Here is a 115,400-nt window from a genome sequence, read left to right on the forward strand (position 1 = left end):
CAGGGGCGTAGGAGGATTGACAGGTCCTGCAGAGCCCTGTGGGATGCAGCGAGGACTTTGGCTTTTGCTCTAAGAGAAATGGGAGGTGTGCAGGGTTCTGAGCAGAGGAGGGACATGACCCGACTCCTGTTTATAGGTTCCCTCTGTGAGAGAAAAAAGATGGTGGGGAGTGCGAATGGAAAGAAAGAGAACTCTGATCCTCTGCACAGCTCAGTAGTGGAGGGCTTGTGTGTGTCACACTCACTAATTAGGAGACCAAACTCCAGGAGAACTAACTACTTGCCCAGGAACACACAGCCAATTAGCAGTAGTCCCTGGATTTGAACCTGTGTCTATGTGACTCCAGTGCCATTGGGTAAATAATCATTTATTGGGTTTATTATGTGTCTGTGATTTCAGAGAGATAGAGACCTTAAGACCCAGGAGGCAAAGGGAGAGCTTGGTTCGATTCCCAGTCAGGGCACATGCCTGGGTTACAGGCCAGGTCCCCAATGGGGGTGTGTGAGAGGCAACCACACATTGATGTTTCTCTCTCTCTCCTTCCCTTTTCCTCTCTCTAAACAAATAAATAAATAAAATCATTTTAAAATGTCTAAAAAACCCTCCTGCAACAGAGCAATGAAAGAAGGAATTCACTTAAGAAACATGTTTTGAGCCCCTAGTGTGCTACAGGCACAAGGCTGGTGCTGGGCTATGTCAGGGAACAAGCAGGGGCAAAATTTCTGCCCTGGGGAAGTTTATACTCTAATGAGGGAGACAGACAAAAGGCATTTTTAAAAATGGGATTTTTAGTGTCGTAGGTTTGATTCCCAGTCAGGGTACATGCCTGGGTTGCAGGCCATGACCCCCAGCAACCGCACATTGATGTTTCTTTCTCTCTCTCTTTCTCCCTCCCTTCCCTCTCTAAAAATAAATAAATAAAATCTTAAAAAAAAAAGAAAAGAAAAGCCCTCTCAACAACATGAAACTAAAAATATTTGGAAAAAAAATTTTTAATGGGATTTTTTTTTAAAAAGGGGGAAATTATATAGGATGTTAGCACATAAATACTAATAGGAAAAAAACAGGGTATGATAAGGGGGTCAAAAGAGCCAGTGGTGGGGACTACAATTTTAAATGGAATGGCTTCTTTGCCATCCTGAACGTACTGGAATGGAGATAGATGACCTTTGAGCAAAGAATCCAAGGAAGTGAGGAATCCAGTCATGTTGGAATTCTGGGGAAAATACATTCTAGGCAGAAGGAAGAGTGTGGAATTTTAAATACACATCCACAGTCATTCTTTAAGGGATATTCTTGCAAAGACCCTGAGGTGGGGTCAACATAAATGAGTTTGACAAACAAAACACGGCAGCCATCAGGAAGGTCCAGGAAGGTCACTCGGCCCTGCCATACTCTCCCCACTTCGGCTTTTGTAACTTGTTTCCTCAGCCTGGAACTCATTTTTTTCTCTGGACAAACTGCCAGTGGACTCTCAATCATTAATTCTCAGGTTACAGCTTCAGAGAAGCCAACTCTGAGACCTGGTGCTCACCCATTAGTTCCCTCCCTGGGTTCCCACACACCCTGGAGACTTTTTCCCTCCCCCATTGTGATCCCTCATCCTTCTTCGCTGCACTGTGTTTCATGGGTTGCTACTGGATTTACCCCAGCGATACATAGTAGGTGCCTAATTAATCATGAAGTAACTAAGTGCCATTCCATTGTTCACTACATAAAATCTAAACTCCTAGACTTATAGATCTGATAAGTCTAGATAAAGCTAGACTTAAAGATCTGATTGTAAAATCATAAACTGGTTCTGAGAGGAGAAACAACAGTTGTTTGTGGTGGTGGCTTCTGGGAAGGAAACTGAGTGGGAGAGGGGACAGAGGTTGGAGAAGACAGACTTTTCCCTCTAGTTATCCTTCCGTAGTTTTTGAAAATTTCTTTAACAGATATGTGGATTAACTATGCAAACATAAAATGAATAAATAAAATTATACAAAATAAAGGACTAAAGACCTTTTAAAATTGCAGAGTGTGGAGTTTTATTTTTTAAATATTTTATTTATTTACTTTTAGAGAATGGGGAAGGGAGGGAGAAAGAGGGAAAGAAACATCAATGTGCGTGAGACACATCCATCAGTTGCCTCTCGCACGCCCCCTACTGGGGACCTGGCCCACACCCCAGGGGTGAGCCCTGACTGGGAATCCAACCGTGAGTTTTTTGGTTCACAGGTTGGCACTGAATCCACTGCGCCACACCAGCCAGGGGAGAGTGTGGGGTTTTAAATACAATTCACAGTTATCTTTGCAGAGGTAGAGTACACAATGAAGTACATTGTAAATTTTCATTAATACTTCATATAAACATCCATGTTATATATCAGATGCAAAGCCCACATCTTTAGCATATCATTCAATTCCTTCAGGGTCTACCGCCATCCCTACCTTGGCTTTTGCCTCATTTTGATGACAAAATTCACCTTTAACAATAATAATAATGCTGTATATTAAGTTTTCACCTTGTGCCAAGCATGGCACATTTTGCTTCCATTATTTCATTGAAGTCCCACAACTGCCCCACTTTTCAGATAGGAAAACTGAAGATGGCTGTAATACCATGTTCTCAGCCACTGACCTCGGTCCAGACCACACCGGCCTGTAGGTGATAAGGCCTGACCGGGCAGGAAAGAATCTTGTGGGCTCGTGGCGCCCCTTGGAGGTCGTGTGGAGAACGTGGCAAAGAACCTAAAAACGAGTTTTTGGATTTCTGTTGAGGGGGTTGGGCAACGAGAGAGAGGCAATCCAGGATTTGTTGCTATCTTCTCGGACAGCCCTGTCAGGTCTCAAGTGGGGGAGACACAGACCTAATCTGAGGTGATTGGGGGAGACACAGCCCTGTCCTGGGGGATCTAAGCGGATAGGCACTGTCCCGCAGGCTCAGTCCTGAGGGCTTTCAGTAGGAGATACGGGCCTGAATCATTAGAACAAATCCGGGGTATAAACTAGAGAAAAACCACCTCCGAGAGTCTAGGACGCTAAGTGGGGGCAGGGCCTGGATGGCGAGACCGTATACTGGTCTCTTTGGGGGCGTGGCCCAACAGGGCAAGGTCTATGGAAGGGATGGGGCTCTTTGCTGTGGGGTCGCGTTCCCAGGGCTCGCAGAGGGACCTCTAGCCCACGATTGAACACTGGGCTCCCGGGTTTAGTCTTGGGGTGGCGATAGGGGAAGGTGGGCTGGCCCGGCGTAGCACTGTCGCTCCAGCAGGTCTGCTTTCCACGCCGAATCTGAGCGGAGTAGGCGGTGTCGCGAGCGTGACGTAATCGCTAGGCGCCATGCAAAGCCGGAGGGAGTCTTGACCTCTCAGCGTGCGGAGCTTCTCCGCAATGCTGCGGCTAGTTCGGCTCCGGGCGCGGGCCTGGTTTCCGTCCACGGGCTGCCGGGTGAGGCCAGTGACGGGGGCGGGATCGGAGGACAAAGGTCACAGGGTCCAGGAGTAGTCTCTCACTCTCGCTCACCGTTTACAGGGCCTGAACGCAGTGGCGGAAGAGGCAGCGCAGTCGCGGGAGAAGCCAGAGCCTGTGGCGAGTGCGGGTGAGGTTGACCGGGTAGCTCTAGCTGGGGTGGCTCCCGGGAGCTTTAACCCTTATTCCTGACTCTTGACTTCCCAACTGCTTCAGGTCTCCAGGTACCAGTGCTGCGCAAGTGCGAGCTCCCGATACCTGCACACCGGCGCCCGGTGCACGCCTGGATCGAGTCCCTGAGGGGCTACGAGCAGGAGCGCGTGGGTCTGGCTGAATTGCACCCTGACGTTTTCTCCACGACGCCCAGGTGAACGAGACAAGAAATGGTGAACTGAGTGACAATGGGACGATGAACGCGGGTTTAGGAATCAGGCTGATCTGGGCTTGAGCCTCATTTTCTCCCCCTGTCGAAAGGGGATGATGGTTTTCCCTGCTGCAGAATGGTGAAGTTGAAAGCTGAGAGGTAACATCCTCTAGGCGGTTTAGGACGCAGAAATCTGGAGCCTGTAGGGGTTAAGGACGCAGAGCCTCTTTCAAATCCTGCCTTTCCCCCATTGTGCTTTAGTGTCTACAATCTGTCAAACATGAAGAGGTTGCTGTGATGATAAAATGAGTTAATTCTGGCACATAATAAGTTCTATAGAAATGTTGATTATTGTTGCTGTTAATGGTTTTTGCAAGGATTTAGACAAATGTATGTCTAAATCCTACGGCACAGCCTATTTACATTTTAGTTAACTAGATCTTATAACCCTAGGAAGGGGTTCTGCTACCCTTATTTTGTAGGTAAGGAGACAGCACAGACAGGTTAAAAAATTTGTCCAAGGTCATACAGCTTGTAAGCTTCAGAACCAGGATCTCAACCTCACGCGGGCCAACTCCCAGGCATGCGTGATTGTTTGCCTAGGTGTACAATGCCTCTCCGGGTGCATGGTGTCTGGCGAGTAATAAGTGTTATTAATTTGTTACTCTTACTGTTATTTGAGTGGTTTGCCCCTGCCTGTACAGAGTTCTAATCTAGTAGAGGGTGACCAAAAAAATTTAAAAACAACATATTTATTCTGTAAATACTTATGAAGCACCTACTATGTGCCAGATTCCATTCTAGGTGCAGTGAGTGAACACTGATGTTGCTTACAGTCTAGAACAGGGGTCAGCAAATATTTTTTCTGTAAAGGGCCAGATAGTAAATATTTTAGGCTTTGCAGACTATGACATCTCCATGGCAACTACTGATATCTGCCAATGTAGTGCAAAAGCAGCCGTAGGTGATACATAAACAAATGAGCATGGCTATGTTCCAGTAAAACATATTTACAAATAGAGGCAGCAGGCCAGATGTGGCCTACCAGCCATAGTTTTACAGCCCCTGACAGACTGGTGCTCTGGCAGCCGTGTCCAGTGTAGCCACATAACATGTGATTTAAATTCTTCTGGTAGCCACAGTTTTAAAAACAATAGGAAGAAACAAGTGAGATTGATTTTGGTCATATGTTTTATTTAAACTGATATAGCTAAAATATTGCCATTTCAGCATGTGGCACTGGCCACATTTTAGGTGTTCGGTAACCACACATGTGGTCATTGTCTACCATATGAATACAAGGCTGAAGAGTCAAACTAGTTTGTAAAGAAAGTGGCATTAAGTAAGCTGTCGTGGTAGGAAAGGAGGAAGGTGCCAGGGGACCCCTTTGGGAGATAATGTTTAGGCTGAGACCTGTATGCTGACAAGGAACCAGCCAGGGGAAGAGTATTTCAGACAGAGGAAACAGCAAGTGCTGGAGGCCAGACTCTTTCACAGAATGGAATGGAGCGGGGAGTAAAAATGGTGAGACCCGGGGTCAAAAAAAAAAAAAAAAAAAGGCAAAGGTGGATTACACAGTCCTAGAGGGGGAAGGGAGGAGCCTGGGTTTTCATCTAGTAGGCAGGGGCTGTGGGAGGGTTTTAAGTGGAGGCAGACCTCTCGTGTATTCTTCCTCCACAGGCTGGATATCCTGCATCAGGTCGCCATCTGGCAGAAGAACTTCAGGAGAATTGTAAGTGTTCAGAGTGGGGTATTGTGAGTGTCCTGAGTGGGATGAGGTGGGCCAAGGAACCCTCATGTGTTTTCTTTCTCAGGCACATCTTCTCTGACCTAAGCATTCACTGGTGGGTCATTTGCTAGGCATTTTCTGAACATGTACTGTGCACTGGGCATTGTGCTAGTGGATGAGACAGGAGAGATCCCTGCCCTCATGAAGCTTACAGTCCAGTTGGAGAGGTGAACGTGAATCAAGTAGTCATTCCTGTAAATGTATAACTAGGGAAGTTGTTCCATAGAAAGGGGTATTTAACCTCAGAGGTACAGTAAGAGTAACTAGGTAAAGAGGATAGTGGGGTTAGAGTGGAGGTGGTAGGAACAGCACATACAAAGGCCCTGTGGCAGGGACTGAAAACAGCCCAGTGTGGCCTAGAGGTCAGCAGGAGCAATGGTGAGGATCTTGGATTTTATGCCAAGATCATTGAAGAAGCCATAATCAGTCAGGATCTGTCTACCTTCCATCTGCCCACCTCAGAAGCCCAGTGAGTTCTCCCCTTGCCCACACCCTCCCTGGCTCCCTAGGATTGAAGTCATCAGCCTGGCATTGAAAGTCCCTCATGATTCCCTATCCTGCACCTCTCCCTCATTCTCTCTAGCCATGACTTTCCTCAAGTTCCACCTTCCTTTCAGTTGTAGCCACATTGAAATCATTAAAAAATACTGAACAGCTACTGTGTGCCACACAGCAGAGCGCCTGTCTTCCGAGCCCGATGTTCTGGAGTGGAGGATGGAACTCCTGATTCCTTTATCCTTCCCTCCATGCTCTGTGCTTGTCCCAATGGAACCCCCATCTCTGTGCCTCCAGTCTGGCTCCCCAGTGGCAAGCCCATCCACCCAGTCACTCTTATAATCCTGGACTTGGTGCCTTTGGCTGAGATGACATCTGCCTCATAAACCTAACCCCCACAGAGCTACGCCAAGACCAAGACTAGAGCTGAGGTGCGGGGTGGTGGCCGGAAGCCCTGGCCACAGAAGGGCAGTGGGCGTGCAAGGCACGGCAGCATCCGCTCACCGATCTGGAGAGGAGGTAAGCTGGCAGGGTGGGGAGGAGGCTCCAGGATAACTTAGGGTCTGGGTGTTTCTTTACACACATCTGCATGATGTATTGTTGGTCCCATTCCCTCCTCTTCATCAGCCCACCTGGGGTGGGGCTGGAGGACTCAGATCCACACACCTCACTGCCCACGTGCAGGCAGAGATCTGAGACCATCCACTTTTCCCCATCCTCCCAATCTCCCAGACCCCCTCACCCCACCCCCTGGCCAGCACTGGCCTTAGCCTCTCTCATCAGACTGTGGCCACAACCCCTTTTAACCCCACCTCCCACGTCACCTCTCCTGGCCCACACTTCACATAGCACCCAGAGGGATCTTCCTAACCCTCCCAGCTCCTGTGGTCTTTGTATGTATATGAACTCCTTACCTTGGCATTCCAGGCACTGGTGGCTGCAGACCCCATTCTGTACAGATGGCACTGACTTAGAGTTATGTCCCATTTGCCTGGCCAACTTGCTCATCCTTTGGATATGTTTGAGCCATGCCTTCTCCAGGAAGCCCTCCCTGACTTCCTTCAGATTCCTGCCCGCCACGCCACCCCCCCCCCCACCCACACACACACACAGGTCCTGTGCTGCCATGCCCAGCCCCTATTCCCTCTGTGGTCAAGCCTCTGTATGAACATGAATGGTGCAGGGGCACGGGTCCTTTCATTTTATTCCCTGCTGCACTCCCAGGGCCACACTTAGTAGAGGGTGGATGCACAGGGAGATAGCCCTCACTCAGAGCTTGATGGATGAAGAAACAGGCCCAGGGAGGTGAAGTCACCTGTCTCAGGTGATGCCCAATCAGGCCTCACCTCTCCATTCCTACCAGAGGCCCTGCCCTCTTTGCTGGAGTTGAGCCTGGCTGCTGGCAGCCTTCTCACCCTCACCCCCATACCTCCCATTGGGATTAATAGTTGAGTACCAAGTCCAGCTGAGGCCTTCACCTGTTTACACGCCTCTGTCCCCACAGGAGGTGTTGCACACGGCCCCCGGGGCCCCACAAGCTACTACTACATGCTGCCCATGAAGGTGCGGGTGCAGGGCCTCAAGGTGGCACTGACCGTCAAGCTGGCCCAGGTATAGCCCTGATCCCATTGGGAACCACTAGGGTCCTGGGGGTGTGGGCTGAGGGCTGGGGAGCACGGAGGGCTCTGGTAGCTTGGGACACCTGTCCTTTCCTCCCACCAGGACAACCTGCACATCGTGGACTCCCTGGAACTCCCAACCGCAGACCCTCAGTACCTGAAGGAGCTGGCTTGCTACCGCCGCTGGGGGGATTCTGTGCTCCTGGTGGACCTGTGAGGATGTGGGGCAGAGTTGGGGGTGAGGGGCTGAGCTCCATCCTCTGCAGGGCTCACTTCCTGGCCTCTGTTTCAGAGCACACGAGGACATGCCTGAGAACATCGTGACAGCCGCATTGGGGCTTAAGACCTTCAACCTGGTCCCAGCTGTGGGTGAGTAAAGGGCACCGGTCCAGCCCCAGGTCGCCAGGGAGTGCACAGGTCAGTTCACATCCTGTATCTGCCTTTTAGTCATCTAGTGGCCTTCGATAGTGACCACCCTCACTGACCCTCAGCTGGCCCAAACAGCGGGTCCGGAGAATGTTGTTTTCCTTAAATGTTCTAATACCACATTTGTCCAAGCTTGGGTCACAGTGCTGGGAGTGGAGTGAACGCAAGGGCCACTGGTTGTCCCCACCTGGCTCCTCATTCAGAAAGGCAGAGAGGCAGGAGCAGGCCTGTCCTGAGCACATCACACCCATCACCGAGCTGGCTGACCCTAGAGCTCTCTCCCACTCTCTTGATCCCATGTCCTGCTGCCCCCAGGTGGCTGTGCAAGGGAGTCTCACAGGCATCTTGGCTTCTCCTTCCTTCCTGTGGCTTAGGCCCCACCCCACACTGTCACCCTCCACTCCAGTCAGTCAGCTCACCCAGTTGGCTCTGTCTTTAAACATATCCAGAGTCTGATCACCTCTTACCACCCCGGGCCAGCCCCCTGCCTGGATCAGCATAGCCTCCTCTGCCCTCATCCTGGGACAGTTGTCCCCCAGCCACCAGAGGGCGCCTCTGTGAGCTCCGGAGTCTGTGTACATCCATCTCTTGCCCACAGCCTTCCATGGTTTCCACTGCACTCAGGAAGGGCCCACGTGCTCCCCAAGACCCACCAGGTCCTGCATTGTCCCATCCTTGCCCTCCCTTCCTCCCTCTCTCCCCTCACTCACTAACTGCAGCCACACTGGGTACGCTTAGTACATTGCTTTTATTCACCTGCTCTGTCTTTGGTCTCTACCCATCCACTGGAGTGTGAGGTAGGAATCGTGGCCAAGCAGAGGGCAGAGTTGAACACGTGGGAGGCTGTCAGTTAGAAGTTGATGGGTTGAACCCTTGCTCAGAGTTTCCCAGCGGTAGGCTGCTGAGCCAGGGTTTGACCCCAGGCTGTGGGGCTCTCGACCCCATGCCAGACCATGGTGTCTCTCTAAGGGGGAATGCTCCTGGGAGGATAGATAGAGGCTCCGATGTGGGGTACAGACCCACCTTGACTGCACTCCCTGCCCCCCAGGCTTGAATGTGCACAGCATGCTGAAGCACCAAACGCTGGTCCTGACCCTGCAGACTGTCGCCTTCCTGGAAAAGAAGCTGCTCTGGCACGACTCACGCTACACGCCCCTCTACCCCTTCCGCCTGCCCTACTGTGACTTCCCCTGAGCCCCCACCCTGTGCCCGAGGGCCCATCAACTGCCTTCCTTTCTACACCACTCTCTATGCCAGACACCTGCTCTGAGCCAGGCCAAAACCCTGGCCAGTTTGGGGGCCTTGTGCCCACCATGCAAGAGCAGCAATGCCCAAACTCCCAGTAGGAAGCAGAGGCCATGAAGAGTGGCTGGGCCAGCCAGGCATCCTGACTGGGAAGAGAGCCTGATCAAGCTCCTGCCCAATTCTCTTTTTGTTTTTAAGATAAACTTTACTTTTTAATTACAGAGGAGAACAGCAGCTCATTGCCATGTTGTGAATAATTCCATCTGGCAAGTCGGGCTCTCTCCCTGGTGCTGGGCACCGCCAGCAACTCTCTCCTCAAGGGTCAACCTCAGTGCTATTTACAGAAGTGACCCAGAATCAAATTCCCTAGGGTGATTCAGCCTCCAGGAACTCACAGAGGAGCAGGAACACTGCCCTTCCCTGGGAAGCTGCTCCTGGCACCTCCCGGCTCCCAGGTACTGTAATATACTTGCTTTCCTGGCAGGGTCTGTGGGCCCATTTGTTAGGGTTCTTAAGTGCGATGTGCAGGCTTGATTCCACAATTAGATGCCATATGCAAACTGGAGCTTCTATCACAGGTTTCCCTGAGCACAGACTCAGAATCAATGTAGTCAGTAAATGAGAGAATAAACACATTTAAAAAAAAAAACATCAAGCCGGTATGCTAATTTTTTAGTCTGCTGATGGTATTTGTCTCCAATTTAATTTTTTAATAGTCATAAAACAGACTAAAATAATGTGGCCGGTTTCTTTGAAGTCGGCCAGAAAGATCATTTGCATGTGTGAGCCCATCCAGGCCAGGCAGCCACAGTGACCACCCCATCAGCTGGGCTGTCCCTCACCAAAAACATCTCTGGAATGCCTCTTGGGAGTGACTTCAGAGCTTGAAACACATTCTTTGAAAGTCCTCATTGGACATAAAATTTGACCCTTAAAGCACCAGATTTGACTAAGTTAAAAAATCACTTGGACCCAGTGGGAAGAAGGGGTGTAGAGCCTGAGCAGGACATGCTGTGTGGCCTCAAGCCAAACTTGCCTGCCCCGCCCTGCACCCCCCCACCCCCATGCTGCCGGCCGGCCCTGTGCGGCATTAGGGCCTAAAGTAAGACCCAGCTGTTAGACTAGGCTAGCACCTAGTTAGTCTACTCAACTGGAAGTCATAGGGCCCAGTTGTTGACATCACAGCCATCAGGAAACGATAAGACCGACCCCTGCCCAACAAATTTTCAAGAAATGGGCTGGAAACTTTTCCTGTACTGGAATCCCTCAGCCAGATCAGAATGGGAAAAAACATTGAAAAAAAAGATCTGACATCTAGAACACACTTTTCAATCATTGGGGGTGGGGGGGAGTGAGTGCTCAAGCTGCCATAACAGTACCACAGGTTGGGCGGGGCCAATGACAAATGTATCAGCTCATAGTTCTGGAGGCTGGAAGTCCAAGATCAACCCATATGTCGGAGAATCTGTCCCATACTGTGCCCCTAGCTTCTGGTAATTTGCTGGCAGTCTTTGACTTGTAGATGTATCACCCCAATCTCTGCCTTCTTCAAATGGCATCCCCATGTGTATGTGTCTGTGTCCAAGTTTATCCTTTTTATAAGAACACCAGTCATGTTGGTTAGGGCACCCTAATGACCTCATCTTGACTTGATCATTTTCAGAGACCTTATTTCCAAGCAAGGTCACATTTATAGGTACTGGGAGTTAAGAGTCTCTTCCTATCTCCCTCCCTCACTCCCTCCCTTCCTCCCTTCCTTCCTCCATTCCTCCCTTCCCTCTTCCCTTCCTCTTTTTCAGGGAGGAAAAACACCTGAATCCATGGCAGTATGTAAGGGGAGAGATGGAGCTGTGACAACTGTGGAAGCTGGCATGTGTGGCTTCATCATATGCCCTCTTTGCTGTTGCCTGTGGTTGAAAATCTCTATAATTTAAAAAAGCCCTTAAAAAGAGAGATGGGTGAAGACATTTTTTCAGGAGGAGCTATTGCTACCTACAAGTCCCTATCCCACCCTCTTGGGACAGAGGCTAACCCAGAGCCCAGAGAGGGAGGGGACTTCACATTTTTAGAAAAGTGTCCTTTGTTATGGCCACCAGGACTCAGGCTAGGAAAGCTGTGATCTGACTCCCAGGAAACCCAGAGGGTAAGAGGCAGGCAGTTCTGATGGCGGAGCCAGAGGGTCTGCGTATTGGTGCTCAGTCAACCTGGAGACCCCCTGGGAGGGGCAGCATCCCAGGGCCTGGAGAAGGAGCCACAACCCAGGTCAAAGATGCCTGAACCCAGCGGAGAGGAACCCAGGAAAGAGCTCCTAGTATGTGTATCCCCCAAATCCACCAGGGGGCGCCGCTTTAACACAGCTGCATCATGGGCAAACCCAGCAGCCAAGGAGGAACTGCCTTGTCCCCTCTCCCTTCCTCTCTGCATCTGGGCAGGAGGGACCCAAAGGCTGGTGAAGGGATCAAGGCAAGCAGGAAGAAGATCAATGGCAAAGGGACCAAACCCTTCTTTCCCACTGAGGTGGCCAGCCTGAAGACGCCTGACCCAAGGCTCCCATCAGACACCCAGTCAAGTTTAGAAATTGGAATGTAATGATGACCTGGGCCTGAGTTCCTGGGTAGAATTCTCAGCCAAGGTAGGGCAAGATTCCACTAGAGAACAAAGCGATGGAGGGAAAAGCAAAGTTGTTCTGGTGACACCCAAACTTCATGAATTCTTGCTTAATACTCTAGGGCCACTAGGGGAGCTGTAATACCAGTATGAACAAGATCTGTGGGAACCCAGAGGAGGAAGCATGTATTTCTGCCTCTAAGTAACGTTAAGGTGGGATTCTCAGAACTGAGTCCTAAGGAAACACAGTAAATATTACCATCTGTTCTCACTCTGCACGTGGCTATGCCAAGCACTGTACACGAATGTCTTACTGAAACCTCCCATCCTTTGAGGTATGTGTTATCCCAATTCTATGGCTGAGGCCACTAAGGCACAACCAGGGAAAGTGGCTTGCTTAAGGTTACAGCTTGTGGCAGGCGCTCTCAGCACTATGACTGACCACATCCCCTTCACACTTGCTGTCACAGGCAAACCCCAGCTTCCTATGCTGCAGGACTGTGCTGGGCTTGTCCACCAGGAACGTCAGAAGGACTGGGGAACCACAGTGAGATACCACTTCCCACCCATTAGGGTGGCAATATTAATAATAACAAAACATAAAATAAGTATTAGCAAGGGTGTGGGAAAATGGGAACCCTTGAACCATTGCCAATTGCTGGTGGGAATGTAAAATGGTACAGCCACCGTGGCAAAGAGTCCGGCAGTCCCTCAAAAAGTTAAACGTGAAATTACCATGTGACCCAAAATTTCACTTCCAGGTATATACCCAAAAGAACTGAAAACATATTCATACAAAAACTTGTACATGACTGATAAGCGCAGCATGATTCATGATACCCCAAAGGTAAAAACAACCCAAATTTCTATTGACCAGTGAATCGATGAACAAAATGTGATTATCTACATGCAATTGAATACCATTCACTATAAACAGGAATGAAGTATACCAGGAAAATTGAAAACAAGGACTCCAAAAGATACTTGTATAACAATGTTCATGGGAGCATTATTCACAGTTAGCCAACGGTGGAAAGAGCCTAAACGTCCACCTAGAGATGGATGAATATACAAATGTTATACTGAATGTATATCCTCACAATGGAATATTATTCACCCCCCCCAAAAGGAAAAGGCTGACACATGCTACGACATGGACAAATCTTTATGGTAAATATTCTAAACATTATGCTGAGTGAAAGAAGTCAGACACGAAAGGCTATATGTTGCCCTTACCAGTGTGGCTTGCGTCCTCCCACAGAGGGGAATGTCACCTATTCCTGGTCAGGGCACATGTATGGGTTGTGGGCTGGTCCCCAGTTGGGGTATGTGCGGTCAGAGCACATGTATGGGTTGTGGGCTGGTCCCCAGTTGGGGTATGTGCAAGGGGCAACTGATCAATGTTTCACATATCTATGTTTCCCTCTCTCCCTTTTCCTATCTTGAGAAATAAAATATTTTTCTATCACATCAGAATCTCTGATTTGTTAAAAAGATTTTGTTTTTATTGTTAGAGAGGGGAATGAAGGAAGAAAGGGAGGGAGAGAAAAATCGATGTGCAAGAGAAATACCAATTGATTGCCTTTCTAATGTCCCCAACTGGGGACCTGGCCTGCAACCTAGCCATGTGCCCTGACTGGGAATTGAACCAGTGACCTTTAGGTTCACAGGCCAGCACTCAATCCACTGAGCTATACCAGCCAGGACAAATGAATAAAATATTTTTTTAAAGATCACATACTATTTAACTGCATGTATATGAAATGACCAGAATATGTAAATCCACAGGGAAAGAAAGTACATTAGTGGTTGCCAGGGGCTGGGAGAGGAGGGATGGGGAGGTCCTAGGTTTCTTTTGGCGGTGATGAAAATATCCTGGATTTACATAGTGGTGACAGTTGTATAAGACAGTGAATATATGAGAAAAATGCTTAAAAGGTAAAAATGTGAATTTTATGTTATATGAATTTATCTCAGTTTCACATAAATATGAAATCAGTGCAGCCACTATGGAAAGCAGTGTGGATATTCCTTAAAAAATTAAAAACAACTACCATATGATCCAGCAATTCTACTTTTTGTCTATGTATCTGAAGGAAACAATATCACTACCTGGAGAAGATATCTGCGTTATTATAGTAGCCAAAACATGGCTGAGCATCCAGGGACGGATGGATGGATAGAAAAACATGTTCACACATACACAATGGGATGTTATTCAGCCATAAAAAAAAAAAAAAAAGAACTCGCTGTTTATGACAACATGGATGGGCCTTAAAGAAATTATGCTTAGTGAAGTAAGTTAGACAAAGGTAAATATTGTATGATCTCACTTGTATGTGGAATCTTTAAAAAAAACCAGTGCAGATTGGTGGTTGCTAGAGATGGGGTGAGGGGATGGGGAATTGGGTGAAAGAGGTCTAAAGATATAAACTTCCAGGTATAAGATAAATAAATGCTAGGGATATAATGCACAGCATGGTGACTTAAAAATTATATATATGAAGTATTGGGGAGTTGACATTTCTGGAGCAGCCTTTACCCAATGAGGCACAGGATTGGTGGAGTCTACCCATCACCTAAAGTTCCCCAGTGAGATGAATTCCAGGTGACCCCAAAGGGGAAATCTCCTGATGCTCACCTTTGCTGTCTCCCTTCCCTGGTTCCCCATGCCCCAGGTATTGACTGTTGATCACCTCCCAGACCACCTTCATGCCAACCTTATGAGTAAAATGCTCTGGGAACCTTTTGTAAAAGTGGTGGAAAGGGAATTCTAGGCTGGAGGAACAGCATAAGCAGAATGCTCAGAGATAAGAGAAGTTCATTTATTCCACAAGACAGGTTCCCTGCCTTTCTGGACTTCACAGGAATGGAGGTCACAGACGACAAACAAGTAAATCAAAGAATTTCAGCAAGTGAACGAGGTTTTAGTAATGACCATGTTAGTACAATGAACAGAAGTGAACAGGGTGTGGCCCAGGGTGTAGGGGCAGGCTATGTCGGGGATGAGAAGAGGGCATTGCAGGCTGAGGCAACAGCAAGGTGGCCATGCCAGAGCACAGAGTGAGGGGAGAGCAAGCAGGATGCCATGGAGTTAGGCATAGATACTTCTGCCCTGGGCTAATTCTTTGGTCTGCCTGAGACTGCCTGAAACCCTGGAAGAAGCCCTGCCTTTCCTGGCAACTATAGAAAAGGGCTGGGTGCCATGTGCTTCCCTTTTCCCTGGGGAAAAAAAAAAGCCCTAACTGATGTGCCTCAGTAGGTTGGGCATCACCCTGCAAATTGAAGGGTCACCTGTTTGATTCCTAGTCAGGGCACATGCCTGGGTTGTGGGTCAGTCCCCTGTTGGGGTGCATATGAGAGGCAACCAATTGATGTTTCTCTCTCACATCAATGTTTCTCTCCCTCTCTCCCTCCCTTCCCCTATGTCTGAGTAAAAAAAATAAAATCCTTAAAAAAATAAAATTCAAAGGAAAATATGCAAAAGGAGTGTAAGATGGGAAGGTACATTCTCCTTCTGCCAACCTGCCCCTCATTACCATCCCATCCTCACTCAGGAAGCAGCCCTCCGTCCTCCCCAAGTCTCAGAGAACGACCCCAAAAACTCATCCTTGACTCTGCTCTGCCCCGTGTCCTAGCAAGTCCAGTTGGCTCTGCCACCAAAAGAGATGCCAAACTCCACGACTTCTCCAATGCCACTGTCCCATCTGGGCACCGTCATTACTTGCCTGAACCAGAGCAGTCGCCTCCTCTCCTGTCCATCTTCCACCCTGTCCTCCCATCCCCTGACTGGAGCTCTTGTAGCCTCAGAAGGGTGCCTGTAAATACCTGAGTCAGGGCTGGCCTGTCCCTTCTCTGCTCAGTACCCCGCTGTGGTCCCCACCTCACTGACAGGAAAAGCCAAAGTGCCCCACCGCTCCCCAAGCGGACAAGCACCAGCATGCTCTGCCTAGCCCCGTCTCCTCTCCTCCAACTCCCCTCCTTTCCCCCCTACTCCGCAGCCACAGTGGCCTCCTGACTTCCTTAAGGTGGTTCCTACAGTTTTCCCAGCCTGACATACTACCTTCTTAATATTATCACTGTTCCCTCTTCACCTCCCTCTGGTTTTTGCTCACGTTACCTCAGTCTTTCCCAGAATACTCTAAAGGTGCATTAATCCTCCTATTTCCTTCCCCCTTCCCCGCTATATTTTTCCTCCTAGCACTAATAACAAGCTAACAATTCATCTTTACTTTTATCTCTTGTCTGTCGTCCCCACTAAGACCATCTCAGCACAATGGAAAAAATTTTTGTCTGTCTTGAACATGCACAGTGGTGTGAAGAGAGAACCACAGTTTTCTGGCTGCAGTGGGTACCTAGGCCACGCAGTGGAACTATTGCCGCGAGTACTGCGATTCAAGGCCAAGGGTCGCAGTGATGTGAACCATAATAAAAACCCGCCGGAAAATAACACCCCGTGTAGGATTTTTCCAGAGCCTTGGAGGGGCAGGGACATCCCCGGTTCCTACTCTGCACCTTTGCGCCATTCTGGGCAGGGTGGCGGGTGGGGATTTAGCACCCTCCACGTGCCCCCACCCCGCCCCGCCCCAGGAAGAAAGATCCCCGTGGAAATTCCTCAGGAACCATCGGGACCAGGGGAGGGGGGACATGGATGACGAGTGATTCGTAGCCCCATCCCCCCCCCCGAGGAAGGGCGGGGGCTTCCCCGGGCCCTCTCCCTTCCCCTTCTGCTTGGTGAACCTCTGGCCCCTTAGAGGTCTCCATGGCGATGCAGCGTGCTCCCCACAACAGGAAGGCTTGGGCGGCGCAACTTGGCACCCTCTGAGACGCCAGAGTCTCCAGCCTCCACGTGGTGGATGACGAGTCCTGCGGTCCGGCGCACGGGCTGTGACTTCGGGGATGCAGGACGTGGGGGCGGCCTCTAGACGGGTTGGGTAGATGGGCTGGGCGTGGGCCCTTATACGCCCCCATCACCGTAATGGAACCAGCCCGGACAAAGCTCTGCACACATTTAATTCTAGCGTCTGGGTTTCGAGTTTCGGAGTTCAAGTTTTGGCATTCGAGTTTCGAGAGCCGCGAGTGCACGCAGGCATTTGAGCGTCCTCATCTCCCCGTCCCACTTCGGAGTCTAGGAGCTGCCTCAGTTTCCCTTAGAAAGGCAAGGCCTCGAGCACCTACCCTCCCCCCTCTAGGTGCGCTGCCTCGGTTTCCCGCGGAGCCTGGGAACGGCAGCGGGGAGCTCCGCGTGCTAGCACCACGCGGCTTCCTTCCCCTTTCTGGAAGCTGCAAAGACGCCCCCGCGGCCACTACCGAAAGGGGAAGCGAGGCCTCTGGAGTTGGGGCGCTCTTCGGTGGGGGGATACGGATCTCGGGATGTGACGATGCCCGCATGTGACGCGGAGGGCGCCTGGAGGTGTCTGGGCCTGCTCCGGCTCTTCTTGGGAAATCTTGGTTCCCGCTGGGACCAAACATGCCCTTTCGGGGAGGGACACACTTGATGGAAGTTGCCCCGTGAGGATTCCCGGGCCCCCACTTCAGCGAGGGATCATCCACTTGGTTCAAGAGGCCTGCAGGCGCTGGGTAGTCAAATCCTCCCTCAGCTCAGAGCCTCAGTTTTCCCCTCTCTAGAATGGGCACAATAACAGTCCCTCGTGTTCTAGGCTAGTTGTCAGCTCAGCGTAAACGCAGAGTAAAGATTAACACGCCCCGAAAACCAGACCCCCCCGGGGCCGGGAGCAGCTTCCGAATCACTGCCACCACGGTGGCCTCGTTGCTTCAACTGGGAAATTCCGGCGCTCCAGCGGCTAGCAGCTAGCGGCTAGCTAGGGGGCAAAAACGCGCAGGGGCGAGGCGCCACCCCAATCAGGAAATGCCAGAGCCCTCGCTCCGTAGGGGGAAGGCGCGAGGTTTCCGGGAAGACAGCACCGCCCCTCAGCCCCCGATGGACCGCTCTATAAAAGGACCGGTGCGCCGTCCTGGCGCCCAGTCCGCGCCAGCAAACCGACCTCCTCATCTCTACGTTACTAGTTTCTTCCTGCCTAGGTCGCTACGGCTCCCATGGCCACCGGATCTCTGCTGCCAGTGCTCCTGGCCCTGCTAGGGGCTCTGCTCCGAGGTGAGTCGAGGATGGGGGATGTCGTCGGGCCAGTGACCTGGGCGCCGCGGGGGGCTGGGGACCAGGTCATTTGTATTTAGGTAGCTGTGTAGGGGAAGTTCAGGCTAGAGCCACGCATTGAAAGTCAACCGCCAGACCCGGGCCGGGTAACTCAGTTTGGTTCGAGCATCGTTTCAAATACCCGAAGGTTGCAGGTCCCATACCGGGTCAGGGCACACACAAGAATCTACCAATGAATGCATAAATATGTGGAACAACAAATCGATGTTTCTCTCTCAATCTCTCCCTCTCCCTCTCCTTCTCTCCCCCTCCCCTTCCCCCTCCCACTTCCTCACTCGCATCAATAAATTAAAAAAAAAAAAAAGAGCCCTGGCTGATGTGAGTAGTGGATTGAGTGCTGGCCTGTGAACCAAAGGGTCGCTGGTTTGATTCCCAGTCAGGGCACAGGGAACACGAGTGGGCTGCAGGCCAGGTCCCCAGTTGGGGATGCACGAGAGGCAGCCACACGTTGATGTTTCTCTCCCTCTCTTTCTCCTGCCCTTCCACTCTCAAAAGTAATTAATTAATTAATTAATTAATTAATTAAAAAAAAAAAGCCAGCCTGTCATGGGTTTGACTCTCAGCTGTAAAATGGAGGACATAATGTAATCATGGCCACTTTGCTTTGGTTGTGTCCTGACCCAGCACAGCACCTAGCCCCAGGAGGCAGTCAGGTGGTATGAGTGTGGTTATTCTCTGAGCAGGCTGGGGACCCCCAAACCCGAAGCACATTTTGTTTCTCCTTTACTGCTCTTGGGGAAGTCCAGACCTGCTTCTGCTCAGGGGAATTCCAGGTTTGACTTGCCCAAGGACCAGAGGCCGAGAAGTGAGATTCCCCAGCAGCCCCCCACCAACTCCAGCCAGGAGGGAGGAGAGAAGAAGGTCAGAGAGTCTCAAAGGTGGTCAGGGTTGGGGAGCACGAGAGTGGAAGATGAAGACCGTGATTACCAGCTCTGCAAAATGTTCTCATGCAGACTGCAGTCCAGATTCTACCGCTTTCTGGCTGGGTAACTTCCCCTCTTCAGGCCTCACCATTTCCCTCTGTGAAATGACAATGATCCCAGGACCACCCTCAGAGAACTGTTTTCACATGCCCCCTCCCACCCTAGATAAAGTGGGCCCAAAGCTGAGGGCAGGAATTTTTGGGGATAGGGTAGGACAGAATGGCTCAGATGGGACAGACATTTTTCAGCTTTGGAGGTGCCAAGGTCTGAGGGAGCTAACACAGTCCTTTGCCTTACCGGGGGCTTCTTGCTCCTTGCCCTGCCCTAGGGGTTACTTTCATTATCAGGGTTGGGGGAACTCTACTCACCCACCTTACAGATGTGGATATTGAGGCAAAAGAGGAGAGACCACTTGTCGAAGGGAGTGAGGAACCAGCCTGATCAGAACCCCTCTGTCCCCTGAGGACTGGTTCCCGCACCCAACCTTGTGGGAGTGAGGACACTGATGCCAATGTTCCTCCTGCTGAAATCCTCCCATGGCTCCCCATGGCCCTCAGAATGAAAAACACATCCTTGGCAAGGCTTACTGTGTATGGCCTGCGTGATCTCCCTGACCTCATTTCCCCTAGCTCTTCCCCTTGCTGACTTGGCTGCAGCTGCCCTGCCCCAGGACCTTTGCACTTGGAACTCATTCCCCTTGTCTCTGGATGGCCCCTCTTGTTATTCATATCTGCTCACACGTCACCCTGTCACCAAGTCACTGTCTATTCTACCACCCAGTTTTGTTTTTGTCAGAGTTTTGCTTAGCATCAGTTATTAATTATCTTGTTTGCTCAGGAATTTTTCTCTCTCCCACACTAACAGCAGAGTTTTGTCTTGTTCAAGGCTGTGCCCCAGCACAGGCTGAGTACCCAGGAATGTTGATGACCCCAATTCTTAATGCCTTAAGCTCCTCTCCACACTTTTGTTCCAGGGGCTGGAAGTGCCAGCACATCAGTGCGACCCCAAGAAGCCATCATACCCCGAGGAGGCTCCATGAACGTGACCTGCCTTGCTACCTGTGATCAAAATGCCACTTTGGGTCTGGAGACTCCATTGACTAAGAAGCTAGTGAACAATGGGAGCAACTGGGTGACCTATGAACTCAGTGGCATACAAGAAGACAGCACCCCAATATGCTTCTCCAACTGTGGTGACAGCCAGACCGGAGCTTCAATATCCCTTTCTGTGTACTGTAAGTGTCTGGGCCTGGGGCTGAATGGGGCATGCTGGCTGGGGGCATTGGTGCCAGGGAGGGTGTCACTGAAGGTCCATTGGGCACATCTTCAGAAAGCCTCCTTGTTGTTTAAAACCCCTCTTTGAACTTCCTTGGGTGTAGTTAAAGTAACAACAAGGATTCAGCACATTAGAGAATACTGGCTCTCTAGGCCTCTGACAAGACCCTAGATCTGACTTAAAAAAAAAAAGATGCAAATTAAAATTAGCTCTGAGGTGGCTTTTTTCACATATTGACCACAATGACAAGAGCTATGCTGACAAGACTGCAGGGCAGCAGGCCGTCCTGGGACCTTGCTGACAGTGTGAGAGCATAAAGAAGTGCGACTCCAGGCAGAGAAGGGGGCCTCAGTTCTGCAAACAACACAGGTATGTGTCCTTTGACACAGATCCTGGGAATCGGCTTACATGTCTCCCCCACAACGGAACTGAGGGTGGGATGGAATTATTCACTGCTGCATTATTTGATTCTTTTAAAGATTTTATTTATTTATTTTTAGAGAGAGGGGGAAGGGAGAAAGGGAAACAGCAAGGTGTGGTTGCCTTTCACACGCCCCCTGCTGGGGACCTGGCCTGCAACCCAGGCATGTGCCCTGACTGAGAATCGAACTGGTGACCCTTTGGCTCAAAGGCTGGCTCTCAATCCACTGAGCCACACCAACAGGCTCATTGCCGTGTTATTTGAAAGGACAAAAGTTTGCAAGCCACTCAAATGTTGGGGTCTGGCAGATAAACTGTGGTTTGACTAAACAATGGAATAGTATGCAACTGTGTACAAGAATGAGGAATCTCCTTGTGTCCCAAGAGAGAAGGTGCTCTAAAGATCTAAACAGGTCAAGTTCAAAAGAAGTAAGTTATGCCCAGAATGAGAGGCATGCCACCCGGGGTACCAGGGAGTGGCTGGAGTGGGGTGAAGGAGGCTGTGTTTACTGAAAGAAACGACCATATTAGTTGAGGGCGGGAGACTCTAGGAAAGGGCAGGAGATGCGTTTTTTCTCCTTGTGCCTTTTTTTTTTTAACCTTTGGGCATTTTGAACTATGAGAATGCGTTACTATGACAATAGGCAATAAATAAAATTCAAATAAGAACAAAACAAAAAGAAAGGAAGGAAGGAAGGCCGGACACTGGCCAAGAGGCTTTAGGACTAGATGGCCTTGGATTCCAGTCCCAATGTGATCCTTACTAATTGGGTGACTGTGGCTTCTTGATTGACTTCCACACGAGACCTCCTGGGATGGATATAATGACATAGTGAGGCATGAAGGACATTCCATCTTCATGGTGTCTGGGCAAGGAAGCCTTTGGGCAAATGTTAGTTTTGCTTCTGATTTGAGCATATTTGCTTCTGATTTGAAGCATGTTTGAAGCATGTTTCAGCTGGCCAGATGAGGGAAGTCCCCAAACATCCCGGTGGCCTCTGAAAACCCCAGGGAAACTTCCTGGAAGGCCCTTCCACGGCTCGGCCTGGCAGCTGAAAGCCCTGCATGTCAGGTGTGAGTCCTGGCTCTGCCACTTCTCTCTCTGCAGCTCTGGACACAAGCCTTTGCCTTAGCTTCCACCTCTGTGAAATGGAGCAGACAGCAGGCACACAGTGGCAGGGGCGTCATTTAGGAGACACTCTGGCTTGGTCCTGCCCTACCCTCAGCATAAAGTTGAGGGGTGTCCCTGGGTGGCTAAGCTTTCTCTAGAAAGGTTAGAGTGGTAATTCCTGCGGAAGGTGACCCCTAACTGGGCCTTGAAGAGTGCACAGGAGTCAGCAGACAGGCATTCTGGGCAGAGAGAACAGCATGGGCCAAGGTCTGGAATGAGGAAACATGCTGATCTATAGTTGAGAGGGCAGGAGGGGCTAGACACCAACAGACCTGTGAAGCTGGAGCTGAGGTTGGCAGGTCCTCAAATGCCAGGCTGAGGAGTTGGTACCTTCTCCTCAGGGTGATAGGGAGCCACACTTCAAAGGTGTGTGAGCAGGTCAGGGATCTAGATAGCAGAAGGCTGGACTTATGGGAAGCCAGGGAACAGCTGGACGAGGGCCCAGCCCAGGCCACATGTCTTGTGGGCAGTGGCTGTGTACAGGAAGGGAAGCACAAATATTTGAAGGGCAGAGTGACCAGGACTTGGCAAGGGACAGAGGTGAGGGGTCAAGGAGAGACAGGCAAGACAGACCTCTTCCTTCAGCTTCAGTCTGGCTCTCAGGGCGAAGAACTGGGCTTGGAGATGTGGGGCTGAGGTTCAAGGGGGCCTCTAGCTCTGTGGTTTGCAGCAGACGATTAAGTGTCAGAGCTGGATGTCTGAGGGTTTTCTCAGCCTTTTTTTATTTTTTTTTAAGCTTTGAAGTGTGCATGCAATTCAGTGAATTTTAGTGTTTAGAGTTGTACAACCATCACCACTATCTAATTTTGGAGCATTTTCAATACCATAAAAGGAAACCTTATGTCCATTTACATCCACTCTCTTGGCCTCTTAAATGGATTAATTCTAACCCTACCTCCAATAGCACCACTTTACAGCTCAGGAAACTGAGGCTCAGTGTCTGCTGCCCTAAGGGCTGGAAGCCCCTGACATTTTAACAGCATTGCCAAGTGACATTTTAGGGCCTCTTGAGAAGGGAATAGTGACCTAGAGCCCTCAAGACTCCCTCCTGGGGAGCCTGGGAGTGAGGGGAGGGGTGGGGCTCAGTGCTAAGTCACAACTCACCAGGCTCTACTATAAAATTCCACTGGCTCAGAATTCTCTCACCTGGTTCAGACTAGATACCCTGACCTGGGAAAACTGAGCCCACAGGCTGTGTTTTCAGGGGCTATTCAGAGTTGCATTTTGAGTGTCTGTGGGTTCTTAACATTTTTAACATTTCGGGGGATCACACAGCACAGTTGGAAACTCCTTTCTCTTAAAAGCAGACTCCTGAAAGGCCTTGAATCAGTGTGTGTGGTTTAATCTTATTCTTTCTATAAATACAGAGTACCTACTGTGTGCCAACAGCATGATGGGAACTAGGCAGACAAAGGTCCCTGACTCCTGGACTGACATTCCGCAGGGGGAAAACGAGGAGAAACAAGCTCACTGAGTAGATGACCTTGTATGTCAGAGGGCGAGGAGTGCTATAGAGAAAAATGAGGCCAAGATAGGAGAAGGGATAGCAGGAGTCTTTCTAAAACAATCTGTAGTGGACTGGGCAGCTGAAATTTACTGCATGCAATTTCACTGGACTCCTGGTAATAGGCTCTGTGTTTCTTTTCCACTTTCCACTCTTAGATGCTACAGTAAATAAAGAATTGTTCTGCCCCTTCGTAACCACTTGGGGACTTCTCACTAGTTTCCCCTGAAGTTCTTAACATTCCTATATGGCTTAGGTGGTTCGGGGTATGTTTGCAGGGGAGAGTGGAAGGCTCCCCGGCCCAGGTGTGGTGCCCCAGTGCTCCCTGCTGGCAGGTGTCTTGTCCAGCTCATAGGACACTCCTTCCTTTCCTCTCCCCCAGCATTCCCAGAATATGTGGAGCTAACACCCCTGCCCCAGTGGCAGCCTGTGGGTAAAAACTTCACCCTACACTGCAAGGTGAAGGGAGGTGCACCCCGGAGCAACCTCTCCGTGGTGCTGCTCCGAGGGAAGGAGGTGCTGGGCCGGTGGCCTGTGGAGGGGCATCCCGCTGAGGTCACCACCACAGCGCTGGCACGCAGAGAGGACCATGGCGCCAATTTCTCTTGCCGCACGGAACTGGACCTTCGTACTCAAAGCCTGGGACTGCTCCAGAACAGCTCAGCTACCAGGCAGCTCCAAACCTTTGGTGAGTCATTGGGAAGTCTGCAAGAGGACAGGTTCAGGTGGTGTTCCTGCTTGGGATGTGGGGTTCCCAGGAAGGAGGAGCTCCTGGCTCTAAGGGTACTGAGAAGGGAGTGACCTAAATTACAAATACTTCTGGGAAGACCATGTTCTTGGCCACTGGGGTGGGGTGTTGGGAATGGGGTGCCTGGACCACAGGATCTTCTGAGAAGGTTGTGACCCAGGGTCACGGGCAAGGGGTGTCACGTGTCCTGGGTCAGAGATGACCAAGGTCACAGAGTCTCCTAGGAAGAGGAGTTCCAGGTGTTGGGATGAAAATACTATAGGAAAGGGCTTCAGCCCCCCTCTGTTCACACCCATCTTCTCTGGTCAGTCCTGCCAGAGATCGGCCTACATCTTGCTACTCCCCGAATCATGGAAGTGGGCACGCAGTTGCCTGTGAACTGCACCCTGGATGGGCTGTTCCCAGCCTCAGAGGCCCAGGTCTACTTGGCACTGGAGGACCAGAGGCTGGAACCCACAGTCAAGTACAGCAATGACTCCCTCTGTGCCACCGCCTTGGTCAGGGTGAATGCAGGGGAGGAAGGCATCCAGCAGCTGAAGTGTACAGTGACACTGGGAAACCAGAATCAGAGCACTAGGGAGACTGTGACCATCTACAGTAAGTAGAGACTGGGTGGGGCTTCTGAGGGGTGGAGCCAGGACTAGGGGCAGGGCTCACTGTGTGCATGTCCTCCAGGCTTCCCAGCTCCCAACCTGACCCTGAGCGAGTCGGAGGTCCCGGAGGGGACTATGGTGACAGTGGAATGCAACGCCCATCCTGGAGCCGTGGTGATGTTGAATGGGTCCCTAGCTGGGACTCTAGGCTCAAGTGCCCGGTTCACATTGAATGCCAGTGAGGAGCACAACGGGAGTAACTTCTCATGCTCTGCTGTCCTGGAGGTGGACGGGATAAAGCTGTACAAGAACAAGACCCAGAAGCTCCTTGTCCACTGTGAGTGGGGCTGCGGGAAAGTGACCCCTAACCACCAAGGCCCAGCCCCTAAGACTTCATAATCTCCTCTGGGGCCTACCGCACTGGCACCCTGGGTTCCCTAAGTACTCCAGTCCTACATGGTGAGGGGTATTCTGGTCTCTGACCCCCTGTCCCCCATCTTGCTCCAGATGGCCCCCGACTAGACGAAAGTGATTGCCCAAGAAACTGGACTTTGCAGGAAGGCTCCCAGCAGACCCTGAAGTGCCTGGCCAGGGGGAACCCCACCCCCCAGGTGAAATGTCACCGGATAGGGGACAAGGCTTTGCTGTCCATTGGGGTCCAGAAGACTGTCAAGCGGAATATTTCGGGCACCTACAATTGTCAGGCCAGTGGCTATCATGGTGTGGTCACCTGTAAAGTGGTTGTGAACGTGAACTGTAAGTGTTCCAGTGTTCAGGGCTGGGCAGGACAGGGGCAGTGAACCTGGCTCAGTCCTCACCTCCTCCTATTGTTCTCCCTACAGACCATGACCAGAATAATAACATGGTCATCATCATTATAGTGGCAGCTGCTGTCTTCTTGGTCACTGTGAGCACAGCTGTTTACCTCTATAACCGCCAGCGGAAAATCCGGGAATACAAGCTACAGAAGGCCCAGGAAGCATGTAACATAAAGCTGAACACACCACCCTGAGCCTGTCCCTGGACAGGGCCTTCACCGGTGGCAGCTGCACTACACTGAACAGTGGTGGACATTTGACATTCAGCTGCACCCACCGTCCTGGGATGCCGGAGCACAGGACAGAGGCCTTAGCCAGAGGACAGACAGCATTGAGGGTCATGGCACCTGCACACTCAGGACTCACATTGGACTTGTAGCCACAGGACTTAGCCACGACTCCAGGGCAAGACTAGGGGCATGCCTGTCAGGGGTGTCACAGGCTGACCCAGCCTGAGAGATGTGGTGGAGACATATACCTCCAACATGGGGACACCTATCTGGAAAGCACTGAAGTTCACTCCCTGCTGCATGAACTGAGGCCCTACAGTTCTGAGAAAGAAGTGGCCCTGCCCAGGCACGGGCAACATTGAAACACAATTCTCACACTTCTGACAGAGGCCCCCGCTCTGGCAGTGCTGCCTACGGACTGGCTCCAGCTTTGGATGATATATTTATTCGTGTGTTCTTTTTCCAGATATTTATTAGTGCCTTTTATGTGGGGTGGGATGGTAAACAAGACAAACAGAAGTTCGTGCCCTTGGGAAGATTTCAGTCTAATCTCATTCAGAGTTGTCAGGTACAGCTGTATTGCCTACGCACTGCACAGGAGCGCCTTGTAAAAAGATCAGGTTGGGTGGAATCTCCTGCTCCATTGGCCAAACTGCTTTCCCTCAGAAGGGGACTGACAAGGTTTAGCTGGTGACAAGCCCAGGGACAACCCACAGGGCTCTTAATCCCCAGCACTGGTGCTAACCTCTCTACCCATATGCATCTCTGCGAGTGCTCACACTCAGTGGCATGCCTCAATATGAGAGCCCACTCCCTGACAGCTAAACCATGGGGTCCCGCCCTGGCCAGGATAGCTCTCAGTTGATTAGAGCATCATCTGGATACGCTAAAGTTGTAGGTTTGGTCCCTGGTCAGGACACATACAAAAATCAACCAGTGAATACATAAATAAATGGAATGACAAATTAATCTCTCTTTCTCTATAACCCTTCCTCTTTCTCTCTAAAATCAATAAAATAAAAAACAAAGCATAGTTTCTCATGAACATGTGCCCAACCCCTGTGCCTCCTGCTTTGTCCTTGTTTCCATCTCGATGGGACAATGCTAAGAACAAACCTCTGGCAGCTCCAAATCCCTGAGGGTCCTGCAGGCAGTGGGGAGGACGGCCTCCCATCTCGGGAAGCCTCTCCCGTGTGCCAGCCTTGTGCAAGTTGAGGGGAGGTACCACTTTCAGCTGGAGCCCTTTCTAGCTTCTGTTCCATAGCCCTGTTGTCCCACTTCCTCCCCCAAGAAAAGCCAGCTGTTCAAGACCCAACCCTGAGGCCCTGATCCAAATTTGGGCTTATTAGAACCTTTTGAGACTCCAAGAAAAATTAGACTCCTCTCTGAGAAAAAGGAGAGAACCTTTGGAATCCCATTCTTGAGTGGAAGGAGGGGTATATATGGTAGGGCTCCTGTCCCTCTAGGAGCCTCTGTCTCTCCGGGTGGGGCTGAGGAGGCGGAGTTTTGGGTTCCCTTATCTACAGAGCCAGCCTCGGCTCCCTGGTGCGGGGTCCCTCACTTCGGGCTCCTTGCCATGGGGTTTCTGCTCCCCCTCTCGTTGCTGGTTTTGCTGGCAGCAACCTACACGGAAGGTGGGAGTGCACGGAGGCACCGAGCTGCGCGGGCTCAAGGCCCCAGAGGAGGCAGCTCTCCCGCGCCCTCAGAGACCACAGCGCCATTCTGGGTGAGCATAAGCCCCAAGTTAATGACCGTGGCACCGGGGAGTTCAGTGTGGCTCAACTGTAGCAGCAACTGCCCGCTGTTGGAGAGTTCCATCCTCCATACTGGACTGAGGCCCGGCCAGACACTCAGCGGACCCAACTGGGTCTCGTTCCAGCTGCTGGAAGTAAAGACCTGGAGTTCCGACGTGCACTGCTTCATCACCTGCGCCGGAGTAACGCGAGGGGCCACGGCCAGGATCAACGCCTACAGTGAGGGATATGGGTTCATGACTTGCTGGGAACAAGGGAGGGGGACAGAGATGGGGCAGTTGACAGTCATGCTAGGGGGCGCCCGCAGACCTTTCTCAACGATCCCCTCTTGCTTTAGAAGGGCCACAGAGCGTGATCCTGGAGCCTCCGATCTTAGAGGGCCGTGAGCACACTTTGCGCTGCCACGTGACGCATGTGTTCCCCGTGGGCTTCCTGGTGGTGACTCTGCGGCGCGGCGGCCGGGTCATCTACTCTGAGAGCCTGGAGCGCTTCACAGGCCTGGATCTGGCCAACGTGACGCTGACATACGCGTTCCCAGCTAAGCCCAATGACCTCGGACAGCTCGTGACCTGCCACGCGCATCTCAATCTTGACGGCCTGGTGGTCCACAGCAGCTCAGCACCCATGGCACTGTCATTCTTTAGTGAGGCACCCTTGTAATCCTGGGGACTTGAAGAGGGGTGGGGAAGGGTTTTGACCCCAGGAGGATGCATTGACAAAGCTTGAGCTCCACGTGGGTCGTCACGCCTGTAAGTGCTCCATTCTAATAATTCTCACCTCCTACCCCCAGCTTGGAACACTACGTCCAAAGCCTTGGCTTCCACCTCCATCGCAGCCCTTATGGGGATTCTTCTCGCCGTGGGGGTGGCCTGTCTGAGAAAGTACCTACTGATGCAGTCCCGGGCTTAGAAGAGGAAGTCCGTGCGGATGAGCAGGAGAGCAAAAAGGAATCTGGAACAATTTGGAGACCTCTGCCTAGATCAATAAAGCCTTCTTCAGCCAGCCTGTCCTGCGGCCTGAAGGTCCCCCATTAGGGCACTGCCTCCTGGAAGTGGTCTTTTTAGGCCTTGTTACAATCACTTTCTCCAAGTTCCTTGTCTCCCCGAAGGTACCTGAGGTTTTCTCATGTTGGGCCACCTGGCCTCCCCAATCCCTGCGCATTTCCAGCCCATGTAGTAAACACCTCTCCTGTGAGCATTATCAGTGTGGTGCACATGGGCAAAGCCTGGGCCTGTGGGGGCCCTTGGGCTGTGGGCGGGCACCTTCACCATACGGTTTTTGCTGACTGGCTGCACTGCTACCACGCAGCAGCTCTGATTGGATGTTACGTTTCCGTCCCCTCCCCCCTTTTCACTTTTGATCCTGCACTCTCCTGGAGGACAAGGGTGGATGTAGAACTGATTCCCATAGTTCACTCGTTAGTGCTGGGGACAGGAGCTCAGAAGGGCGGGGTCACGTGGACAAACTGACAGATACGAAGAAAAGGTGCCCATGTGTTGACCGCGGTAAAGAAGCAATCAGATGGCCCACGTGGGGTGGCACTGACTCGCTTACTGACAACGTTCAGATAGTCACCAAGTCTGGTAGGCACTTGGGGGCCCGAATGCGGGGTGAAAAGTGTCACAGTTGGTCTTTTGGTCTCGTGTGGACACAGTCTGAGTCCGCACTGGATGCCTGGCAGGGCCCTCGTGGTCCAGGGCCCTGCCCACAGCGCGGAAAGAGAATTCAGGGGCGTTCTTCTGCAGCTCACGCTCGCACACGCTGAGTAGACACGTGCGGGCTGCAAGCTGGGTAAATACAGACCCCGAGCTGAGCCAACCCTAATTTAGACGCCCAAACGCTGCGCGCAAGCACAAGTGTTCCTGACTCTCTGACTTTGGTCCCCGCCCCTCTTTAGCGTGCGGGGGCGGAGCCAGAGGGGGACTAGGGGCGGTGCTGTAATCCCCAGCTTCCCCAGGTCTAAAAGGGAAGGGTCTCGGAGGGAGGCATCCCACACCTGCCCGTAGAACTGTGCCTAACCTATCCTTCTCTTCCCAGATCGCTCCAAGCCCACAAACCAATTCCAAGGGGCATTGGTGGGAAGAGCAAAATACGGGGGCGGAGCTCCGAGGCCAGCTATTTATCACAGCATCTATGCTGGGGGTAGAGTGGGAGTTTGAGAAGGACAACCCAGCAGCCACCCACCCCCCAACCTCCGCATCACGGCTGCTGAGGATGACGCGGGAGCTTGCGGCCGCCCCCAGAAGGCTCCGGGCGATGGGGCCGGCTTCCACACAGACCCCGGGGGTCGCTAGCTCCAGCTAGCACGCCTTCACCAAGGCGGGAGCCTAGCACACGCTCCCCCTCCCGCCCCTCCCTGTCGCCTCTCCTACCTCCCCCTCCTTGGAAACCAAGTTACCAACCTTAAACCAATCCCAGAGCACAATTCCGCCTCCTCCACACCCCACCCGCCCCGCCGTCCTCGAGCTCAGCTCAGCGCTCGAGCTCCCCTCTCCTCTCGCACTTTCCCGGCGGCGGCAATGCCAGGGCCCCCGCCAGGGTTGTGCTGGGCGCTACTCGTCCTCTTGGCTGCCTTGGGTCTGGGGCTCATCGACCTCTCAGGTAAGAGCCTCTCCAGGCTCCAGGTAGACAGAGCGGGGGCGGAGTTCCTGACCTCAGCCACATGCCCCTCCCTACCGCACCCTCGCCTTGCTCCCACGCTTCTGCCTCCACCTTGAGACCTGGGCTTTCTACTCTTCCTCCAACACACTGGAGACCCAGCTTCCCGACTCCTCGCTCGCTCACCCAGATCTCTACCGTGCCCCTCCGAGGTCCTGGGCTCTCTTCCGCATCCAACCTTGACCCCCGAGACCCCATGTCGCCATTGTCCCTTCCTGGGGTACCTCCTCACGCTTTGCTATGCACTGTGGTACACGGATGGGCATCTTACCCAACTGTGGTCCGCGAAGACCCGTCCTCCCTAATTGCGGTGACTCAGCGGCGCTGTTCTCTCCCCACCCGGAGCCCTGGCAACCGAGTTCTTCGATGTTCCTGCGCTACCTTCCATTAGCCTAGTCCCGCGCCCTCTTTTCGTGTTCTTCGCCTGGGTTTGGAATCCCCCTTTATCCTTGATTCCCTCTCATCTCTCCTTTGTCCTCATCTCAACCTTAGTCTCCCTTCTCCAGATGACCCAGAGAACCAGTTCGTTCCCATTCCCCCACCTGGGTTACCCTCCTGCTGGCCATTGCTTGCTGTGTGTGGAAGACCCCATCTTTCCTCTCACCATCCTTCAACCCCCCCCCCATGCTTTCCCATCACCCCATTGGCACCTTGGAGACCAAAGCTCTCCGCTGCCATGTCCCAGAGACACCCTGGAGGTTTGTACCTTGGGAGCGCACCTCCAAACCTGAGGCCTGAGCAGGACGCGGGACTCCTGAGTTCTCTCCTCACTCTGTCCTCTTCTCCTTCCCCGGGAATTTCTGACTTGGCATAGGGGCACTAAGACGCCAGGGAGATTGCTCCCCATGCTGAGCCTGCATTTCTCTGGGCAGTGGTCGCTCAGGAGCCTTTCTGGGCGGATCTGCAGCCGCGTGTGGCCCTCGTGGAGCGCGGGGGGTCGCTGTGGCTGAATTGCAGTACCAACTGCCCACGACCTGAGCGCGGCGGCCTGGAGACCTCGCTGCGCAGGAATGGAACCCAGAGGGGTTTACGCTGGCTGGCGCGGCAGCTGGTGGACATCCGAGAGCCGGAGACCCAGCCGGTCTGCTTCTTCCGCTGCGCACGGCGCACACTGCAGGCGCGTGGGCTCATTCGTACTTTTCGTGAGTTCTCAGCAGCCACGATCTGACTCCACTGCTCTGCCTTCCAGGCCCCGCCCCCTGGGTCACGAGGCCCTCCCCTTCAGGCTCCATCCTCTGGATCCCCAAGCCCTCCCCTCTTGGCCCCTGGGTACCACTACACCTACAGCTGAGACCCACGTTTCCAAGAGCCTTGGTTCCTCCCTTGCAGAGCGACCTGATCGTGTAGAGCTGGTGCCGCTGCCTGCCTGGCAGCCTGTGGGAGAGAACTTCACTCTGAGCTGTAGGGTCCCTGGCGCTGGGCCTCGTGGGAGCCTCACAATAACTCTGCTGCGGGGCACCCAGGAGCTGATCCATCGCAGCTTCTCTGCGGAGCCACCTCGAGCGCGGGGCGCGGTGCTAACGGCTACAGTACTGGCGCGGCGGGAGGACCATGGAGCCAATTTCTCGTGCCACGCGGAGCTGGACCTGCGACCCCACGGCCTGGGGCTGTTTGAAAACAGTTCGGCTCCCAGAATGCTCCGAACCTTCGGTGAGTGGGTGTGGGGAGAAGGGGATGCAGAGGGGTCGGCCCGATGCTTAAGAAGTTTGGAGGTAGAGAAATCTGAGTTCTAATCCTCACGCCAACACTCACCAGCTGAAAGCTGTTTTCCTCTCTGTCTCGAGGATAGCAGGATAAGATAGTGATTGTAAAGCACTTAGTACATACATATTGAGTGTTCAGTACTTAAGTTCAAGCTCTCTTCTCGACTCTCAGCACTGCCTCCGGAATCCCCGCGCCTCGCTGTCCCCCGGCTCTTGGAAGTGGGCTCAGAAAGACCTGTGAGCTGCGCCCTGGATGGGCTGTTTCCAGTCTCGGAGGCCCAGGTCTACCTAGCGCTGGGGGACCAGAGACTGAGTCCTGATATCACCTTGGAGGGGGACGCTCTCAGGGCCACTGCCACAGCCACAGCTAGCGCAGAGCAGGAAGGCACCAGGCAGCTGGTCTGCAACATGACCCTGGGGGGCGAGACCCGTGAGACCCGGGAGAACGTGACTGTCTACAGTAAGGGGAGTGAAGCCAGACCTCTGTGGCTTGGGGGTGGAGCCAGAGGAACGGGAAGGCGGGACAAAGAGTGGGCGGGGCCTGATAGGATCGAGGGGGCGGTGCAGATGGAGGACGAATTGTATAGCGAGGGAGGTGCACTTTCCTGAGCCGCCCTAAGGGGAATTTGGCTTGACCACCTCAAAGGGGTGGGGTGAGAAGGGGCTGAGCCTGAGCAGTTGGAGAAGCAAGGCACGGTATCCACAAAGATTTCCGGCAGGTAAGGGGTGTAGTCAATCGACTCCAGGCAAATGCTCCGCCCCCAGGCTTTTCGGCGCCTCTCCTGACCCTGAGCGAGTCCAGCGTCCCGGAGGGGAAGATGGTGACAGTAACCTGCGCAGCTGGGGCCAGAGCTTTGGTTACTCTGGACGGAGTTCCAGCTGCAGTCCCGGGACAGCCCGCCCAGCTCGAGCTGAACGCCACCGTGAACGACGACAGACGCGGCTTCTTCTGCAACGCGACCCTCGAGGTGGACGGGGAGATCCTGAGCAAGAACGAGAGCACCGAACTGCGAGTCCTATGTGAGTTGAGTTCTCTCCTTCTTCCTCAAGATCTCCAAAGATCTGACCAGTTTCTGGCCGTGTCCTTCTGGAAGTGGAACCTTCTCACGGTTCACGGGTAAACTCTCTATCCCACACCCCTGTCTGCAGACGCCCCGCGGCTGGACGATTCGGACTGTCCCAGGAGCTGGACGTGGCCAGAGGGCCCAGAGCAGGAGCTGCGTTGCGAGGCCCGCGGAAACCCAGCGCCCTCTGTGCACTGCGCTCGGCCCTCTGGCGAGGCAGTGCTGGCACTAGGCCTGCTGGGTCCTGTCACTCGCGCGCTTGCCGGCACTTATCGCTGCACCGCGACTAATGTCCAGGGCAAGGTGGTCAAGGACGTGACACTGACAGTAGAGTGTGAGTGGGGTGCACAGGGTGCATCTCTGTCAGATTCTCAGTGTCCAGAGGTGGCTAGCTTACAGGGAAGAGCAGGATCAGGATCTGAGGGATGCCTTCGGGTAGGATTTGGGGAAAGGAAATAGGTTGATGTTCCAGATTAGGGGAAGACCTTGGAGGGGAAAGGGTAGGCCTATCCATAGGGGTGTGCGAGTGTGAGGAGTCTCGGAAAGGTGTGTGCTCCAAGCCATCTAACAATGTTTTAGGCCAAACACTGGGGGAGGGTCCTGTGGGCGCTTTGCAGGAATCAGAACAAGGTGCCCCTCTTGGCTCCTGGGGACCCAAAACAGCACATGGCTTGATGGCATGAAACCCATTTGGTTCAGATTCCCTGTGCAGGGCATAGCCTGCCCAACCCTACATGACCACCTTGAAACAGAGAAGAGGGTCTAGGAACATTAGGATGATCCTCAAACCCAACAACACTCCCCTTTCCAGATGCACCAGCCCTGGACAGCGTGGGCTGCCCAGAACGTATCACATGGCTGGAAGGAACAGAGGCCTCGCTGACCTGTGTGGCACATGGGGTGCCACCACCTAACGTGAGCTGTGTGCGCTCTGGAAAGGCCGAAGTCATCGAGGGCCTTCTGCGTGTGGTCCGGGAGCACGCAGGCACCTACCGCTGTGAAGCCACCAATGCTCGAGGCTCTGCGGCCAAAAATGTGGCTATCACAGTGGAATGTGAGTGAAGGCAGCAAGGGGCAAGTTAGGGTATGTCTGGGTAACCCTGGACTGCCTTTCAGTGCCTGCGGGACCCTCTGCTCCCCAGATGGTCCCAGTTTTGAGGAGCTGAGCTGCCCCAGCAATTGGACATGGGTGGAAGGATCTGGACGGCTCTTTTCTTGTGAGGTTGCTGGGAAGCCACAGCCAAGAGTGGAGTGCATTGGCTCCAGGGGCACCAGTGAAGGGGTGCTGCTGCCTCTGGCACCCCCAGACCCTAGTGTCAGAGCCCCCAGCGTCCCTAGTGAAATTGCTGCTGGTATCTACACCTGCAACGCCACCAACCGGCACGGCTCCATGGTCAAGATGGTGGCTGTGAACGTGGAGTGTGAGCTGGGTGGCCCAGGAGGGCGGGAGTAGGGGGTGTCCCCATCTGGCTCCCACCTGACCCCCACCCCCATGGCTACTTTGCAGCACCTCCGAAAATGAATGAGTCCACCTGTCCGAGTCACCAGACGTGGCTGGAAGGGGCTGAGGCTGCTGTGCTGGCCTGTGCTGCCCTGGGTCACCCTTCCCCACAAGTAAGCTGCTCCCGGGAGGGTGCCCCCTGGCCTCAGCGGCTGCACGTGTCCCGACAGGATGCGGGCACCTACCTCTGCTTGGCCACCAACCCGCATGGCACGGAGGCTCGGACCATTACTGTGGGCGTGGAATGTGAGTGGGGGCAGCACCTGACAGAGGGACCCCCGTCCCCAGAGCAGGGACTCCCAGCAGTGGGACTGCACAGGGGAGTTCAAGGGCACCTCCCCCAGTCCCACTCTCAGGCACAAGGGATTTGGCCTAAACCCAAAGGCAGGGCGATGGAAACTCTGGGGAACAGAACCCAGCCCCCTTCGAGTCCTGGGTCAGAAGGGCACTGGGGCAGGCCCCCATCTCCTCCCATTCAGTGAGGAAGTGCAGGGGATTTTAGTACCTACTACAGCCAGATTGCAGGGGAAGGGGGCTCTGATGGGAGGCAGGATCCTCATCTGCACATCCAAGCAGGGGTGGTCTTAGATTGTGGTGAGCCTTAGGGCCACAGCTGACAATCTCCTGTCCCTGCAGACCGGCCAGTGGTGGCCGAGCTGGCTGCCTCGCCTCCAGGAGGTGTGTGGCCAGGCGGGAACTTTACCTTGACCTGCCGTGCTGAGGCCTGGCCCCCTGCCCAGATCAGCTGGCGTGCACCCCCAGGGGCGCTCAACATAGGCCTGTCAAGCAACAACAGCACGCTGAGCGTGGCAGGGGCTCTAGGCAGCCACGGAGGAGAGTACGAGTGCGCAGCCACCAACGCGCATGGTCGCCACGTGCGGCGTATCACCGTGCGTGTGGCTGGTAAGTGGCACCTGGGGTGTGGCCTGTGCCTTGGGACACCTGACCCTGCCCTTGCCCCCCTCTCAGTCCCCACAGAAGAGAACGAAGGGTGCCAGGGTAGAAGTCAGGAGCATCCTGACGGTGTGGGGCTTTGATGGCTGGCTCGGAGTGGGGGGTGGAGGGAGAGGGAGCTGAATGAACTTCAAGGGGAGGAACACTCCATGGCTGTGACTGCTGTGGGAAGTGATTTATTAACTTGCAGGGAGAGTTTCTGCCTCTTGGAGATTTGGTCCAACTATCCCTCCACTGTGTCACTGTGGAGAGGGACCAAGGGCAGAGGATGGGAGTGGGGGGCCCTTAACCAGATCCCTTCTCCCACTTCCTGTTGCTCTGAGGCTTGGTTCATTCTGAGGTAGAGGAATGACAAGATCCCCCGACACACCCTCATCGTTTGGGGGGTGAGGAGAGTTGACTCGTGGGTATCTCTGTTCAGCCAGGGGCTTACATCCCTATGTGCTGGGGTGGCGTGTAACATGGGTCATGAGTCGCATCAGCACTGGGGATGGCTGGGGCTTGGCATCTCACCAGGGTGGGGGGGACCCCAAGCTTGTCCACCCTCTTTGAGGGGTTCTACCCCGCAGGTCCGTGGCTGTGGGTCGCCGTGGGAGGTGCGGTGGGGGGCGCAGCGCTGCTGGCCGCAGGGGCCGGCCTGGCCTTCTATGTGCAGTCCACTGCCTGCAAGAAGGGCGAGTATAACGTGCAGGAAGCTGAGAGCTCCGGTGAGGCTGTCTGTCTCAATGGTGCGGGCGGTAGCACAGGCGGGGGCGCCAGTGCCCAAGGTGGAACAGAACCTGAGGGCACTGCAGAGGCGCTGGTGGGGGACGAGGTCTTTGCCATCCAGCTGACATCAGCTTGAGCCCACTCCCCTCTCCCCGCAGGCCGGGGGACACCCCCCAGACACATACGAGGGGCTTATTTTTGTTCTATTTATTCATTCCTTTACTTATGTATTCAACTCCAGGGCATCACCCCCATTTTCTACCCCCCTCAATAAAATTTTTATAAAGGACTCCAGGTCTGTGTCTGTCTCTGCAATGTTGAAGCAGCCCAGTGTTCGAATCCTAACTCCATGAGTTACTTATTAAAAAAAAACAACTTTGTTTTTGAGGGCCTACTGTGTGTGGGGAACAGTTTAAGATGTCTTTGCATGGTGTGACCTGGAGCTTCTCTCCCTACCCCATTTCTTGCACTGGCTGGACCCTTGGGCCAGGGTGGGGACCAAGTTCCTTCCTCCCTCTCCTTGCTGCTTATCTCTCAGGCCCAGCACTGCCCACTCATCTAGCTAACTCTTGGGGGTGGAAGCTAGGTGCTTCCCCATGCCTGGTTCCCGGCAAAGCTGAGGCTGCCAGGATGCATGGAGCCCCCCTCCCAGGGATCTGGGCATCCTGCCCTGAGGCCTGGACCAGATGGTAGAGGAAGGCAGTGGCTGCAGCTATGGGTGTCAGTCCCCAGGATGTCCCTGCCCCACTCTCAATGCTTCCTTTATTCAGTGCCTCAGTTTACCCCCAACCTACCTTTGGATTTGGCCCATCGTGATCCAGAGCAGACACACGGGGTATCCGCTGCAGCCCCCATGGCACACCACTACCCCGCTCACTCACCACAGCATAAGGAGAGAACAGCTGTGTTCCCCCCACCCCACCCCCTCAGTCTCCTCCTCCCTCAAAAGCAGGAACAGAGCTGCAGATGCAGGAAGCAGGGCTGGACAGCTCCAGCTCCATCAGCTGCCCTTGCAAACATTTCAAGAACCAAGGTGAGAGCAGGAAATGGAGGCACTAGAGGCCAAGCCAGTGCTGGGTGCCAAGCAGAGAAGGCAACAAGGCGCAAATGTGGTGCAGCCCCTGCTGACTGACCCCCCTCAGTCACCTCTCTCTGCTCCCACCCACCTCCTCTAGGTTCCTCGAACCCCCCAAAGTCCTGTCTGCCACAGGGACTTTGCTTTTGCCATTCTGTCTGCCTTGAGTGTCCTCACCCCAAGTAGTCCCATAGCTACTTCCTTATCCTCAGGTCTCTGTGCAAATGCCACCTCCTCAGAAAGGCCTTCCTGAGAACCATAGGGAAGGCCAGCCCCCAACAACTTATCTCCTCTTGTACTTTCTTCCCTCTGTAGCACCCCTCGCTACTTGACATTCTACTAGACATGTAATTGAATGTTTCTTTACTGCCACCCTAGAACACTGACTGCACTAGAGCAGGGATCTTTGTACTGTTCACCGTGCAGTGCCCCCCTGGGGCCTGGAACACAGTAGTTCCTCAATAAACATGGAATGAATGGCCACAAATAGCCAGGGGTTTTGCAGACACGGTCTCAGACCTTCATGTATTCAGTGTGTGCTCCTGAAGAGGTTCTCCATGCTGGACGCTGGGGAGGCCTGTCATGGTGAGGGACACAGATGTGGCGGTAACCTAGCACCTTCGTAGTCACGGTCCAGTAGAGGGGAGGAACGTGAAAGAAATGACCATGGAGAAGTAGAGATCTGAAAATTCTGGTAAGTTCTAAGCAGGAGACCAGCAAGAAGCTGTACCTGAGCCTGCCATGGGTGCAAGAGGGATGTCTGGTTTAGACTATCAGAGTCCTGGGGTGGGGGGAGGGTTCTGCACCAAGGAAGGGACCAAATGACTCGAGATGTGAGGGCTGAGGAATCCGGGCCCAGGCCTCCCGTACAGGCCCACCCAGGAGAGACAAAGGGGGACTTGCCTTTCTGGGCGTGTGGCCAGGCAAGTCTCACTCAGCCCAAGGCAGGGACCACCTCTGTGACTCACACCCCTCCCTCCCTGCCTCCCTCCTGTCCATTCCTCCCAGACGTACTGATGGTCAGTGTGCCCTGGCCATAGTGGCAAGGCTGAGTGCTGTGCACGGCCTGCCTTTCCCACACGGCCTTTGGCTTCAGGCAGGGACACCTTTTGGTTAGAAATCTTGAAAGAGGGGGAGGGGACACAGCAGGGACTGGTGCCTGTAAGAACCCAAGAAGTGACATTCTGCAGGAGGGGTGGAGCTGACAAATAAAGGGCCCACGTGTGTCTATCACTGTGTGCCAATGTGTATCATCTGTGTGTCTTGTGTGTTCACATGTGTCTGTTTTGTCTGTGTCTGTTGGCATGTGTATCTCTCACATATCCATGTATCTTTTGGTCTTGTGTGTGGTCTGTCTCTATGTGTATGTGTGTCTCATATGAGTGTTGGCACATATGTGTCTGTCCATGTGTGTCTTATGTGTGTGTTGATGCATGTCTGTCTTGTGTACATGTCTTTCTACATGTGTTGTCTGTCTGTGTGTGTGGTGGCTAATCCCCTGTCGGGGGCTGGTGCCTTTCTATGACTGTGTGTGTCCCTCAGAACCCCAATGAGAAAACGCCTGCCCCCATTCTGGGGCTGGGGGAATGGCAGGTGAGGGCACCATGAGCTGGGATCCCTGAGTCACAGCAGCCATTCTCTGAGTAGTTCTGCTCTTTATTGTTCCTGCTTTGACAAACAGCATGAGTGTCACTACTGAGAACATTTCCTGAGGGGAGCTCAGCCAACCCTGAGTGGAGCAGGGACCAAGGAGGGGGCCAGTGACCCCCCTGAGACAGGGGCTCTGGGGCCTGAGGCCTGAGTCTTCTGCCTGGTGTCCCTGAATGGGGAGAGGGCAGAGAGGAGGCAGGCTGGAGCCCGTGGGACCCAAGCTCCTTCCCCATGCCTCCTAGGAAGGCTTCTTCCCATTCTCCCCCTAGAGAAACGGAGGCAGCACAGGCTTGGCTGGGTAAGGAAGGGCTTACCCTTCCTGGGTTGGCCCTTGGTGGGGGCCCAGGGACATCCCGCATCTCCCACATAACCTCTTAGGCTGGACATTTTTCCTGGGCACCAGCCAACAGCTGGCACACCGGGTGCCGTACTTCTTGTACCTGGGGTGGGGGTATGAAATCAACATCAGGATGCACCAGGGGCACAGAAACCACTCTAGAAAACCACTTCCCCAAAGATGGGTATTTTCCCTGCCTAATACCCCATGCTAGCTACACAGGCCAATTTGGGAACCCCCACCCCAACTCCCTCCTCCGTTCTGCGGACCTGATACCACAGGCATTGCACAGGGGTGTCCCATCTTCAGCATCTCTCCAGAGTGGGGTTCTCTGGGTCCTACAGGAAGCACAGCGCCGGGGCCCTGAAGGGGTAGAGGCCAAAGGGCAGGAGTCAGAGGCTTAGAGTCCCAGCTCGGAAGGCCCATGTGGGGTGGGGAAATTTGGGAGCATCTCTGTGAAGGCCCTACCTGGCTTGGGGCCAGACCCTGGTATTGCCAGATCTAAGACGAAGGGAAAGCCAGGAAGGGAGACAGATGGCAAAGCTCTGCAGAGGAGGAAGCCGGGGGAGGGGGTGACTCAGCAGACTGAAGGGGGGCACTGAGATTCATCCAGAATGGGTCTAAATGGGGAAGCAGGGTGGGGAGAAAGGACAGGGAGGACGGAAGGTTCCCCCCACCCCTATATTTATAGTTCTCATGTCTCCAGGACTCACCCAGGGCCTCACTGCCTCCTAGGTCGGCCTCAGGGCCCCCAGTGGGGCCTGTGGAGGGCCCCTGAGAGCGGCTGCTGCAGGCCAGGCTGGGGAGTAGACAGGTATTAGTACTGGGGGGGTCTGTATCCTGTCCCATGAAGCCCCCCAAAATAAAGATCTACTATCAAGATATCAGGCACACCCTGGTCAGGTGGCTCAGTTGGGTGGAGCATTGTCTGGTACACCACAAGGTTGAGGGTTCGATCCGAGGTTGAGGCACACAGGAGAGGCAACCAAGTGATGTTTCTCTCTCACCTCAATGTTCCTCTCTCCCTTTCTCTCCGACCTCCCTCCCTTCCCCTCTTTCTAAAGTCAATAAGAAAAAAAAAAATCAATAAACATGTCCTCAGGTGAGGATTTAAAAAAATATAAGCTATCAGGCATCCCTCAGGAGTCATGTGATGCCCAGAAGACCTGGCTTTATCTCTCATTAGTAATAATAATAATAATAATAATAGTAATAATAATACTTTGAGGAGAGAGTCAGCTTGGGGTCAGCCTGACAGGTTGAAATCCCATTTCTCCCTGCCCTTGCTGTGTGACCCTGGACAAGAGATGTCTCCTCCAGTGCCTTGGTTTCCAAATCTGCAAAATGGGCTTTACAGGGCTTCAGTGAACCTATACGCATCAAATGCTGCATGTCACTGCTTACTGTTGATCCTGACAAATGATAGCTATTCTCATTATTGGGAAAAATAATGGTGGCAGCAGCAGCAGCAGCAGCAGCAGCATGCAATGTGCCTGGGCCCCACTCACAAAGGGGAGACCAGGCCCAGACTGGGATATGCGAGGCTATGGCACTACGGCCATGACTGGCACCAGTCTTGCTCAGAGACTGGGCCATTTGTCTTGCAGGGCTGGTGTAGGGGACCATGAGCCCAGGCCTTGAGGTGCCTCTCCACAGGCCTCTGCCCCTACCATTAAGTGCACAAAGGGTGCCCTTGCCGGGGCCAGTTCCTACCTGTAGCTGGGTATGATCTGTAGGCTGGCATCCGGCTTTATTTGAAACTTCAGGGTCACTCCCTCGAACCGGGGGTCCACTTTCTCAGCACCCTGGTGTGGGTTTGACTGCTTCCGGGGTCTCCTCTGGGGTGGGCCTGAAGGGGCTGAGGGAGTCCCCAGAGGCCCCAGACTGTCCCGTTGCTGGCTGATAGGGGTCAGCATGGCCCTGGTATCCCTGGCCAGAGGTGGGGGTCCCAGCACCCCCAGGGCCTTCAGCTCCCAGCAGGGCCCCAGGGCCTGGGTATCCTGGACAGGGGGCTCAGCCTGCCCCTCTGCTGTTTCTCGGAGGAAGCGCAGGGTGGTGACTGAATCCTGAGGTGCAGGCCAGAAGGATCTGGGGACAAGGGGCAGTGTGGTCACCCCTGTCCCTGGGCAGCACCTACATAGGCCTCAGAGACACGGGGCAAGGGCAATTGCATGGCCTCTGACTACATATGACCCACATACCCCTGGGGGTGAGAACCTCTTCTTTGTAAGTACCAGTAACTAACACTGCAACCCCTGAATAACCCCAGGAACCAGAGGTCATGACCCCTTGACCACTGGGTGAGACTGGGGGAAGGGGCAGCTCCTTAACGCACCTGCCACTGGGTCTGAGGCATCTTGGGGTGCTTGGCGCCTGCTGGGTGGGGGGTCCGGGCAGCGGCTCGGGGTCCAGACAGGATGGCGCCAGTAGTTCTCGCAGCATCATAGAGAGATCCGATGCTGGCTTGGCCTCCATCATGCCCCAGCCCAGCCCCCTTCCCTAATCTTGCCCCGCCCCCACGGGCCCACGGATGAGCGCCACCTGGGTGAGGCGAAACCTGGGAGGTGCAGGCGCTTCAGGCAGAGGGGGCAATGTACCCCACCTGGGTGGGGTGGGTGGATTCCGGAGGTCTGCCCCCACCCCTCAGGTCAGCCTTGGCCCTTCTTTCCCTGCCGATTCTGCTACACCCGGCCACTCCGCTCCAAAGCCTGCACAACCTGTGGTGACCAAGGGCGGCCTGGGCTCCTTCAAATCCCTCCGCGGTTGTAGGGGCGGGGCCTTGCCACGCTGAGTACGTGGGCGCTTGCGCTCAGACTCCCAGGCTGTCTTCAGGCTGGTGCCTCAGTTTCCCCGCTGGCCCTACCATTGCTGTGGGAGGGGAGAGCTGAGGGGCTAGAAGATGCAGTTGTGGAAGTGGGGGCTGCACACCCTCCCCATCAAGGACACTCAAGATGCTGGTGTTCTGTAAGATCGTTTTATTGTCACTAATTAGATTCCAACTCCATCCACACTCAGATTCTTAAGGGCTTGGAGAGCGGCCCCAGCAGGGGCCCTGTTCCCACCAGAGCCTGGACATGGGGTCTCTCTGAAACATTTGGCCTCCTGGGTGCTTCCAGCACGTCTCTCTGGCCTGTCCGTGCTCTGGGCTGGGCTGGCAACTTTGGCTTTTCCTCCAATCCTGGCCCAGGGGTCCATGGGTATCTAGGATGGTCTAGCTGCCCATGTCAGTGTGGCTTGGGGACGTGGCCGTCCACATAGAAGTTCCTGGTGATCTTGGGCAGGGTGAATTCAGCCCCTTCCAGCTCGGGTGTCAGCGTGATCTGGCAGCCCAGCCGGGAGTTCTCCTGGAGGAGGGGGGCCATGTCCAGCATGTCATCCTCCCTGGGCAAGGGAGGCAGTGGTTAGCAGCGGGCAAGCTGGTGCAGCTGGTGAGGGTCCAGGAGGGCAGAGGGCACCTCTCAGGCAAAAGAGGGGCAGGCTGACAGAGTCCAGGGAAAGTAGTTAGGGGGCAGTGCCCCTGCCAGCAGCTGGAAAGGGGAGAAAAGCTGGGGCTGCCCAGTGGACCTCTGGATATCAGGGACAAAAAGGCTCAATAGTCAATCCTGCAGCTCAGATCTGGGAGTGAGCTGCCCTGCTCACCTCTCATCAGGGGAAGGCAGAAGGTCCAGGTGGTCCTCGCTCACGTACACGTGGCAGGTAGAGCATGCCAGGGAAGCTTCACAGGCCCCTAGGGGGCAGCAAGTGAAGGGAGTATAGGTGAGTGGCATGATCAGACTGGTGCCATCCAGTGAAAGCGTGTTTCACCACATGCCCCCAATCGTTCCCTCCCTGGCCTGCATACCCCGTGTGACCTACATCCAGTCATCTGCTCAGGTGGCCGATCCTGAACTACAAATAGGTTTTGCAAAGGGATGTACAGGGTGCCCATTTCCCAAGGACTCCCCGGCAAGCTGAGGACCAGGATAGTACAAGGAACCATTAATGAGTGTGAACTTGACTTCAATGTAGCTGAGAGGAAAGGCCAGGCAGGTCCCCTGTAGCCTTTGAATTCCCTTCCTGTGACCCTGTCACTGTGCTGGGCAAATGTGTTCCTGCCTCCCTTCTGCTCCTGAAGGAGGGACTGACTCATTCAGGCCTAGTGGATTAGGGGGAGGGATCAGGAAATAAAGATGCAGAAACTGGAATTTTCTGACTGCCCCTGGACACAGTCCCAACCTTCTGATTGGTGACTGAGAACTGTGCTCAGGGATAATGGCCCTCCCAGACTAAACCCTTCCAGAGGGTTTTCACAGCCAGAATAAAACCCAAACCCCTCTACTCAGTCCTGTGTATCCTCCTACTGCCTCACTCACTCCACATCAGCCACACTGGCCCACCCCCTTGCTCAACTCCACCACCACAGGACCTTTGCACTTGCGATACCCTTGGCCTGGAATACTCTTCTTGCCACTCTTTCCATGGCCAGATCTTAAATTCAGGAACTCAACTGTCCAAGTCCCCCATCTCCTGTTTCTTACTCTCCCCCTTGTTATCTCTTATTAATTTCTGTACAGCACTTATCAGTCTAAGTTACCATGTTAATCTCTGGGTTTACCTGTCCCCTTTCCATTTGTCCTCCTCTCTCTGTACTTGACACTGAGCCTGGCATGTTGTAGATGCTCGAGACATCTGTTATAACTGAACGATGGACAGAATTCTCCTTTCTCTTCCAGACATGTCAGACAATGAGGGTAGAGATGCAAGTCAGCCTCCTGGCCCAGAAGAACCTCCCTGTCTCCTCAGGAGAAACTTGGCTCGAAACTCGAAGTAGTCTCTGGCATCCCTTTCTCAATCCTGTTTCCCACCTTGTTAGCACCCCTATCCCTTGAGATCAAGATTATCTAATATAAATGTCCCTAGTCACGTGTCAGGTACTAAGTATTACTCATGACATCTGTTTAATCTTCCATAGCTACTCTGCAAGATGGAACTAAATTATCCCATTTTATAGATGAGAAAACAGAGGCCCAGAGATGCTAAATAACTTGCTCAGGGCCATACAACTGGTAAGAGGTAAAATCTGAACACTGGCCTCTTGCCTCTAAGACTCATGTTTCCACCTGTGTCCTGAACTGCCAGCCACTGGATTCCAGAACAAAACTTGAGGTAGGCCTGCCAGGACCTGTCCCCGCCCCAGACAGCTCCCCGCTCCAATGACTAAATCAGCCCCCTATTGCATTCACCCAACAAATACCCCCGTACATTTTTCCAGGCTACCCTTCTCAGTTGCTGATGACATAATCGCATATTTACTCCCTATGAGGTTGAAATGGTGTGAAATGATAGGAGCCTTACCTATTTTGTGCATTATTGCCTGGTACACACTAATGTTCAATATTCACAGAAGAGCAGCACAGGTTTAGTGGCTAAAATTGGCTGGGTTTGAATCTAATTTTGCCACTTCACTTGGACCAGGCCTGTGTAACCTGGGGGTCAATTTCCTCACTTATAAAATGAGATAATCTCCTCTACTGCATAAAGTTGTCATGAAGAGTCAATCAGTTAATCTGTGTTAACATGTTTAAAGTAATGTCTACTATTATTATCTTTCCTTCAACAAATACTCATTTAATACCTGTTGTATCTAAATGCCATGATGGGCAAAAGACATGTGTGAACAAGGCATACAGGGTTTCTCATCTTACTCTGGGGAGAGATGACAAAGAAGGAAATGAAACGGTGAGAAGGGCTATGAGGATAATAAAACACAGTCATATGAGAGAGCCCAGGGAATGAGATTGTCACGAAGGTGAAATTTACACTCAGACTTGAAGTTTGAAAAGAAACCAGAAGATCTGGTGGAAAATCACTTCAGACCCTGGGAGGAGAAAATGCAAAAGTCGTGAGGCAGGAATGATGTGGGCAGTTAGAAGGATAGTAAGAAAGGCAATGTGGCTAGAATCCAGGAAGGAAGGAGAAAGACAATACAAGCTCCCAGAGGGTAGGAGTTTTAGGAACGCCTAATAAACATAGGCTGCAAGAATAACATTAAGAGCTGGGAGAGGGTGAGGCAGTGGTGAGGAATCTAAATTTAAGCCAGGGCTGGTGGGAAGCCATGGGAGGATTAATCAGTGGACACATCTGATTTGTGGGGTTTTTTGTTTTGTTTTGTTTTTAACGAATGGTAAGGGCCTCTGAAATTCCCTGTGCCTGGTTCCCACCTTCCAGATCCACCCCATGGCGCTGGGCCAGGTGGAGAACATTGTCCCCGACTCTGCCTCTCACAGGAATCCGTTGGCCTGACCGGTCTACGAACACCACGTTCACCCTGGGGACACACAGGGATGCAGATGCCGAAGTGCATAATGGCCCAGGGTTCAGATGGAATCTAGGGTTAGGAAGTCGGGCTTGGGCCTGACGGACAGGGAATTTGGACGGAGCAGAAGGGGACCCAAGGCTAGAGGATAAGGTAGGAACTAGGAAAACCTCGTGGGATGAGGAATGGAGGACATGCCGCCCTCCCCACCCCCCCACCCCCACTCACACATCCCCGGGCCGCTCGGGGCCGCTGGCTTCTTCCTCCCCGGCTGAAAACGAGCCTGGAAAACACAGTTGGGTGAGCCACGCACAGCGCCCTGTAGGCATTCGGCGGGTTAGTGCTGCTCTCCCCACCCGTTCAGGCGCCCCAGATACCTGTCACCCAGAATTTTCTGGCTGTCGCTGGCACCGCAGCCTCCCCGGATCCCCAAAATCCCCCGAATCGGCTCCACCAGGGACCCTTGGCCACCCGTAGCAAGAACCCGGCATTTGCGCCACCTCGGGTTACGGAGGCGGCCATGACAGGCACCACGTGACCCGAAACAAGGCATGCGCTGTAGCGCACACAAACACAAAAAGACCCGTAATCACCTCAATAGGAACGCAGAGGTCTGTGTGGGGAATGAACTATGGTTAGGAGGCCGGGGAGCGGCGGCAGTCTCCGGCGCACCAATATTTGCGGGGGCCATTCCAAAACCCCCCACCCAAGCCCATTGTCTCAAGAATCAGCCAGCTCTGCTTTCTTTAAAACCATTTACTTACAAACTTTAATTCAGCAAAGGTCTGTGTGAAAGGGTTGGGGAACTCCCTGAAGTGGATGTAGACCCCGAGTGAGAAGAGGGATGCTGGTGGCCTAGTAGGTCAGGGGCAGGGCCCAGGGTCACTTCAGGCTAATAGGTCCTGCTGGTGGGCAGGGGCAGAATTTGTCTGCATGGAGTTGTTGGATTCTGGCAATGGGCCAAGGGGAGGCCAGGTCACCTGGGGATGGAGAAGTGGAGCTCACCTTCAGCAAGTGGGGAGCTAGCAGAGGCTCAGTGAGATGCAGTGCCTGACTCCCACAGACACAGAACAGGGGATCTGGTTGCAGCTGGCAGAGAAAGCCTGTCTCTGCACCTAGGCCTGGGCAGAAGGAAGGTGGAGGTGGTGTGCCATGACCAAGGCTTTGGCCTTCTACTGTCCCCAGGGTGGGGATCCTGGGTAGAGGGATCCTCGCCAATCCCCAGGCCAGAGATGTTTGGTCCTGAGTCAAGCTTCCAGAGCTTGGCATCTGAGGCTCTGGCCAGCGGGGCCTGGGGCTCAGCTTTAAGGCATCAGAAGGCAAGGGGAGTGTGGCAAGGAGTGGAGCACCCAGAGCTGGAGCACACGCCAGACTGGGCAGGGAGGGGCAGGAGACAACCATGCCTGCAGTAGACATGCGAGGAAGAAGAAAGGACTGAGCCATTTCAAACCAGAGTGTAGAATGGAGGCCCAGAAGAATGTTGACCCTTGTAGGTTTAAGAGCTGGGGGTTATCCTGGATTGTTTAAAAAATATTAAAAATTAGAAAAGGAAACAAAAGTCAATTGTCAAAGTTAAAAAAGGGGGAGAGTCTCTGATCCTCACGGGAGGCTAGGGAAACCTCCAAGGCACTCGAAAGGCCAAGATACAGGAGTAACAAGGCAGGAGAGGACTCCCAGAGAGGCAGACGTAGGCAGACACAGGGGAGGGCCAAAAGGGGCCCTGGCCTGCTCTCTCTCTTAAGGCTGCAGGGTTTCCAGGCCAGGAGCAGGCCAAAGATGCAGAGTGGCCCCCAGGCTCTCCCACACTCCTCGGGCTCCAGCTGGTTGGTCAGCAAAGTCTTTCAGAGATTTTTCTATTACTGAGAGGAAAAAACGAAAACAAAAAACACAAAACACCAGAAAATCCAAAAGCGATTTGGTGCAGGCCCTGGAGCATCTCTGGCACTGGCCCCTTAGAAAATCCTCTTGCGCTTCAGGTATGAATCTGCGTAGTGGCCACCAAGGCCTTGGGAATGCTGTCCCACGTAGCTGCCTTCTGGGCTGGGTTCTGGTGAGGGCAACAGGTGGGCAAAGCTGCGTTTCTGGCCGCCCAGTGGTGTCTGGAGACAAAGGGGAGGGTGTGGCAAGTCAGGGGCCACCTGGGGGGAGGGTCACCATTCCCCAGCCCTGTGTCCCCAACCCCTTGCCCGTACCTTCAGTAGGTGGCTGTGGCCATTGGGCCCAGGGCTGAGGCCCAGGAGCCCTTCTCCGGAGCCCAGTGGGGAAGAACCGACAGCCTGGCAGAAATGGGAGATGGGAAGGAGAGGAAACATCCCCCAGAACAAAGGCCAGGGCTTCAGGTTCAAATCTGGTCTCTTGACCAGCCATGAGATCAAGGGCAAATTAATCCCTCTCCTTGAGCCTCAGTTTTTTTTCATCTGTCAACTAGGGCTAATACCACCCCATCCTCTGGGCTACTGGGAAAGTGAGCAGAGGCCCAAGGCTGGGCAGCACCAGGTGCTAGACACACAGGTGTGGGAAGGATGGCCTGTTTTAGTTGGGCCCTGAGCAAAGCTGACCTCTGCCGCCACCCCAGCCTTAACTTTGGCACTGAGAGGGTCACAGGGGTCCCCTGCATTGTGGCTATCCTTGAGAACCTGTGCTCAGCTGGGGGAGGCTCCTCACCTTGTTAAGGTGGCTCTGCTTGAGGCCAGCCTGCAGGCCGCTGGTGAAGTAGGAAGTGGGTGAGCCGGAATAAAAGTGAGAGAGGGATCCCTCACCGCCCCCACCACTCCGTTCGCTGAAGCCACTGGGTGGAGGGGACATCTGCAGAGAGGGGGCCAGCTCAGTAAGGCAGACTATTGCATTACCCCACCCCTTTTGTAAACCACCCCTAAATTTCTCTGAGCGTTGCCATATGACTAGCTTTGGCAAACAGACAGCACGAAGATGCAAGCAGAGGGACCTGCCCTCCCTTCTGCCTCTGAGGAACCACAGGCTGTTCTGCTGGCAGTGAGCTCCTCGTGGAACAGAAACACCATCCTAGCTAGGCCCCCAGTCAAGGCCCATTCACCATCCTACTGACCTTCAGATATGACTAAAGTCACTATGGAATGCTAAGCCCCCAGGTGACTGCAGAGAACCACCCACCCACTGCCCTCCAGAATGGTGTGAAATAATGTTTGCTATTCTAAGCCATAAAGTGGTAGGACCACCGGTTACACAGCAAGAGCTAACTGATACACCCAGGAGGTGGGATTCGCAGGGCACCTCTTACTTTGTGTCGGCTGGGTCTGTGAGGCCCGAGGGCTGGCTCCCGTGGGTGGGAGAAGAGCCGCCTAGGTCCCACATCCTGGAAGTGGGAGAAAGTGTTTTGGGTTGGGGTCTGCGCCAACATCACTCCTAGCTGAACTGCCCAGCACAGATGTCATTAGGGAAGTCTGCCCCTTCCAGTATGAGACAATTCTAGTGCATGGAGCAAACTCGGCCTGTGGCATCGGGCAACAAGACAAGATGTGCTCTGTCCCAGGGGGTGGTTCCACCTCAGACCCAGTGATGACTGCAGTGAAGTCACGTGGCCCCAATGGAGCCAGGTGTTTGGAGTTTTCAAGGCAAGCTGAGCATCAGGGTTGTGTGAACACTTGCAGTGTTTACATGTATATGTTGGTATCAGCATTTATTTCAGTTGTTATTTTTTTGTAATCTGGTGTAGGCTAAACATAACACAGGTGGCCTGCAAGTGGCCAGTCTGAAATGTCTGACCTGGAAGACACTGGAGTCACAGAAGGAACAGTTCCCCAGGGACAGAGACAGGGATCTCAGAGAGGAGGAGAGAGAAAAGGGCCAAGAAGGCTGGGCCCTGTCTCTAAGGAAAAGCAGAAGTGCAGCCTAAGGCCTCTTGGGAGAGAAAAACAGACAGGAAGCAAGGTCTGATGGGCAGAGACAGAGACATGAGACTGAAGGGCAGAGACTGTGCCTGACATGTTCCCCACTGTCTCCCCAGTGCTTGGCCTGCCACAGTCAGTCCTAGAGAAATACTGGTTTAGCGAATGCCTTGCTCTCAGGGGACAAAGGGCCACAGCAGCCGCCTTCAGGAGGGCTGGCCACAGGGCAGGCTGATACTCACCGAGGGGTAGTCAAAGCCATAGTTGTCAGGGAGCCCTGGTTCAGGGGACAGGTGGGTGCTGGTGAGGTGGCTGAGCAGGCGGGACTTGAGCTGGAAGGCTTTGCTGTTGCCACTGCCTCCGCTGCCACCTCTGGGCGCTGGAGGATTAGGCAGGGGGCCCTCAGCTGGACGGCGGCTTCTTCCAGTACCTCCCCAGCCCCGGGCCTCCTTACCCGCCAGGTTGCTGGCCGGGAGCAGGCTGTGTAGGTTCAGGTAGGGGTTCAGGGGGATACGGAAGTCCTTTGGGGGCTCCCCAAGCAGTGAAACCTATGGCAAGAGGGCTGGATTTGCAAGGGTCCCTGACAGGGGAAACACTGCAGGGCAGGGAGCTGTAACAGTGCTGGGCACAGGGCAGGACCTTACCCCGGGGGGCGTTGGCAGAGGTCCACTGTCTTTCTGGAGGCCCCTGAGGCCAGTGCCTAGGAGCCCCACAGGGGCAGGGGATGGAGTGAGCTGGGCTGCTGGGGGACCCAGGCCCATGGTTTCCCGATCACCCGAGGAAGGGCCGAGCAGTGGCGGCAGTAGGGGTGGTGGCTTCCCTCGCCGGGGTGGCAGCTCTGGGGGAAGGCTCCCTCCTACAGAGAGGAGGAAGGTATCAGTGGCCCAGACACACAGGACCTTTCCTTCCCAAGGTCCTAGCACATCTGCTTGGACAAGGGTAGACAGGTGAGGGACAACTATGTCCTGTGCACTGAGCAGAGTCCTGTGAGTGCATCAACTCCAGAATGCTCATGGAAGCCCCCAGGAGGTGGGTACCTGGCTGACAGACACTGAAACCCAAAAAGGTTAGGACACTTGTCCAAGGCCATACAGCTGGAAATAAACATACCCAATGAGTGAGGGGGAAGCAGGATGGGCCCAGAGATGATGAGGGAGCAGGGTCTGTTACCTGCAGACAGCTCCCCAAGGAGGGGGTTGGCCGACTGGGACCCAGGTTGGAGGGTGCCCAGGGGAGAGTCTCCCAGGATCCCGGGCTTCTGGGGATAGAACAGAGTCAGCTGGAGATGGGGGCAGTGTGGCCTGAGCAGCAGACAGGTGTTGCCCAGGGCCTCAGCAGTGACAACACCCAGCACACCCAGACTCCAGCCCATGCTTGGTCATGTGTCCCCCAGTGTCTGCAACTCCCTGGCTCTCACCCATCTGGCCAGCCAATGGTAGCCAAGGGCCTCCTGCATGCCAACGCCCATGGGAGACCTTGGGGAAACCAAGGGAACATGGACCACGCATTCAGCAGTCAGGTGCTATCACCCCACACTGTGAGTCCCTCTCAGACATACACAGTGACAATCCTCAGGCACCCACCACCCCACATCCAGCCCCCTTGCTGATTAGCACGGAGGCAGGCATTCTTAGCTACCCATGGACTTAGTCGGTCTCTTAGGCAGACAAAGGTCCAAGCCCACAACCTCACATTCTGTCAGTTACCATCATACTCATGTCACAGTGGACTTGGCCCCAGTGAATCAACCCAGACAGGGCAGTGTGTATACTGTTTTTTTTTTTTGTGCGTGCATGTCTCTGTGTGTATGCTTCTATGTCTGCACCGAGGGTCGTGTGGTGTCTCTGTGTGTGCGCCTCCACCGGTATAGGTTTTTGCATATGTGCATGTCTCCACGTCTCCGTGTGTGCATTGTGGTGGTATGGTGTATGTACATGTGTGTCTTTTTGTATGTCTGCATGAGGGAGTTGGGGTAAGAGGCCACTCTGTTCCCTAGTGAGGCCCGGTCTTTCTTTCCCAGACTGAGCCACTTCCTGAGTCCTGCACACCTGCAACAGGCCAGGCCCCATATTAAGCACCAGGGACAGTCAGATGGCCCACAAGCCAGAGGGCGAGCCACTGGCAGGCACAAGGAGTGTTTGAAACCGAGAGAATGTGTGTGTGAGCAGGAAGCCAGGGCCCACGGCCATGTTACCTTCTGACCCTGCGCCTGCAGGGCCAGCTGCAGCAGCGCTGTGGACAGGGCGGGTCCGTTAAGCAGTGGCATGGCCGGGGGTGCACCCAGGAGACCTGGGAGGAGACCAGGAAATGGGTGGTGGTTCCTAGATAGAAGTCCCCCTCCTCAATTAAAGACGGCCCTGGGCCTGATACCATGAGAGGGCAAGTGAACAGCCCCAAGGAAGGGCCTGGGAAGGGAGAGTTCACCCTGGGGAAGGATGGCCCCTTTTCTACCACCCTGCCTCCCTGCAGACTGCAATGCTGCCACCTATGACCCCTTGCAGGTGACCTCCATTTTCACCCCAGTTCTTGCTCATGGGGGGCTGTTGGCACTGGGAGCTCAGATGGGAACACAGTCCTGGGGAGTTGCCTGGTTCTGAGAGGCTGGGGACCCCACCCACTGCCCACCTGACCTGCCTTACCCTGCTTGCCTCCTGAGTTGCCATGAAGCAGAGGATTAAGCAGCAGCTGGAGGGAGGCAGAGGGCCCCAGGCTGTTGAGCAGCTGTAGGATGCTGGGTTCAGGCAGGAGGCCTTTGCCCCGATTGAGGGCCTGAGGAGAGAAGAGGAGGGTGGTTCACAGCCCAGCTAGGCCAGAGGTGGGACCATGTCCCTCCCTGTTGCCCCAGAACCTGGGTAATAAAGACCAGGAGCCCTGATTTCTCAAGAGAGGAGGGCCTGGCCCCCCAGCTACCCTATCCCCACTCCCTGGGCACTTACTGTGGCCTGGGCAGCGATGAGCGCAGCCAGCATGCTGCGGCCAGGAGGCCCTGGGGCGCAGAAGGAGGTACGCAGGTGGCTGCCCCCCAGTGCGAGGCCGTCTGCTTGCTGCTGTGCTTCTTCGGCCATCTCAGCTGTCTCGTACTCCAGCACGGCGAAGCCCTTCAGCTGCCCGTCCTGGCCGTATGCCAGCTGGTGGGGGTGGCAGGGAGGTGGACATGAGTGCCAGGGGTACAGTGATCACTGTGACCAGACATGGATCCCAATTATGATAGAGAACCCACCCACATCAAGAGGGTATTATTTGGGGGCCCAACACTGCCCTGAGCCGTGTTTCTGCATTTGCTCATCGATTCTTTTCAATGGCCCTGAGAAGCTGCATCCTACCCACTTCTCAGAGGGGACAACTGAGGCTCAGACGTCAGTATGCTCAAAGTCACAGAGCTGATGGGAGGGCAGAGCTGGGACCCACCTCACAGGGATCAACTCCCTTGGGCCTCATACCACTATCACTTTGGGACTTTGTGTGATTCCTGAGCACAGGACAGCACAGAGATAGGAGTGGAGAGCTGAAGGTGCACTGAGGCAGCTGGGCTAACAGGAAGAGGGACTGGCTGGGAGAGGCAGGTGGCTTAGGAGCACCAGCAAATCAGGAGCCTGAGGCCAAGGATGCTGCAGCCAGGGCTGGGAAGGCACACAGCTGGGGAACAAAGCAGGTGGCCTCTGAGCTCAGGTTGGAGACTGGTGGTGCAAGGAAACATAGCCCGTGAGACACAGGGAACAGAGGTGTGGTCATGGGCAGACCAGGGAGGCCTCTCTACTGCCCTTGACTGCAGCCATTTGATACTTCAGGCCCACAGCCCCTCCTCTAGACTCTGGGGCCAGATATGTTCCAGAACTGAAAATTTTTAAGAAATGAGAAAGAGAGAATGTCACACACACTATACATTACATATCAGTCACCCCAGTGGGGTCCAGGGAACCCTGAAAATTAAACACACAAATAGCTCTGCAGCAAGACACAAAGAGAAAGCCATGAACAGCTCCACATTGGTTCTTTGCTGCCAGACCTCCCAGTTTTCAGGGCACTGAGGGCGCTAGAATTCTGGGCGAGGCTGTCCCAGAGCAAATAGGTTCTGGGTGAGAGCACCCAGCTGGGCCCTTCACTGCACCCACATGCAGGCCCTGTCAGCATGCTGCAGATGAGGAAACGAGGCTCCGAGAGGGGCAGTCCCTTGCCCAGGCCACAGAGCTAGAGTGTGGTGCAGTTTGGGACAAGTGCAACACCCACCAGTACAGAACAGTGGACTCCATAAAATGGAATATGCAAGCTGCAGAAGGGATGAGAATGTTTTCACGTCGGAATGTGGAAAGATGGCCAGGATACAACAAGGGGAAAAGCCAAACCAACATAGGCACAGCAATAACTGGGTCAAGAAAAGAGGAATGCAGGAACTCATCGGAACTGCGCGGCGAGATCTCACTGGAAGGACAGGGCAGAGGGGTGGGAGTGGGGTCCTGCGGGGAAAAGAGCTGGGGACCTGCAGGGTACCTTTACACAGAACTCGCTCAATTTCCAAATGCGATTGGACTGCCCATTCAGAAAAACAAATGGAAAAACCTTTTTTCACAAACCTACTTTATACATATCTATAATATTCAAGTACTTTTTTTGCAACTCTATAATGAATTAAGGCATTTATGATATATAGATTGCCCTGTGAATAAATGGCAAAGTGCACTACAGTGGATGGCTATGGGGTCTCCTTGGTGGTCTCATCATGATTATGTTGAAAATAAAAACCCACACCCCCTCAGGACAGCAAACTCCCAGTGTGGCATCGGCCACCCTGGGAGGCAGGGGCACTCAGTTAAAGGCATGGGCCCTAGAGTCAGCTGTCTAACCTTGATTCTGGGCAGGGCCCTGCAAATGGCCAGCCCTGGCCTTTGGTTTCCTCATCTGGAAGATGGGCAGCAACTGTACCTACTTCAAAGGGTGGGTGTGGGGATTCAATAAGACATTCGACAAGAGCAGAGGAGGGTCACCAGGCATAGCAGTTCAGGGAGGCTGCTGGCTGAGGCCCAGCACCACTTTGAGTGCCCAGGTAGGGAAGGCGCTAGCCATCAGCCCATCTCTGGCCAGGCCCCACCTCAAGGCCCGGATGCATGTCTTCTCACCATCACAAATGAACAGAGACTCTGATGAATAAAAGGGTCAAAGGGGAACCAAGGCCATGTGGCTCTTAAGTACGGGAACTGAGGCTCAAACCTCAACCTTCCTGACCTCGAACCCAGCCTCTGTTCAATTAGAATGCCTAATGTAAGTGGAAGAATAAACAGGCAGCTGTTCACAATAGCCCAATCAAAAAGTGCTGCTAGCCCCATTTCCAGAGGGGGAAACTGAGGCTCAGAAAGAGAACCTGTAGTTGGTCATGGCCTTGCAATCCTCATGTTCTACATGAGGAGGTGGCTTCCAAGCTAACTCATCAGTGTCCTGTGCCCTGCCCAGGGCCTGACACACAGTAGGAGCAGGTGCATGAATGAATGCTGAGGGAACGAGGGGAGGAGCTCCTGCAGATGTCCAATTCCCCAGGTCCTAACATCCATCCATATGAAGGAGTGGGCCCCACCCAAAACCACAGAGCTGAGGTCTGGGTCCAGAACTATCCTGTCTGAGCCAGGTACCAGCCTCCTTCAGGATGCCCGGGGCCCCAGGGCCCTGGGGCCAGGCTGCAGCATTCCAATCTTGGCCCTACAAGGTTTCAGCTATATGACCCAGGGCAGGTCACTTGATCACTCTGTGCCTCAGGGTCCCCTCCCAAAAAGGAGGATAATATCTGCCTGTCCAGGCTGTTACAGGATAAAGGGATAGCAATAATATGTTCACAATCCAGTGGGTGCTGAAGGAACACCCATCTTGGCAATCTGTAGGCAAGACCACCTGGGGCTCTCCCAGGGCTGGGCCCGGCCTATTCCCCCCCATGGTGCCTGCCACAGGGCTGGGCACACATACAGAAGTGCCTGACAAATGTGACTTGGGTGAACCAGGGATTATTTTGTTAACCAATGTGTGATTTTTGAACCCCTTCTTAAGAATGAATCTGGTCAAGTGCACTTCCTGACCTCAGGCCTTAAACAAACTGGGATCCTCTGGAGCAGTCTCCTCCACGCTGTGCTTAGGACCCAGTAGGTATTCCAGAAACATTGAGTGCAGATGTGACAGTGAATGAGGGATGAGCAAGCCTCCTGTCCAGCTTTAACAAGGGCAGCCTCACCTGCACTTCACGGGGAGAGAAAGCCAGCGAGGTCAAACCAGTCACTAGAGGGGCGCAGGGATTTGAGCCTCAATAACCTGACTCCCATCTGAGCTGTCACCCACTGCACCATGTGGCCTAACAAGACCCCCACTGAATGTGGTGTCATCAAGACTACTAAAAAGAGACACAGGAGATTGGGAGAGGGACAGTGACTCCAAAGACCCCCCTCCCAGGTGCTCGGGACTTGGCATCCGCTCTCCAGCTCCCACTCCAGGCACAGCTCACCTGGCAGAAGGTCGGTGTGTGGACAGCTGACAGAGCCCGGCGCAGGGCCTCCACGTCACTGAAGCCAGCGGGCAGGCGGTCAACACAGAGGCAACGGGAGTGGAGCAGGGCTGGTGTCAGTTGCCCTGCATCTGTCCAGTGCACATACAGGGTGCGCGTGCCCAGGGGCTTGCCCAGAAGGTCCGACTTGGCACGGGCAGCTGAGTCCTTTTTCATGTACTCGGCGAAGCCATAGCCCTTGGAATGGCCAGTACGCTCGCTATAGACCAGGAAGCAGCGCTCCAGGCTGCCAAAGGGCCGTACCAGCTCCTCAAACTGCTGCTGTGTGAGGCTGGGGGGCAGGTTGGCCACGCAGAGCAAGGCGTCGGTGGGCTGCAGCTGCACTGATAGCTCTCGCTCCCGCAGGCAGCTCTGGTGGAAGGTTTTGATGGCGGCCTCAGCCTGCTCCCCATTCAGCAGGGTCACGAAGGCTGTAGCAGGAGGAGGAGTGGGTCAGTGGGGTCCCTGAGAGTCTGCTCTCGACCCCATGACCGCCCACCGTTACCTCTCTCTACATTACACGTAATGTCACATTATTGACCTACCAGGACACCTCATGCCCCAGCAGATTGGATAGTTGCCAGCCTTGAGAAACTCACACAAGTACCACCCACCTCCAGGAGACCTGCTCCCTGCCCTCACCCCCACTCCTGCTCTCAACCTACTCATGAGCTCACCTGCCCTCTTATCTACTTACTGTGTGCCTGGCTAAGTGATACATAGGAAATAAGTGTGTGACTTGGATGACATACAGGGTAGTGGTTAAGCATGTGGTCACTGGAGCCTGCATTTCAACTCCAGCCCAAGTGGCTGTGAGGGGCCTCAGTTTCCCCATCTGTTGAATGGACATAACACACTCCTCATAACCACCATTGTGCTAGCAGGGAAGTGGGTCTAAAGCTGTGCCCTCCTGCCCAAGGGGAGGAACCTGGACTTGAACCCAGGCAGACACCTCCACAGCCCCACTCTGCACCCACCCTTTCCTTACCACCTTTCTAGGCCACCAACACTTCTCATGTTTGAATCCCTGCTTCAGCCTCAGTCCCCCTGCCACTCCTGACTTGCTGTTTACTCAACAGCTATAGCTTTTCAAAAATGATAATCAGAACGTGCCAAGGCCTTATCCAGAGGCTTCTCACTGCAGGCCCCAAGGGAGCCTGTGTAGCCTGATCCCATGGCTTTGCTGACCTCCTTTCCCATCTCTTGCCACTACATGCTGGACCATGCCTGGCACATGCCCCCACAGGCCTTTGCACCTGCTTTTCCCTGAGCATGAAACACTGACCCCCCTCCCTTTTTTCACCTGGTTAATCCTGATATACCCTTCAGATTGACTGCACACATCACTTCCTCAAGGCCTACCCTGATTATTCCTGTTTCAGATCCCAGCTCTGGGCTCCCACAGCACCCTGCAGCTTCTGGTGCCACAACCACATCACCTTCATGCCTGCAGTTGTGTGAGTGACATCCCTCCCCTCCAAGACTAAACCATCTCCATTTGGTTCACAGCTGTGTTCTCCAGTCCCAGCACACACTGGTGCTCAATAAACATTCACTGAAAGACATTATTAACAAAAGAGTCACTTAACCTTTGGATCCTCAATGTCTGGCACATACACTTATGAGGTGCTCAATAATCCTGACTTACTGCCCCTGCCAACTAGTTTACTAAGTATCTACCAAGTGCCAGACACCCACACCCTTTTTAGGTATTTTAATGGCTTTGGCCTTGTGGCCAAACCAAGCAGGTCATACCCAATTTGCTGGTGAGAGAACTGAGGCTCAGAAAGGGTGACTCACTTGCCTATGGCCACACAGTGAGGACAGATTAGGACTCAAACCCAGGTGCTTTTACCTCCAAAGCCCATGATCTTAACCACTACCTTGGTCCACCAGGTAGGTCTCCAGGGTCATCTGTTCTCACTCACCTGCTTCTCACCCAAATTACAGATTGCACATACAATATGTAGAGGACACAGACACCCACCAAGGGTCTCCCACACAAGTTGGGGGGGGGGAGGTGCAAGCTGATAAGACCTGTGTCTGTTCTCACGGAGATGACCACTCAGTGCAGGAGGCAGGTGAGTGAGCCAGCAGTGACAGCCCAGGGCATCACTGTTACGATGGGGAAAGAGTGCTCAGGGCACTTAGAGGAGCTGCCTGCCTCCACCTGGACAGAAGAGGGAACAGCTAACAACAGTGGCAGATGGAATGCCTGGAAGCTTGAAACTAAGGAGATGGCAAGGCTGGGGCACACCCTTGCAAGACAGTGTCCAGAGGAGCCTCAAACAGGTTTTGAGGAGAGAGAATAACAATCAGGTTAGGATTAGGTTCAACGAGATTTGCAATCAGACTGATCAAATTTGATGGACCCTGGCTCCCTGGGAGGGCAAGCAGGAGTGTGAAATCATGCAGGCAGAAAGGCCAGAGGGAGGCCGCCATTTTGGCAGAGGCGGAGGGCCACCAATTGTTCTGGAGAGCTTGAAGAAGGCCAGACAGGCCTGGGTGACTGGCTGGCTGTGGGGTAGAGGGGATGGCACGGGAAGCAGGGGAGCCCAGTGCTCAGGTATCTGGCTGAGTGGCTTAGAGAAGGAACATATCAAGCCTATTCCATGATGGACATCCAGGAAAGACTGGGACAACAGTCTGTCTTGTGCTGGCCTAGGGGATGATGTTGGGCCCAAAATTCAGGAAATGAGACACTGGGCCAGAAAGCTCCTAGCTTTAGGGGCTGTCACTCCTTGTCACTAGCCCACCCCACAGCCCCACAAACCTGTCCCTTTGTATTTGTCCACAAAACAGTACTTGAGCTCATAGTCGCTGAGCAGGTCGTGCACTTCCTGCGGAGACAGAAGCCAAAGGACAGGGAGTCACCAAGGGATGAAGGAAGCAATCCAGTGCCACCTTCACATGGAACAGCTATGAAGGCAGATCAATTTTATTCCCCATTTTACAAAGGAGGAAACTGAGGCTCAGAGCGGTTACTTCCCCAAAGGCATTGAGGCCAGACCTGGCAGAGCTGTGATTCAGAGTCTAACTGCAGACCCCATGCTCCTAACCAACACGACATGCTCTTAGAGAGCCAGGTGGGTCTGAGTTCAGGTCTAAGCACTGCCGTATACACTTAGAGAAGCTGTCCAATCTGTCTGACCCTCACCTGGCAAGACTGTTTTCAACAACGTTATAAGTTAGGTAATAACAAATCCATTTTGCAAATGAGGAAACTGAGGTTCAGGGAGGTGAAGGTCATGGGGTTGGTCAAAGTGGCAACAGGAATGCCAACCAGGGGTACCTGACTGGGGACCCTGTGTACTTGAAGCCTACATTGTGTGGCTTTCCAATTCCCTCCTACTGACATAGCCTCCTTCTTTCAAACCAGCTGCGGGGGTGAGGCTCTGGAGCCTGCTTGTGCCAGATACACTGTGCACCCTGCAGGAGACACAATGTGTTCTCAACTGAGAGATGGCAGGTGTTAGGAGCAGGGCCTGCTCTGAAAACAAACCAGATCATGCTTAGTGGTGCAAGCCCCAGGTCTGTCCCCAAGTCATGCCCTCCTAACACCCTGGGGGCCCTAACAGCCATGTGGTCACCTACAGGCAGTGTGCGCCTGTGGCCAATGTGTTGGTGGGCCAGAGAGCAGAAATTCTCAGCAACAGGAAGAAAGAACCCATTCTACCATTACAGGGCAGGGCATACCAGATGCAATCTCCTTGGGTCCAAAGAGCACTGGAAAGCCCTGCACATAGGCCCCAAGAGAAGAGCACCCCTGGCCAGATCAGCCAAGGTGGGGCGTGGGGCCCCACAGAACACTGGTCCCTCCTCTTTCAGGTCTGTGGGCAGAATACCTCTTTTTCCAAATTCATCTTGGGACTTTTGGGGAAGAAAGACCCCAGGAGCTGCTACAACTTCTGATCTATCCCTAAGAGAAATTAATAAACCGTGCTAAGGATATTCTAGCCAACCCTGAAACTGGTGGCTATAGGGTCCTGCCATCCCATGGTAGAGGGGAATGAAAACAATCAGGGCTGGGAGCAGTCTAGCTGTCCATTCACAATCCCCCAATTTGGCTAAAGCTGTCCTCCCACTTCAATCATTTTGTCTCTTCCAAGCCTGTGGTCGCCTCGCCCCCACCCCGCAACGTCCTGCCTCAGTCCAAAGTTGGTTTCTCCCTCCATCACCGCCCCCCCCAACCCTCTCTTGGTCTCTTCCAACCTCTCCTGGATCTTGCGCTAAGACTCTCCCGCCAGGGCCCCCACCCCCCGGCACGCCAGCGTTGGTGTTGCCTAGTTCTCCGCCCCCCCCCGCGCGCACGCGCACGGTGGTATTTCCCGCCACGCTCTCACACTGCCCCCCCATACCTGGTTGGTCACGTCCCCCGGGAGGCCCCGGATGAGTATCTTGCGGCGGTTACGGAACTGGCGCTCAGTGTGTTCCAGGCGTTTCCTGATCTCCTCTGGATCTAGCGGTGGTAGTTCTTCTTCGGGCGCCCGGCGCCCCGCCGCATCATCAGCTTCAACCTCGGCCCCAGGCTCCGGGCTCAGTGGGGGCCGGTGAGTAACGGACACGTCGGCCGCCATCTTGGGGAACCCGGCGCCTTCTGGGACCAGCGAGCTGGGGCGGAGCGGCATAGAGCGGCAACGAGGGCGCATCTACCTATTGGCTGGAAGAATTCCCGCCTCCTTCTCGAAGACCTCAGCCCATTCGCTAAAGCCCAGCCTCCCGGAGTTCAAGCCCCCTCTCGGCGCCACAGCCTCCGCCCCTTTCCGTTGCCCAGGTGTCACTCAATGGACGCGCTGCGCAGTGAGAGAGTCCCTCAGTGCAGCTGGAATCAGGCTACAGACTCCGGATTTTGAGGGCTTTATTGTTGCGGAACCCTGGGATACAGACAAATTCCTGTCGTTGTAGACCCATTACCCGGTGGTGCGAGGCTCAGGTTGGCTGCTCTCCCAGCGCCTCGTCAGGCTGTTTAGATTTGAGTGGCAAAAAGTTGTTCCCCCGATTCACACGGTAGATGTCACTACGCCCCCTGAAGACGTATACTAAGGCTGTGGTGACAATCAGAAAGCCCAGGATCACGAACACCGCCATGATGATGGTGATGGTGAGGGGGTTCCGGTACCGAGCTGTGCAGAGAAGCGAGGAGTTAAATACACCCTGCCCAGCCTATGCTTTCCCCTCTAGACCCACAAATCCCCCTCAGCTTACCCTGAACATTTATCACCACGGTGATATTGTACGTGCCCTGTGAGTTGGCCGCCCAGCAGTAGTAGGTGCCATTATGTTTTAAGGTAATGCGGAATGGGACCCCGACGGGAACCGGAACCTTGGAGACTTTGTGCAAACACTGTAGCTGGGGAACCGGGTTGCCAGAAGCCTGGCACTGCAGGACTTGGGTCGTTCTATCTTTCCACGTCAAGTTCTGAGGACATTTGGCTGGGTCAATCTTAGGACCATCTGTAGGACCACCACATGATCAGACACACCAGAGGTACCATGGGACAAGAGAAAATCAAGAGAAAAAGTATTTCTGGGAGAGCAAGGGATTAAAGGTCAGAGTGATTACTTACACAGGACACGCAGCTGGACACTCCTGTTCCTGTGCAAGACCATCCCATCCACCTCCAGGGTGGCATTGCAAAAGATGCTGCGTTTGTCGTCCTTCTGGGTGACATTTAGCTGAAGCAGGGCGAGCTGCCCCGGGGTCACAGCTGGAGCTCCGTCCAGCATGACCTGGACTCGGGCTCCAGCAGCGCAAGTCACATTCACTGTGGTCCCCTCAAGGACCGTGGGCTCGCTCAGGTTCCTGATGGTCTCACTCAGGTTCATGATGGGCCCCCAGAAGCCTAAAGGAGTGACACTGCATGGGGGTGTGCTAAGCACTTCCTCACATTGGGCCAGCCCAGCCCTCCACCTGCATCTTTTCCCTCGGGTTATCTAGGCCTTGCCTTTTAGCTACCGTGGGCCCCCGCCCCCCAACTTGGGACACTCAGGCCAAACTCTAATGAAGGTGAAGGCTTACGCCCTGCCTGTGCTGCATCTCCTCCCACTTTGAGGGCTCAGGCCCCGCCTTTTCAGTTTGGAGTCAAGTCCCTTGTCCTTTGTGCTAATGATGCCCCAGCCCCTCTCCTTTCTAGCAGTTTTTGCCCCGCCCCCTCTTACTGTAGATGGTCAGGTTCTCCTGAGTCTCCTGGCTTTTGCCCCCCAGGGTCACATTGCAGACAATCTTCCGTGTGCCTTCCAGCTCAGTGTTTGCTGTGACTGTGGCTGTGGCCTTGAGTGTGTCACCTTGGCTTGAGACTTCGGGATTCAGCATCTGGTCCCCCAGTGCCAGTTGGACCTGGGCCTCTGAGGCCGGAAACAGCCCATCCAGGGTGCAGTCCACAAGCCAGGATGTTCCTACCTCCAAGAACCGGGGAACAATGAGACGAGGAGGCATCACAGGCAGGACTGGGGAGAAAAGTGAAAGTGAGCCGGTGGAGGTTTCATACAACCATGGACTCCCCTTTCCCTGTGACACACATACCCTCCAACCAGGGTCCTTCTTTCCCAGGACACCTTGCAACCTGGATTACCCCTTCCTTGGACACATCTATCTGCACATGCTTCACTAAAGTTCCCACAGGTGCTCACCCAATGGCCAAGGGCAGGCCTTCCTAGAAGCTCTACCCATTCTCAGGAGCCTCATGGCCATGCCATCCCTGCTTTGGCTCAGCTCATCACCCACAATCTGTGGTCCCTTTTCTTACCAAAGGTTCGGACATGGCCTGGGGCTGAGTTGTTCTGAAACAGTCCCAGCCCTTGGGGCCTCAGGTCCAGTTCTGTGCGGCAAGAGAAATTGGCACCGTGATCATTTCTGCTGACTAGCACTGTGGCTGTGACTTCTGCAGGCTCGCCAACTGCCAGCTGCCGACTCAGCACCTCTTCCCCACGGAGCAGCAACACAGAGAGGTGAGTTCTGGGTGCTCCACCTGTCACCAAGCAGCGCAAGGTGAGGTTTTTGCCCACAGGCTTCCACGGGGACATGGATGCCAGCTCCACATGCTTCGGAAACCCTGGTGGGATGGGAGGAGGGAAGGACAGAACTTATCAGTCAGCCCTGCAACCCCCTACCCCAGGGAGCAGAACTGTGAACCTGGAGCTGATAAACCTAGAGGGATTAGAAATACACCAGTGGAAGTGGCTTGTCATTAGCATCCTGATTATTATTTCCTGTTTTGTCAGAGACCTTGCCAGGCACTGAAATAAAAATCAGATTTGCTATTCCCAAGGACCTCACGGTTAAAAATTTAAAAAAGGAAGGAAGGAAGGGTGCTAATGTTTATGACCACTTATGATGTTAATGGTAATTATAAAAGTTCCTGTTTGGAGCTTTCCTTAGACTTTCCAGATGTCATCCAGGTATTCACCTTCATTCACATAGCAACTAAGTACAATTTTCTCTATCATTCCTTTTACGGACAGAGAAACCTAGGCCAGAGAGGTGATCTACCCAGAGATGCGTAGCCAGAAAGGGGCAGAACCTGGTTAGAATGTGGATTTCCCAAATTGCCTCTTTGATGTCACATCTTTGGGCTCCCTGGGCCCTCCTCCCAGCTTCTGGCCTGGACTCTGGCCTTGGCCTCTCCAATAGCTTGGTCCAGCCCTTCCCAATCAGTCCCAGGAGCTCAAGACTCACAGTCTACCTGCCTGGGGCAGTGGCTCAAGGTGCTGTGGTACGATCATGGGGGACCCAACACCTCCAGGCTGGATCCTCTCCCAGACATAGCCACACTACCTTTCTCAGGCACACATACCAAACTCTTAACCTCCTTGGGAAGCCTTTTATTCTCACCTTCCACAGGTCGAGCCTGGATCTCAAGAGAGGCCCATGGACTGTCTGCTATGAAAAATATTTAACATCCTACTATTTACAATTTTAGAACATTTAATAAGGAAACCTCCATCTTAATTAACCTTGGGCACCATTGGTCAGGGATAGTGTTATCCTGGCAAGTTCTGGTAATGCCTGGGCTCTCGGGAGTGGTGTGGGACAGCCCAGACAAGGAGCATTTGCCAATTTCTGCGGTATAAATGCACCCACTGTGCCGATGTCAAGCTGCCCAATGTGAAGCAAAGTTGGGACGAGATGAGCACAGTCAGATCTCATGAGCCAGGACCAACATGCTCCTGTACAGCACTGGGCAGAAGCACCTTCCAGACACAGATACAGACAGACAGATCCATGCAGAGGTACACGTTACACAGAAATACAGATGCACATATGTAGACACATACTGACATAGACATTCACATACACAGACACATTGACACAACATGCCTACACACAGGTAATGTAGGCATTCACACATGGAGATACAAAGACATGCAGATAGGCACACAGAGACATACATGCACATTTGCACAGAGACAGGTATGACACTGATACATGTGCTCATGGGCATGTAGGTATACAAACGTGTAGATACTAACACCCATATGAGCACACATGTGGTTACACATGCATACTATCATCCTATGCTGATCTATGAAGGCTTCACAGAATGGTAGGCACCGTCAATGGCGTTCTCTGCTGTTATCTAATGTATGAGTATGCTTTTAAATGCAGAGAAACTTTTGGAAGGATCCACAAGAAACCATTACCAGAGGAATGCACAGTCTGGAGAGGAAAATGTCACCTGTTAAGAGCAGGGACATGGGAGCCAGACTGCCAGCCTGGCCACTTTCGGGCTGTGAACCCTGGCAAGTGACTCCACCCCACTGAGCATCAATTTCCTTAGCTCGGAAATGAGGCTTAGAAGTGCATCCCCCGCCCTGCCCTGGGACTTTTGTAAGGATTGAATGAGCACTAGAGTGGGTATCTACACTTAGAACAGAGGGCTCTGGCTGGGTAGCTCAGTTGGTTAGAGTGTCGTCGCAATATGCCAAGGTTGCAGGTTTGATCCCAGGTCATGGCACATACAAGAAACAACCAATTAATTCATCACTATGTGGAACAACAAACAGATGTTTCTCTCTCAAATCGATAAAAATTTTTTAAAAATTGCTCACTACCAGCAGTCTTAGGTAGAGGTTTGACATTTGTACCTTATTATACTTTTTTATTTTGGAACCCCATTAATGTATTACCTGCTATTAAAATATAAGACATTTTTTAAAAAGTGCTGTCATTTTTAAATGCTTTCTGGGACTCAAATAAATTTATTTACATTGCTGCCCTAGCATATGGTTGAGGTGCATCTCTGTCTGTCTGTCTCACACACAAGTACACATGTTCAGGTCCAAGCTCTGACTCATAGGCCTGGTCCATTCTGCAAGCTCAGGGCCCGCTCCCCCACACCTTTGGCTATGTGCCCCCACCACTGCCAGAGGCCTATCCCACCTCCAGACGCATGCACTCACGGTACACTGTGATGTTAGAAGAGCTTGCCATCTGCGAGCCATTGCAGAAGCCTGAGCACAAGACCTTACTATCAACAGTCACATTGCTGAGCCAGAAGGCTGCCCAGCCTGGGCCATTGTCCACTGGCTTCTTGGGTAAGAATGTCTCCAGGCTGATGAGTTCAGGATTGGGGCACTTTGTACTGCAGTTTACCAAGAGGGACCCTCCAGCAGGTACAACCAGGTCTTTTGGCTCCACCTCAAGCAGGAACTTTTGCCCCTGGGCACCTGCAGGAAGAGAGGAAAGTTCTGCTGGTTGATCCAGTGCCCCCTGCCCCACCCCACACCTATTCATCTTGAGGCCCTACTATCCAACACCTCCTCAAGCCAAGATATGATGGTCTCTGCCTTCATGGTGCTGCTAGTCCAGTGGGAAAGGCAAGTGATAGATCTAGGACGGGGGAGAGATTGGAGGGAGGCTGAGGAAGAACCATACAAATCTATAGGAGTTAGTGGGTTGGGGAAGCTTCCTGGAGGAGAAAACTATAGCCACTTTTGAAGGGGAAGGAGGAGTTAGCCAAGTGAAAGGGAAGACTGGTCCTGGCAGCAGGAGGAGTATAGGCAGAGGTCTAAGGTACAGAGGAGAGAGAGAGTTGGGGGGAGGACAAATCATACCCAGGGACTGGTCCTCTGGAAGCCCTGAAGGCTGAGTTAAGGCCCCACAGTTTTCCAGGACACTGGTGAGCCCCCATCAGATCTGAGTTTAAGGAGTGTTTGCAGCGAACCACAGCTTTCTCCGTTTCTCCATCTTCTACCAGCCCCCCAACTCCAGCCCTCCCCAGGTTTACTTGCTTCACCTGGAGGCAGCAGACAGTAGACCAGAAGCAGAGAGATGAGTGGAGTCCAGCAGGCCCCAGGCAGTGGCCCCAAGGGCACCATGGTGGTCAGTCTGTGGAGGACAGTGGCCTAATGAGTGGCACTGGGCAGGGCAGCAGGGATCGGGTGTGGTCACCCAGAGGGGGGAACCACAGCCACAGTGGTTGAGATTGCAAAAATCCGGGGACTGAACCTTGCCCAGGCCTCAGGAAGAGCAGGGGGGATATCCTGCAGTGCCACAGGTCCAGAGTGGGGAGCCCAAGTGGGGCTCAGCGAGGTGGTGGGTACCGGTGAGTCTCTGACGGGCGGCAGGGGCGGGGCTGAGGGCCGATGTCGCACTCGTGGCTCCTAAATGAACTCACAGGAAATGCTAACAAAACCGTCTTCCTTTTGAAACCGGAAAAGCCAGTGTTCCTGCTGCTTGTTACCACCAGAACCAATAAGCAGACGGGGAATCTTTGAATCTTTATTGAATCTTTATGGGCACTTTATTCAGATGGCACGCTATCAGAGAAGATGGCAGGTTATGTACTCTAACAGACCGACTTACATTTCCTTTCAAGCCAGCTTTTTTATAAGGAGGAAAATGTGTAGGCAAGGGATATGGAATTCAAGGGGAAAAAATGAGTTCCCCCATCACTTTGTCCTCAGTCCTAAGACACCTGAGGAGGGGAGAGGGGGTGAGACACCTGTTTTCTGCTGAACTTAGTTGAGGGTAGAATTGCGCAGAAACTTTATTTCTTTTTTTTAATGTATTTTATTGATTATGCTATTACAGTTGTCCCATTTCCCCCCTTCTCTCCCCTCCACCCTGTACCCCCTCTCCCACCCACGTTCCCCCACTTTAGTTCATGTCCATGTGTCATACTTATGAGTTCTTTAGCTTCTACATTTCCCGTACTATTCTTGCCCTCCCCCTATCTAATTTTCAACCTACATTCTATGCTACTTATTCTCTATACCTTTTCCCCCCTCTCCTCCTCCCACCCCCCCTGCTGCTAGCCCTCCATGTGCCCTCCATTTCTGTGGTTCTGTTCCTGTTCTAGTTGTTTACTTAGTTTCTTTTGGTTTTGCTTTAGGTGTGGTTGTTAATAATTGTGAGTTTGCTGTCCTTTTATTATACATGTTTTTTCTTTATCTTCTTTTCTTAGATAAGTCCCTTTAGCATTTCATAAAATAAGGGCTTGGTGATGATGAACTCCTTTAATTTGACCTTATCTGAGAAGCACTTTATCTTCCCTTCCATTCTAAATGAGAGCTTTGCTGGATAGAGCAATCTGGGATGTAGGTCCTTGTCTTTCATGACTTGGAATATTTCTTTCCAGCCCCTTCTTGCCTGTAAGGTCTCTTTGGAGAAATCAGCTGACAGTCTGATGGGAACTCCTTTGTAGGTTACCGTCCCCTTATCTCTTGCTGCTTCTAGGATTCTCTCCTTCGTTTTTACCTTGACTAATGTAATTATGATGTGCCTTGGTGTGTTTCTTCTTGGGTCCAACTTCTTTGGGGCTCTCTGAGCTTCTTGGCTTTCTTGGAACTGTTCCCTTTGCCAGATTGGGGAAGTTCTCCTTTATTATTTGTTCAAATACGTGCTCCATCTGTTGCTTTTCTCCTTCCTGTTCTGGTACCCCTATAATTCGGATGTTGGAATGTTTAAAGGTGTCCTGGATGCTCTTAAGCTTTTCCTCAATTTTTTGAATTCTTATTTCATCATGCTTTCCTGCTTGGTTGATTCTATCTTCCTTCTTGTCCACTGTATTGTTTTGAGACTCAGATTCCTTCCTTTCTCTATTGGTTCTCCTCCGCGTATCTTCCTGCATCTCTTTTATGGTAACCTGCATCCTTTCATCTAAATTGTGCCCAAAATCAACCAATTCCATGAGCTTTCTGATCACCAGTGTTTTGAACTGTGCATCTGATAGATTGGCTATTTCTTGGTCGCTCAAAAGGATGAGTCCTGTGGGACTGATCTGTTCTGTTGGAAACATATCTTATGTCTTTCCCTGTCTCTCCTTTTTTTTTTTTTTCAGTCTGGTCGCTCTTGTTACGGTGGGGGATGGAGCCTTAGGTGTTCACTGGGGCTGGGCACCCCTGTCTCTAGATTGTGATGTTATATGTGGGGGCGGAGGCGGGAGCGGGGATGGGAGGGAACAATGGCGGTAGTTCCGTTCTCCTGGGCTCAGACCCTTCTTTGGGTTCCTGGGCTGCGAACTCTGCCCTGGTCCACAATCGCTGCCTCACTGGGTCCGCCAGCCACAGCTTGCATACTCAGGGATCACCGCTGCGTTCTTGCACCCCAGATGGCTGTCGGGCCGATTTCACGCCAAATTTTCCCCGACCTCCACGCACCACTGACCCGTGCCAGCCCCATGCCCGCCCGTCGTATCCTACCAGTCTGGATGTACGGGTCTACTTCAACTTCTTGGCTGTCCGACTTCCATTCAGATAAATCCTCTATCAGTTCTGAGTGATATTCTGTTTGTAAATTATTGTTGTTCTAATCTTGGTTGTGCGAGGAGGTACGGTGCGTCCACCTATTCCTCCATCTTGCCGGAAGTCCCCCGAAACTTTATTTCTTTGGTATGATCTTTCCTCCTTTCTGTCTTTGTGATTTAAACTGGCCTCAATAAATGAAAAAGAAAAAGCTGGTCTCATCCTACACCCTGACTCTCCCACCTCCCTCTCCACTGCAGACCCACTCCCTTAACTACTACCAGGACAATGAAGTTCAGGTCAGCATTAGATAATCTCAGGAACAAAGCCCCAGGTCTGCTGACCACAGAGGAAGATAACATGTAGGCTTCAGTTGTGCTTCAGCTCTGGATCCAGGACAGTAGAGCATCCCACTGACCAAATCCGTGCCAAACCAGACGGAATAGCACCGTGGATAACAAAAAGAGCAGATGCAATGATCGACCACCCCTTACCTTAGCGCCAATGAGTCTTTGGAAACCACAACCCTAACTCCCTCAGTCCTCTATGTCACCCATCCTCAAGAAGCCACCAGGGAGCCAGGTCTTTGAGCACAAGCTCACCTGTGACTCCAGGGGTGGCACCATTTCCCCAATTAATAAACCTTTACTTTCTTGGCTGTAAACTCCTGTTTGCTTTTGGCTGGGCTTTGATGCGCACAGGTGACCAAACCCCTTCAGGTCAGTAACAGAGGAGAAGGCATTCTGTTCCTGGAAGTAATCAGGTGGGATTTCAAGGCAACATATTGAGGGAACAATGGAGAGCTTCTAGGCAGGGCTTCAAGGGCTGAGTGAGATCGCAGCCTCCTTGGGGAACAAATAAGAGATTTGGAGGTGATAAAGAGGGATCCTCTAAGATGAGTAAAGCCATGAAAATGAACAGAGCCCACATTTATTGGGCTCTTGGGCCAGGTGCTTTATTTCTGAAGGTTGTTTTTTTTTTTTTTTGGTTGGGGGAGGTCCTTCCAGTTTTGAAGGTTTTGGGAAATCCCCGCATTCTCTATGCACAGTGTTGAGGTGGGGTGTTAAGGAGACAGCTGAATCCTGAGCCGCCATCTGTCAAGGATGCTACTTGTAACTTGCCCTTCCCCCATCCTTATTCCTCCCTTGCCTTCCCCTCCAAGCAGCTGATCTCTTCTTCCCAAGAGACAGGACTAGGAGGTCAGGTGGCCATTCCCACCTCCATCTGCTCTCTCTCTCAGGCCTCCAATCCGTCTCTTGTTCCTCTGGTCTGAGCCCCAGTGAGGGACCTTGTTGAGGGCTTTGGTGGCACCCAGCAGCCATCCAGTCTCGTCATCCCTGAGGCCATAGCCATCCCTCTCTCACATGGGGCGCTTCCCCCCTCCAATCAGGGGTCTCCTCTGCTGCCCTGCTCCCCCATCCATTTCCAACACGGTGCTGAGAACAACTAAAACTCAAAGTATTTGTAAATAATATATTTGATAAGAGATTATATCCAGATTGTAAAGAATTCTTACAACTCAACAACAACAGCAAAAACCCAGTTCAAAAATGGGCAAAGTGGTCCTGGCTGGGTAGCTCAGCTGGTCAGAACATTGTCGCAGTATACCAAGGTTGGGGGTTCGATCCCTGATCAGGGCACATACAAGAATCAACCAATGAATGCATAAGTAAGAAGAACAAATCAATCTCTCTCTCTTGCCCTCTCTTCTTCTCTCTAAAATCAATTTTATTTATTTTTAGACAGAGGGGAAGGGAGGGAGAAAGGCAGAGAAATATTAATGTTTGGTTGTCTCTCATACGCCCCATACTGGGGGACCTAGCCCACAACCCAGGCATGTGCCCTGACTGGGAATTGAACCAGCAATCCTTTGGTTCTCAGGCCAGTGCTCAATCCACTGTGCCACACCAGCCGGGGCTCTAAAATCAATTTTAAAAATGGGCAAAGGACTTGAATACATATTTCTCCAAAGAAGCTATTCAAATAAGCAATAAATACATGAAAAGATGCTCAACATCATTAGTCATTATGGAAATGCAATCAAAACCACAAAGAGATAGCACTTCACAACTATTAGGATGGCTATCATTAAAAAAACAAAACAGAAAATAGCAAGCGTTGACAGAGATGTGGAGAAACTAGAACGCTCATATTTTGCTGGTGGGAATATAAAACTTTGTTTCTCCAAGTTTTACAGAATGATCCAGAAATTCCTCTACTAAAAGAATTGAAAGCAGAGACTCAAACAGATACTTGCACACCAGTGTTCATAGCAGCATTCAGAACAATCAAGGTGAAAACAGCCCAGATTTCATCAGCAGATGCACAGATGAACTATGGTTTATATACACACAACAGAACGCCACTCAGCCTTACAAAGAAATTTTCACATGTCCCACAACATGGATGAACTTAGAAAACATGTTAAGTGAAATAAGCCAGGCACAAAAGAACAAATATTCCACTTATATGAGGTACCTAAAATAGAAAAATTCATAGAGAAAGTAGAATGGTGTTTACCCGGGGCTGGGAGAGGAGGGAAATGAGGGGTTAGTGTAGAATGGGGGCAGTTCTGTTTGGGAAGATGAAAAAAGTCTGCAAATTCATAGTAGAGTTGGTTAAATAACATTGTGAATTTATGTATGCATGTAATGCCACTGAATCACACACTTAAAAATGGTTAAAATGGGCCCTGGCTGGTGTGGTTCAGTGGATTGAGTGCTGGCCTGGGAAACAAAGGGTCACCAGTTGATCGAGGTGAGGACAGATGAATGCATCAAAACCACCCCCCGATGAGGACATCAGACTGGTGATGTCTATAGGACAAACAACCTCATTTCTTCACTATGTTGCCACAGAGGTATGGGGTGTGGGGCAGGAAGAGGAAAAGGAACCAGCCCTCAGCCATACACCATATATGAACCAACATTGTTTGGATTTTTATTTGAACAGACTAAACAAACACCAAATATTTAAGGTACAATTGGGGAAATCTGAACATTCACAGGCTACACAATGATATTGAGGAATTGTTAAACTTTTTAGGTGTGATAGTGATATAGTAGTGATTGTGGTTACATCTTCTTGAGATATACATATGCAAGTTTTTTACAGATAAAATGATATCTGGGATTTGTTTCAAAATGACCCAGTGGCAGAGGTAGGGGCAGGTATAGAGCTGAAACATGACTGGCCGTGGGTATTGGAAACTGATGGTACAGTTTATATTACATTATTCTCCCTTGTTTTGCATATGCTTCATCTGTATAATAGTTTTCATGTTTATTTTTTTATTTAAAAATTTTATTTATTTTTAGACAGAAGGGAAGGAGAAAGAGAGGGAGAGAATCATCAATGCACACCCCCTACTGAGGACCTGGCTCGTAACCCAGGCATGTGCCCTGGCTGGGAATCGAACTGGTGAACCTTTGCTTTGCAGTCCGGCACTCAATCCACTGAGCCACACCGGCCAGGGGCATACAATAGTTTTTTAAAAACCCCTGGCCGGTGTGGCTCAGTGGATTGAACACGGGCCTGTGAACTGAGAGGTCATAGGTTCAATTCCCTGTCAGGGCACATGCCTGAATTGTAGACCAGGTCCCCAGTTGGGGACGTGCGAGAGGCAACCAGCTGATGTTTCCCTTCTTCTCTTTCTCCCTCCCTTCCCCTCTCTGGAAATACATTTTAAAAAATATTAAAAAAAATAAAAAAGTGACTGCACAATGCCCTGGCTGGGTGGCTCAGCTGATAGGAGCATCCTCCCATACACCAGAAGCGTGCGGGTTCAATCCCGGTCAGGGCACATGCCTAGGTTTTGGGTTCGATCCCTTGTTGGGGTGCATATGGGAAGTAACTGATCAATGTTTCTCTCCCACACTGCTGTTTGTCTCCCTCTCTCCAAAATCAATAAATGTATCCTCAGGTAAGGATTTAAAAAAAAGTAGCTGCACAAAAATAGGCCAAGATAATTTTTTAAAAGGGAGATCTACCCTATCAAATATAAAAACATATTCTAGTGGCAATGTCTTTTCCAATTAGCAGGCTAGATCCTACCAGCAGCTGTTCCTTTGGCCATCCCCAGATACGCTTGAATGTGGGTGAAACCAGGCGCACACGTGGTTCCTCACCGCAGCACTGCCATGGACAAGCAAAGGATTGGAAATAACTATATGGACCCCAGCAGGGGCTACAACGCAACCACAAACAGAACAAGGAACTACTGCATTCCTGGATATATAGGACCATCTCGAAGACCCATTATGTAGGGAAAGAAAGAACAACTGTACAACAGACTTGAGCTGTGCAAATAGTTGCACATGCGACTATTTTTGCAAAAGACAGGAGAGAGTATGTGTACAGATTTCCTTGTATCTAGATAAAATATCTCTGGAAGCGAAAACAGAAATCAGACGTCATTAGTTTAATGACGTCTGATTGCCTCCAGGGACGACAATGGTGGCTGATGGATAGGAGAGAGACCTCAAGAAAACAAGATAATTAAAATGAATATTTAATTTTGAAAACTGTTATAAAATGCAAATGCTACTGGGATATGTGAAACTGTCTGTTCAGGACAGCTTCAGTGCATAAGGTTTGAGAAGTCCTATGGGAAAGCAAATTATTTAACTGTTTTCCACAATGTGGATGACACAGACCTGTGCCAAGTGCAGCAATCAGGCAGAAACACTTTGGCAAACACCAGGCTAACAATAGCAAATGTTTATTAGGCAATTGTTTGCATATCTCTCAGCTAAGCACTGACACACACAAACTCAAAGCCATTTAATTAGTCCTCCAAGGTAGCAACCAGGACCATCCTCAGTTCATAGTTGAGAACCGAGGCCCAGAGAGGGAAGGTCACTTGCCTGAGGTCGCACAGGGAGGAATGGGTGACACTGGTAGTCTTAGCAATGTGGTATGTGGCCCCCCAAATCCTTTGTTGGTATATGTAACAAGTAGTTATTGAGTGCCTTCTGTGTTCCTGGCACTGGTCTAACCGCTAGCTAGTGACTTAGAGGGGAGCAAAGGGTGAGTAGTTGAATCTGGCTTCTTCTGTAGTGAGTATCTTGCTGTAGCTGTCATCCTCAGAAGAGCAGATGTTTGCTGAAGAAGGACCCAAAGGCCAGAGCCTCAGCACAGGAAGTAGGAGTTTATTACTAGCTAGAGGAGACAGTGGGCTGTAAGGGCGGAGCTGGCAGAAGACATAAAGATTGGATTCAAGGGCCTGATTAGCTCCTAGGCTGTCCTGGGTCCCTCCAGAGCCTGTGTCAGGCTCATGACTGTTGACAATGCTATGGTTTGAACGTTTGCGTTCCCTCAAGATTCAAATGTTGAAATTCAAATGCCCCATGTGATGGTATTAGGAGGTGGGTCTTTGGGAGGTGCGTAGGCCCCTCATAAATGGGATTACTGCCCTTACAAAAGAGGCTCCAGAAAGATCCCTCGCCCCCTTCCACCTTGTGAGGACACAGTGAGAAGATGCAGGCTATGAAGCAAGAAGAGAGCCTTCACCCAAATGTAACCAGGCTGGCACCTTAAACTTGGACTCCCAGCTCCAGAATTGTGATGCAGTTCTGGTTGTTTCCAAGCCCCCCTAAGTGTGTGGTGTTCTGTTACAGCAGGCCGCATGGACAAAGGCAAGGAAAGTCAGTCAGGTCACAGACCTGGGGTCCTAGGCAGTAAGACACAGGGAGTAGGTGAAGCCAACTTCCTCCTAGGCCGGAAGTGGGAGGCCCTCTCTGTGGGTACTATCTGCTCCGATTCCCGGAAGCAGAGCCACCTGACAGGCTTCAGCAGACACTGAACACCGAGGGGGCCTGGCCCCGGTATTTCTCATGGGCCGTTTTCAGGATGGGTACGAGGTTCTGGAAGGTTGGGCGAAATGAGGCCTCTGCCTCCCAGCAGTTCTTCATGAGGAGATAGACCTGGGGGAGGAAAAATGGGGCTGTGGTTAGTGCTCTGTCCACAGCCCGACGGCTGGGACAGTGGAAAAGGTGGGGAGGTCTCACCTCATAGGGACATTTTTCTGGCCTTGGCAGCCTCTCCCCTCGTTCCAGCAGCTCAGTGAGCCTCAGTACTGTCATCTGCCCCTGGGTGGGGCCTATGAGCTCGATGAATTTCTGCAGAAGAAACAAGGTAAATCTTCAAAAGGCAGGGCTGCCTAGGTAGAGGTTGAGTGTGGAGTGGGACTACAGTAATTCTAGTCCTGCCTTGACCACTTCTCAGCTTTGGACTTAGCATCTTGCTCTTTAGGCTTCAGTTTTCCCATCTGTGAAATGGGGTAAAAATATCAACTACCTAGGGTGGTGACTGGAAGAGTTAGATAAACTCATATTCATGCAGTAAGTCTGAATCGGTGTTTGTTGCTGTTACCAAGCCCCCCAGCAAGCTGTTTTTGCCTGCCAGGATCTGTCTTTTTTTCCCCTCCTATAAATGTACTCTGACTTTGGAAATAAAAACCTAACATTCTCTTAGCCCCACCCCCAGACCAGGCCTGGCTAATAATTGTGGCCAATGGATACACAGTGATTGGCTTCCTAGAGGACACATGAGCCAAGTTGGGCCAATCAGATAGTCCTGAGAATTAAATTGGAAAGGACCCTTTTTCCCCCTTAGTTGGAGGGCGGGGTGGGGCAGATTGTTGCTACCACAGAAAACAGTGGAGCTGAGGGGGTGGGGTTCATGATGACGTGAGAATCTAGCTGCACCCCAACTGTTCCCTTGAATTTGCAGAGTGGAAAAAGCTGCTTCTATGTGAATGGGGTTTCTGTCACAACCAAAGCACCTGGCATTGGAGGTGGCCCATTTTATAGATTGGGACTATGAGGCTCACATGGATTAAGCACTTATTATCCTGAGGAAGTTGTGAACTGAATATGTGCCTTTCTAACTCCTCTAGTGTGGAGTGGGGGGGCTCTCACCGAGGGGGGGCTTTGGCTGGAGTCACAGTAGGTCAGCAGTTCATACAGGGTGACTCCAAAGGACCAGATATCAGATGCATAGTAGAACTTACACTCCTTCAGGCACTCGGGGGCATACCTGTGGGGAGACGGCAGTGACATTTCGGGCCAGACCAGGATGGAGTCCTTCTCTGGGGTATGGGAGCCCCTGGCCCCCATACCAGTCAGGGCCCCATCCTTAAGGGGAAGCAGTTTCACTGAGACTGGGCCCTGTCATCTGAAACCCCAGCATCCACCTCCACCCTGTCTGCCCCAGAAGACCCTGGTGCCCCCTCTGGCTGGGTCCCTCCTGGTCACCAGAACACAGGGCTGTCCCCATCCTCGCGCACGCGGTAGTACTCGTGGCCTTCAGGCACAGCCTTGGTGAGGCCAAAGTCCCCAATCTTGACCAGGCTGTCGTTGTCCAGCAGCACGTTGCGGGCAGCCAGGTCTCGGTGGACATAGTGCTGCATGTGCAGGTAGGCCATGCCCTGGGGGCGGGGTGGGGCAAGTCATGACCAGTAGGGCGAGGCAGGGCCTGAGGAGTTATGACCAGTGTGTCTGGGGGTGAGTGAGTGAGGACAGGCGTGCAGGGACCTGGAGCAAAGGCAGGCAGGATGGCAAGTGGAACCCAGCAGAAGGGAGCAGGGCCACAGTGGCAACCCTGGGCAGGGGGGCGGGCAAACTGGGAGGGCCTGGGCTTCTGGGTTCAGCCAGGTGAGCAGAGGGAGTCTCAAACGTGAAAACTAGGTGGGTTGGGAGTGTGGCCAGGTGATGGGCTGAAGAGACTGGTGTAGGGGATAGCAGGCCTGGGAGCAGGCCACCAAGCAAAGGGACAGGACACTCAGGCCAGGCCAAAGAGGAAGGGGCAGTTCTGCGAGCAGGGTTGGGCTGGCCTACCTCGCAGATTTGCTGCGCAAACAGCAGCAGCTGGGCCAGCCCTATGCTGTGCCGGGGCAGGTAGTCTCGGAGGCTGCCCAGGGGCATGTACTCCATGACAAGGTGCATCGCTTTCTCACCTAAGGGTGACAGAGGCAGAGGCTGGGGACCTCCCATCCTAAGCCCTGCAGTTCCCCCACCCCCAAGTGGGGAGGAAAGGCCAAGGCCTCCCACACTAGGCCTAGTCCTCAGGTGGAACAGATCCATCCTGAACCCCATCCCCAATCAAGTGAGGGAGCTGCCAGCAGCGCCCACCCTTCCTGGCTCCAGCAGATCTGGCAGGGAGGGGAGGTGGGAAGGAGGCAGGCCCCCTACACCTATAGACTGTCTTCCAGCCAAGGACTGAGAGGCTCTGACTGGCCAGGCCCTGACAGACCTGCCCAGCACCACCCACCTTGGTCCTCACAGCAGCCCTTGTACTTGACAATGTGCTCATGGTAGAGTGTGCGCAGGATGTCAATCTCCCGCCTCCAGCCAGTGTGGAGCTGAGGGCTGCAGCCCGCCTTGAGAGCCTTCACGGCCACCATCTCACCAGTGCCTTCGTTGGTTGGGTCATAGCAGTACAGGCTGACCTTGCCAAAGTGGCCCTGACCAAGACACAGGATGGTCAGACCCACCCCTGTCTCCTTGGGCCCTGCCTCCACACAGGTCTCTTTCTAACAGCCGACCCTCCGCTGCGGCTCCAGGCCCTCACCTCACCCAGATCCCGGATCTTTTTCAAATAGCGCTTGTGGAAAATAGTGGGGTCTGATGCTGGTGAGGTTGGGTTCACATGCAGGACTGCCGAAAGATCTGGAAGAGCCACAGTGTGTGAGGCCAGACCCTGACCCTTTACCCAGCAGGCCCACACTTGGGGCACAGAAAGCAGGTGAGTGCTTCCCCTCCGACCCAGAGATCAGAAAACTTTCTGCGACAGCCGGAAAACTCCACTTCTGGTCCAAAATGCAGAGTTGGCTCCATCAAACTGACACCTGGGATATTCTGAGACTGGGCAAGGGCACAAACTTTTTACCAAGAGAGAAAACAAAAAATAAATGAGAGTCTAATTCATCCACAGAGAGCTGTGGCTGCCTCTTAGCAAAACATTAAGAACTCGGAGCATTCTCCCAACCCCCTTAAGCAAAGGAGAATTGGCACACACCCTGAACCGCTGTACACAGACAGACCTGGGGTGCACTCTGCTGGCATCAGCAGGGTTCCTGGCCCCTCCCCCTGCCCCAAGGTCCCAACACTGGCTTGGGGCTCACTTTGGAGCTGAAGGTGAGTGAGGTCACGAAGGATGGTGCGGAAGGAAGGCCGCTGGGCTGGCTCATAGGTCAGGCACTGGCTGGTGAGTGTGGCTAGCTCCGGGCATGCGGGTTCAGGCAGTTGGTGCCGCTTCTGGTAGAAGCACTCTTTCTGTGAGGAAGGGGACCTGAAGGGTCAAGTGACTCCAGCCTCCCAAGTCTCCTTACACAAGAGGCAGAGTTAAACCCCCAAAGTGGCAGGGCTAGACCAGCCAGCTGCCTTGTTCTGTCATCCCTATTTTACTGAGGCAACTGAGGCAACTGAGCCCCTGCAAAGTGAAGCCGACTTGCTTGCCACTGCAGAACCAGGCCCTGAACCCAAGTCTAGCACTCGCACTTGGCCCTTCCTGTCCTGGCTTCCACCCACCTCTGCTCCCAGGATGCTCTGCAGATGCAGCTTCCCGAATGCACCAAAGCCTCTGGGCCTTTGCACAAGCTGCGCCTAGGCTACCCTTCCTAGCCTGGGCCACTGCCACTGCAGTATTTCTGCACTTAGATGGAAACTTCCTGGCCCTAGTCAGGTTGCTCAGTTGGTTAGAGAGTAGTCCTGATACTCCAGGGTGACAGGTTCAATCCCTGGTCAGGGCATATGCAAGAATCAACTAGTAAACGCATAAGTAAGTAGAACAGTTTGTTTTTTCTCTCTCTCCCTGCCCTTAAAAAACAACAACAAAAAAAACTTCCTCTGGGAAGTCTTGCCTGATCCCTCAGGTAAGTCAGGGCCATCCTCTGGAACCCCTTCTCCCCTACAGTCTATGCTTCCCCCATCACTGCCCCGGTCACTGTGCCTAAAACTGAAGCAGTCACTCATTTGCTGTATGCCACAATGACCTTTGAGGTCGGGACTACTGTTAACCCCAAATGACAAATAACCTGATGGAGCCCCAAAGAGATGAGGCAACACACGTAAGGCCACAGGCCAGAGGGGGGCAACCCTGAACTCTGATGTGCCCTCTATACTCCTCAGAGGTGTTGGCGCCTTTGTGGGAGGGGCCCAAGGGTTACCCCCATGTACCTCAGAGGGACTGCGGTCCTGCAGGGGGGCCTCCCCATCGAAGCAGATCTCCAGAAGAGTGGCACCAAAGCCCCACTTGTCAGCGGCGGTGCTCAGGCTGTTGGCCCCACCAGACATGCACTCGGGGGCCATCCAGGGGATCCGCTCTACCCGCTCTGGGGGCCAGGGCCAGGGGTCACCAAGGGTGAAAAGAGCGGGGTAAGCCGGTCCCCATGCCCAGCCCGGTCCCAGTCCTCACCCTCCCTGGAAAGGGCACCCAGGCCCACGCCAGGGTCGCTCAGTTTGATGAACGGGCTGGTGCCCTCCGCCAGCCCCACACGTGCCAGCAGGATGTTCCGGCCACACACGTTACTGTGAGCCAGGCTCTTGTCCTCCTGGGTGGGAAGGAGAGGGGCATAGCCAGTGGGGGCCTACAGACCCTGTTCACGCCCATCCCACAGGGACAGCCCACGTGAAAACAACAGTCACGGTCATTATTGGGATCTCAGTACACTCTCATTGTGACCGGACACCCCTAGGTGCCCAGTGAGTCCCTCCTGTTCTCCCAGAGCTGGTGGTCAAGGCTCCTGGCCTGCGACAAGAGGCCAAAGGACCCCACTGCTGTCTTCAAACCCACGCCAGACACACTCCTTCCCTGGGGCCTTTGCATTGGCTACTCCCTCTGCCTGCGGTGCAGCTGGGAACCCTTCCTCAGCCCATTTTTAAAAATTTTTGACCTCTTCCCCAGCTTGTAGCAACTCCTTAACTGTACCCCCAATCCCCCCTCCCCCAAGTTTCTTACTAATTTCTAACATACTGTGTAACATACTTAATTATTATTTCTTATTTATCCCTTCCAACTAAAAATGCTGGCTCCTCAAAGGATAGAGAATCCTGTCTATTTTGTTCTTTGTATGTCCCTAGGGCCTATGACAGAGCCTGGCACACAGAGGGTGCTCTGGGAATGGCTGACTGGACCAGGAGGGGCTGGGGATGAATGGCAAGAGAGTGACACAGGTGGCCAAGGCCAAGCTCCATTGGGCCTCGAACACAAAGTAGAGGAGTCAGGTGTCCTCTTCAGAAGAAAGGAGCCCCGTGGGTATATGAGCAGAAGAGGTTTGTGGGAAGACCTTCTGGGGCCAGTGTGAGGACTGAAGGACGTGTTGAGGCCTCCCCACCCAGTACAGAGGCTGCCCTGGCCCACCCCACTGACCCAGGTCCTGCCCATAGGCCACACACCAGGTAGCTGAGGGCACTGGCCAGCTGCTGGGCCACTGCCACCTTCCAGGCCACAGGCACACGGCCCCTCTCCCGTCGCAGCCACACGTCCAGGGGTCCATGCTCCACGTACTCGGTCACCATGATATCTGCAAAGGCCAGCTGCTGCAGGCCCCCCCCCCGACCCCGCCGCCTCCACCCTCCAGGGCACCAGAGAAGAGTGGGGGCTGGGGCTGTGGGTGGGAAAGCTGTTAGGCAGGGGGGCTTGGCTGTGTGGGGACTTGGGAGTGACTTTGGGGAGAGAAGGAATGCAGGATGGAGCACAGGCTGAGGTGGGTGCAGGGTGAGAGGTGAATGGTGTCATTTGGGTCCAGGGTGAGTCTGGGTCATAGAGTCAGCTGCCATGTCAGTGACAAAGGTGAGGATGGGCCTGGGGATCAGGAGGTGGGTACAGACAAGTGGAGGCGTGGAGCTCAACGGGGGCATAAATGATGCTAATCCCACAGGGTTGGGTGCTCGGGATGCAAGGCATGCAGGGTCAGGGTACAGGCTGGCATTAGAGGGAAGCAGGAGAGATGGACACATGGAGTTTGGGTTTTGAGGGCTAGCTGAGGTCATTCTGCACAAGGAGTTTTGAGCTCTACACACAGTAGGGGAAGAGGTAGGGATGGGGCAGGGGCTGAGGCCTGGGAGGACAGGGGTGCCCAACAGGGTGGGGTCTGCATGGGGTCACTGTCCTGATGGGGTCAGGGGGGAAGATGGGGGCTGGCAGTTGAGGCATCTAAGTGGTGGAAAAGGAGTGGAACACAGTCAGCAGTCAAGCTGTAGTGAGGGTTGCGGTGCAGGTAATGGTCCAGGTGTAGCCAGGGGCTGAGCTGCCATGGGCTGGCACATCATCAAGGGTTGGGGTATGGGTGGGGAGCTGAGTAGTCAGACTGGGGTGTAGTCAGGGGTCAGGATACTGGGCAAGGGCCAGTGTGTAGCCAGGGATCAGGATGCAGGTCAAAGGCTGGGGCACAGCTCAGGGAGTGGGTACCGGTGGAGGGGTCGGCCTGTAAATGGTGGGGCATGTGTGCTGGGGTCCACTCACTTTTGGAGCTGTGCACGCAGATACCGTGGATGAAGGTCAGGTGCACATGGGACACCTGGCTCATGAGGCTGGCCGTCTCATAGAAGGCCTGTGAGGACAGGCCAGGTCAGGTGGCCACATATGCTACCCCAACCTCTGGCCCCCGTGTGGCGTTCACTCACCAGGGCAATGTCATGGTGACTGGGGTCCAGCACCTTCAGTACCACTCGTAGCTCCTGCCCACGGTCCTCACCGAGTGAGGCGGGGTCCCCGTCTGCCTTGTCCTCCTCAGGGCCTCCGCCCCCGACTCGCAAGAGGCCTTCATACACATTGGTCCTTGTGCCCTGGCCCAAGTGGGACAGCTGGTGGAACAGGACAGAGAACATCTCCATGACAACAGCTGGTGATGGCCCTCCCCATGACCCTATGCCCCAAGGAGGCCCGAGCCCACACACACCTGGGTGATGTCATCCTGGCAGATCCAGTGGAAGCTGAGCTGGCTGAGGTTGAGAGACCTGGTGCTGGCCCGAGGTCCCCGCATAATGATGAGGTTGGAGATCTCTGAGGGTGGAAGCAAAGTCACTGAGGGCTGGCAGGTGGGGAGTAGCCACCCCACAGTGTGTCCCCATCATCGTACCTCCTGGTCTTGGCAGGCAGCAGTGGCGCAGGGAGAAGCAGTTGTCACCGGCCTGCAGAGAGCAGCCCTGCAGGGTGGCCCGCAGCTCCCGCACACTGGGGAAGGACCGGTCCCAGCTCTCCAGGCTGAAGGCCCCTGCAGACAGCTCAATGGGGAACTTGCGCAGGCGCAAACACTGCATGCCAGGGGCCTGGGGTGGGTGGCAGGGTGGGGGCGGTAAGCAGGGGTCTAGGCAAGGAGTGTACCCAACCCCAGCCCAGTGCCCTCATCCCAGGCCCACCTGGTCCTGCTGGGCCACTGTGAGGATGAGGCGGTCAAAGTGGGTGGTGCTCCAGTGGATGAGATAAAGGCCACCCTCTGGCTGCAGCTTGGCCAGCACATACGGCTCCCTGTGGGGGGCAAGGGGGCAGTGTCAGAGGGCACAGCTGGACCCCCACCTGGCAACAAGAACACCAACACCTACCCAGGGAGTCACCCTTCCATCTGGGACAAAGGTCAGACCCATCTGCTTACGTAGTGACACTGAGTCTGGGACACACACGCACAGCTGTATCACTGTCACACATGACAACTCGCACAGTGATGGGCACAGGAACAGCCACACACTTGTGTGCAACAACTGTCAGACACCATCACTGACCTGGCAACACACACACAGAGGTAGAAAACAGCTGTCAAATGTCGAAGGGCACACACCCAGCCACTGACATTCACAGGGCAACACACCCTGAACAGTCTGTCATTCACTGCTTACTCAGTATGAGAAGGCAATGTAGGAGCATTGACATCCCAGGGCCAGAGGTGACCACCACCACGAGCACAGCAGGCACCACACGGCGACACGGTGCTGCAGCCCAGGCGCCCACATGCGTGGCAGCTCACGTGCTACAGACTGGCTGCCTGTGTCCCCCTAAAATCCATACGTGGGAGCCCTGGCCCCCAACGCAACGGTATTAGGAGGGGCCTTTGGCAGGCGATTCAGTCATGGTGGTGGAGCCCCCACAGTGAGATCAGTGCCTTAGGAAACGGAGCCCAGCCCTGGCCAGGCAGCTCCCTGGTTAGAGCGTTGTCCCGATACGCCAGGGTTGCAGGTTTGGTCCCTGGTCAGGAGACATACAAGAAGCAACCAATAAATGCATAAATAAGTAGAACAACAAATCGATGGCTCTCTCTCTCCCTGCCACCCTTCCCCTCTCTCTAAAATCAGTCAATAAAAAATTTTGAATTAAAAAAAAAGGACCCCAAAGAGCTCCCTTGCCACTTCCACCATTTGAGGACACAGCAAGAAGACAGCTGCCTTGCCACCAGACATCGGATTTGCTGGTACCTTGAACCTTGACTTCTGGCCTTCAAAACCATTAGAAATAAATGTTTCTAAGCCACCTAGTCCTTGGTATTCTATTACAACAGCCAGAACAGACTAAGACACCCAGTGACATGGCCTACAGATCCGTGCGAGTGGCACACTCCTGGCTGTGACAGGGCACAGCCACAGCCCTCGTGAGGGAGAATGGCACTTCACCCCTCTCTGGTGTAAAGACTAGGCTCCCAGGAGTCAGACCTCTTCAAACCCCCCAGGGGCAAGCTCCAGTGTTATAGACAGAACGAAGGACACCCAGGCACAGGGCCAATGACAAGCTAAGCTGACAGTCGCAAACAAGGGCCTGGCCGATGCAGGCAGCCACACAGGCATCTGATTGTCATATGAGCACTCAACACTTCACATTCTCTCCCTGCTGGTCCGAATGGAATCACGCAGTGACCCACAAACGCCAGGACAACACACCTGCAAGGGCATAAACACTGCACATACTTCCGAATGGCCACTGATGTTTGCACAACACAGCCCCACAGAGAGCACCTGTCCCGTCGCACGTGAACGTGTGGTGACACTTTCATGTGCAGTCACTGAAGCAGTGGCACTGCTGCACACCAGGTGACTGTTACACACCAGACAGGCATGGTGGCTATCCCAAACCCAGACCCTGCCCGCACAACACACTGCCCGTCCCGTTGCAGGCGCCCTCTCTCCCTCTGGACTCCCTGGTGCCACACTCGCATGCATGCACACATGGACAAGCACACATGGGTGGACACATGTGCATGGACACAGGCCCTCACACAAGCACACATGAATATGAATGGAGGGCTCACATCACAGGTACACACCAGACAGAAATGCATGCACAAGTGTGCTCACATGCACTCACACAAATGCATGCACACCCAGCTGCACACAGGCACACACTGAGACATGAATGCACATGAACATATGCACACATCTTGTTTGAGCCGCAAAGTCCCCAGAGCTCAGGGTCTAGCTGGCAGCGGCTACCACCATGGCCCATGCCACACAGCCTCCCTCCTGGGCACTCACAGCAGGGGTCCGTGGATGCCATCCTGGATACTCATCACCAGCCGTGGAGGAGCCACCTCGTGGCACAGGTAGTGGTTGGAGTCGGCCGTCAGGCGGAAGTATCCATCCACCAGTGACACCAAGGACAGGGCGATGGCCCGGGAAGGCAGGGTCAGCTCCTAAAGTCCACAGGGATGTCAAGCAGGCGTCGTAGCCTGGAGGTGCCCCCCAGCCGGCCCTCAGCCCAGCCCCATGCTCGGGCCCCACCAGGCTCTTGTCCTGGCAGTGGATGCTGGCATGGCGTTCTCTTAGCACCACATGGGTGATGTCCTGGAAGTCACAGAAGTAGGCCCACGGCGCCTCCTGTGGCCTGTCCACAGGCTGCTCACCCAACTCTTGGGCCTTGGCTTTCTTCCCAGATGAGCCGGCACGAGGACTCCTGCTGCTGCGGGGGCCCTGGAAACACAGCGCAGGTGGAGGCTGACCTGAGCAGGGCTGTGCCTGTTTAATGTCCCACACGTTCCCCACAGGGATGGGCTGGAGCTGGATGGACCAGGAAATCTCAAGAATCCCCCTCCTTGAGTCATGGTGTCACAGGTGGGACAGAGGACCCACCCCCGAGAGATAGACATGCCAGAAGCTGGAACCTCAGGGAGGGCAGAAAGAACCCTAGTCCTCTCATCCTCTGAGTCCAAAGGGCTTTCCAGAGGTGCAGACCCCAGGAATCACGTCCCTAGGGGAAGGAGGGCACTCCTTAAGAAAGAGACCCATGTGGGGAAAGGGTTCACCATAGCCCCACTCCGAGACCAAGGCCAAGGTTGAATAGGAGCCCCTGCCCAACTCCACCTTGACCCCCAAATGAGAGAGGTACCCTGCTCACCTTTGTCTGTACTGGCCGCCACTGGATGCCGCCAGTGCCAGTCACCAGCACCTCATGGGTAAGGGATTCGACCGCAGACTCGGGCTTGGGGTCTGCAGGGGCCTGCCCACTGTCCTGGATGTAGCAGTGCTCCCCTGTGGCCTGAGGTACCAGTTCTAGGTGGCACACAGGCACACGCTCCGTGCCGAAGCGGGGTGCCAGCTGCTCGAGTGTGGCCAGGTACTTGACCATGATGACCTGCTGGGAAAGGCGGCCTGGCTGGAAGGCCTGCAGGAACCTGTGGAAGATGATCCACAGGCGTAGCTGTGTGAACACGTTGTACTGTTGGATCTCCTCCCGGAAGGAGCGTGGGATACAGTCCTTGAAGCTGTGGGGATGACCAAGAGGGGCTGGTTAGGGGCCTGGGTTGCAGGCCTGGGCGATATGGAACAAATGACTTAACTTCTCTGAACTTCAGCTGCCTTGTTTAGAGAACTGGCAGGCTATCATGAGGTGGAAAAAGAATAAAATAAAGGGCCAGCACAGGAAGGTTGGGTGGTATCGGGGACAGGGAAGCAGATCTCAGAAGGGGACTATGGGCCTGAAATCCAAGAGCAACTTCCTTAAGCTCCAAAGAGCTTGTTTGCTCATCTGAAAAATGGGTGCAAACACTGCTCACCTGTAGGGATGACGACAGCTGTTATTATTACTGAAGTCACTATTGTATTTATTATTAATATTATGATCATCAATAAAAGGCACGACCCTGGGGGGTCCTCGGCTCTTCTTCAGAAAGCCCTGATCCCTCACCCCATCTCCTCATCACCTACCCTGTACTCTCTTCTCCCTGAATTCTCTTCTCCTAGATATCCACACGGCTCCCTCCTTCACTTCCTTCAGATCTTTGAATGTGAACGTCACCTGCTCAGTGAGGAATTCCCCAACCACCCAATTTTAAATTATACACCCCTCACTCCCTGACATTCTCCTTCTTTCTCTTTTCCTGCTTAATTTTCCCCCATTGCACTTTATCACCATCTAGATTATACATTTTACTTTTGTATTTTCTTTATTGCTTGTCCTCTTCACCAGATGTGAGTATCAAGAGGGCAGGGATTTCTGTCTGACCTGTTCACTGCTGTGTCCTCAACAACCAGAACTAGTGCCAGCACACAGCAGGTGCTCGATAAATGTTTGTTGAACAAATGAAGGCATGGAAGTATACAAAGTCTGCCTTGGCCTCCAGACGCCTGGGCATTTCCACCCACCTACAATGTCTCTGCCCCATTCCCAGGCACCTGATCTTCTTGGCCACCTTCTCCAGGGAAATACCGCGGCAGAGAGCGAGGTGGCAGAGGTGCAGAAAGGCCATGCCTAGGCTCTCATTCTTAAAGTGGTGGATCTCCTCCTCACTCGACAGCTCCCACAGTGATGCCACATCATTCACAAACTCATGCTTACCCTGGGGATGGAAAAATCAGGATGAAAGGGAGGCCTGAGAACCTTTTCACTCCCCAGCTTCTGGCCACTTTGGGGAGGGGAAGCACTCCCCATTTTCTGGAAATGCCAAATATACAGCATGCATGTCTCCTCTGCCCAATTCTATGCCCGTGGCAGACATCACTAATTGATCACAGTGCTCTTTAGAGTGCAATCCTAAGAGTCTCAGAACCCTCTGGTTCAGGTAGAAAAAGGATACCAGATGAAATGAGTTGGAACCTATGAGCTATAATTGGGGAAAGAAGAGGGGGCTCCTCAACTGTTCCTAAGTCCCCCTGAAATAATCCCACCTCCTAGCCCTGCTCACACCTGCTCAAAGAGGTACTCAAAGGAGGCTGAGTCCAGGAGCGGCACGCCCTGTTCTGCCTGTTCTGATGAAGTCTCGGCCCCTGGGGGCCCACAGCGGTACACAGCTGGCTCCTGAAGATTCATGCCATGCCAGTTCCGGAAATAAAACCTACAGGAAGGGTGTAGACATGCTGGGGCTGGGCGCAGATCTAGACCAGCTCCAGGAAGCTGGGGTTCAGAGGAGGGAAGACAACAAACGGGGAAGAGCCTTCCCACAGGCCTTCACTCACCTCATGCGGAAGTGCAACATCAAATTTGTGTCTCTGGAGACCTCCAGAATGTGGTTTGGGGGCAGCCAGACCTGGGCCTGGGCATCAAAGAGGGCAAAGAGATTGAAGCAGGGTGGAGTGATGCCTGGAACAGGGGAGAAACAATGTCAGGAGTCAGCATCTGCTGCCATCGCTCCATGGGTCCCAGATCGCCTGTCTCCCTTACAAGGCTTCCCTGCGCCTCCTCCCCTCCTGAAAGAGAACAACACAATATGCTGACCATGCTTTTACCATGGTTTCAATTGTGCAGGACTACTTACATGCAGCTATTTTCTTTTTTTCCACAGAGAGGGGAGAAAGAGATGGAGAGAAACATCAATTGGTTGCCTCTCCATGCCCCCAACAGGGGACCTGGCCTGCAACCCAGACATGTGCCCTGACCAGGAATCAAACTGGTAACCCTTAGGCTCGCAGGTTGGCACTCAGTCCCCTGAGCCACACCAGCCAGGGCTGACCTGCATTTGATTTTAGGTAAGATTTTATTGTCTTAACTCAGGAAAAAAAAAATTTTTTTTGGTGGGGGGAGCTGCTTGTTACTGCAGCAAAACCTATCACTGATCTCTCTTTCTCTCTGAACTCTAGCCAGAAAGACATACCCAACTACCTCCTGGCTATCTCCCCCTGGATGTCACAAGCCCCCTTAGATGTGCCTTGTTCCAAACACATCTTTTAGTTCCCCACACCTGCCCCTTCTCTGCAGTTCTCTAAGCCAGGACTTGGTCCTTGGCCTCAACTCCTCCCACCCTCTCCACCTCAGACTGGTACAAGTCCTGCTCTTTCTGCATCCTCCATCTCTCTAGGATCCACCCACTCTCTCAAATCCAAAGCCCAGGCCTAGTCCAGCCTCCAGACGTGCTGTCATTCTCCACAATGGCCTCCCAAGGCATTTTAAAAATACACATCACTTAAAAATTTTATCTAAAACAGTCCTTTCAGATTAATTTATAATCACCTAAGTACCACCTACCGGATAAAGAAAGAACACTTGGGAAGCACAACTGAAGCCCCCACCTACACCTACCTTCTTTCTCCTCCCACAGAGGTGACCATACTCCTGAAATAAAGTTTATCATTTTCATATCCTCTGTGATCTAGTCTTAAATATTATAAACTCAAAATGTGATGTTATACCATAGGTACCCTCCTGCAATTTGCTTTTTCATGCCATATGAGGATGTGTGTACCACTGGTTAAATTCCCTTTTTCTTGGCTGTGTAGTATTCCAGTGTTTGACCACATGGCTATTTCCTTATACATTCCCCTGCAGAGGGACTTTAAGATAAATGCAACACCACTGCACACTGTCATATGCGTCTCCTGGAACATAAGCTGAGTGTCTACACGGTGCATATCTAGGAGTAGAGCTGTGTGGCCTCAGAGAATACACATTTCAACCCTGTTAGATGATGCCAAATCACTCTATGTCACTGCATCCAAGTGTATTGCCTCTCTCAGAAAGAGAATGCCTCCCTGTGAGACAACTTCCTAAAGAGCCAATCTGACTGTTTCATCTGCTGGCTTAAACCTTCCATGGCTCCCTGTTACCCCTTGAGAAGGCCTAACCGCTCAGCACAGAATAACCATGACCTGGACCGTTACAGTTATGCCCTGGTTTCAATTCCTACTTCCCCTTCCAAATTCTTGAAACTGACTCTCTAGTTACTCTTAAGGTCTTTTGCTTCCTCCAACAGATCAGGCTCCCTGGGCCACCTGCGCATGCAATTATTCCCTACAATGGAAACATTTCACATCACTCAGCGCATCTGTCTGAGTTCTTTTAAGAACCAGCCATTGATTGAAAAGTACAGGGTGTTGTAGGAATCCATCAGAAGGCCTCCACTCAGTCATGGGGGAGGGAGTAAGAAGATGTCCTAGAGGAGGGGGCAAGTAAGCAAAGTCCCCTAGGAGAGACTTCTTCCTCCTCTGGGAGAAGAAATTACACTTTTGAGCACATCTACTACAGGCCCTTCCAGACATTCCCTGGCTCCTTCTGCTCTCAAGAAAAAGTCTCAACTCTCAATTCCTCCTCTGGAGTTTAAAGCACTGTAAGGCCCAGCCCTGACTGACCTCTCCCTCATCACCTCCCACCTCGAGACCACCTCTGTCTCTGCTTCCCTGCTCCCACCCCACCCACTGCAGTCTGTTTCCCATACAGCAGCCAGGGAGCACCTGTGAACACCTGAGTCCAGTCATGTCCCTCTTTTGCTCACAGTCCTGCCTCACTTGGAGTAAAATCCAAAGTCCTCCCTGAGGCCCACAAGGCCCTGTACTGTCACCTCCTTTCCCTCAGCTACTCCCATCTCCTCTCACTCGGCTCAAGCTGTTGCTGACAAATTCCCACCCCAGGACCTTTGCACTTGCTGTTCCCTCTGCCTGATACGCATCTTCCCCAGATATCCCTGTGACTTCCTTAATTGTCTCCTTAAGTTTTAAAATGTCCACCGTCACTTATTTCTGCCCTCCTACACAGTTTTCTTACTTATTATATTTCTTGCTGATTTCCCCATTAGAATATCAGTGCTACAAAGGCAGTGAATGGGGCCGGCACACAGTAGGGCTCACTCAGCATCTGCAGAATGAACGAACAAATGGATGGATAGGGTTCAGCTGCTGCCAGTACCTCCGCTCCTGCCATGGGACTCACCGACTTTTTGTGCAATGTGAATGCAGACCTCCTCTGCGGTCAGTGTGGCCTCGCTGAAAGTGACCCAGGGCTCCCTGCTGTCAGGGCCAGCCCAGTGCAGGAGCACCTTCAGGCCTCCTCTGGTGGTCATGAGCTGAGCTTCATCCCCATTGGGCTTGCTGCCCCTGCCGGTGGCCCCACAATGGCACAGAGGCATGCTCTTGACAGCTGGCTTGGCTGGGAAGGGAGAGTCCATTAGTCCCTGGGCCTCAGCCTGGAGGCTCCTGTCAGCCCTGCAGCCTGCTGCCCATTCAGACTGAGGCCCGAGGGGAATATTCTGAACTCCCCTTGCTGTGCAACCTCAGGCACCCAATTCCCCTCCCTGAGCCTCAGTTTCCACATCTGTGTGATGGAGCTGGGATATGTATACCCAGCTTTTAGACCTGCCACAAACAATAACAACCTCTTTATTGTACAAACTGGCACCAATACAAAAGCCTGCTCTGAACGCATTCATCCCAAAATAACCGGGCAGGCAGGATGGTCCAACAGACCTGGGGGGTGAATGCAGGCGTTCTCTGTGTCAACTCAGGCAAGTCACTTAGCCACGCTGGGCCTCAGTTTCCCCATTTGGAGAATGGAGATGCTGAGAGTGTTGCCATCAAAAGGTGGTTGTGACTTTTCAACACAATTCTGCATCTTCACATGTATATGTTCAGCACAGACCTTGATATAGGCCTGAAAAAAATAACAAATATGACAAAAACAAGAGTAAAATCATTATTGGTTTCATTCTCATGATCATTTTTTCTCGTTCAGGCCAAGATTCCTGCCTCCCACATCCACGCCCATGAGCGACCCCAGGCCCTTCTGACTACCCTGGGCCAAGGAGAGGTTTTGTTCCGCTCTCTCCACGCAAACCAGCTCTGGGACTTTCTGAAGGCCAGGCCCAGGGCCGGGGCCTCCTGCCTGAGGTCTCCAGTATCTCCAGGGAGTGGCTGTCAGCGATTCTACTGATGTTACTGATTTAAGACAGTGATGGAAAGAGGAGAATGTTGTAATAGCATAATGTCGGATGCCTCAGGAATCAGTTCCTCTCTCTGGGCCTGTTTCCTCACCTGGAAAATGGGCACAAAAAGGTCTCTTCCTCAAAGGACTGTGGGGAGGATTCAATGAGATGAGGCCGAGAAAAGGCTCGGCACAGGCCCTTGATAAATAGTTTGCTATTATTGTCTATTAACTTTTGAGTTAAGATCGTGGGGACGGGGCTTTTGAGGTGCTCATCCTTCCTCGTCCCCATTGGGCCCAGACCCAGTTTGAAGACGGGGTCAGGGTGGGGTCTGCTCTCAGGAAGCCTGCACCCCACATACCCAAACCTCCAAACCCCGCGGACAGGGGCAGGAACGGTGAGGTGCACCCACCAGGCATAGACCAGTCCCCGAGGCAGGGGGTGCTTCTATCCACCGCTTGCCAAGTGCGGCCAGTCCCGCACCTCCCGCCGGCCGCATCCTTCCTGATGACCTCTGGGGGCACCCTTTCCGTGACCCCCTCCTCCTCACTCACCCTTTCCGGCCAACTCTGGCTCGAACCCGGGACCCAGTCATGCCTAGGAAGGCAGCCAACACCTCTTCGCTGCTGAGATGTCACCTCCCACTGACCGCCTGAAAAGGGCACAGTCATTGGCTGCCGCCATGCCAATCACATTTACCCTTTGGTCCATTCGCTGCAATGGAGACACTCCTATTGGTCCCTGGTTCGCTTTTCGCTCAACCGCGATTGGTTGGGCCGACTTCTAAGTACTGCAGACTCAGCGACTGGCTGACATCAGGTGGGAGAAGACGCGGAAGTCAGTGACTCTCACTGACGGGCGAAAGAGTGGTTTTCCGGAGACTCGGCGTTCTCAACTGCCCACGCAGGCGGTGGGCCCTCTTCAGGTTTCCGGACGTGACACTGGTGCAAGCCCCATATCCTCATCTCGGAGATCAAGGCTGGCAGCCGCCCTTCTCTAAATCCTCCAACCCTCTGCCCTGTGAGTGCCCGTTCCATCCTGCCTTGTCTCTGCCTGGCCGACCGCACCTCGCTGGCTGAGACCCCCTCCTCGTCTACAAGAGGTTCACATCTCTTGCATCCTTGCCGGCTGAGGCCCCCTTGCTGTCAAAATAGCAGCTTGGACGTTCCAACTGATCTGAATTATCATCCCCACATGGTGAGTCGCTGCCCTTTATAAAGAAGGCTACAAGCTGGGCGTTTTACATTCATTTTTTCGTTTGATCCTGGCAGCGGTCCTCTGAGTGGCGGCTCTTTCATCCATTTCTCAGAGAGAAAAACAGACACAGAAAGTGCCAAAGGGTCTTTCTTTAACCAAATTTTAGTCCTCTGAGCCATCTTCTCCACTAGCCCTCCACCTTGGCCTAGGTTCTGTCTTTGCCAGTCCAGTTTGAGCAAAGTCTCCTAAGTCACCCCCACCACCCTTGATATCTGATCAAGTTCCTCACTCCCCACCTTTGATGCATAAGTCCTAGGCATCTCTTTGGCAAGAATACTTGTAGATCAGTTTAGCAAGAGTCCTTCTCCTCTTGATATCTCCTTTTAGTAATTTTCCATCCATAGACACCACCCCCACCCCCCAATTCCCAGCTGTCTTGCAGTACTCAGAACTGAGCCAGATCTCTCAGCCCTGTTACGATCCCCTATTGCAGTACACATGAATAAAGTCTTCCTTACCGTTTCAACAAGCGTTGGAATAATTTTTTTTTTTTTACAAAAGTCAAGTAACTTTTTCAGGTCGCTGAACAAAGGGGCAGAGCCAGGTCTCTTTCTGGAGATGGAGCTGTAACTGCTATGACCAAGGGCACATGGCTGCTCCTCTGTGAATCTGAGAAAATGTGAAGAAAGACAGATTCTTCCTCACAAGGCAGCTACGGAGATTCAGTGTGAAGTAGTAGAGAGAAACTGAGCCTGGAGCCGGAGGGTAGTGACTGCTGGGAACCTGGGGACTGGGGAATTCATCCTTAGAAGGGAATAATATGCAGTTGGGGAGAAAAAAAAATACATATAGACATCTCCAGAGTATCTATATATTTCATAAGAAAGGAGAGGAATAAAAAGTATGTATTGTGTTTGAAGGAGGTTGTCAGGTGGACGTGACCACTGGCTGACTTTCGATCTGGACCTGGACAAGTAGAGGCTGCTCACCCCTGCCCTGTCCTTGTGATGCACGCTGTACCCACAGTTCCCACGGTGCACACCGTTCCAAGGACACAGCTTCCAGAGAGTAGGTGTTGTTGAGACCATCTGGACAGTATATGTGACTAGGCCCTGGAAAGGCCTCTGTATAAGTTTTTAAGATTCTGGTGGGCAGGGGCGAAGATCTACTCATCTGGTCGCCATCCAGGACGCACCTCATATGTAAGTTCCCTTGCTTGTTAAACCTGTCACCTACCAATCTGGAGTGATCTGCGTCTTTCTTTGGTCTCTCCTTGCCCTCTGTCTGTGGGGGCCAGTCTATAAATGAGCAATTGTATTCTGTTGTGCCTGCTCAGCCCACCTATGGAAGGACTCAAGAGAAAATGGAAATATTGGTTAGCTCAGGAAGAGAAATCTTAGGGACCTTTTTGACTCCCCTATTTCTCTCACACCCATTGTTGGTTCATAAGAAAAACCAGCCTGTATCTCACATCTCCCCGTCCATTCCACACTATCCCACAGCTGGACCAATACAATTGCTTCTGTCCTGTTTCAGGGCTCCCGCCCTCACCCCTCACAGTCTGTCCTCCCTTCATTGCCCCGAGGGCACCTGTGAGCACCTGAGTCAGGCCTTGTCCCTCCTCTACTCAGAACTCTCCTTGGCTCCTACCTCACTCGAAGGAAAAGCCCAACTCCTTTCTGTGGTTCACAGGAACTGCATGACCACCCCCTCCCTGCTCTCACCTCCTCCCATTCTCTCCCTCACTCTGCTTCAGCCACAGGGGCCTCCTTGCTATTTTTCCAACATACCAGGCACTGTCTGGCCTCAGGGCCTTTGCACTGGCTGTTCCCTCTACCTGTATACACTTCCTCAGATTATTTTATGACTCTTCCCCTCGTTTTACTTAAATCTTCAAATACTACATCACTATTTTGTGCATGCTTTTCAACTTTATAAAAATATACTGTATTGTGCCCTGGCTGGTGTAGCTCAGTGTATTGAGCACGGGCTGTGAACCAAAGGGTCACTGGTTCAATTCCCAGTCAGGGCACATGACTGGGTTGCAGGCATGGTCCCCAGTGGGGGCCAAATGAGAGGCAACCATGCATTGATGTTTCTCTCTCTCTTTCTCCTTCCCTTCCCCCTCTCTAAAAATAAATAAATCTTTAAAAAATACCGTATTGTTCGTGTCCTTCTGCCTCTCGATTTTATTTACTCAATAATATATTGTCAGCCCTGGCTGGCATAGCTCAGTGGATGGGGCACCGGCTGGGAACCAAAGTGTCCCAGGTTCAATTCCCAGCCAGGGTACATGCCTGGGTTGCAGGCCATAACCCCCAGCAACCGCACATTGATGTTTCTCTCTCTCTATCTTTCTCCCTTCCCTCTCTAAAAATAAATAAATAAAATCTTAAAAACAACAACAACAAAAAGTGTATGTTAAATTTAAAAAAAATATATATTGTCGACTCAAATGCCTCTAGAATACTCCTTTTCTCTGCCTTATTATATCCCAAATGTACAAATTGAAGGATCAGATCTTTTTTTAAAGATTTTATTTATTTATTTTAGAGAGGGAAGGGAGGGAGAAAGAGAGAGAGAAACATCAATGTGTGGTTGCTGGGGGCCAGTGGCCTGCAACCCAGGCATGTCCCTGACTGGGAATCGAACCTGTGACACTTAGGTTCACAGCCCAAGCTCAATCCACTGAGCTACGCCAGCCAGGGCGAAGGATCAGATCTTAATTGTCCAGCCCAGCTGGGTAGCTTGGTTGGTTGGAACATCATCCCCATGCTCCAGGGTTGCGGGTTTGATGCTGGTCAGGGCACATACAGGAAACAACCAATGAATGCATGGGTGATGGAGCAGCGAGTCAATGTTTATCTGTCTCTGTCTCTCTCAAAATCAATAGATTAAAAAAAACAACAACTTTAAAACCTTACTTGTCCATTCTCCTGATGATGGCTTATGGTTTCCAATTTTGTGGCTGCGAGAAATGTTCTTATAAGAGAACATATGGTTGTTCTGTCTCATGGTGGCCATTACAGAATCACTTATCTTACAGGAACAGGAGGCCAGGCTCAAGGTCTGATTGTATGGGTTACAGAATGGCGAAGCCATTTAAATGCCAAATGCCAGTGGATGCTCATGCTGAAGTCTGGGCACTGAAGTGAGAAGTGGGGGTTTCCTGGGGTTTAGAATGGTAATAATGAGCCGATACAGATGAGCCTGAGAACTTTGAATCCATAAATACCCTTCTCTGGTGGAAAACTGGCCTTTCTATGTGGGATATTGTGATATAGTAAGACATGTATATTTGGTCTTTGTCCTCGATTCCTGGCACAGAGCCTCTAGAACCCTTGTTAGGACCAACCATGTGATTCCAAGGTGGGCATTTTCAGCCCCACTCCACCTCCGTATACAGGGAGGGGAGAGGGACTGGAGATTGAATTTAATCACCAATAGCCAGTAATTTAATCAATTGTGCTCACATATCTGCGCCCTCATAAAACCCCAGACAACAGGATTTAGGAAGCATCCCTGCATCCCCGATGATGGTTCTGGCCTTCCCAAACCACTTTTGATCTTCTGATTCCTCTTGGGTTGAGGCAGACCAGGTTCTCCCTGGGCACCCCAGTTTGGGGGTGGCTGTATTTTTTTTGACGACATCCCAACTCCCCATCTGTTTCCTTTCCCATGCTGCCAACTTCTAACTGCAATAGTAAGTCTTTGCTTGTGTACGAATGGAAGCTTGTGGAGATGACTGCTCCCCATGGCCCCTGGTTCCCCTCCCCTTTTCCACCTGGTCATGGCATCTCAAGGAAGCAGGACCAGTAAGAGACCTTCGATTTAAAAAATGCACAAACAGTGCTCATTTCAGCAACACGTATAATAAAATTGGATTGATACAGAGGTTAGCGTGGCCCCTGCACAAGAGTGACATGCAGATTGGTGAAGTGTTCCATAGGAAGGGAGGAAGGAAGGAAGGAAGGAAGGAAGGAAGGAAGGGAGGAAGACAGCCCTGGCCACGTAGCCTAATTGGTTAGAGCATCACCCCTATACACCAAGGTTACAGGTTTGATCCCTGATTGGTGGAATAAATGGCCTAGAGAGCTGTCTGGGCTTGAGCTACTGTCCTGTCCACTAGGAAGGGCTGGCAGTGATCTTCCAACCTCAGCTTCCTCTCTGCCACTGGTAGTGTAGCAGCAGGAAGCCGAGGGTGCCAGATTGCTTAACAATCAGGTTCCAGGGAAGGCGGGGCAGTCTCTGCTGGGCCTGGAGGCTGTACAACAGAGGACAGGGTGGGCCTGGGACCTGGCGTCTACCTCCTTAGGAGGGACTGACGGGAAATGTCTAATGAGGTGACTAATAGCAATAATGGAAATAATGCCAGTAATAATAATAAATTATAGTAGTCACTCATATTGTCCCATCCCAGATGCTGGGCCCAGGGCTGGGCGCTTAGAGCTCTTCCATTCTTTTAAAGTGGGACCAGCATGCCCACTTGACAGCTGAAGGAAATAGAAGTCACAGAGGCTGCGGGGGAAGGCTTGTGTGCTGTCCCCTACATCACAGGCCCAGCAGGAAGTCTGTATATCACCCCAACAATTGTCTGGGTTTGCCCAGGACTGCAGGGAATTCCCAGGCAGGGGACTTTGGGGTTAAAATCGGGACAGTCTGAGCAAGCTAAGACAATCGGCTGCCCTTCCCTAGTGGGTTTTCAAAAGGAAGCTATTAAAACCGGGTATTCCCCGGACTCTAGAGGCCTGCAGATAGTGGCCTTCCCAGAGCTCCTGCCAAACCTGGGAAGCCAGGAGCTGGTGAATTAAAAACAGAATCCCTTTGTGTCCTTTTGAATTGGTGGGTTAAGGAAATAGTCAAGCCATTAGGCCGGTTAGGAATCCTTCCAAGAAAGTTCCACTACCGGTGGGCACGTTTGTGAACACATGATCTCTAGAAAGTTCTAGAAAGCAGCCATGGGTGGGACGTTCTGTGCTGGACTCAGGAGGAAATGGGCATTTACACATGAAGGCTGGAGCCAGACGTCTGGGCTCCCATCCCTACTCTGACACTGTGATCCTGGACAGTCCCTTAATCTCACTGTGCCTCAGTTTACTCTTCTGCAAAATGGGGCTAGTCAGAGTTCCAAACTCAGAGGTAATCAGAGTCTCAAACATGAGAAGAGCTTAGAACAGAGCCTGGTGTGAACTGAGCACTATTATCCTTTTCATTTAATGACATTTCTTGTCACGCTTTCCTTTCCACTCTGTGTAGATCTATTTTGAAGAATTGTTTTATTATGAAGTATTTTAGGCATTCAAAAAGGTGTAGAAATAAATAAAAACATCACCTAGGCAAAAGGTGGAAACAACCCAGGTGTCCATCAACAAATGAATAAGCAAACAGATGTGGTATATATATACCGTGCAATATTATTCAGTCATAACAAGGAATGAGCCCTGTCTGATGTGGCTCAGTGAATTGAGTGCCAGCCTGTGAACCAAAAGGATGCTGATTTGATTCCCGGTCAGGGCACGTGCCTGGGTTGCAGGCCAGGTCCTTGTTAGGGGCACATAAGAGTCAATCAATTGATGTATGTCACACGTTGATGTTTCTCTCCCTCTCATTCTCCCTCCTTTCCCCTCTCTATAAAAATAAAGATATATTTTTAAAAATAAGGAATGAAGTTCTGACACATGTGGATGAACCTTGAAAACATGTTAAGTGCAAGAAGCCTGACACAGAAGGACAAATACAATGTGATCCACTTACATGAGGTCCCTAGAAGAGTCACATTCATAGAGATATAAAGTAGATGGCGGGGTCCGGGGCTGGGGGAGGGGCCTGGAGAGTGAGTGTTCAATGGGGACAAAGTTTGACAATACTATGTTGTATGCTTGAAAGTTGCTAAGAGAGCAGATTTCTGAACAGCTGTAGCCACAAGAAGAAAAAGTTTTTGTAACTGTGTATGGTAAAGGACTTTAACTAGACTTATTGTGGTGATCATTTTGCAGTACATACAAATACCAAATCCTTATGTTGTACACCTGAAACCCATATAATGTTATATGTCAATTATATCAGAATTTTTTTAAGCTAAGAAAATTCACCTGTGTGCCATCCATTCAGGTACAAAAAGAAAACAGCATAAATACCAATGAGAGCCTTGGCCAGGTAGCTCACAAGGTTATAGTGTGTCTTGATATGCCAAGGCTGAGGGTTCAATCCCCGATTAGGGCACATCCAAGAATCACCCAATGAATGCATAAATAAGTGGAAAAACAAATTGATGTTTCTCTCTCTCTAAAAAATCCATTCAAAATTTTTAATAAATAAATAAGTACCAGAGATAATCTCTGCATTTCACTCTCCACATGTATCCTCTGAGGGAGCAGCCGTCTGGAGGCGGGTGTTGCCCACTGCTATCCCCCGAGCGCCGAGGAAGACTGCTTTCTAGTCCGTAAGCACAATCTCTTGAGCGCCAAGGGTGTGCATGGCCCTGCTCTGGGCCCCGGGACACAGCAGACAAAAGAACGAATAAAATTTTCTCCCCTGGGATATGGACATTCTAGATGGAAAGCCAGCAGAGAAAAAGAATAAATAAAATAAATAGTGTAGCAGGTGGTGACACAATATGGAAAGAGCAAAGACAAGAGATGGGACACCATTTGTGACGGGTAGCCTGGGACTGTCTTTTTGACCTGAGGTGAAGCCACAGAGATGTCGGGGGAAGAATGTTCAAGCAGGGGGAGCTGCCCAGGTAAGGCCCAGAGGGGAAGCCTGTCCTTGAACTTGCATAATGCTTTCCCGTCTGCTGGGCTCTGTTGCTTGCTCTGTCCATGTTTCTTTCTTTTTACTTAATTTTTTCTCTTTTTTTAATTCTCAAGAGAGGGGAAGAGAGGGAGAAAAAGAAAGAGAGAAATATCAATGTGAGAGAAACATCAAGCAGTTGCTGATATCATATTTCTAAATATAAAATTGTATATATTTAAAAAGAAAGCTGGGAAGTGGGGGTGGCTGAAGTTGGGGGGAGTGGTGTGTGTGGGAGGAACAGAGACAATTGTACTTGAACAATAACTTAAAAATGTGAAGAAGAAAAAAAAATAAGCACTGGCCAGTGTGGCTCAGTTGGTTGGAGCATCGTCCTGTCGACTGGAAACTCATGGGTTTGATTCCTGGTTAGGGCTCACACCCAGGTTGCAGGTTCAGTCCTTGGTTGAGGCACCTTCATGAGGCAACCAATCAGTGTCTCTTTCACATCGATGTTTCTCTCTCTCTCTCCCCTCCTCCCTGCTCCTCTCTCTAAAAGCAATGAAAGAAAGTGTCCTTGGGTGAGGATAAAAAAAGAAATTTGACATCATACTGAACGTACAGTTTTGTTTCCTTAGTAGTTAACATTCACCTTTAGTATTTTTCATGTCATTGGAAATTCTTCATAAGCCTAAGTGTAAAAAATGAAGTCACATGGAAAACATGGGTGAATTTGCCTTTTCAAAAATTGAGATATGCCAGCCATGTTTCTGTTGATGAATTTCATCCACATAGATGCAAGTTGATCCAATTCACTCAGTTTCATGGTTCTATGGTGCAGCATTGTACACATTAATTTGCTACAATTATTTGGCCCTTCTCTCATGGATAAACATAATTGTATATGTTTTTTTTATTTAAGAGAGGAAGGGAGAGGAAGGGAGAGGGAGAGTAGGCCATTGGGGGCGGGGAGAGAGAGAGAAAGAGAGAGAGAGAGAGAGGGAGAGATACATTGATTTGTTGCGTGTGCCCTGACTGGGGATGGAACCCGCAACCTCGGTGTGTTGGGAGGACACTCTAACCAACTGAGCTATCTGGCCAGGGCCTATGGTTTCCAATTTTGTGGTTTTAGTGGTTCCAAGAAACATGTTATACCACCATTCTTTTTTTAATGTTATTTTTAATATTAATTTTTAAATAAGTCATTCATTCACATGGTTCCAAATTGAAAAAACACAAAACGGTTTTGAGGAGAAACCCCGACTCTGCCTCTGACATTGAATTCCTGAATTCAAAACAGGCTGATGATTTAGTGGTTCCTCAAAAACGTTAAATGTAGAATTACCCTATGATCCAGTACTTGCACTTCCAGGTGTATGCACAAAAGAAAGCAAGGGCTCAGAGAGATACTTGTGCAGCCATGTTCACAGCAGCATAATCCTCAGGAAACACGAGGCATAAGCAGTTGTGTTCATCAATGGATGAATGGCTAAGCAAAATGTGACATATCCACACAGTGGAATATTATACTGCTTAAAAAATTAAAATTCTGAACCTTGAAAAGATTATGCTAAGTGAAGTAACCCAGATAAAATTACAGATATTTTATTATTGGAGAGTTAGTGTTTGATGGGCACAGAGTTTCTTGTACTTAATGCCACTGGATCACACCCCTAAAAATGGTCGGTTGTATGGCATGTACATTTTACCACAATTTTAAAAACAGACCTATGCAGCGCCTACTGTGTGCTGTGTTCTAGATCCTGGGATTTCACCATGAACAAAACACAGGAATCCCTGCCTTGCAGGAGCTGACACAAACCAGACAAACACTAAGAAGCAGGATTCGTGGTGTGTTGGAAGGCAGTCAGTGCTAGGGACAAAAGAAGTTGACAGGTAGGGGGTACTGGAGTCTAACTTTCCTTGGCATACAGGTGGAGCCAGAGCCACAGATATTGGTTATCCATGAATAACTGTGGACTGAGAGCTCCCCCTTCCTGTGGCCACAGAAAAAGCAAGTTGTATTACCCAGTTTCCACACCTTGGTTTCTGATGGGTTCTGCCAGTGGGGAAGACCAACAAACAAGGGGTATCTGTTCCCCGGCCACCTCCTGACCCAGTTCAGGCGGTGGTCTCTCTGCACATCCTGCAAGGAGCTCCTCTCACACCCCGTAGCCCTTGACTCAGTAATGGCTCTACACTGCTGCTAGTTCTCAGGTGTCTCCCCGGGCAGAGTAACAGACCCCCACCCACTGAAGAACCCATGACTTGTTTTGCTACATAGCAAGAGAGGATTAAGGTTGCAGATGGAATTAAGGATGCTAATCGGCTGACCTTAAACTAGGGAGATGAGCCCTGAGGGCTCAATGTAGTCACAAAGGTGCTTAAAAGTGGAAGGAGGAGGCAGAAAAAGCAGTTGGAGGGATGCAATTCAAGGACTTCGCTTGTATTTGCCATCTTTGAAGATGGAGGAAGGGGCCATGGGCCAAGGAATGCAGGCCTTCCCCAGAAGCTGGAAAGGCAAGGAAGCAATCCTACCCGGAAGGATCACAGTGTGGCCAGTGTCTTTATTTCAGCTTGGTGAGACTTCTGACCTGCAGAACTAGAAGATAATACATTTGTGTTGGAGCTACTAAGTTTGTGGCAGCTTGTTACAGCAGCCATGGAAAACTAATACACTCAACATGTTTGTTTACTCTCCAACCCTGCTCACATCACTGACACCAGTCCCTCTACTCTTTTGAGTGGAATTCTGTTTCCCACTAAGCAGTCCTGCTTCCGGGAATTTTCCCTACATCTGTGAAGTCTATATTCATGGGAAATGAGTATAGGAATGGGAAATATATAAGGGCAATTCTTGTGGCATTACTTGAAAAAGTGAAGATTAGAGGAAACCCGAGTGTTTATCAAAAAGGGCCGGTGACGTAAGTGCTGAGATGTGCACACACAGGAGTTTTCCACACAGGGGAGAAAGAATGAGGAAGTACTTCAGACTATGTTCTTCAGTGAAGAGAACAAGATGTGTTTCACAGTGCAGAGTGGGCTACTCTTCGTGTAAAAAGAAGGGAAAGGGATAAGAATAATTTGATTTTACAAAAAGAAACCTTGGAAAGTCACAAGAAACCATGAAGAGTGGGTTCTAGATGTCAGGAGCAGGGAACCAGCTGGGTGGAGGATGAATGGAGAAGGAAGTGCTCCTTTGTGATCCCTTAATAGCATTTGGTGTGTTTTTTTTCCCCAAGCTATTTCCATCAATGGTTTACCTGAAACAGTTTTTCTAAGTATAATGGTTCTTTCTTGCATGAAATGAGTGAGGATGCAAAAGGGGGGAGGAAAAAAAGGCACTTGGCAGTTTGAAAGTCACAGACAGCCCTGGCTGGCATAGCTCAGTGGATTGAGCGCGGGCTGCGAACCAAAGTGTCGCAGGTTTGATTCCCAGTCAGGGTACATGCCTGGGTTGCAGGCCATGACCCCCAGCAACCGCATATTGATGTTTCTCTCTCTCTCTCTATCTCCCTCCCTTCCCTCTCTAAAAAAATAAATAAAATCTTAAAAAAAAGAAAGTCACAAACAGATTATCTTTCTATAATTAGATGAGGAGAAAAACGAAGAACCGCTAGGAAGAAGCAAGAGTTGTCCAGGTCTAGGCATTCAATGAGATATTCAGTCACTGTGCATGTCCGTTGCTCTCCATGGCAGAACATCCGGCAGAGACTTGGCAACATGCATGCCTGCAGCTAGGCTACTCTGAGGTTCCATAACCAGGTGGCTTGCAGGGCTGTTCTTGCCACAGTCGCTGGCTGTGCCCCAGGCAAATGGGGTGCTGGTCTGTTCTGACGAATCTTTATCCTTCATCACAAGGAGGGCACTGCCACATGCTCTCAGACAGGGTGTCCTGTCCAAGGTTTCTGGTTTGGTTGACAACATCTGGTGCCCTACAGCTTTTGTCATCACATCTTGAGATAAGATAACTGGTTTCAGTTCAAGGAGCCTGACGGTGAGCATTGATGGGACAAGTAGCCAATTTGCTTGCGACCTCAGGATGATTCTTTTTGCACTGGATAAGCTAAGGAAACCTGCATGCCCTGATCTGGGGGTTTTAGCATCGGGACATTGTAACAGCTTTTCAGGATCCAGGGAATCCATGTAAGTTTCTTCCCTGTTGGAAATGAAGGAGCCACGTGGGGAGTCAGGGCCCGCTCTCCACACAGCCATCTCCAGGCCACATGGGAGCCCCAGCAACCAGCCTTCAATGTTTTAAATCTTGTGACCTACTAGGGCCAGAGCTAGGGTGAGGCGTGAAAGCAAAGATGGCGTCAAAATATTGTGTAACCAAGATAAACACTTTAATGTAGTATTTTCAAAAAGCACAATGAACACGAAAGTCCATAATGAACAAAATATTGTTATTTTAGGAATCACAGTGCTGACAGAAAAGCCTGAGGCAAAAGGAAAAATTGGGAATATGAAATGTCTTCGAAAACTTTCACAGTAAAGAATTAAAAAGAATTCACAGTTGGCAAATCCTGGATGGGCGAGGTTTATCCAGGGCCTTAGGATGCCCCCTCCCCTGCCCTCCATGTCCCCCACCTGCCTCTCATCCATATGAAAAGTATTAGGTGGTACAGCTCACCATTGCCCCCTTGTGGTGATCAGCCTGGGCACATCAGCATCCTAGGGCCCTTAGCTTTGGAAGTTTACTTAGGGCCAGCTGTGTGCTAGGACCCCAAGTGGGCACTGAAAATATCTCAGGACCAGGGAAAAATCTATCTGTGCCCTGGTGATGGCTCACAGCATAGTGGACACGATATGCAGGTCGGCAAAGCTAGGCACTTGGACAGGTGAAGCAAGCTGCCTGGCTGGTCAAGAGGAGCAGCTCAGAAACCTGGTGGAGGGCCTCTGGGAGGTGGCAGTGAGCTCTGGCCTTAGCAATAAGCAGCTGCTGGGGGGCGGGGGGCGGCCCCTAAGTGGGGCTGGCAAAGGACTTCACTGGTTTGATATTTCATATCTTAAACTGGTATGTCCTTGCTCGTTGCATCTTTGGCCTTTCCTAGGGCCCAAATATTTCTTTTCAAAGGAGCCCCATTTGAAGACACTATGGGGGTGTATAGGCAGATGGACAGGCACACGCCAACGCCCACTTCTGTGTGAGCATGTATGTGCCAGGCACCTGCCTGCTTGTAGCACCTGCTGCCCTTTATCACGACCCTGGGAGGAAGGCACTACCATCACTCATTGTACAGGGGGCAGTGCTGAGGCTAAGTCACCCAAGCTCACACAGAAATTTCAAGTGCTCACAGATGGGCAAGGCAAGAAAGGAGTAGGGGGACACAAGATGAGGGAAGGAGAGGACTGGACAGGTGGTTCAGGGTCTGGTGAGCGTAGGGAGGGCTTGTGGCTTCCACTGAGGGAGGGACATGCCCTGACTGGTGTTCATAGGTGTTCTCTGGCCACTGCATGTTGGGGTCTAGTGTGGGGCAGGTGTCCAGGCCAGAGGTGACAGGGACCAGGGTGGAGGTCATGTGGATAAAGAGCAGCGGTCAGGTTGAAGGTGTTTTGGAGGCAAAGCTGCCCACATGGAAGGGCAGGTGCAGTGAGGGAGACTTGGAGGAGTGAAATAAGCCACAGGCTGAGGTGACAGGCAGGAGAAAACTCTGATGGGAGAAAACGGGCCAGCATGTGTCTGGCACATGGGAGCTGCCCAGAGAGCTGGAGGGCAAAGTGTGGAACTCACGGGCTCAGCCACCAACACTCACCAGGTCCCCCCCAACCCCCAGAAAAGAGCTGTGCCAACAGCCCTTGCAACGCCGTACAGAGCATCTGAAATCCTTTATTGGAAGATCACTGCTGTTTACCATATAGAAGACTAGACAGCTGACAAACAGTGGAAACAGCCCAGTGACTGGAGCAGGTCCCTCAGCTGGGGACCCTCCCCCCTCCCCTGTGGATCAGCCTAACCAACTTTACCCCTCCCTGGACCCCTGGGCCTTTGGCATAGTGCTGATGGGGGGAGCTGCAGGCAGTGAAGCCCCTCAACTCAAAGCAAGACTTGGATGAGTGCTGGAGGTGGGGGCGTGGGAGCAGGTCTCTCAGGCTGGGAGTGGGGGAAGTGACGGAAGCCAGGAGCTAGGGCAATGGCATCTATTTTCGTTCTCTGAAAAGGGGTGCACAGAAGCCTGCAGGCAGGCAGGGTCACGCGCTGACATCCTTCTCATCTGGCTGGCTGGCTTCAAGCAAGGGGTCCCCAGGGCCTGCCTCCTCTCCCTCCTTGGCCTCACTGGACTTGGAGTTGGGGACCCAGAGGCCTGAGTCGATGCAGCGCTGCATATGGTACTTCGCGTCCTACGGGGAGAAAGGCAGACAGGTGAGGCCAAGCTACCACCTCCAGATGGCCCACCTGTTTCCTGCACACTCTAAGGCCTACGTCCGCTTATCCTAGATCAGAGATGTCCAAAAAGACTGTCTGCAATGATGGAAAGGGTCCATAACCTGTGTTGTCTGACGTGGCAGGCACCAGCCACATGTGGCTACCAAGCACATCAAATGCAGCTGGTGCAGCTGAGGGACAGAATTTTCAGTTTTCCTTAACTTTAATTCAAATTTATATTGTGTAGGTCCAGAAGGGTCAGCAAACATTTTTGTAAAGGGCCAGATTAAAACATTTGGCTTGCAAGTCACAATTACTCCATCCATTACTCCTCAACTCTGGTTGGTTATAGCACAAAATCAGTCACCGACAATATGAAATTTAATGAGCATGGTCTCTGTGTACCAAAGACGGGCAGCGAGGCTGCGAGCCAGAGTTTGAAGACCCTTGGTCTAGAGCTTATTCCCCACAGAAGCTTCTAGAAATTCCAGCAAAGATCATCTGACTGACCCGTCTCACAGATGAGAAAACCAGTATGGCCAATTAGTAAGCCACCTGGCAGGAATGGAATCAAACCCAGCTCTATCAAGACTCATCTCCCGCCCTGGCTAGTGTGGCTCAGCGGCTTGAGTGCAGGCCTGTAAGTCAAAGCATCACCAGTTCGATTCCCGGTCAGGGCACATGCCTGGGTTGTGGGTCAGATTCCCACTGAGGACCATGTGAGAGGCAATCACACACTGATGTTTCTCTTCCTCTCTTTCTCCCTCCCTTTCCCTCTCTCTAAAAATAAATAAATAACATTAAAAAAAAAAAAAAAGACGACTCATCTCCCATCTCCCAACACTGTTACTGCTCTGAACAACAATGGCAGCCAAGGTTTACCAGCATCTGCTGTGTGCCCAGCCCTCCCCACGCATCTGACCAGTGAATTACAGGACAGAGTCTGTGGCATGATGCGGTAACTGATGCCGGGAGGAACCACCTCCTGGGGCTGCCTCAAGTCAACGGGTGGAGGCTGTGCTCATAAATGGACCACAGCAACGGTGACACTCAGTCTGGAAGCCAGGCACTCAGTAGGTGCTCAATAAATGTGAGTGTGTGACACCTGACTGCCTCGAGTGCCAGCCACACAGTGACCCTACCTCCCTTATTCCTCCTAGAAGCCCAGGAGACCCCCCTGCCAGCAACATGGACAGCTGGCCTAGAGCAGAGCTGAGGGACACACCGCTGGCCAGCATGGCTAATGGATGGGACTGGGACATCATAACTTACAGTGGGGTCCATCTTGCTAATGGCATCTTGGAGCATCTGCACGTCCTTCACGTCAAAGCATTTCTGGAGTTCCTGTGGAGGCAGAGGGACTGAGGTCAAGGCCTGGGTCCCCAGAACACCCAGGGGTCCTGCTGGCTACCTGCCTGCCACCTGCTTGGGGCTGAGGCTCCGCACCTCGGGCAGAGACTCGTAGACCTCCACAGGGTCCAAGCCACCAGGGCCAAGCCGCTTCTTGCGCTCCTCCTCCTCGTACTCCTTCATGGCCTTCTCAATGCGCAGCTTGGCACGGCCCCGCACACGCTCCTTGAAGGCCTCCAGCTCATCGTTGAAGCCTTCCATGTACTGGCGGTCAGCTGTCTGTGGGGAGCAGGAGACCAGGGGGGTTTGCGGGACCCAGGACGCTCCTGCTGCTGGTCCTCAGAGACACCCTGGGGCTTGGGCCTCTTCTCTACTCCATCTAGTCTCCGCCTCTAAGCTCAGACTGTACCACCTATGCAGGCTGACCTCGAAAGTAGCTTGGTTTGGTTCCAGACCACTGCAATAAAGTAAGTCCTGCAGTAAAGCAAGTCACATGAGCATCTGGCTCCACAGTGCACATAAGAGTTACGTTTACAGTATACGGCAGTCTAAGTATGCAACAGTGTTATGTCTTAAAAGATGTACATACCTTAATTAAAAGATATTTAATTGCTAAAAAATGCTAACCATCATCTGAGCCTTCAGCGAGTCGTAATCTTTTTGCTGGTCTTGCCCTAGTAACATCAAAGATCACTGATCACCGATCACTCTAACAAAGATTGTAATAATGAAAAAAACACAATACCTACTAAGTAATGCATTAAAATGAAGTGTGCCTGCATGCTACTGACCACCTGCTTGCATGTCCCCCTGAACCTCGGACTCTGACACCCACTTCCTCACTGTCCTCCTGTGGGGATTTTCATAGGCAGCTCAAACTCAACACAGCCACTCCTGATCATGCCCCGCCCCCACCTCTGCCTGGCCCTCAGTCTCCCCTGCTCAGCACGGGGAGCTCTGTTCTTCCAGATGCTCAGGGTTAGAAACCTGGAGGTGCCCTTGACTCTGTCCCTCACCCTCTTTCAAAATCTGTCTGGAAGCCACAACCTCTCATCTCCTCCATGGCTCAGCCCTCTCCTGACGCATAAGGTTCTGATCACACAGGCCTGGGGCCCTGAGGACCACCCCTCACCTCGCCACAGCTACAATGGGCCTCTACCTTGATCTTAGTGAAGAACTGCCGAAAGCAGGCACGGGGGTCCACCTTCAGGCTCTTGGCCAGCTCCAGGATGAACTGCATGACGATGGTCTGGTGTGCCACTTGCTCCATGAGTGCACATTTCTGCCAAGGGAGAACCAACACAGTGTCACCAAGGGGCAGTCCAAGGGTAGAGCCCCTCCCTAGCCCTGGGGTATGTTCCACTGACCTCCTCCACCTCTAGGTCAATGCACCAGATGACCAGGTAGTTGGCTGTCTCCTCACAAACCAGGTGGGAGTTGTCTGATAGGTACTTCTGACTGTCGTCCCAGCGGTGGAGCATGCCTACAACAAAGTGTTGACAGGGTGCTGGAAGGACCCAGGGGCCAAGAGCCAGCCCCTGACACATGCAACTCCCAGGCCCCCACTGGTGGTCCCCACTGGTGGTCCCCTGCACCCAACTCACCAAAGTGCTTAATCTGTTTCTCGTACTTCTCCACAAAAGTCTTGTGTTTCTGCTCCCTTGCCTCTTCCGACTCCTCTTCCACCTGCTCCGGCTTGGTGTTGACCATGCTCTGTGGTGGGGTGAGAGGGGGAGTGGGCTGGGGTGAGGCCTCGGAGCGCCTCACACATGGCCGGGTGGGCCGTGGCCGCAGTGCCCATCCCATCCACGGCGGCGGTGGTGATGGTGCCATGAACATCAATGTGGCAGGAGCATGAGCGTGGCACGTGTGGCCTCGGACTAGGGCCTTCGGGCAGATCAGAAGGGGACCGGTGGGGTGCTTCATCCTCTTGACACCCCTGTTCCTCCCGCACCCCCCACCCTTCCCTCTCTTGACCTATGCAGTCCTCAACTGCCCCACAACCTGCCAATGGTCACAGAGCCCACTGAGGGGTGTGAGTCCCCACCAGCCCCCACCCTCACATACCTTGCTGAAGCCGTCTTTGCTGAGCGTGTCCACATTCCAAGGCATGCTCTTCTCCTTCTTGCGCATCTCCTCCATCTTCTGCTCCCAGCTCCGTTCCTCCTTGCGCAGCTGCTGAGCCTCGGCCTGCAGTCGCTCCAGCTCGGCCTTGCTGCCCTCACCCTCGGCCACCTCCAGCTCCTTCAGCTTGCGCTGGCACTCAGCCAGCTTGCGTTTGCACTCACGGCAGCTCTTGTCCAGCTCCTCCTTTTCCTTCTGGAACTGCTCCATGCGCTCTACCCGGGCCTGTGGGCAGGAATGGCCCATCACTCTGGAGATGAGCCTGTCCACTGACCCCGGCCCTGTCCCAGCCAAGGGCTTCCAGGATACACCCGGGACGGGTCACGAGGAATGCATGCGCCAACCTGTGCCCTGCATGCCCAGCTTCTACACCCTCCCCCACAGGCATCTACGCACACCTGAGTCAGGGCAGGTCCCTCCACTGCTAAGAACTCTTCACAGCTCCCACCTCACTCAGAGAAAAAGCCCAAGTCCTCCCTGAAGCCAAACGACAAGGCCCTACATGATCTGCTGTCACCTCCATGCCTTCGCCTTCTCCCGCCGCACCCCCCACCCCAACAGCCACATTGTCTGCCTTCCCTTTTCTTGAACCCATTTCAAACTTCAGGGCCTTTGCACTGGCTGTTCCCTTGGCCTGGAACACTCTCTCCCCAAGTTCCCCGCACAGCTTATTCCCTCGTATCCTTACCACCTTGACTCAAAAGTTGCCTCATGGGTGAAGCCTTCCCTGACCATCTTACTGAAGATCAAGACCTCTCCTTAACTCTCATTCTGCTTTATCTCCCTTCTTAGCACATCTCACCTGCTAACATCCAGAGACAATTATTTATCATGACTTGGGCACTGTCCCTCCCCAAGGATACTGGCTCTATGCAAGTGGGGACAGGTCTTTTTACCACGTCATACACACTGGCACATAGTAGGAGCTCAGGAAATGGTTCCGGGATGAACAGAGACCCTCTACCAGGGTCTTAGGCACCCCCTCTTCCTCAGAGTCTCTGTGGGCAATACTAGGGCACCATCCTCTGTCCCCCAACCCTCTCATTCCACCTCTGCCTGGGTGTCCTCTAGGCATCTCCAACTTCCTGTCTAAACCTGAACCTACCACTTTACCCCCAAAAACCTGGTCTCCTGCCCTGTCCTCTCTCAAGATGGGAAAGCCACTCCTACCTCCCACCCCATCTCCTGCCCCCCCGCCCGCCCCGCTGAGGCCTGTTCACTGGCCCCTGCCCTGGCCCCCTGCTCTGGCACCATGTGCCTGTGGTTTTCACTGTTAGATGGTTCTCTAACTCACTCCACTGTGAGTCTTGAGCCAGGAACATTCGCAAGGCCCCTCAGCTCTGTCTGCGGCACAGCATGCCCTCCTGAGCCCCATCTTGCTACCCAATAGCCTCCTGTCCCCCAACCCTGGATGTTGTACCCCAAATGTCCACTTCCACTGTGCCCTAAGCTCAGTAATGGCACCCATCGCACCGCCCCCTCACTCAGTCCCCATTCAGACGCCTATCACATCACTCAGCCCTGTCTGCTCTCCAGCCCTGCTGGGCTCCACCATCATCTTCCTGGGCTCCTGGCAGTATCTGCTCAACCCGGAGCTGTGGACTAAATCTAATACCCCCTTCAACTGCTGTGCCCCCCATCCAGGCTCAGAAGCTGAGAGAGGAGTCTTTGAAACACACACATCTGATTGCAGCCTGCCTGCGGCCCCATTCTGGAGTTTACAGATTCATTCGAGCAGGACCCGACCCCTGCTCCCAGCTGGCAGCAAGGCCCTCTGCACAGCTGGGTCCCAGGCAAATGCTGGCCCCTGCGGTTCCCCAAATACACAGCCTCTCCCCTGCCTTCTGGCCTCTGCACATGCTGCCCCTTGCACCAGGAGCTTTCTCTCTTACTCCAGTTGTTTTGCCCAGGTCTCAGCTTCCAGAGCCTCACCCAAGTCCCTCCTAAGGATCAGCATAACTGAGTCCCAAAGGCCCTGGTGTGATCATCAGACAACGTGAGAATGTGCTGGAGGAGACAGCCTTAGAGTCCCAGAACCTGGGTCACATTCCAAGGTCACTGTGTACTGCCTCGGTGTCCCCGAGCCTGATCCCCTAACCTCTCATGACCCATTTCCTCATCTGTCAAATGCAGACAACACCGACCTCACGAGACTGCACTAGGAGAAGCAAAGACTATAAATTAGAGTGAACGGTATAGGGCCTGGACAGCCAGCAAGCACCAGACAGCATCACTGTCTGTCCAAGGGGACAACTGGTCTCTGAGGAACACTCTGGAGCTCTGTACTTCAGAATGACGAAATGTACTTCGAGGGCTCAGGTTGATCTCTGGCTGAGAGTAAGGGCTCACCAACTGGGAATGGTTGTTGCTGCGTCATCACAGTACCCAGCTCCGCCACTCTTCCTGGTGACACATCCTTAGCCAAGGCCCTTAAACCTCTCCCTGCCTTGGTTTTCCCCTCTGTGAAATGAGGCCTCACAGGTGCTGTGAGGGTGAAATGAATGACTCCACGACAACTGCTCCCACACTGTGCTCAGCATCTTGCTCTCATCATCACTGTCATGGGACTGCCACCAGCATGATTTGCTAACTTGCTTTTGTACCGATTCCGAGTCTGTATCTCCAGGTCCTAGCACAGGGCCAGGGAGCTAGTGGGTGAGAATCGAGAAACTGAGGCCCCTCTCCAGTGCTTCAGAGGACTGACACGGCCAGTCCTGAGCCTCAGTTGTCCCCGTGTGAATAGGGGTCGAGGTCCTAGCCTCATGGAGGGATAAGAAAAACAGTCATGGCCTCTTCAACCTCCATCTCCACGAGGGCCTGCGTTGCCCTAGAGACTTCTCGCTGACCTGTGAGGGGCTCTTGGGTGGGCATCATAGCTGGCCTTGGGTGGCAACAGAAACCTACCACCCTGCTGGGCAGCCATCAAGCTCTTCCTGGTGCCCTCTGAGTAGCCGCCAGGGAAGCCAAAGCTAAATAAAGGCCCCCCCCAGAGCTGGCAGGGGCGACTGCCTGCCTGGCCTGGGCTTTACACCTCCAGCAGGAGCTAGAGCTCCTATAGCAGCTCCTACAGCTCCTACAGCTCCCTGTCACAGGGGCTACAGCAGGCTGGGCAGGGCTGCCCTCCTACTTTACAGATAGGAAAACCAAGTGTCATGGATCTTAGGCCAGCACAACTCACTGGAAGGAGCCGCAGGAAACCAGTGGTGGGTGACTAAGCAAGGGAGCCAAAGGGTTGGGACTCACCTGTTCCCTTCTGCAGGCTTTGCAAGCTCTTTTTTTTTTTTTTTTAACAGAAATTATCTTAAAGGATGTGGTTTTTAAAAAGATTTTATTTATTTATTTATTTATTTATTTATTTATTTTTTAGAGAGGGAAGGGAGGGAGATAGAGAAAGAGAGAGAGAGAGAAACATCAATGTGCGGTTGCTGGGGGTTATGGCCTGCAACCCAGGAATGTACCCTGGCTGGGAATCGAACCTGGGACACTTTGGTTCCCAGCCAGCACTCAATCCACTGAGCTACACCAGCCAGGGCTTTTTTTTTTTTTTTTAAAACCATGAGAGTGAATCACCTAAATAATAACGATGACAATAGTGACTGAAGTTTACAGAGAGCTTTCGCATGCTAGGTGCTGTTCCAAAAGCACTACGCACATTAAATAAATAAGGTAACCCCCACGATAACCCCATGGGGTTGACACTATTAATATTCCCAGGTGGGGAAACTGAGGTACCAAGAGATCAAACAATTCGCTGGAGATCAGGCAGCAAGTCAGTGTTCAGGAGCCAGGATTTGAGCACAGGTGGCAAGGCCTGTGCCCAGAAGCTCACCAGGTTCCCATTTTACTGACCCCACCTCTCCTCACAGGGCCTGAGCCAAGTTCTTTTCAGATCTCATCTCATTTCTGGGGCTGGGATTAGAACCCCGGCTTGCTGGAGACACCGAGAGGCCCTCTGTCTCTATGACTCTTCACTAGTCTCTGGCTTTCAGTGGCAGGACAGGAAAAGGGAGGGAGGAGGGCAGAGCGGGGAGGAAGCTGCTACAGTATAGAGAGGGCCTTCCCATCCAGCAGGACCAAAACAGTCTCCTCAGTTAAAGATTTAACTTCTTTAAGATGTGACAGAAATATGTGTTCCCAAAATAGTCTTTAATACTTTGTGGAGATCTTAACCATTTCATAATAAATGTTACATGTGACAAGAAATGAAAGTGCTAGAACTTTCTTCTTACACTCTAGTGGCTTGCCCAGCAGATATACTACTGCTTTAAGGAATGGGTTGGAAATGGGGCTGGGGGCAAACATAGGGCCTTGGCAGGATGGGAAAGAGCCCTTCTAGGACTTTCTGAATGAAAGACTAGGAGTGGCATTCGGGAGAGTTGGGTGGAGCATTCCTAACTGGAAGGTTCTGAGAGGTACACACCCTCAGTTTCAGAGTATAACAAGCAGAGGTATGTGGATGCAGCACCTATGATTTTGGGGAGCAGGAGGTTAAAACATTGGGTCTTATGAGAGCCATTCTACTGGTCTGTAAGCACTGCTGGACAGGAAAAGGGGCAGGGGAACGCTCAGACTAGGGATTCTGGGGTCTGGATTTGGGGGCAAACAGATAAAAGAAGGGGCAGAATTTGGAATCAGGCTGGGAGAGAGTTCCTGTTGAGAGCAGGGGCCATCCGGGTGTCTGAGAGCAGCAGACCAGCTGGGGTAAGAAGGAAGGCAGGGTGGGTTTGGATGAGGTTCCAATGCTGCTAGAGGTTCCTACAGGAAGTCAGTCCTGGGGTGTGGGCAGTGCCTCAGTCTGCAATACCCAGTTGCAGAGGGACTCTAGCTAGGAGGGAAGCCATTAAGATAGGGTTTCCTGTTGTCACTGGACATGGGGTCTACTGTAGGTGAGACAAAAGGAGCGAGACTGGAATTGGAAGGCTCCATCAGTGTAGAGCTGCTAATTCGGTCTGGAGGGAAACTGGGTTCCAAAACTTCAGTCCTAGGTGGAACTGAGGATCCTAACGGGGGAGGAGGCCGTGGGTGTGGGGTGACATCCCAGGTCAGGAACAGAAATCCCAGGGGAAGACAGAGGTCCTTGTTCTGTTTGGAGGAGTAAGATCTCTGGATCTGAGTAGCAATCACCCTCACACCAAGGGAAGTACATCGCAGAACAGTTTCGTAGTATTAGGGACCTCAGGAACTGGGGAGGGGCGAATGGGATATCCACGATCAGAAGTGGGTATCCGAATAGGATCAGGGTCCAGACTTTGAGGCAGAGTTCTGGGTGTAAGTTGAAGGTCCCAGACGGGACTCGGGGGCACCTCCAAAGCTTGTCTTGGGAATCTAGACTATGGAGAAGATGCCGTAGGGGTCCCGGCAGCTCTGAGGTTACAGAGTTGAGCCCTGGGAGATATTAAAAGCTCAGACTGGTGGGAATCCCAGGTGTCAATGGCGGGTCCCTGGAGGTATAAAGGATCAGAACTCTGCAGCGGAGTCCCGGGAAGTGGGGGAGGGAAGGGGCTGGGCACGCGCACTCTACCTGGTGTCGCCAGCGGAACAGACTGGCCGTGTCGATGTTGGGGTGCGTCTCGTCTTCATCGTCAGACACCTCGATGTGGTCCCACACGCTGTAGTCCACCATCTTGTTCTGTGGCCCAGCCAGCTCCGGCTCCTAAGGCGGCAGTGGCGGTGGCAGAAGTGTCCCAGTCTGGGCCCGCGGAGCCCCGCCCCTTCCGCTTCCGCCGGGGCGCGCACACCCCGCCCTCGACTGACGACAAATCCTTAGTAACTGCGGCGGCGGCTCTGGCGACCGAGCTTGTCTTAAAGAGCCTTGAGTTAGCGTTCCGGCCTCCCGGACCCCCAGCGGAGACCCAGCCTTATCTGGCGTGGGGTCCCGGCTAGGCACCTCCTCCTGGGGGGATACGTGGAGGTCCCCAACCTAGCGCCACCCTCATCTCCTGCTGCCTCACAGTGGGAGCTTGCGGCAGCCGCAGGTGGGGGGCAGTTGGTGAGACCAAGGGAGGGCGTTGTCCTCTTAGCCAAGCCTCAGTAACAGCCTGAACCTCGGGGAGGAGACCTGCCTCCTGCCCTCTCTGAATTGGAGTGGGGCGTGATCTGAGGGGACCTTCCCAAAACGAGGGGCGCAGGACCCTGCTCTGGGAGAGTCTAAGTGGAGGAGGGATACGAACCTATCCTTGGTGAGGTCTGAGTTGGCCGCGATGTGACGCTGCCTTGGGGGGCTGGTATTTTCCCGGTTTGGAACACAGCCTCCTTGCCCCGTTCCTATCTTCTGCCACTTTTGAGCGGGGATTCGCGTGTACATCCCCTCTTCAATCACCCGGACCCCCCTTACCACATGTCTGGGGAGCGCGTCCACGGCGACGTCTCCCATGCGGCCGCTGGGTGTCGCCAATGTCTAGCCAGTGGCCAGTGCTCCTGGCCTCGCGCGGGGTGGTGGGGGAGCGGGTGGCGGGGATAGTGGAGGTGTGGATGGGGGCTTTCCTCGTCTTGGTACCCGAGGACCGCTTACAGCCTCTCTTCTTTCGCCTGGGGGTCCTCTTCCTCCGTTGGGCTCTAATGACCCCCGTTACTCTGAGCTTGGGCTATCCAGGCGCACTTTCGTAAATCCCAGCCTACGCTTTGTAACCCGGATAAAAGGTCGTGTTGCAGCCTAGGGCCAGGATTATCTCAGATTAAAGGGCGCTCCGTGGGGGGCAGGTGGGATGGAAGGAGCTCCAGCCCCTCGAGTGAGGGGTGCCTTTTCCTAGACTTTCCCCGAGCGAGCGTTTGGACGGAGGAAGCTGGAGGAAATGGAATAAAGGTCTCCAAATTGGGGGGATGCCCCGGCCGGGGGAGGGGGTGGGGCCACCCAGACAAAAGCGCCGGCCCCTCCGCCTAAGAGCTCCATTCAAACCCACGAGTGGGCGGGCCGGAGCGCGGGAGTCCCCCTCCGCTCCCCCTCCCCCTCCAGCTGGGGCTGTCCAGCATC

General features: G+C 52.6%; 10 protein-coding genes, 1 non-coding gene and 1 pseudogene across 17 annotated transcripts; 5 read left to right on the forward strand and 7 right to left on the reverse strand.

The window, feature by feature from the left end:
- The first annotated feature begins 3,273 nt into the window (after positions 1-3,273).
- On the forward strand, positions 3,274-10,037 carry MRPL4 (mitochondrial ribosomal protein L4). The gene is made up of 9 exons (XM_045853425.1): positions 3,274-3,429; positions 3,514-3,580; positions 3,667-3,817; positions 5,495-5,546; positions 6,500-6,617; positions 7,603-7,709; positions 7,821-7,930; positions 8,010-8,086; positions 9,192-10,037. Exons 1-9 carry the CDS (start codon positions 3,373-3,375, stop codon positions 9,335-9,337), a joined length of 885 nt encoding a protein of 294 aa, XP_045709381.1. The 5' UTR covers positions 3,274-3,372; the 3' UTR covers positions 9,338-10,037.
- A 7,876-nt stretch (positions 10,038-17,913) lies between these two features.
- ICAM1 (intercellular adhesion molecule 1) lies at positions 17,914-26,314 on the forward strand. The gene is made up of 7 exons (XM_045853571.1): positions 17,914-18,110; positions 20,067-20,327; positions 23,846-24,151; positions 24,521-24,808; positions 24,887-25,141; positions 25,312-25,560; positions 25,647-26,314. Exons 1-7 carry the CDS (start codon positions 18,053-18,055, stop codon positions 25,814-25,816), a joined length of 1,587 nt encoding a protein of 528 aa, XP_045709527.1. The 5' UTR covers positions 17,914-18,052; the 3' UTR covers positions 25,817-26,314.
- Positions 26,315-27,413: 1,099 nt separating this feature from the next.
- On the forward strand, positions 27,414-28,784 carry ICAM4 (intercellular adhesion molecule 4 (Landsteiner-Wiener blood group)). Its single transcript, XM_045853391.1, has 3 exons — positions 27,414-27,825; positions 27,944-28,249; positions 28,397-28,784. The coding sequence occupies exons 1-3, from the start codon at positions 27,429-27,431 to the stop codon at positions 28,513-28,515; spliced, it is 822 nt and encodes a 273-aa protein (XP_045709347.1). The 5' UTR covers positions 27,414-27,428; the 3' UTR covers positions 28,516-28,784.
- A 1,290-nt stretch (positions 28,785-30,074) lies between these two features.
- ICAM5 (intercellular adhesion molecule 5) lies at positions 30,075-36,478 on the forward strand. Of its 5 annotated transcripts, none has more exons than XM_045853562.1 (11): positions 30,083-30,207; positions 31,137-31,406; positions 31,594-31,914; positions 32,140-32,427; positions 32,733-32,987; positions 33,117-33,365; positions 33,843-34,085; positions 34,174-34,452; positions 34,539-34,778; positions 35,169-35,435; positions 36,056-36,478. In XM_045853562.1, exons 1-11 carry the CDS (start codon positions 30,126-30,128, stop codon positions 36,328-36,330), a joined length of 2,769 nt encoding a protein of 922 aa, XP_045709518.1. In that variant the 5' UTR covers positions 30,083-30,125; the 3' UTR covers positions 36,331-36,478. The 5 variants fall into 5 exon arrangements, with proteins under 5 accessions (XP_045709521.1, XP_045709518.1, XP_045709519.1 ...); XM_045853563.1 differs by having other exon boundaries at positions 36,040-36,321; XM_045853565.1 differs by lacking the exon at positions 31,137-31,406 and having other exon boundaries at positions 30,075-30,207.
- Positions 36,479-39,229: 2,751 nt separating this feature from the next.
- ZGLP1 (zinc finger GATA like protein 1) lies at positions 39,230-41,734 on the reverse strand. The gene is made up of 5 exons (XM_045853703.1): positions 41,592-41,734; positions 40,970-41,344; positions 39,970-40,055; positions 39,526-39,619; positions 39,230-39,359 (listed from the first exon to the last, which is right to left on the reverse strand). Exons 1-5 carry the CDS (start codon positions 41,732-41,734, stop codon positions 39,230-39,232), a joined length of 828 nt encoding a protein of 275 aa, XP_045709659.1.
- A 482-nt stretch (positions 41,735-42,216) lies between these two features.
- FDX2 (ferredoxin 2) lies at positions 42,217-46,085 on the reverse strand. The gene is made up of 5 exons (XM_045853233.1): positions 45,929-46,085; positions 45,780-45,834; positions 45,457-45,563; positions 42,896-42,983; positions 42,217-42,637 (listed from the first exon to the last, which is right to left on the reverse strand). Exons 1-5 carry the CDS (start codon positions 46,071-46,073, stop codon positions 42,481-42,483), a joined length of 552 nt encoding a protein of 183 aa, XP_045709189.1. The 5' UTR covers positions 46,074-46,085; the 3' UTR covers positions 42,217-42,480.
- Positions 46,086-46,292: 207 nt separating this feature from the next.
- RAVER1 (ribonucleoprotein, PTB binding 1) lies at positions 46,293-60,550 on the reverse strand. 3 transcript variants are annotated; one of them, XM_045853403.1, is made up of 14 exons: positions 60,290-60,549; positions 58,705-58,771; positions 55,893-56,362; positions 52,351-52,542; positions 52,054-52,183; positions 51,609-51,703; positions 50,585-50,672; positions 50,059-50,270; positions 49,869-49,962; positions 49,657-49,793; positions 48,808-48,882; positions 48,216-48,356; positions 47,744-47,827; positions 46,293-47,650 (listed from the first exon to the last, which is right to left on the reverse strand). In XM_045853403.1, the coding sequence occupies exons 1-14, from the start codon at positions 60,506-60,508 to the stop codon at positions 47,504-47,506; spliced, it is 2,151 nt and encodes a 716-aa protein (XP_045709359.1). In that variant the 5' UTR covers positions 60,509-60,549; the 3' UTR covers positions 46,293-47,503. The 3 variants fall into 3 exon arrangements, with proteins under 3 accessions (XP_045709359.1, XP_045709358.1, XP_045709360.1); XM_045853402.1 differs by having other exon boundaries at positions 49,657-49,962; positions 60,290-60,548; XM_045853404.1 differs by lacking the exon at positions 47,744-47,827 and having other exon boundaries at positions 49,657-49,962; positions 60,290-60,550.
- A 222-nt stretch (positions 60,551-60,772) lies between these two features.
- ICAM3 (intercellular adhesion molecule 3) lies at positions 60,773-66,520 on the reverse strand. Its single transcript, XM_045853129.1, has 8 exons — positions 66,379-66,520; positions 66,167-66,258; positions 65,331-65,597; positions 62,678-62,983; positions 62,091-62,378; positions 61,499-61,774; positions 61,137-61,385; positions 60,773-61,054 (listed from the first exon to the last, which is right to left on the reverse strand). Exons 2-8 carry the CDS (start codon positions 66,246-66,248, stop codon positions 60,861-60,863), a joined length of 1,662 nt encoding a protein of 553 aa, XP_045709085.1. The 5' UTR covers positions 66,249-66,258; positions 66,379-66,520; the 3' UTR covers positions 60,773-60,860.
- A 5,793-nt stretch (positions 66,521-72,313) lies between these two features.
- On the reverse strand, positions 72,314-91,305 carry TYK2 (tyrosine kinase 2). The gene is made up of 25 exons (XM_045853265.1): positions 91,215-91,305; positions 90,206-90,389; positions 89,673-89,888; positions 86,990-87,113; positions 86,721-86,868; positions 86,210-86,373; positions 84,933-85,299; positions 84,320-84,508; positions 84,074-84,231; positions 81,977-82,085; positions 81,697-81,886; positions 81,517-81,620; positions 81,242-81,421; positions 81,081-81,168; positions 80,012-80,139; positions 79,032-79,167; positions 78,794-78,948; positions 77,740-77,890; positions 77,187-77,284; positions 76,887-77,079; positions 76,454-76,572; positions 75,872-76,044; positions 75,536-75,653; positions 74,624-74,734; positions 72,314-74,539 (listed from the first exon to the last, which is right to left on the reverse strand). Exons 3-25 carry the CDS (start codon positions 89,866-89,868, stop codon positions 74,405-74,407), a joined length of 3,534 nt encoding a protein of 1,177 aa, XP_045709221.1. The 5' UTR covers positions 89,869-89,888; positions 90,206-90,389; positions 91,215-91,305; the 3' UTR covers positions 72,314-74,404.
- A 4,401-nt stretch (positions 91,306-95,706) lies between these two features.
- Positions 95,707-95,810, forward strand: LOC123828635. The gene has a single exon (XR_006787481.1). It is a non-coding gene; the product is annotated as a U6 spliceosomal RNA (small nuclear RNA).
- A 6,442-nt stretch (positions 95,811-102,252) lies between these two features.
- On the reverse strand, positions 102,253-102,804 carry LOC123828524 (annotated as a pseudogene).
- Positions 102,805-104,399: 1,595 nt separating this feature from the next.
- Positions 104,400-114,142, reverse strand: CDC37 (cell division cycle 37, HSP90 cochaperone). Its single transcript, XM_045853503.1, has 8 exons — positions 113,952-114,142; positions 108,374-108,655; positions 107,911-108,019; positions 107,674-107,789; positions 107,466-107,588; positions 106,403-106,585; positions 106,229-106,300; positions 104,400-104,931 (listed from the first exon to the last, which is right to left on the reverse strand). The coding sequence occupies exons 1-8, from the start codon at positions 114,051-114,053 to the stop codon at positions 104,782-104,784; spliced, it is 1,137 nt and encodes a 378-aa protein (XP_045709459.1). The 5' UTR covers positions 114,054-114,142; the 3' UTR covers positions 104,400-104,781.
- Positions 114,143-115,400: the final 1,258 nt, after the last annotated feature.

This window comes from Phyllostomus hastatus, unplaced genomic scaffold (assembly GCF_019186645.2).
Source record: "Phyllostomus hastatus isolate PE091 unplaced genomic scaffold, TTU_PhHast_1.1 phas_contig_98, whole genome shotgun sequence".
Taxonomy (NCBI): Eukaryota; Metazoa; Chordata; class Mammalia; order Chiroptera; family Phyllostomidae; genus Phyllostomus; species Phyllostomus hastatus.

What these genes read in the sequence shown, in the direction of transcription:
- ICAM5 (XM_045853562.1), top strand. Translation starts at nt 30,126, where the DNA reads ATGCCAGGGCCCCCGCCAGGGTTGTGCTGGGCGCTACTCGTCCTCTTG. An exon ending in TGTGGCTATCACAGTGGAAT is followed by an intron (nt 34,086 to 34,173) that starts GTGAGTGAAGGC and finishes TCTGCTCCCCAG; the next exon opens with ATGGTCCCAGTTTTGAGGAG. An exon ending in TATCACCGTGCGTGTGGCTG is followed by an intron (nt 35,436 to 36,055) that starts GTAAGTGGCACC and finishes TCTACCCCGCAG; the next exon opens with GTCCGTGGCTGTGGGTCGCC.
- TYK2 (XM_045853265.1), bottom strand. Translation starts at nt 89,868, where the DNA reads ATGCCTCTGTGCCATTGTGGGGCCACCGGCAGGGGCAGCAAGCCCAAT. An exon ending in GGCATCCACGGACCCCTGCT is followed by an intron (nt 82,086 to 84,073) that starts GTGAGTGCCCAG and finishes TGCCCCCCACAG; the next exon opens with GGAGCCGTATGTGCTGGCCA. An exon ending in TTGCGCAGCAAATCTGCGAG is followed by an intron (nt 76,045 to 76,453) that starts GTAGGCCAGCCC and finishes CCCCGCCCCCAG; the next exon opens with GGCATGGCCTACCTGCACAT.
- ICAM3 (XM_045853129.1), bottom strand. Translation starts at nt 66,248, where the DNA reads ATGGTGCCCTTGGGGCCACTGCCTGGGGCCTGCTGGACTCCACTCATC. An exon ending in CTACTGTCTGCTGCCTCCAG is followed by an intron (nt 65,598 to 66,166) that starts GTGAAGCAAGTA and finishes CTCTTCCTGCAG; the next exon opens with GTGCCCAGGGGCAAAAGTTC. An exon ending in AGGCCATGTCCGAACCTTTG is followed by an intron (nt 62,379 to 62,677) that starts GTAAGAAAAGGG and finishes TTTTCTCCCCAG; the next exon opens with TCCTGCCTGTGATGCCTCCT.
- MRPL4 (XM_045853425.1), top strand. Translation starts at nt 3,373, where the DNA reads ATGCTGCGGCTAGTTCGGCTCCGGGCGCGGGCCTGGTTTCCGTCCACG. An exon ending in TTCCGTCCACGGGCTGCCGG is followed by an intron (nt 3,430 to 3,513) that starts GTGAGGCCAGTG and finishes CACCGTTTACAG; the next exon opens with GGCCTGAACGCAGTGGCGGA. An exon ending in TGACCGTCAAGCTGGCCCAG is followed by an intron (nt 7,710 to 7,820) that starts GTATAGCCCTGA and finishes TCCTCCCACCAG; the next exon opens with GACAACCTGCACATCGTGGA.
- ICAM4 (XM_045853391.1), top strand. Translation starts at nt 27,429, where the DNA reads ATGGGGTTTCTGCTCCCCCTCTCGTTGCTGGTTTTGCTGGCAGCAACC. An exon ending in GGCCAGGATCAACGCCTACA is followed by an intron (nt 27,826 to 27,943) that starts GTGAGGGATATG and finishes CTCTTGCTTTAG; the next exon opens with AAGGGCCACAGAGCGTGATC. An exon ending in CATGGCACTGTCATTCTTTA is followed by an intron (nt 28,250 to 28,396) that starts GTGAGGCACCCT and finishes TCCTACCCCCAG; the next exon opens with CTTGGAACACTACGTCCAAA.
- FDX2 (XM_045853233.1), bottom strand. Translation starts at nt 46,073, where the DNA reads ATGGCCGCCTCCGTAACCCGAGGTGGCGCAAATGCCGGGTTCTTGCTA. An exon ending in CCATGGGGTGGATCTGGAAG is followed by an intron (nt 42,984 to 45,456) that starts GTGGGAACCAGG and finishes GCTGCCCCCTAG; the next exon opens with GGGCCTGTGAAGCTTCCCTG. An exon ending in CTGCCTTCCCCTGATGAGAG is followed by an intron (nt 42,638 to 42,895) that starts GTGAGCAGGGCA and finishes TCCCTTGCCCAG; the next exon opens with GGAGGATGACATGCTGGACA.
- ICAM1 (XM_045853571.1), top strand. Translation starts at nt 18,053, where the DNA reads ATGGCCACCGGATCTCTGCTGCCAGTGCTCCTGGCCCTGCTAGGGGCT. An exon ending in AATATCCCTTTCTGTGTACT is followed by an intron (nt 20,328 to 23,845) that starts GTAAGTGTCTGG and finishes CCTCTCCCCCAG; the next exon opens with CATTCCCAGAATATGTGGAG. An exon ending in CAGGCAGCTCCAAACCTTTG is followed by an intron (nt 24,152 to 24,520) that starts GTGAGTCATTGG and finishes TTCTCTGGTCAG; the next exon opens with TCCTGCCAGAGATCGGCCTA.
- CDC37 (XM_045853503.1), bottom strand. Translation starts at nt 114,053, where the DNA reads ATGGTGGACTACAGCGTGTGGGACCACATCGAGGTGTCTGACGATGAA. An exon ending in GCAAAGACGGCTTCAGCAAG is followed by an intron (nt 108,020 to 108,373) that starts GTATGTGAGGGT and finishes ACCCCACCACAG; the next exon opens with AGCATGGTCAACACCAAGCC. An exon ending in TCTACGAGTCTCTGCCCGAG is followed by an intron (nt 106,301 to 106,402) that starts GTGCGGAGCCTC and finishes CTGCCTCCACAG; the next exon opens with GAACTCCAGAAATGCTTTGA.
- RAVER1 (XM_045853402.1), bottom strand. Translation starts at nt 60,508, where the DNA reads ATGGCGGCCGACGTGTCCGTTACTCACCGGCCCCCACTGAGCCCGGAG. An exon ending in CTCTGCCAACGCCCCCCGGG is followed by an intron (nt 49,963 to 50,058) that starts GTAAGGTCCTGC and finishes CTCTTGCCATAG; the next exon opens with GTTTCACTGCTTGGGGAGCC. An exon ending in AGCAGAGCCACCTTAACAAG is followed by an intron (nt 47,828 to 48,215) that starts GTGAGGAGCCTC and finishes CATTTCTGCCAG; the next exon opens with GCTGTCGGTTCTTCCCCACT.
- ZGLP1 (XM_045853703.1), bottom strand. Translation starts at nt 41,734, where the DNA reads ATGATGGAGGCCAAGCCAGCATCGGATCTCTCTATGATGCTGCGAGAA. An exon ending in TGCCTCAGACCCAGTGGCAG is followed by an intron (nt 41,345 to 41,591) that starts GTGCGTTAAGGA and finishes CCTTGTCCCCAG; the next exon opens with ATCCTTCTGGCCTGCACCTC. An exon ending in AGGAGGCAGTGAGGCCCTGG is followed by an intron (nt 39,620 to 39,969) that starts GTGAGTCCTGGA and finishes CTACCCCTTCAG; the next exon opens with GGCCCCGGCGCTGTGCTTCC.